General features: G+C 46.0%; 1 protein-coding gene across 8 annotated transcripts; it reads right to left on the reverse strand.

Annotated features, from left to right (window-relative positions):
- Window positions 1-44,094: 44,094 nt before the first annotated feature.
- On the reverse strand, window positions 44,095-106,237 carry RNASEH2B (ribonuclease H2 subunit B). 8 transcript variants are annotated; one of them, XM_071208329.1, is made up of 12 exons: window positions 105,948-106,024; window positions 91,539-91,702; window positions 78,015-78,086; window positions 76,042-76,152; window positions 73,194-73,270; window positions 68,596-68,710; window positions 59,114-59,178; window positions 57,441-57,546; window positions 52,746-52,827; window positions 51,307-51,349; window positions 47,584-47,664; window positions 44,095-45,250 (listed from the first exon to the last, which is right to left on the reverse strand). In XM_071208329.1, exons 3-12 carry the CDS (start codon window positions 78,058-78,060, stop codon window positions 45,143-45,145), a joined length of 834 nt encoding a protein of 277 aa, XP_071064430.1. In that variant the 5' UTR covers window positions 78,061-78,086; window positions 91,539-91,702; window positions 105,948-106,024; the 3' UTR covers window positions 44,095-45,142. The 8 variants fall into 8 exon arrangements, with proteins under 8 accessions (XP_071064430.1, XP_071064432.1, XP_071064429.1 ...); XM_071208331.1 differs by lacking the exon at window positions 105,948-106,024 and adding an exon at window positions 100,224-100,287 and having other exon boundaries at window positions 76,042-76,149; XM_071208328.1 differs by lacking the exon at window positions 105,948-106,024 and adding an exon at window positions 100,224-100,284.
- Between the last annotated feature and the right edge of the window lie 15,659 nt (window positions 106,238-121,896).

The raw sequence follows: 121,896 nt of genomic DNA on the forward strand, positions 1-121,896 counted from the left end.
TCCTAGGTTTTCATTTTTTTAAAGTTACTATTGTAAATGGTATTTTTTTAAATATTTTCCTTAGATTGCTCATTATTGGTGTACAGAAATGCTACTGATTTTTTGTATGTTGATCTTATAACCTGCAAATTTACTCAACTCATTTATAATTTCTAGAAGTTTTGTTGTAGGTTTCTCAGGGCTTTCTATGTATAGGATCATGTCATCTGCAAATAGTGAAATTTTGTCTTCTTCCTTTCCAATTTGGATGCCTTTAATATCTTTTTCTTGCCTCAGTCCTCAAGCAAGTGCTTCTGACACAATGTTAAACAGGAGCATGATAGTGGACATCCTTGTTTTGTTCCTGATCTTAGAGAGAAAGCTTTCAGGATTTCACCATTGTATATGATGTTAGCTGTGGGTTTTTCATATACACCCTTTATCATGTTTGGAAAGTTCCATTTTGTTCCTATCTTTTGCAGTGTTTTTTTTTTTTTTTTTAGAAAAGGGTGCTATATTTTGTCAAATGCTTTTTCTACATCAACAGAGATGATCATGTGATTTTTTTCTTTCAATCTGTTTATGTGGTATACTACATCAGTTGATTTTCTTATGCTGAACCATCCTTGCATACCCAGATGAAACTCACTTTGTCATAGTATGTAATTCATTTGATGTGTTGTTAAATACAATTAGCAAGTATTTTGTTGAGGATTTTAGCATCTAGGTTCCTTAGAGAGATTGGTCTATAATTTTCCTTTCTTGTGGCATCTTTGTTTGGCTTTGGTGTTATGGTAATGTTGGTATCATAGAATGAGTTAGGCAATATTCATTCTACTTCTCTTTTTTGGTAGAGTTTAAGCAGAATTGGTATTAGTTCCTTCCAGAATGTTTGGTAGAATTCAGCTATGAAGGCATCTGGTCCTGAGCTTTTCTTAGTTGGGAGGTTTTTAATGACTGATTCTTTTTGCTTGTGATTGGTCTGTTGAACTCATCAACTTCTTCTTTCATTGATGTAGGCTCCTTGTGTGTTTCTAGAAATTTGACTATTTCCTCTAAATTGTCGTCCTTTTTGGCATATAATTTTTCGAAGTATCCTCTTATGATACTCTTTATTTCTGTGGGGCCAGTGGTGATATCCCCTTCCTCATTTCTTATTTTGTGTGTTTACATCTTCTCTCTCTTTTTCTTTGTTAGTTTAGCTAAGGGCTTGTTAATTTTATTGCTGTTCTTGAAGAACCAGGTTTTATTATTTTTTCTAGTGCTTTCTTATGTTGTTCTTTTTCTAATTCCTCCAGGTATGTGGTGAGGTCTTCTATTTTAGCACTTTCTTCTTTTTTGATATATGAATTTTATGGCTATGAATTTCCCTCTCAGTACAGCTTTTGCTGCATCCCATAGGTTTGGATTTGTTGTGTTGTCATTTTCATTCATTTCAAGGTGGTTAATGATTTCTTTTGAAGTTTCCTCCTTGACTTACTGTTTGTCTAAGAGTGTGTTGTTTAACTCCCATATCTTTGTGCCTAATCTGATTCTCTGGCCCTTACAGATTTCCAGCCTCATCCCATTGTGACCAGAGAAATTACTTGTATGATTTCAATCTTTCTGAGTTCATTGAGGATTTTTTCTGTGGCCTAGCATGTGGTCTGTCTTGGAGAATGATCCATATGCACTCAAGAAGGATGTATATCTCACTGTATTTGTGTGTAGTGTTCTGCATATGTCTATTAGGTCCAGATCTTCTAATGTCTTATTCAAAGTCTTTGTTTCTTTATTTGATTCTCTGTTGAGATATTTTGTCTAATGGTACTAATGGTATATTAAAGTCCCCCACTATAATTGTAGAGGCATCTATTTCTCCTCTTAGTTTTTCCAGTGGTTGCCTCATGTATCTTGAGGCACCCTTTGATGCATAAATGTTTATGATTGTTTTTTCTTCTTGAAAGAGTACCCCTTTTCTAATATATAGTGTCCATCTTTGTCTCTACAATAGTTCTTTTTAAAGATTTATTTTATTTATTCCCCCCCGCCCCCATTCCCCCTGTTGTCTGCTCTCTGTGTCCATTCACTGTGTGTTCTTCTGTGTTTGCTTGTATTCTCATTAGGCAGCTCTGGTAACTGACCTGGGACCTTCCAGAGAGGGAGAGAGGTGATTACCCTCTTGTGCCATATAGCACTGTTCTGCTATGTCTTCTTATTTTCTCTCCTCTGTGTCTCTTGTTGCATCATTTTGCTGCACCAGCTCTCAGCATCAACCAGCACTCTGTGTGGGCCAGCTTTCCATGTGGGCCAGCTTGCCCTCATGAGGAGGCATTGGGCATCGAGCCCTGGAACTCCTATAAGGTAGATGGGAGCCCAATTGGCTGAGCTACATCTATTTCACTCTACAATGGTTTTTGCATTTAAAGTCTATTTTGTTCAATATTAGTGTATCTATTCCCACCCTTTTTTTTTTCTATTGTTGTTTGCTTATAAGATCGTTTTCCAGCCATTCACTTTCAACTTCCTTGAATCCCTGGATCTAAGGAGGGTTTCTTGTAGACAGCATATAGATGGGTCATATTTCCTTATCCATTTTGCCAATCTGTGTCTCTTGACTGTTGAGTTTAATCCAATTCAGTGTTATTCCTCTTGAGGGATTATGTACATTACCCATATTTTCTTTGGGTTTGTGTATGTCATATATTGTTTTTATTATCTTTTTGTCTTTGCAGTTGTTCTTACACTTTGTAGTTTTTCTCCACCAACTCTCTCCCTCCTGTTTTTTCCTTTCAACCTGTAGAACTCCCTTTAGTATTTCCTGAAGGGCAAGTTTCTTATTGGCATACTCTCTTAGTTTATCTGTGAATATTTTGAACTCTCCATCATTTCTGAATGCCAGCTTTGCTGAGCAGAGAATTCTTGGCCAGAAATTTTTTTCTTTTAGTACCTTAACTATGTCATACCACTGCCTTCTTGCCTCCATGGTTTCACATTAAGTCAGCACTTAATCTTATTGAGTTTCCCTTGTATGTGATGGCTCTCTTTTTTCTTACCTTCAGTATTATCTCTTTGTCTTGAGCATTAGACAGTTTGACAAGTATATGTCTTGGAGTAGGCCTGTTAGGATTTATACTCTTTGGGGTGTCCTGCACTTCCTAGACATGTATGTCCATTTCCCTCAATAGGGTTGGGAAGTTTTCAGCCATTATTTCCTCCAACACCTCTTCTGTCACCTTTCCCTTCTCTTCTCCCTCTGGGATGCCTCTAATGCATATGTTTGTGCATTTTGTGTAGTTGTTCAAATCCCTATGTCCCTGCTGGATTTTTTCTATCTTTTTATCTATCTGTTCTACTATCTGTTTGATTTCAGATGTACTATCTTCCACATTGTTAATTTTTTCCTCTGTTCAAATCTGCTCTTACGTGCTTCCAGTGTATTTTTGATTTCTTGCATTGTGCCATTCATCATATCTGTTATCTTTTTATGTATGTTTACTAGTTCTTCAGTATGTTCTCCCAGTGTCTTCTTAATATCCTTAATCTCTTCCTTCACTTCATTTGGTTGGTCCATGATATTTGTTTGGACTGCTTTGATTAGTTGTTCAGTGTTCTGCATTTCTTCCTGGTTTTTAGTTCATTGTACTGAGCCATGTCTTCTTGTGTCTTGGTATGGTTTCTAATTTTTGTTGCTGTCTATTCATCTTTTTATCTTGATAGGTTTATTCAGCTGAATAGTTTCTCTCTCTACTCTAGGGTTTTATTTAGCTTCTGTCTGTGTATGTGTGTGTGTTAAGTTTTCTCTCTGACACTTTGTTCTTCTTACTCTATTTCCTTGCTGTTGTCTATGTTCCCTTGAAGGAAAAAGATTAGGGCCAGAACTCTCCTCTCTATTGATCAGGGAATTTTTTCTCAAGGGAAGAAAAGGAACAATGAGTTCAATGGAAATGGAAGGGAAATGAAAGTAAAAATGGAGGAGAACATGAATGCAGTGAAGGTACAAGTGAGAAAATGATAAATGGCCAAGTTAGAAGAGAGGAAAATGTTCTCTGGAGACAAGAGAAATGAATCAGTGATGAAAAAGTAAGTTTAAGAATGTTCAAGAAAAGAAATGAGGAGGAAGATAAACATGAAAGACTGTTGAATAAAGGGGAGACTAAGAGATCTGTGAAAATTTTTTTCTAGCATTGACTTTACTTTCAGAATTCTTTCTGAGAGATTAAGTCAGAAACTAGATTATTCATCTTGGTTACCAAGAAATCACTGTGCTTTCTGGAAGCAGGAACACATAATCAAGAAAGCCTGAATACTGATAGGTAAAGTGGATATTTTCTTTTGCTGTATCTCCTCTAATTTTAGTAACTCCAACCTCTTTTGCACAGTTTCCATTTTTACTAGGGTAAGCCCCACTTTTGGTGCAATTACAAAAATACTAAACAAATTCTGTGCCCACAATACTATTTTATGGAAACATTACCCTAGACATTCACAAATAGATTCTTAAAACATTTCTATGAGTTGAGTGGGAGACAAATGTGTTTTTTAGTATCCTTCTTTAAAATCTGGAAAAGCTGAGGCACAGAGAGATGTTAGATGGGAGATTCCAATCATTGTTTTAGTACTGACGGGCAGTTGTAGATCTGGAGGCAGTCAGCCAGTTTTCTCAACAGAAGACAAGATATTTCTGAGGGCAACATGACTCCCTTATCCCTCATTGACTATGAAACCTAAACAAAATTGAATTCAAAGCTTTTGATCATACTGTCCTCATCAATTAATCTATAATCTATAAATTCCCACTTTTTAAAAAATCAATTCTTGTTTAAATTATAAATGTGCTTACATCTCAAAGAAATGCAATACTGCAATAAGCTCCATAATTTAAAATGAAAGGGCTAACAGATATTTGGACTAAAGTTAGTAGCAAATTGGAGGGGGGGGGATTTATCATATCTGAATAATTATCAATTTCTAAAGAGTACAAAAAATACCTTCAAAGCATAAAATATGGCTGAACATGATTCAGTCTTTGGGTGTGTGTGTGGGGGGGAGGTGCATGGGTGTGTGTGTGCATTAAAGAGAGAAAGGGTGTTTTAGTTTGCCACAGGACTGCCAATGCAAAGTTCCACTGGCTTTTATAAAGGGGACTTATTTGGGGTAAAAGCTTACAGTTCGAAGGCTGTGAACAGTCCAAATCATTGTCCTTAAGAGGTGCTTTCTCACTAAAGTCAGCTGTCATGGGGGAAAACAAGAGACCACTGATCTCTGTGGAGGCCTCCGCCTTTCTGAAGCTATAGGTCAAGGTAAGTCTGGTATAAGGCTTGTCTCCTCTTGAACTGCTCTGTGGGCCCAGCCTCTTGGGGACTTCGTGTTTAAGTGATCCAGGTCTCTCTCACATGGCTGGATCAAATATAGCAGCTCCCTTCTCCTCTTTAAAAAAAATTTTTTTTAAATTTAATTGCCTTTAAAAAGATACATAGATCACAAAAAATGTTACATAAAAAAATATAAGGGCTTCCCTTTATACCCCACATCCCACCCCACCCCCCTCCTCCCACATCAACAACCTCTTTCATTATTGTGGCACATTTGCTGCATTTGGTGAATAAATTTTGGAGCACTGATGCACTACATGGACCATAGTTTACACTGTAGTCTACCCTCTCCCCCAGTACATTTAGTGGATTATGGCAGGTGTCTCTCTGTGTCTGCCTCTTTGTGTATCGTTTATATCAGCCCCAGCAAGAGGACATAAACTCAACTTGAGTCATGCCTCACTGATGTAATCCAATCAAAAACCTTGAACTGGTCTTCTCAAGTAATCTAATCAAAGGACCAACAACCAAATTTAATGCATTCAAAGGGTTTCACACCCACAGGAATAGATTAGTTTAAAAATATAATCTTTCTCTTTTTGGGATTCATAAAATAAACTCAAACTGCCACAAAGGGAGACAGAGAAAGACTGACAGAAAGAAAAAAAGAGATGAGAGATACACAGAGAGAGAAATGTGCTGTGAAGCCAAATGAACCTGCCACTAATGACATCTTCACTTAACCAGCTCTAGCTTGGCTGCATCCTATAAAAATGCTCTATTTGGGAGTTTTATGAACCTTGACTCCTTGTCACATTAGCCCCACTTTATGCATGAACTAAGTACTCCAAATGACCATGTAAGGTGAACCCAGAACTCTAGACACGTCCTAGGAACACTCCCCTACCACACTCCACTGCTCCTGGGTCCTCTTACTTCACCCTGGGACAGAGACAGGCATGTGGGCAGGTCCAGTAGGTGAGGGAAAGGTGGGAACAAATCCCCGACAGGCTTTCCTTCCCTTTCCTCCCTTCTCCATTGTTCTGTTAACTCAGGGTTTCCAGTTTTTCTTTCACCTGGCTCCACGCTACAGCTCTCCCCACTGCCCTCACTGCCCTATGAACAAAGAATCAGCAACTATGGCCCTGACCAACCAACACCACTAAAAACTGAATGAGAAAGATCCTGGATTTCTCCAATGTGTTTTCTCTCCAAAAGCTTTTGTCAATTTTTTTTCACATATATGTCATCACTTTAATGACCAGTAAATCAGCAAATTGAGTTTGTCTCAGTCTAACGGTTTGTGCTGAAAACTTCCAATTGCTCTTAGGATTATCAAACAAAATTTATCCCTGAACCAGGTTCAGGAAGAAGTCTGAGTTGCTTCCAGAGCATCTCTGGAACAATGATCAGTATATTAAAAAAGAAATGGGAATGATACCTGCTTTTAAATCTCCAAGGCTGACCTTTCCAAATGAAACCTCTGTGAAGCAGGGGAGCTGGAGGCAGTGGCCTTCCACCCAGCTTCTTGTTTTCATTCCTTCTCCCAGTTCTGCCCTCCTTGCCTCGTCTCGGAATCCCAGAGGCTGCTCTTTCCACAGCCTTCTCCCAGGCTCCCTCCCATCCTTAGAAACAATAACTAGCATTTTCGAGTCTGGATTCATGTCGCTCATTGTGTTAATCACTTTCTTTAAATCATCTAACTTAACCTTATGAGGCAGGGATAGCTGTTATTTCCTCATATAGCAGATGAGGAAAATTGGGACAGAGAGGGATAGTAACTCTTCCAAGATCACGCAGCAAGCTGGGCCAGTACCTGGGCCAGAACTTTAGCCCACGTGACATGGTCGGTTGTCGGTCAGGAGCCACGGCACTGCTGTGTCAGCCAGGCAGCAGGAGAGGTGGATGTGGCCTGAGCGGAGGCCAAAGAAACTGCGCGGCCGGGGGACGTGGCTCTGTCGGGCCCCTGGCCTTGGCCGCGAGCCCTTCCCTGCCGCAGGTGTCCACACGGGGATCCCTGGGGCCCGGCTCCCCGAGACGCCGGCGGGGGCTGACCTGCTCTCCTTCCGCCTTCTTTCAGCTCCTGACGAATCGACCCCCGAGAAGAGCCCACGGGCGGGGCTCCGGGCGGAGGCGGCCGAGCCGCGGTCCTCGGACGAGACAGACACGGCTTCCTGTCCCGTGGACGCCGCGCCGTCTGGACTCTGCGTTTTGCTGTAACGGGAGGAACGTGAACCTGCTGGCTGGGTGTTCCGCTCTACGTCTCCCCGCCCCTCAGCCTTCCCACCCTCAGCCTTCCCGCCCTCAGCGCCGCGCTTCCCGCTTCCCGCGCGGCGTCTTCCCGCCCTTCAGCGCCCCGCTTCTCGCTTCTCCAGTGACGTCTTCCGGCCCCTCAGCGCCTCGCTTCTCGCTTCCCGCCCCTCAGCCTTCCCACCCCCAGCCCTGCGCTTCCCGCGCGGCGTCTTCCCGCCCTTCAGCGCCCAGCTTCTCGCTTCTCCAGTGACGTCTTCCGGCCCCTCAGCGCCGCGCTTCCCGCTTCCCGCCCCTCAGCCTTCCCACCCCCCAGCCCGCGCTTCCCGCTTCCCGCGCGGCGTCTTCCGGCCCCTCAGCGCGCGCTTCTCGCTTCCCGCCCCTCAGCCTTCCCGCCCTCAGCGCGCGCTTCCCGCTTCCCGCGCGGCGTCTTCCCGCCCTTCAGCGCCCCGCTTCTCGCTTCTCCAGTGACGTCTTCCGGCCCCTCAGCGCCTCGCTTCTCGCTTCCCGCCCCTCAGCCTTCCCACCCCCAGCCCTGCGCTTCCCGCGCGGCGTCTTCCCGCCCTTCAGCGCCCTTCAGCGCCCAGCTTCTCGCTTCTCCAGTGACGTCTTCCGGCCCCTCAGCGCCGCGCTTCCCGCTTCCCGCCCCTCAGCCTTCCCACCCCCCAGCCCGCGCTTCCCGCTTCCCGCGCGGCGTCTTCCGGCCCCTCAGCGCGCGCTTCTCGCTTCCCGCCCCTCAGCCTTCCCGCCCTCAGCGCGCGCTTCCCGCTTCCCGCGCGGCGTCTTCCCGCCCTTCAGCGCCCCGCTTCTCGCTTCTCCAGTGACGTCTTCCGGCCCCTCAGCGCCCCGCTTCTCGCTTCCCGCCCCTCAGCCTTCCCACCCCCAGCCCCGCGCTTCCCGCTTCCCGCGCGGCGTCTTCCGGCCCCTCAGCGCGCGCTTCCCGCTTCCCGCGCGGCGTCTCCCGGCCCCTTAGCGCCGCGCTTCTCGCTTCCCGCCCCTCAGCCTTCCCACCCCCAGCCCCGCGCTTCCCGCTTCCCGCGCGGCGTCTCCCGGCCCCTTAGCGCCTCGCTTCTCGCTTCCCGCCCCTCAGCCTTCCCACCCCCAGCCCCGCGCTTCCCGCTTCCCGCGCGGCGTCTCCTCGCCCCTCAGCGCGCGCTTCCCGCTTCCCGCGCGGCGTCTCCTCGCCCCTCAGCGCGCGCCTCCCGCTTCCCGCACGGCGTCTCCCGGCCCCTTAGCGCCGCGCTTCTCGCTTCCCGCCCCTCAGCCTTCCCACCCCCAGCCCCGCGCTTCCCGCTTCCCGCGCGGCGTCTTCCGACCCCTCAGCGCGCGCTTCCCGCTTCCCGCGCGGCGTCTCCCGGCCCCTCAGCGCGCGCTTCCCGGGCGGCGTCCCTGCCACGTGGTCCTCTGAGCAGGAATTTTGACGTGAAAGGCCGAGCTACCAAGTGCGGGGAGCGGCTTCGGCCCGCGCCGTTCAGGGCCAGGGGCGCCTTCCCAGGCCCCGGCCCCGCGGCCTGACAGAAATGGAGGGCCTTGGCGCTGCCTCTGGACCGCCGCCCCGGGGCCACCTGGGGACGCTGGACGGGAGGTTCATCCAGGGCGGTGTCTTGTTTTCGGCTGTGGGGGGAGGGAGCGAGGGGGCGCGGGGGCGGAGCGGGACCCAGACCCACGTCTAGAAGCCCCCTGCACCGGAGCCGGGAGGGGCACGGCACCCAGCCGGGCCGTGGAAGCCAAGGATTGTCATGCCCAGGAACGACACGAGCCGCCTTCCCCGGAGATTTCCTCAACGTGAAAACCACCGGGAGGGCAAAGCCGGGGAAGACGCGGGAAACAAGGCGGCGCCTAGCCTGGCGCCTGCCGCCCCGGCCCCTGCTGGGGTAGACCACCCTCCACCCAGGAGGGCGTCGGGGCGTTCTCAGGGGCCGGCGGCCCGGGCGGCCGGGGCCCAGGGCGGGGTTCCTGGGCCCTGCATCCGCCTGGGGCGACGGGGAGAAGAGCAGCGCCTCGGCCCTAGGGAAGCAAAACCCCTAAGGGCACAGGTCAGCTTGAGTCTCAGGCTCGCTGCCTCCTGCTTGGCCCCAGAGCGCTCCCTGTCAGCCCACGCAGGACCCCGCTGGCCCGAGGCCGCCTCAGGCGTGGGTGGGGTGGCGGCTTGGTCCCAGGGCGCGGGTGCATGGCGGGCCTCGAACTGGGCCGGGGCAGCGCCGGGTTCACGGGGCCCCGCAAGCGCGGGGAGACTGCCGTGCGGCGGCAGCGCCGAGCCTCGGCGGCCCAGGGCTGGCGGCTCTGGTCCAGGCGCCGCCACTCCAGGTCTTGGGAGCTCAGTTCCGCCAGCTGCGAAGCGGGGCAGCTGCCCGGCCTCCGCGCAGGGCGCTGGTGCGGATGGAGAGCCGTGGGCGCGCACCTGTGATGGTGACGCTCCAGGACGCCGGTAGCTCCTGGCCGCCCTTCCACTGGAGGGGATGAGGAAACTGAAACTTGGAGAGATTCAGTGGCTCAAGGTCACACAGCTGGGGAGGAGCCCAAACAAGCTGCACGGTGCGCAGCGTTGTTCTAACAGAGTGGGACACGCTACCTCAGAGGTCTGGCTGCACGTTAGCACACCAGCTGTGTGACTTTGGGAGCATTGCTTAACGTCTCTGTGCTTCTGTGTGCCTTTTTGTAAAGTGGGGGACCTGCCTCTTAGGACTGTTATGAGAATTAAATGGTGTATACACACACACACACACACACACATACATAGTGCGTTTGGGTTTTTTAATGCTCCTTTTGCTGACTGTCCCCCAGAAAAACATTCTTAAATTGAATCTGTTCCCATGGGTGTGAACTCCTTGTAAGTAGGACCTGCTGTTGGGGTGACTTCAGTTAAGGTGCGATCCACCTCAATCAGGATGAGTCTTAATCCTAATACTGGAGACTTATGAGCATGATGAAATTCAGACAGAGAGAGGAAGTCACAGGAGGGCAGCCTGAAGCTGAAGTTGGGCGCAGTCCGGAAGCGAAGGCAGAGGCCCCAAGAGGCCGCCACACATGTGGCCCCGTGACAGATGAGCTCAGGGCCGAGCTCCCCAGCAGCCAGCCCCGGCGTGCCAGATTCCTGGAAGAAAGCATCGCCTTGCTGATGCCGTGACTTGGACTTCTAGTCTCAAGACCCTGAGTCCATACATTCCCATGCTTTAGCCGACCCGGTGCATGGTATTTGCTTGAGCAGCCCAAAGCAAGCGAAAGAGTCTCACATTAATGCAAGGTGTAAAGAACAGGGGCAACCACTATCAACTACCAACTGATGATGCAACTGGAAAATGACCTTATACGGAAGGTTCAATGCGCATCAGCAGAATATCCATGTCTACATAAAATACCATGACTTTAAAATGCTGTTTGACCTAAAGTAAGGGGGAAATGGAAAGGAGAAATGAGTTTATATGGCTACGAGTTTCTAAAAAAGAGTCTGGAGGCTGGCAGAAGGTTTGCCCTCATGCACAACTGAGCAGAGTCAGAGAGACAGATAAAGCAGATACAACCCCCAGATATTGGTTCCTTTGAGGGCTAAAGAGACCCATGGGAGTTATGGTCATGGCCGATGGGGTTAACTACCAGGGCAGATGGCCCCTCTTTGGAAATGGTGTTTATGTGTGATGAATCTGGACTCAGATGGGATCTCCCTTCATAAGACTTTCATGCTAATGTGCTGGAGGTGCAGTTAATGTTGGGGTTTAAGATATATTTAGGGGATTTGAATCTCTGGACTGACAATGTGATAGCCAGATCCTGAGCCTCAACAGACTCCAGCACCTACAATCTGATTTATTGGACTTACCACACTCAGCTAAGATGGAGGTGAAGAAGGACAACCACCACACCATGGAGCCTAGAGTGATTACAACTGAAAATGGGAGGATTGCATCCAGCATCCAGGTGGAATCTGAGCCTCCTCTTGACATAAAGGTGCAATGGACACAACCAATCCAGTGTCCACATAGAAGAGGTGGCATTGGATTGGGAAAAGTGGACATAATGGACAAAGGGTATGGGGAAAGGCAGGAAGAGATGAGAGGTGGAGGCGTCTTCGGGACATGGAGCTGCCCTGGATGGTGCTTCAGAGGTAATCACCGGACATTGTAAATCCTCACAGGGCCTACATGATGGAATAGAGGAGAGTATGGGCCATGATGTGAACCAATGTATATGAGGTGCAGAGGTGCCCAAAGATGTACTTACCAAATCCAATGGATGTGTCATGATGATGGGAACGAGTGTTGTTGGGGGGGGAAAAAAAAAAAAAAAAAAAAAAAAAAAAAAAGAACAGGGGCATATGGGCGCTCTGCATTTTCTGCATGATTTTTCTGTCAACCTACATGTCTAATTAAAGCAAAACAAAACAAGCGCGCCTGTTAAGTGGTCTCACGTCCAAGGTGAGGGCAAGGAGAGATGACCCAGTTCCCCCTTCTTGCGTCTTTCCCTTCAGCCTCTTCTTCACCACTCTTTAGCTCAGCTGTAGAACTATGAGTATGGTGAGGGGGTAGCACTGCGGGAAGTTGAAGAGCAAAGCAGTTATTTTGTGGGTGGGTGGGTTTTTGGAAAGACACGAGCAGGAGTCTGAGGCCTCGGCTCTCAGCTTGGCCCCAGTCCAAGAGGCCAGTTTCCAGCCCTCAGCCTTACCCGAGAAGGCCAGAGGCTGGAAAGCAGGTGCCTGGGCGCAGGCTAAGATGGACAGGATCTCCTGAGCCTCAACAGACTCCAGCACCTACAATCTGATTTATTGGACTCACCACACTCAGCTAAGATGGAGTTGAAGAAGGACAACCACCACACCATGGAGCCTAGAGTGATTATAACTGAAAGTGGGAGGATGGCATCCAGCATCCATGTGGAAACTGAGCCTCCTCTTGACATAGAGGTGCAATGGACACAACCAATCCAATGTCCACATAGAAGAGGTGGCATTGGATTGGGAAAAGTGGACATAATGGACAAAGGGTATGGGGAAAGGCAGGAAGAGATGAGAGGTGGAGGCGTCTTTGGGACATGGAGCTGCCCTGGATGGTGCTTCAGGGGCAATCACTGGACATTGTAAATCCTCGCAGGGCCCACTGGATGGAATGGAGGAGAGTATGGGCCATGATGTGGACCATTGACTAAGAGGTGCAGAGGGGCCCAAAGATGTACTTACCAAATCCAATGGATGTGTCATGATGATGGGAATGAGTGTTGCTGGGGGGGGGGGGGGGGGAGAGGTGGGGGGGGGTTGAATGGGACCTCACATATATATTTTTAATGTAATATTATTACAAAGTCAATAAAAAAAATAAAAATAAAAAACTTACATTTCCTCTTTAAAAAAAAAAAAAGATGGACAGGATCTTGTTCACTGTCACGGTTGAAATACTCGTTTCCAGCTGTAAATGAATAATCCTCCCTGCATTCCTCACCCCTCTGCAGTCTGCTGGCTTTTCTTGTAAGTAATCATGGGGGGAGACAAACTTCAGGTGCCCCGGAGACCCAGCCAGGCTGCGGGCGCATGTGCCGTGGAGCTTCCAGCACCCCAGGACAGGCCCTTCCTTCCATCCCACTGCCCCCTCCAGCTCTGGGGTGAAGCCCTCGGGAGCCCCCACCCGGCTGGGGGCACCTCTGCACCCTCTGCAGATGCTCTGCTCTAAGCCCCGCCAGCCGGTGTGGTCTGCCCGGCTGCACGGGGGCTGGACCCCCGGCCTTCACTCCAGATTACAGGCTGCTTACGAGCAGCGGAGGCTGCACCCAGTGGGGATGGCAGGACGGCTGCGGCCTGGGCCTCCTCCGAGGTGGGGAGCTTGAGGACCCTGTCCTCCCAGCCCTGCCTGATGGGTGCCCTTGCCCACGGCCCTGCCGCCCCCCAGCCCCCTCCAGCCCCCTCGCCCGAGGGCACAGCCGCACAGCAGACTGGGGTCCAAGCGGCCGGCCGGCTCGCAGGCCAAGGTCTCTTCCAACTCCCTGGCCTCCTGCCCAAGGAGATGGGAGACCCTGCCCACTGCCCTACCCCACCCACCCCCAGGCCCACAGCCCCGGCCTCCTTCCACCCTCAGGAAACACCAAGCCTCTGTGCACCGTTAGCTCCCTGGGGCCACATCCACCGGCTCTGTGGAGAGGTGCCAGGGTGCCGGCACCCCTTCTGCCCTGCTCGCCTTCACCCTCCCTGGGCTCTGAGCCGGGGACGCGAGTGCTTGGGACTGGGGGGACAAGCATGTGGCCCCGTTCCAGGGCACCTTGCTCCTTCTTGACAGCCTCCCAGCCCTCACCCACCCAGCCCCTTCTTTCTCACCCCTTCTCTCTTTGAGCCCGGTGCCCGGTGAGGCGTGAGACCACCCCTCTGCCCTCGAGGCTGCGGGCTGCCCGAAGGGGAGGCTGGAAACCAGTGGGGAAAGCGCCCTGGCACAGCCATCTGGCCTCGACTACGCACGCAGCGGGTAATCGGCGGGTTTCTTTCTCTTTATTCTTATTTTTCGATTGTTTCTGGGGAGCACTTCATCTGCAGCTGTAAATTCCGACCTGGGCCCTGCAGGGGCGCCTTCTTTGGGGGCTTGTTTATTGCCACGTGGGGCCTCCACCCCTCTCCTCCGGTAAGTGTGGGCACCCATTGTGCTCGCCGAGGGTCCCTGTCGCTCCGTCACGGCTGCACTTTCACATGGAAATGAGGCAATTACGCTCCGCAAGGAGAGAGCCGGCAGAAGCGGCGGCGGCGACAAAGGCTCGGGCTCCCGGGGGCCCTTCACAAACAGCGTTTCCCGCGCCCGGGAGTAAAGAGCTGCGCGCTGGGGTTGGCGGAGCCCGTGGCTGTGTAACTCCACAACGTGGTGACGGTGTGTCAGCGACCCGCCCGCGCGTCCGCGGCGGAGGCCGGAGGAACCCACGGGAAGGGCGGCCGCCGGCGCCCGCGCCCCTCCGGCACCGCTCTCCGGGTTTCCAACGCGGGCTTGAGTCTTTTGGCCGGCTCCCGAGCCCGCTCCCGGCGCGCTCCCGGCAGCAGAGAGCAGGGAGGGCGGCGGCCTGGGCCCGGGAGAGGGCAGGTGTGATCTAAAAGCTCCTCTATTTTAGATACGTAGGAATTCCTGCTGGGAGAGGAGGGTGAGAGTTGAGTCGTGGCTTCCACCTCTCACGGGCCAGACTGAGAGCCTCCCGTGGTCCTGCGTGGAGGTGTACCCTGTAAGCGCCTCTTACAGATCGGGAAACTGAGGCACAGAGGGAAGCGGAAGAGCCAGGATTTGGACCCAAGCCCGCCCTGACTCTGGCCTTAGCGCTCTCCAGTGTCACCTTTGAGCACAGTTTTACTAGAGAGTGGCAAGAAAAATATCGACTTGTGCACGCTTTGTAAGGCGCAATTCATGCCAGGGACATGTATTTTGAATGAACAAGAGAGACCTAAACAAAAGTTAAAACTTATTCCCTACCCTCCCCCAAAATATCCAGCTGTTTAAACAAAAGGTTAATTTGGAATCTGAAATGTACAGTAAAATTCATCACACAACATGTACAAAACTGGTTGTAAATGAGCTTATTTTACCAAAAAGTAACGTGCCCCTACACACTGGATATTGCTCTCTTCTGTCATGGAGGCAACACAGATGCGCAGCCTCTGAATTTCCCCACTGAGTAGCGGCCTTAAGCTGCACTGAAACTATCAATTAGAACTGTAGAGAAAAGGATGATATTTCGTCTTTCAAAAAAAGTATTTTTTAAACTAAGTATGTGATTTTTTTTAAAAATCAAAATAAGTTTGCATAGGAATCTCTGATGCTTTCCCAGATTCAACAAGTGCCATTTTGAAAGTCCAAGAGGCCTCATTCTAGAGAAAATACACTAATTAAACCTAACTGGAGGGGTCGGGAGACAAATTGTCTACTAATTTGCTAGTGACTAATAAACACCAGTCACACATGTGCTATCTTCTAATCCTGATTCTAACCTTTCCAAGGTTAGAAAACCATTTCGGGGAATTCAAAAGCTTTTAGACCATCAGCTTTGTCATAGGTTAGGAAAACAATTAAATTTCTGCTTAAGGAGGAATGAGGTTTACTTTTTTCATCTTTAGCACTCTTGTTTGAAAACCTTAATCTAATGAGCTTGCATTGCAGAAATGAAAAATATCATTGGCATGTCCTCTCTAAAAACTACTTAATCCTTAATTAGAAAGGATTGAAACCCTAGTGGCAAGCACAAAAGAGACAAGGTAAAAATCACCCAAAAATGGATTATGCAAAAGCTAAAGAAAGCAGCAGGAATGCATCCCAAGGCTGGGATTCCTAGAGCCCTTGGGGCCAGCTGGACTGAACATCCCACCAGCCTGTGGAATCCTAAAGCAGATCCATGGGTTGTGCCCACGATCAGTTATTAGCAGAGTACATCTTTCCACCGATACGTTTGTTTTAATGCTTCATTGCAAGTTCTTAGTACACCCAAACAAAAGGAAACGGACAAAAGACCCCACAAGATCCATTTACAGAGAGATTCCTAATACTTGCCCAGATTCAACAAGTGCCGTTTTTAAAGCCCAAGAGGGGAGGCAGACTTGGCCCAGTGGTTAGGGCATCCACCTACCACATGGGAGGTCCAAGGTTCAAACCCCGGGCCTCCTGACCCATGTGGAGCTGGCCCATGCGCAGTGCTGATGTGCACAAGGAATGCCCTGCCACGCAGGGGTGTCCCTGCAAAGGGGAGCCCCACGCACAAGGAGTGCGCCCCGTAAGGAGAGCCGCCCAGCGCAAAACAAAGTGCAGTCTGCAGGAATGGTGCCGCCCACTCAGAGAGTTGATGCAGCAAGATGACGCAACAAAAAGAAACAGATTCCCATGCTGCTGACAACAACAGAAGCAGACGGAAAAAACACAGCAAATGGACACAGAGAACAGACAACTGGGGCAGGGGGAAGGGGAGAGAAATAAATAAATAATAAAATAAAATAAAGTCCAAGAGGCTCAATAGTAGAGGTCATCTGGCAGTTAAACAACGCCTGAGGGGTCTACTAATTTGCTTGTGATTCATGAACATCATCAGATACACACCTTCTCCTCTCCCCATCACGAGTCGTTTTAACTTCCCAAATATAGAACACCATTCAAAATCTGTTTTGGCCATCAGTTTATCTTATGATAGGAAAAACATACAAACAAACCACCCTCTGTTTAAAGAGGAATTAGTTTTTCTTTTTTTCTTCTCTTTCTCTTTTTTTCCTCTCTTCTTTTTCTCTTCTCGCATCTTTTTCTAGCACATTTATTTAAAAATGTTATTATAATCTGTGATTGTGACCTTTCCACAATGGTTTGGCAAAGCTGGGATGCACCTATAGTTGTGTGTATGTAGACATGTAGGGGTGTATTTGAATTTAATCAGCCTCTTAGATAACAGGCACATGTGACTAGGTATGCACAGCACCATAACACCTAAGCATCTTAAATAAAACCAATTGCTGGCCAAAAAGGAGTAGTCAGTGGGGATGCAACACTGTGAAAGTTTTCCATTTATCATCCCAAGAAAATCATACCAGACTCCTTTACATGTGACCTTGGACAACGGGAACCTTGAAAGCTCTGCCATTGATTATAAGAATAATAAATGAGAAAGTGGACAAACTATATAAACAGCGCCTATGGGATTTCTCAGGTTACTCCTCTCCAGCCCTGGAGAAATCACCTCAGAAATGAGCCACAATTGCTCATGGAAGTGAGTCTCAGACCTCATGTGGAGAGAGGGTTGAAAGCTACTGCTTTTGAGAATAATGTTAATGGTCATCCTCAGGACCTAGAATTACCACTGTTTTCTTTTTCTTGCCCGTGTTTTTCCAGTTGTGTGGTGGGTTTTCAGCATGATGCTTAAATGAGGGGCCCTAGTCTTGGATGGAAAGTAACTTGGTTCTCTCCCTGCTACTAGGATGCAAAGGAAAGAAGTGTATGTAAATTAGGAGGTAATGAGACGCAACCCTCCTTCGGGGCTAGATTCCACTTCTTGTGGTCAAGAACATCCTGTTGAAGCAAGGAAGTATGAAAACCAGCTTCAACCAGTTGGCTGGACCTGCACGGAAGAAACCCTGGCTGTCCTCACTTCAACTTGCTTAATTAACATAGTAAAATTCCCACCCAGGGGTGGAGTTATCGGCCCCCTTTTGGGTTATGCAATGCACGTGCAAGCGTGATTTCCTGAACATGGTAATCATACAATTATATAACCAGCTATGTGTGTTCATCCATAAGCATAAAAGCTAATGCATAATCAAAGCCAATGCTAAGTAGCAACTTAGATATTTAAGCAAGAGTAAAACCGCCACACAGAGTCGCGTCTGAGTGCTTTAGAGTGACCTTGGCTCCTGTCTGCAAACACCATAAATGGAAGTTCTGCCTAACTCTCGTGTTAAAGTTTTTTCCTCTGGTTATCCCCAAAGGCCCAGCTTTGGGGCCTAACACTAGGTCAAGCCACAGGTTGGGATTCTGGCTCCTCAGCTCACTTCTACCTTTGGACCCTCGATTTTCTCTCTGGAAAAGTGGAAACCATCATTGTTCCTACCTCAAAAAGTAGTTATGATGATTCAAGAGCTACCGCTTGCATAGCATGGAATGCCTTGCAAATGTAAGTGTGTAATCTGTGTTAACTATTTTTTTAGGAGGTACTGGGGATTGAACCCAGGACCTCGTACAGGTGAAGCAGGTGCTCACCCACTGAGCTGCACCTGCTCCAGTATGCATTAACTATTCAGAAACAATCCAACAGGGTCCATGTCTATCGAAAATGGGAAATCCTCACTGATGAGGTCAATATAGATTTCAAAAGTCACCTTGTTCTTACCTGCTGTAAGTGAGTTGCCTCCTAGTTCCTTCTCTATCCAAACTTCCCAATGCTTTTCATTCACAGCACTCAGATAACCCCAAGTTATTTTGTCTGTTTTTGTTCTTGCTTATTGTCATTCCTCCCAAATGTAGAATGTAGAATGTGTGCTCCTGGAGGGCAGGAGACTGACTACCTTTACACTGTGGTATCTATTGTCTGAGGAGCTGAATCAGCCTCTGGTTCACATGAGCACACAGTAGGTGACTGTCAAAGGTTGACAGAGCTTGAAAGAAATGCCTCAGGATGAAGGGGTAAATGTGATCTAAAAAGCACTGCTACCAGCAGAGTGAGAATTGATTCAGTTGCCTCTAAAATGTCTCAAGGAAGTGCCAGCTCATGCTTAACTGTATTTCTCCAGGCAGATAGTCTTGGAAGTGTGCTAATGAATGTTTTATAACAATATGGAGGCAGGGTGGGGACTGTATTTTTGCCAATTCTGTAGTGTAAATACACCCCCCATGGCTGATTTTAAGTTACTGATAGTTTTAACAACTGGCTTGCTAAACTGCTGAATATGTCATAATTGGTTCTCATGAGCATACTACAGGCTAACCGTCTATTTTGAGAATTTCCACATCTTAAATTGCATACCAAATTTTAGTTTGGGTTTAACAGACAGTGAAAGACATCTACCCCTCTCCACATGCTTAGGCCAGCACACATAGGACAATTAATTTGTAGGCAACATTACCAGCGTAATATCAGCTGAAACTAAATGGCCAATGGACCATTTTCTAGGTTGATTTTATTGCTATGGTGGTAAAATGTTAGACTCCTTGGAAATCAGTGAGATTTTAAACAAAGACCCCACCTGTGATGGTTAGCCTCATGTATCAACAGGTAATGGTGCCCAGGTGTGTGGTCAAGTAAGCTCTGGCCTGATTGTGAGGACATTTTATGGACTTAAATCATCAGTGAGCTGATTGCACCTATGGCTGATTACATCTACAATTAACTGAGGAGACTGCCTTCAGAAATCAGTTGAAGTCCTTAGAAGAAGAAGCAATTTCAGCAGTCAGAGAGAGAATTCCCATCTCTACTTCGAATTGCCAGTTTCTCTTGGGGAACTCAAAAAGGACCTTCATCGGAGTTCCTGGCTTGCAGCCTGCCCTGTGGAATTTGCAGGAGACAATTTGCTAAAAATCTATTATATTTACAGATATCTCCTGTCGGTTCTGTTTCCCTAGAGACCCCTGACTCATACGCTACCATGACTTCTCCAAATGGATCCATTACTCCGAGGAAACGAGCAAGGTGGGGCATCTGAGTTCCTTTAAGAAGCATGCATTTTCTTACAAGTCAAAGTGATATCCCAAGACATCCAGTAAGAGGTCTCTCTCCTACCCCTGTCCCAATCTACCCATTCTCCTCATTTATTGATGGTCATTATTGACTTCTTGTCTGTATTTTCTTTGTGAAAATACAAGCAAATGCAAATAAATATTTTTCCTTCCCCACCTCATCGTTTTTACATCAAAAGATATTATGGTTTGCACTGTTCTGCATTTAGCTTTTTTCACTTAAAACAAACAAACAAACCCGAAGTGTTTCCATGTCAGTCCTTGTAGAGCTTCCTTATTCTTTTTTTTCACAACTGCATGTATTTTCATTATGTGCACATTAAAGATGACACCAAATCCTTTGCTTCCATTGAGAGGAAGATGCTAAGCCCCCTCTACTTGGATATGTGCTCCCTTAGTGGCCTGTTTGACCATTAGAATCCAGTGGAAGTGATGCTGTGCCCATTGACAGGCCTTAAGATACCAGTCACTTCCACTTTCTGCCACTTGGAACATTTGCTCCGGGGGAAGCCAGAAGCTTTAAAAGAAGCCTGATGACCCCAAGACTGCCATACTGTGTAGATGCCCAAGCGGTAATGTGATGGGGCCACATGGAGAGAGAGCCAGTTCCACACGTTTTAAGCCACGCCAGCTTAAAATGGGAATGAAGAAGCCTGTTGGGTCTCTAGATGATTCCAAGCCAGCCAACATCTGATTGCCTCATATGAGAATCCCTAAGTGAGAATCACCCAGATGAGCTTGCTCAACCACAGAACCATGAAACCTGATAAATTGGTGTTCTAATCACCACATTTTGAGGTAGCTTGTTGCATGGCAATATTCTAGCTCAACACATTGTGCAGACATACCATGGTTTATTTAACTAGTCTCCTATAGCTGAATGCTCAGGTTGTTTCCAATCGCTGGTTATTTTAAACAACGATGCAAGGAATAATCTTGGCTGTATATCATTTCGTAGTTTTGCAGGTACATTAAATTCCTGGAATTGAAATTAGTGAGTCAAAGGATAAGTGCATTTGCAATCTGGTATAATTTCTTTTCATTTCATTGCCCACCTCCTCCCCTATTTTTCTACTGGGTTTTTGTTATTGTAGTTCTCAATTTCTAGGAAATTAGTTATTTGCAATGTGAGGTACAAGTATTTTTTTCCAATTATTTCTTCTTGGAACTTTGCTAATACTGGTTTTTGGCCATGAAGAATTTTATACTTAAGTCTTTAATATTTCCTCTATTTCTTTTATGTTTTGACATTTAATTTTTGATCTACTTAGGATTTGTGCTGATATATGAGGAAGGAATCTAACTTTATTTTTTCAAAATTGCTACTTGCCTCAAAACCATTTATTAAATAAATACATCTTTTTGCAACTCATATGATATGCTGCTTTTATTATATTAAATTTTAGTATACTTTTGGGTCTATCTGTAGTCTTTTCTACTCTGATTATCTGTTTATTCATTTACTAATACCACACTCCTATTTTGTGACTTTAAAATCTATTTTAGGGACGTGGATGTGGCTCAAGTGATAGAGCTTCTGTCTGTCATATGGGAGAGCCCAGGTTCCATCCCTGGGGCCACCTGGTGAAAAAGAAGAAGAGAAGCATGCCTGCAGGGCGAGCCTGTGCCTGCGTCAGTGCCTGTGTGGCAAGTCAGTGCCCACATGGCGAGACTTAAATCATCAGTGAGCTGATTGCACCTATGGCTGATTACATCTACAATTAACTGAGGAGACTGCCTTCAGAAATCAGTTGAAGTCCTTAGAAGAAGAAGCAATTTCAGCAGTCAGAGAGAGAATTCCCATCTCTACTTCGAATTGCCAGTTTCTCTTGGGGAACTCAAAAAGGACCTTCATCGGAGTTCCTGGCTTGCAGCCTGCCCTGTGGAATTTGCAGGAGACAATTTGCTAAAAATCTATTATATTTACAGATATCTCCTGTCGGTTCTGTTTCCCTAGAGTGCCCCACAAGTGCCCGCATGGTGAGCTTAGTACCTGCATGGAGTTCCCAGTGCCCGCATGGTGAGCCAGCGCCCACACAAGTGAGTCACGCAGCAAGATGATGATGCAACAAAGGAGAGAGGAAGGGGAGAGTCAAGGGGAAGCGCAGCAGAGACCAGGAGCTGAGGTGGTGCAAGTGACAGGAAACCTCTCCACATCAGAGGTCCCCAGGATCGAATCCTGGTAAATCCTAGAGGAGAAAGACAAGAAGAGAAGACAAAAAGAGAAACAGATACCAAAGACCACACAGTGAATGGACACAGAGAGCAAAAACAGGGTGGGGGGGAGGAGGAGGTATAGGGGAAAAAATATATTTTATAATCTGAGCTGGCTAGTGTATCCCTTGGCATTCTTGTTTAAAGAACTTTTCTGAATATTCCTCCTAATTTATTTTCTCATATGAACTTTAGAGTCCACTTGTTGAGTTACAAAAATATCCTGTTAGTGTATTGATTGGAATTATAAATAGATGAATTTAGGTAAAATTGGCATCCTTTAATGTTCAGTCATTTTGTCCAAGAATATAATATGCCTTTTCATTTGCTTGGGAATGTTCTTCTGCCTTTCAGGATTAATCTGATGCTTTATTCCTATGATGTGGAACATGACATTTTAAGTTTATTCCTAGTTATTTTTAGCTTTTCTGTTGTTGCTAGTACAAGTGTGAAAGGGTCTTCTCTTGTGTTTCATCTTTTAACCAGTTGTTATTTAAATGTATGAAAGCATTTGAGATTTATATATTAATTTTGTATTAAGCCACCTTACTGGTTTCTTATTTTTTTTTTTGTCTTTTTTTAGGTGATCCTCTTGGGTTTATTCAAGGCTAAAAACATTTAATTTGCAGATAATGTTAATTTTACTTCTTTCTTTTCAATTTTTATAGTCTAATCTCTCCCTACTATCTAACTGCATTACATAGTACCTTTAGAACATTCTTATCTTACTCTGAGTATAATGGGAATGCTTATTGGTATATCCCCACTAGGCATAATGTTGATTTTCAGGTTAGTATATGCTAAGAAGTATATCTATTCCTATTTCACTGGATTTTTTAGATCAATAATAGGAGTTGAATTCTAAGTGTCTTCTAAATATCTTAGGAGATAAATACATCTCTTTTGATGTATTTTCTTTTGATCACTGACATGGTGAATTCATATAAATGGACTTCCTAATATTGAACCATCTTTGCATTATAAATAAACCTCGCTTGTTATGTGGTTTTATTCTTTTAATGAGCTACTTGCATTTGCCAATACTTTGTTTAGTGTTTTTGCCACAGTATTCTTAAGAAAGTTTGCTTTTCTTATTGGAGAATTGTTATCAGGTTTCTGTATCACTGTTATGGTCACTTTTTTGGTCCTGTTTAATTTATCCTCATTACTTTGACAGTGATTTTTTCAGCCATTTCTTCCCTGAGCATTAGATTCTTGCATCTCGGCTTTGTGCCCAGGCTTCAAAGAGGTCATGGCTTCATTAAATATTTTAAATTTGTAGTAAAATTTTTGGTCATATTTTCTTCTCTTCAGCAACATTTAATCTGCCATTTATTTTCTTGTCTTTTATTTTGTTTTATTTGTTGTATCTTTGAAATATCTTGGGTTGGTTCTTTTTTATTTGTCATCTTTGAGGCCAGTGAGTTTTTCTTGGTCCAGATGTTTCCAGAGCCATATCCCAGCCTAGCAGAAATTCTCTTTCTGAGTCAGGGTTTTGAGTGTGCTCTAGATTTATTTCTTCACAGCTAATAAATACAGGCAGCTATGGGGGTTTTCAAAGAGCAATGTCTCTAATTTCCTGCTGCCAACAATGCAGGTGGTCCCTGCAAATGTGGTCTTTCCCCCCTGTTCAAAAATGTGATTGAGATTCTGTTCCTCACCTCACCACCCACCCCTTTGACAAATGTGGCTTTGCTGACTCGTGCTGATATGTGCAGCTAAGTCCTCTCCCCCAGCCCTCTTCTATGGACTTCTGCTCTTGATAGCCTGTGAGTTTGAATTTGGTGAATCAAAAAAAAAAAAAAAGATGATGTTTTTGAACTCATCCATTCCTATGGGTGTGAGACCCTTCGATGCATTAGATTTGGTTAAGGGACCTTGATCAAATCACTTGATTAGATCACTTTTGATAGGACCACATCCCAGAGGCCTGACTCAGGTTGGGTCTCTGCCCTCTTACTGGAGCCTTTTATTAACAGAGATACAGAGAGAAAGAAGACACACAGAAAAGGGAGCTGTGCCATTGGGCCTGGCCATGGGAGGGGACTCGAGGAGCAGTAGCCGCTGAAGCTGAGGCTCGAAGCCCCAGGAGCCTGGGCCCACGGAGCAGCTCAAGGCAGAGGACACGAGCCCCGGCCTGACAGCCCACAGCTGACTCTGGGAAGAAAGCAGAGCAGCTGAGGCTGAGAGGAGGCCTGGGAAGAGACAAACCCTCAGCCTGATCACCCCCAGCTGAGCTCCAGAAGACGGTGAGCCTTGAGGGGAAGGCAGGAGCTCAGGAGAGGCCACCTGCCACCCTGCCTCGCCCCGTGGCAGGACGCCAGGATCACCAGCACTTGACTATGCTGAGAAAGCATCTCTGATGCGGCCTCGATTTGGACCAGGAACTGTAAGCTTTCACCCCCAATAAATTTCCCATTAGAAAAGCCAACACATTTCCCGTACTTCGCCCCGAGGCAGCCCCGGGGCAAACTAAGTCACTGCCTTCCCCCCTGTTTCGTTATTTGTGGTTTTAACTACCTAGTTTTGCTGACAATGGAATTTTTGTCTCTTATTTTCCTTTCGCTTTGTATGCTTTTAAGGAAGAGAAGGGCAAAGACTGACTTCACATCTCCATCTTCAAACCAAACACCTGGACATTAATAGTTCAGGTTTTCAATGTCATGATTCTAAAGGGTTGAGGGCAATTAATTTTGAAAACCATTTAAAGAAACATAAAGTGGAATGTACTTCCGGAGCATGTGGCTCCATGGTGGGGTCTCCAGCACCACGCCCGCTGCCCCCTGCCCACCCCACCTCCACTGCCATTCTTTTAAATCCAGGTTTTTTCATCTACTTGCCATATTGATGTCACTTCTGATCATGAAGGCAACCAAAATATTTTGAACCGCTACGCAACTGAACCCAGCCTGCTCAGGTGAGTGCTCTGGAAACATGAGGTCCGGCGGCTTAAATGACACACGGATGGGTTGACCGTTACTAGAGGAGAGCTCCCCAGTACAATAACTGCCACGTGTATGCGCATCCCCAGTAAGATCAATTGACATCATCTGAAACGTGGAGTGAGGCGTGCATTTTGGGGGAGTGAGTGGTGGTGCAGACTGGCCACCAGTCGTTGAAAATCCCTCTCACCGATGGTTCTGCTCTGCCTGACAGTAATGTCCTCAGGAGGACTCCAACCTCAATGACCCCATCTTTATGACTCTGAGTTCCTCTACCTGCTTTCCCTGGCAGAACCGCCTCTTCTTGAGCTGTTGAGGTGCCATTTCAATCTTTTACCTGTGTGCCTGTTGGCTGGGAGCTGGGCAGTCAGAAAGCAAAGGTTTTAAGCAGTGTTTCTAAAATGAGAATAAACTGGCCTTGAGTGGAGGTACGGGCTTCGTGACATTAGTCCAAGGGGACTGGGGTGGGGTGAGAGAGGTGGCAGGTGGGGGAAGACTGCACATGAAAACGTACCACCATCCCGATGCCCAAGCCCCACTTCAGATCCATTATATCCGAGTTTCTGGTCTTTTTTAAAGCTCCCCGGGGACCGCCAGTGCTCAGCCAAGCTGCGCTGCTTGAGAAGAGCTGCTCTTGTGGCTGAGGCGTCCTTCTACGTTATGGAAGTGGCAGGCAAGGCTGACACGTGGTAGGAAAGGAGAAGGCCTCGTAAAGTTAGGTAAAACCACCTAACCAGGGGAACGTTCCGGCCCCTCTCTCCTCCGTGCCACTTCAGATCCGGAATTTTAATCTTCACGAAAAAAAGATTCTGATGGGCTTTGATTGTGCTACATTTCCTTTTTTATTTCGCAAGTTTCAGAAGTATGTCAATTCTCCATTTGGGTCATTAGGATGTAGTTGATCAATTATAATATTTCTTAGTTCACCTGAGAATTTCCACAGGAGAGACTCAGCCTCTGGAGTCATTTCCGTGGTCATTTCAAAACATATACATTAACTGTGGTTATCAATACAAATATGAGAGCATTCTCTCATGAACTGTAACAAATGTGGAATAGTAATGCACGGTGTGCATAATAGGGGGGTTATGGAAAAAATACACCAAGTGTAAGCAATGATCATACTTACCAGTAATATTTCAATGATGTCCTTTCATAATCTGTAACAAATGTTCCCCAACAATGCAAAATGTTGGTGGGTGGGATAGGTGTGGGAATTCTGCATGTTAGGCTAATTGTTTTGTAAGCTCACACCTTCTCTAATAAAAACAAATACAGGGAAGTGGATGTGGCTCTAGTTATAGAGCTTCCCCTACCGTATGAGAGGATCTGGGTTCAATCTCTGGGGCCTCCTGGCGAAAAAGAAAAAGAGAAAGCGTGCCCACATGGCAAGCCAGCGCCCATGTGAGTGCCCGCGTGTTGAGCGTGAGTGCCTGTGTGGTGAGTGCAAGTGCCCCACGCAAGTGAGTCACGCAGCAAGATGTGACACAACAAAAGAGAGACAAGGGGAACGTCAAGGTGAAGCGCAGCAGAGACCAGGAACTGAGGTGGCACAATTGACAGGGAACCTCTCTCCCCATCAGAGGTCTCCAGGATCAAATCCCCGTGAATCCTAGAGGAGAGAAAATGAGAAGACAACACAGACAGCAAAAACAGCAGGATGGGAGGAGAAGAAGGGGAAAAATAAATTTTAAAAACAATACAAAAAGAAAAAAAAAAACAATAACAACCTTTGGCAAGCTTCTGGACCGTCCAAGGTATGACCATACGTGAGTCTCTGTGGGAGGCTGAATTAAAAGGTTCAGTGACTAGTAAGTTTGGAAAATGAGATAAAATTAGGCATTCTGCCAGTTACTAAATGTCAAATACATTGAACGTTTCTGGGGATACAGTGGGGGGGTGGTGGTCCCCAAGACCATGCCCGTGTGCAGAGCTTCAGTCGGCGTACGGTTGACTCCAGCTAAGACCTTCTCGAGGTGCAGCGCGGGCAGCAGCGGGGTTGTAGAGAAGAGACGCCGAGCTGCCTGGCGCCTCCACGAGCCGCTTCCTCCTGCCCTCTCCTCCCACGAGGGGCCGTGCAGAGCGCGCGCTACCCCAGCGATGAGAACGTGGGCCGTGCTTCTGCTGGGGGACCCACTAGGGCTCGGCACCCAAAGACGGCTACTGGGTGCTGCCCGCAGGCAGCCTCTGCCCGAGCAGGTGCCAAAATTCCAGGCCCGGCGAGAAAGCGGGTGTGCAGCAGCCCCACGCTGCGGGCGCGGCCGTTTCACGCGGGGAGGCCTCTTCTCGCCGCGGGAGCGGGAACGTTTTCTACCGGGGTGGCGCGGTGAGGAGGAGGACGCGGGCCGGGCCCGTGGCCGCGGGGCGGGGAGGAGGGCGCGGGCCAGGCCCCCGGGGGGGGGGGGGGGGGGGGGAGGAGGGCGCGGGCCAGGCCCCCGGGGCGGGGAGGAGGGCTGGGCCCCCGGGGCGGGGAGGAGGGCGCGGGCCAGGCCCCAGGCCCCGGGGGCGGGGAGGAGGGCGCGGGCCAGGCCCCAGGCCCCGGGGGTGGGGAGGAGGGCGCGGGCCAGGCCCCAGGCCCCGGGGGTGGGGAGGAGGGCGCGGGCCAGGCCCCGGGCCGCTGGGGGGGCGGGGAGGAGGGCGCGGGCCAGGCCCCAGGCCCCGGGGGCGGGGAGGAGGGCGCGGGCCAGGCCCCGGGCCGCTGGGGGGGCGGGGAGGAGGGCGCGGGCCAGGCCCCGGGCCACCATGCGGGGAGGAGGGCGAGGGCCAGGCCCCAGGCCCCGGGGGCGGGGAGGAGGGCGCGGGCCAGGCCCCGGGCGGGGAGGAGGGCCGGGCCCCCGGGGCTGGGAGGAGGGCGTGGGCCAGGCCCCCCGGGCGGCCGAGCGGGGAGGAGGGCGCGGGCCAGGCCCCGGGCCACCGCGCGGGGAGGAGGGCGCGGGCCAGGCCCCGGGCCCCGGGGGCGGGGAGGAGGGCGCGGGCCAGGCCCGGGCCACCGCGCGGGGAGGAGGGCGCGGGGAGGAGGGCGCGGGCCAGGCCCCGGGCCACCGTGCGGGGAGGAGGGCGCGGGCCAGGCCCCGGGCCCCGGGGGCGGGGAGGAGGGCGCGGGCCAGGCCCGGGCCACCGCGCGGGGAGGAGGGCGCGGGGAGGAGGGCGAGGGCCAGGCCCCAGGCCCCGGGGGCGGGGAGGAGGGCGCGGGCCAGGCCCCCGGGCTGCCGAGCGGGGAGGAGGGCGCGGGCCAGGCCCCGGGCCACCGCGGGCCAGGCCCGGGCCACCGCGCGGGGAGGAGGGCGCGGGCCAGGCCCCGGGCCACCGCGGGGGGAGGAGGGCGCAGGGAGGAGGGCGCGTGCCAGGCCCAGGCCCCGGGGGCGGGGAGGAGGGCACGAGCCAGGCCCCGGGCGGGGAGGAGGGCGCGGGCCAGGCCCCCGGGCGGCCGAGCGGGGAGGAGGGGTCCAGGGAGCCTCCCCCAGGCTTTGGGCAGAGCTCTTGGGAAGGGGAGGACTTAGGCAGTGGGAGAGGGGCTGGGAGAACATTCTAGACAGAGGAAACAGGGAGTGTAAAAGCCGGAGGGCCGGCGGGGCCCAGGAGGGGCTGAGGGCCTAAGGGGAGGGTCCAGAGCCGAGAGGGGCTTTGCGGCGCCAAAGCCCCGCCGGGCTGAGGCCACCGGCTCAGAGCAGGGGCGGCAGGGGGTCCCGGGGCAGCCGGGGCGCGTGCACGGTGGGAGGCCGCGGGGCGGGTGCTGCCCCTGCGAGGAAGCCCCCAGCTCTCAGGAGAGGGAAGAATGGTCTGGCTCACCGGGCCGGGTGGAGGGTTGCAGGTGCAAGGCGAAGACGAGGCTTGGGTGGCAGGGGACACGCAGACCGGTCACCGTCTAAGAACCCGGGCTTGTTCCCCTGCGGGAAGGGAGGGGAAGCGGAAGGCGGGCGTGGTGGTTTCCAGCGGGCTTTCTTCTCTCTGCATGTGTTTACTAGTTTGAACCGCCGTGGAGATGGCCCCTGGGATGTCATATGGGCAACAGGACATTCGAGTTTGGGGCTTGGCAGCCTGACAACATGCAGAGAGGCGCCCACGGGCGTTGAGAGCGTCATCTGAGGGGCGGTCCAGAGTAAGGAAAGGCTTTTGAGGAATAGCAAGTTATCTTTTCCAGAACTATGTTCCAACTGGTCATCTTTAGGGTTTTATGCACTAACCAGGTTTGGGTCAATATACAAAATTGAAAGCAAAGCATGTATTTTTGATGGAATAAGGGAAGGCAAACTTGAGCCCTGGAACTTTGAAATTATAACTGAAAGGTGGCATTCAGTTAGATGTGACCAACCTCTTAGAAAAAAATACTGGGAAATGGACTTGGCCCAGTGTTTAGGGCGTCCGTCTACCACATGGGAGGTCTGCGGTTCAAACCCTGGGCCTCCTTGACCCGTGTGGAGCTGGCCCATGTGCAGTGCTGATGCGCGCAAGGAGTGCCCTGCCACGCAGGGGTGTCCCCGTGTAGGGGAGCCCCACGCGCAAGGAGTGTGCCGCGTAAGGAGAGCCGTCCAGCGCGAAAGAAAGTGCAGCCTGCCCAGGAATGGCGCCGCCCACACTTCCCGTGCCGCTGACAACAACAGAAGCGGACAAAGAAACAAGACGCAGCAAAAAGACACTGAGAACAGACAACTGGGGGGGTGGGGGTGGGGGAATTAAATAAATAAATAAAAATTAAAAAAGAAAAAAAAAAGAAAAAAAATACTAAGGGAAGCAGATGTGGCTCAAGCAGTAGGGCACCAGCCTACCACACGGGACATCCCAGGTTCAGTTTCTGGTGCCTCCTAGAGAAGACAGGCAAGACAGCGAGCTGATGCCATGGGCTGTGAGATGACGCAATGAGGAGACACAGTGAGAGACCCCACAAACAGGCAGCGGAGATGGCTCAAACGATTGAGTGCCTCCCTCCGACATGGGAGGTCCTGGGTTCGGTTCTCAGTGCCTCCAAAAAAAAAAAAACGATGAGCAGACAACGAACAGACAGAGAGAGCAGAGAGCAAGTGGGAACAATGAGGGAAGGGGGGATAAATAAATAAAAATAAATCTTAAAAAAAAATACCTAAGTAGAACACAACTGGGTTTTCAAGGGTAGGTGACATTGGAGTGCTCAACAGCTGAATGGAGAAGGACCGAGTGGGGCGAACACGTGCATGTGGACAGGCAAATGCACAACCACCACACAGCCCAGCTCACCAAGAGAACAAAAGGCACACCAGCGCCCACGCGTCCCTGCGTGCAGAGGATTCAGGAAGAGGAGCCCCCGGAAGGCTTTCCTCCCTTTGCCATTGTAAAGCAGGGCTGCCGAGCAGGGGCATCTCCGTGCTCACTGCACCGGCGCTCCTCAGCCTGGCCAGCGCAGTGCTCTTACCAAGTGTTGATGAGAGGTGCCTAAGGAAGGCTCGACAAGCCAGCGCTCCCCAAAGGCATCGCACGCAACAGTGGTTCACTGAGATGCTCCACGGGGAAAAGGGTTACTGTGGCAAAATAAGGTTTGGCAATGACCAATGCTATTACCTGTTTCTAGGAGTTTTGCAATGCACATTAAGAAATGTGCCCTAAAAGCCATCAGGAAAGAAAGCTGTTTAATCTGGTGTAATTCACTTATTTCACCATAAATCCTTCTCACATAATATCTATTATTATCCAACTTTTTGCCAACAATTAGACAAAGAATAATGTGTCTCAACTTCTTTAAGATGCTTCAGCAATATCAAAGTTTCCTTTGTTATCTGCATCATATATAATAGCTGGGAAATGAAAAATGGATTTAGGACCACACAATTTTACATATTTCTAGAGGTGGCCTAAATAACTTTAAAACCATTAAAAGTATAGTATCAATCCATCTTAAGTCATCCTTATAAAGTTCCTTTGAAAAATTGATTACTATAGTTTAGGAAATGAGGCTCTAAATTCTTCCTGTAAAGTTGGGGAATTTGGTTATTTTCTGCTGGGGGGAAAAAAAAGCAAAGGCTTTATAAGACCAAGTGTGAAACATTATCTTCTTTGCTCTCAGTCAGTCATATATGCTTTTCTCACATCTCAGTTTTCTGGAAAGGAACACTGATTCTTAGTTCTGGTTGTGAAATACTCTAGAGCATCTGTAATTATTTCCAGGGCTCTTAGTGAATCTCCTTAGAAAAATTAACAAATTTCACAATCCATGTGCATGTCGAATACACAAAATTGAAAGCAAAACATATTTTTTATTGGATAATGAAAGTCAAGGAATCAAATAGCAGGGATTTAAAACCCTTTAAGTTTGGAGAAAGGAGAAAAGCAATTAACTGATGACTTACATTATTTCCTAAAAATCCACTTGAATGGTAAACACAGAAGTGTGGGACATATGGCATGATATTTTTTTTTTCCCTAAGAAACTTATATACTACAGGAAAGATGCAAACATTTTAAAGTCTTATTATAATCTTGACAGTGAAAAAAATTTAAGGGACTAAAGATCTAATCACCTGAGTATTTTAAATGCCTTTCTTATTATTTTTCTACTAATGCAATAGTAATACATGTTTATTACAGAACATTTCTATAGAAGGAAGGCAAATGCGAAGGAAGAAAGAAAAAGAGAGGAAGGAAAGGAGGGAGGGATGGAAGTCCATTTTGTTTACAATTTTTAAAGTCCCACAATTAATATTCCTGTAGCTAAATCTTTGTGCATATCCATGATAATCTCTTCAGCCTATTATTTCTAACAGTGGATATTGCTGAAGCAAACGGACTGTGAAATGTTAAGGCTTTCAATTTATTTCCAAGTTGGCCCTAGAAGTTAAACCGTTTCATATTCTTAAGAGCAGTGTCCTCCACTTCCACATGCTTTCCAGCTCTGAGCATTGCTTTTTTTTTTTTTTTAAGTCTTTGACAATTTGATATGGAAGGAATATCTTCTTTTATTTATACCTCAGTGACTCACTGAGTGTGGAACACAAATGGAACGCTCAGTGCTATGGTAAATAGAGACATGGACCGGGTATTGTCTGCCCTCAAAAGAATTGGCAAGGGGAGCAGATGTAGCTCAGTGGTTGAGCGGCTGCTTCATAAAAAAAAAAAAAAGAGTTGGCAATCTTGGGCAGGGACTGGGGAGAAATGGGCATATTTGAGAAAGCTGAGGTTGGGGTTGACCTGTTTTAATTACTGGGATTGACCTGTTTTAATTTTGGCTGTTCTGTGAGGCATTTCTGAAGGAGGAATCAATAGGATTTGTTTTTTTGATAAATGATGAAATGGATGGAAGGACAAATGACCATATAGTTGCTAGCTAAACAAATGATAGAAACTGGATATTGGAAACTGGAAATCTCAGGAAAGTGTCTGATTCAAGAGCTAAGGGTACAGTTAGGCAATGGAGCCTGGGGCTGGGGTGCGGTTGAGGGTACTTTTGATTTCTCTGCCTTTTGAACTTTTGAACTTGTTTTCTCTCCTCTGTGTCTCTGTTGTGTCATCTTGCTGCCCAGCTCTCCGCATCAGCCAGCAGTCCTGCATGGGGCGGCTTTCCCACACTGGGTGGCGTCCCCACGCAGGGTGGCACTCCTGCATGGGGCAGTATTCTGTGTGGGCCAGCACTCCGCGTGGGCCAGCTCACTGCTTTGGCCAGCTTGCCCTCACCAGGAGGCTCTGAGCATCGAAACCTGGACCTCCTGTATGGTAGATGGGAGCCCAATTGCTTTAGCCACATCCGTTTCCCCTTTTGAACTTTTTAGGAAGAATGTCTTGTGAATTACTTACGTAAGGAAAAAAGCAAATGGATTTTTGTGATTTTGGGTGTGTGGAATTTGAAGTGTTGGTGGTTCTTCAAAGGTCAGAGGCCAGTGGCATATGAGTTTGGGGCATAGGCAAGAGAGGGGCTTCTGGTGACAACTTGGGGTCGTCGGTGTCCAGCCGACAGTGGCCACCATGGATGGAATTAAATCTTAGGGAGCCTGTATAAAAGCAAAGGGCAAGAGACGGGTCGATTAGCGATGCCCGTGGAAGAAAACAGAGCTGCGCATGCAAGCCCTGTGAACAAGGGCGAGCCTCAGCCTCTTGGGACCAGTGTGCACACAGGGGCGGCTCAGAAGTGGGCATTCCTGCAGGAGGGAGAGGGGAGGCCGGGCGAGCCCCTCCTCCCGACAGCCGCCATGCCAGTGTGGCGGCTCTTAACCACTTTTGTTCCTCGGGCCCCTTTGCCAGTCAGGTGAAAACCACAGACCCCATCTCAGAAGGTAGTGGCAGATAGTTTTATGACACTCAACCTAAAGTTAAATTTTAGGATTGCTCAAAATTATTTTATTTTACAACTTTCCCATAATTTCAATACCTGATAACATGGTTCAACATCTCTTCAAATGGTTGTTTTTGGCAAACATTTAGAAATTCAAATTTCCCAACGGCATCATGAAACCACCTCCCCATCCTTAACAACCTTTTTGCAGGCAGTTGCTCACTGCTTTCAGAACACACTACATCAAAACAAAAATCATACTAAGTCCACACGATACTGTGTATTATTTTATAAATATATCATACCTGTACCCACACGTCCCCACAAGAATGTTTTTAAATGCATAAAATAAAATTACAAAGGAAATGTTACATATATTGAAATACACTTATAAAATAAAAAACATATGATAAAATACTGTGCATAAGTGCTTCTTAAGACATTAAATATAACCTAACACATCAAAAATATAGGAAAGTTCAATTTTATTTTTTAAAGACATGTCAGTGTGCAGACTGTTGTTTATCTTGAATAAGAACATTAAACTGGTGTGGTGTTTGACAAGGCCACACACACATCATGTTGGACATCTAATCAAGTTAATTTCTTTCATTCCAAGCTCGCGATGCCCTGAAATCCAGGGGTCCGTGGACCCCTGGTTAAGAACCCCTGCGCTAGCAGCTCTCTCACCCGGGGTTAATGGATTTGCTCAAGGACAGAGAACAAACTCAGCTGTACAATTCCAGTGTTGGCAACTGCTTTGGCCCAAAATATAACTGATTTCCGTGGAGAGTGCCTGGGATTGTGCTGATGATTGAAAAAGCCAGATTTCTGTTCCACAGACGTGTGTGAACTATATGTCAGGCTCTTGACTCTGACCAAAACGGCCTGGAGTTCAAAAATAATTTCTGCGGCCCGTGCCTCCTGCGAGATGGTACCATGCTCTGAATTCCACGACCCACGCTCTTGAGCTGGGATCACAGACAGAAAGGAGGATTCGGGGATCAACTACAGAAGGGTGGGAACGTTCCAGCTGTGCTGAGGTGAGGGAAAATGCCTCCTGTGAAAGGAGGAGTGCGGAAAAGCGCGGGTGCTTCCCAGAACCAGGGCCTACTTATCTGATGGCTAGAGATTCGGAAACAAAATCATTTCCTCAAGGCCCAGTTTGAACGCAGGAAGATGAGTGCACAACGACCTCCCGTTTTTTGCTGCATTTCTTTCTCTCTTTCTCTTTCTTTCTGGTATCAGGCTGGGGGTTGAACCCGGAACCTCTTATGTGGGAAGCCGGCACTCCACTGCTGAGGCACATCCACTCCTCTGATTTGGGCTTTTTGTTTGCTTGTTGTTTTGTCTTCAGGAGCCCCTGGGGATCAAACCTGCGACCTTCCCGTGTGAGAAGCAGGTGCTCAACCACTTGAGTCACATCCGTTCCCCTCTTGTCGCATTTCTAGTGGTTGAGGCAGCTGACACCCTGGACATTTGGGCACAAAACCTCCCCTGCCCCCTGAAACATATTCACTGGAGTTCCCCCATAATTTACTTCTTGGCATCTACTTTCAAATTTCCCTGTTATCCTTTGCCCTCATCTTAGAAAATAAAATAAAATAATACATAACTGGACAAATCTCTTAAAAATGAAGGCACGTTTTTAACTCCAGGAGATCATAAAATGCCCCTTTGGGTATCCTTATGAATTAGAAACTGCCCCATTGAAAGGGTCAATCAATTTTTTTCCCTTCCCTTGAGGGGAGGATTGGAACTCTGTTCATGAAGCTTTCCAGTGTGAACCCAGCGCTCACAGTCCCCACGCGTGGGTGCCTCCAGCGGGGTGGCCTGGCCCAGGGAGGCAGAGCGGCTCGGCTCAGTGAGCGGGTTTCACCGGGGGCACGTTTTCAGCTCCGCCGCACTACCCGGTAAAGACCCCCGCGGTATGGGGGGTGGGGCAGCGGAGGGCCTCAGTTCCCGGCCCGACCACTCCCGGGGGCTCTCATTTTGGACCGAATCGTCGCGCTGTGCCACAGTCCACGCGACAAGGTGTCCGATAAAGCAAATAAGGGCATTCGTGGTTGGTCCTCTGAAACACGCCTTTTCGCCTCCGGTGTTTTTCTAGAAAGGGCGGAAGGAGAACGTCGCAGCCCTTTAGGAACGAGGAGCTGGCGCAGGAGGCTGCACGTGCTCCTTTTCTGTCTTGGTGCTGCCATCTAGGGAGAAAGGGGAAGCGTGCGGCCTCCGGACGGAGCGCCCATCCCGCATGGCCAGCGCAGGCGAGGCTGGCGGCTCCCGGCCCGCTGCTCCGCGCACTTCCAGGGCCTCCACTGGCTGCAGTCCCGCAGCTGCTCCACTGCAGCTCCACCGCAGCTGCTCCACGCACTTCCAGGAGCTCCACCCAGCTGCTCCACGCACTTCCAGGAGCTCCACCGCAGCTGCTCCACGCACTTCCAGGAGCTCCACCGCAGCTGCTCCACGCACTTCCAGGAGCTCCACCGCAGCTGCTCCACGCACTTCCAGGGGCTGCACCGCAGCTGCTCCACGCACTTCCAGGGGCTGCACCGCAGCTGCTCCACGCACTTCCAGGAGCTCCACCGCAGCTGCTCCACGCACTTCCAGGGGCTCCGCTGGCTGCAGCCCTGCAGCTGCTCCACGCACTTCCAGGAGCACCACCGCAGCTGCTCCACGCACTTCCAGGAGCTCCGCCGGGCTGCGGCCTCGGCCTCGCCATCTGAGGCTGCACATCAGCTGGACCCAGAAGGGTGTTTTCTTCCAACGCTCAAAGGGAGTGAAAATGCAGAGTAACATGAGGTCACCCAAACTTACGGAACTACCTCATTTTATATATAAAAAACTAAACTACAACGTGAAAACAAGGTTCTAAGAGAAATACTCCTTAAACCATTTTTTTTTCCTTCTTAAGACAGATCCTTAAAAACATGTATTTAAAAAAGCCGGAAGCCTCAACCAGATAGGTGTGGAGCTGCTGGTGGAAGCAGTCGCTGGACATCCTTGTGAAGAACGCATTCAGTGCGTTTCAGTACTCCAAGCTGCCGGCTTGTTGAGTGCCGAGATGAAAAGATCTCCCTGCTCATCTTTCCCAGCCCCACCTGGCACCATGTGGCATTCTAGTGCCTTCCTAGCCCAGAAACTCAGGGATGGCACGGATCACTCTGGGCATTTCCAGTCGCCTCTCAGCACCAGGAACACTGTTTAGCATGTAGCGGGTGCTCAGTACATGTTACTAAATGAATAAATGAATCTAAGTTTATTCATTGCTTCCTTTTTTTAAATAAGAGGTACCATAACTTGAACCCAGGCCCTTGTACATGGGAAACAGGCGCTGAACCACTGAGCCACACCACTCCCCTCCATTTTCTTTTGCAAGAACAACCAATGTGACTACCTGTGATTTTATATGTATTCTGATTAAAACACATGGGTTAGGTAACATTTCTTTTAACCTCTGTGAAGTTCATTCCTGGATCAATCTCATTTGGAGCTTTTTCCCTATCTCTCATATAGGCTGGAGTGCAAAACCATTAGAGTAATTTTTAAAAAAAAATTTTTCTTTTTTAAAAAAATTTATTTTTTAAATTCATTTTTTTGATATTACATTCAAAAATATGATAGAAAATTTTTAAAGTTTATTTCAACATAACTATGCTTACAGAAACAGTAAAATTGGTGAATAGAATGCAATTTAACTTACACTATACAATTTGAACTGAAAACTTGGAACATGGTTTAAGATTTTTAAAAAACTAAAGTTTGCAATCAGATTTATTTTTCACTTATTACAAATGTCTAAAAGATTTTCCGCAAATATTGCCATAGCAGATAGCAAGAACCATGAGGAATTTACCTTCAGTTTGCTTCAGAAAAATAACATGCATTGACATGTAAGTTTTAAAAATTGGTGCAAGAGAACGTTGTAATGTTTCAATGCCAGCTTGCAAAGTTCAGTAACTAAAGGGTGTGGTATGGTGGAAGGGGAGCGGGTAGCCTAAGTACACACGGTAAGACTGTAAAAGCACTCTTAAAGTTCTATGTAGATTGCAAATTGACACAAACCAAGATTCAGGGAGGTCCTTGTATCTGAATTAACACTACCAGGTCAGTTCATCTGCTGAGGTCAACAAGGAAACTCGGCACATGGGCTGCGAGCTTTACTGATTCATACAAAGAAGAACAAAATTTAAAGTACTATTTTTAAATGTAAGTACGTAAGTGCAAAAAAACCCGGACAGCTGAATTAAAGAGTTGACATACAAATGTTTCCACTGCTGAGGATAAATGGACCTGCAACATCCATTTATGAAATAGGACACAGTCTGATTTTTCCTTCCTTAAAACTCAATGAAAACAGACCCCTGAAGGGTAAATGGCACGCCCACTCAGCCACCGGCAGGGTGACAGCCTCAGGAGAGCTGCGGTGAGGCTCCACCCCTGTCTGCAGCCTCACCTTGACAGTCTGTAAGGCAGGGGCTGCCGGCCTTCTGGTCTACCTCGGAGGGCTGCTGTGCTTGTGAAGATCAGTTTAAATACTAAATGTGTGACTGCTGTGAAAACTTCAGGTACCGTGAGACCTCAGGTTCCATGATCGGCGAGGCGATGGGAAAGTGCGTCCTTGGTCTGACGGTGTTGCGGAGAGGAATGGAGTACTCTCAGACAAGGCCAAAGCCGGTGGGCTTCTTCCCAGGACACTGAGAAAACTCACATTCCACTCCTCTTCCTAGACCTGGAGCTGCTTGTCCTCCAGGAACGGGTTTGATTGCCTGGCACAGCTAACCCTGGAGACCACCAAACTTGGGCTTAGTTGTGGAGAAAGGGCTATCTGGGCAAAAATGATGTGATACCAGGTGCCCAGACAATCAGGTCGATGTTGGCAAAACAGGTGAGGAGGTGACTTCCTAGGCTGTGATGGAAGCTCAAGGGAGGGCCTGGAGGGAGTGGGAACTTGGTGTGGTCCCGAGTCACCGGTCCTGAGTTCAAGTTCTGACTTAGTCATTTGTTAGCTGTATGACTGTGGGCACATGATTTGACCACACCACGCCACTTGTGTTCTGTGGTTTCTGGAAGGATTAAACACACAAATTCATAGGAAATGCACTTAAGAAATTGCAAACCACCTTACCAGATTTTATTGTTGTTCTTGCTTTGAAGCATTGTGCTCTTTATATTTCTTCCTATTACAAAGAAAGATTTTAGTGTATTTTCTTCTAGACTGTCTTCTAATGCAACAGATGAGATGATTCATCTAATTGTCTACCTTAGAGGCGTGTCTGGGCCCGGGGGACCTGCCCACAAATGTTAACTCTGAAAGCATTTTCCTTACAAGGGTGGATGAGACATGTATCTGTGCCTGCAGGAAAGGGCATGAAGACAGTAGGATATGGGCCCACTCACGAGGATGACTTGCCATTGGGTCTCACAGTTCAACCGGGTATCATCTAGCCACTTCATAAAGTCATTGGCCTTCTTAGTATGGAAATATGGTTGATCATCTGAAGTCCCTTTTCACTTCATTTACATTTTTAAAGACTCAGATATTTATTGTCACAAGTTTTCCTATAATAGAAATAGCACTGTACAATTTAGTCAGTAAATGGGTGCATTTTAGTTTCTCACTTCCGAATTGCATCAGAGTCTCTAAGACCCCAAGTGAGCAAAGTATGGTCCTGGAAATGGACTGCAGCATGTCACAAAATAGACCCGGACCAACGAAAGACAATCTCACTTGACATCCATGATAAATCTGATGAGAAAAATCTCCTTGGAGTGCAGAACCAGAGAAAATCTTGAGAGATGAAAGGTCCTAAGAGATATGGGCTAAGGAAAATTTAACTAGAAGATAAATAGCACAAGAGACAAAAATGGAAACAATATTGGTAATCTGGGATCAGTTTCAGAAATATGTATGGTTTGATGAAAGAGATTGGGGCTCTTGTGTGTGTACCCAAAGGATTTTATAGTTTGCAGAAATATTTTGAAGATTTTCCCAAACTCAGCATGTTAATCAAAACAAAAAAAGATGTTAAGAGAAGCAATGGGCCAAAGACTTTGAGTAAGCTAAAGTATTCTGACACCGGGTATAATAAAGCCTAAAAGAGCTCTAGTTTGACTCTTCAGACTTCATACTTATGCATCTGTGTGTGTGAATGTGTACATGAGGGTATACATGCATGTGCACATGTACATATTATGAGTGTATACGTGGATGTGAATGTGTGCATGTAAACCCCGATTGATTTGTTCCCAATGTTATCCCCAAAGTAGCACTTGGCACGTGTCATGCCTTTGGTGTTTTTATTTTTCAATTTACTATTCAGCTCCTAGTTAACATTAATGTTAATGTCACTGCAAGTGAGATTAAGGCCTTCATCTTGGATCAAAGATAAAGTCAAATATACAAGAAAACAAAATTGCTCATCTCCTGAATTAGGATGTGAGTTCCTATTTAAAGTTTCTTGGAAGACAAAGTATATAGACTACTTATATATATATTCTCAAAATTTAGGTTGTGGGCTTATTAATACCTAAGGCCATTTAAAAGCAAATATATTAACATTAGGACAGCCACAGAAGTAAATGGTGTATTCTAATTTCAAATCTTATGACACCTAGATAAAATGACTGGAGCAAGGGCAGTCCACATCAACTGAGGAAAAGAAGTATAGTACTTTATCCAGAGGTTAAAGATAATCTCTCTTCATTTACTATCAGCATCATCACTTTACAAGTGGAAGGCCCAGACAAGGAATTTACAGCTATACCCTTGGACTTCCAATTCTAGAACATCACAGGAAACTCACTCTCAATGAACCCTGAGATTCCAGACCCAAATGTGGTGTTGCAGGGCCCTTATCTAAAGTGTCCAGTAAACACTGACTGATGGAGCAGTGGATTCTCCAGGGCAACCAGTCTTTATTGATGGCCTATTCTGCTTCACCCGTCTTAGTGGTGTGGATTTAACCATGAACCTTCAGGCAAGGTCCGATGAAGGGAAGCGCAATGCGGTGAACGCTCTCAGGAGGAGGAGCGGTGGAGGTGGGTGGGGAAGGCCAGGGGATGCATCTCTGGAAAGGTGAGTCTTGGGATGAGGGATAATGACAAGATGGAGCCAGCCTTGTGAGGTCTAGAGGAAGGCACGTCAACTTGTCTTCAAAGACGTGAGAACAAGCGTGGCGTAGTCGAGGACCGAACAGAAGGCTAGAGAAGAGCTTGGATGACTTAAAAGCAAGGTGGATCAAGACCTTGACTTTGAATTTTGGAGGGGGGGGGAGAGACACACGAAAGTCAAATATCAGTTAGTGGAGACACTGGTCAGATTACCTAAGCTACCATAGATTTAACAAACATTTACCACACATACCCTGCCAGCGCTGGGGGCTCCCCTCCAACAGGATGATGATGCAGTGTTCAGAGCCTTTCCTCCCACCCTTTGCTCTTTGAATTGAATGTCATTGTCCTGGCTTCTATGGCACCTTGTCCCAAAACTATAGCTGACATGGGGATTGAATAAATATATGTCAAGAGCATGGAACACTGCTGTCTTGGTTTGTCACGGGGCTGCTGATGCTAAGTACCAGAAATGGGTTGGCTTTTATAATGAGAATTTTATTTAGGGTAAAAGCTTAGTTTCAAGGCAGTCAAGTGCCTAATTCCAGGCAGCATCAGAGACGCTTTCTTGCCAAAGTCAGCTCCTGGTGACCCCGACGTGCTGCCACAGGGCACGGGCGAGCCCTGCCGGGGCCCCAGCCTTCTCGCAGGCTCGTCTCCCGGGCTCAGCTGCGGGCGACCAGGCACAGGGTTCGACTCCACTGGCCTCCTCTCTGTCTCTCAGGGCTTCTCTGCCTTTCTGCTGCTGTAGGCGAGCCTGGAGCCCTTTCTCCCACATGGCCGGATCAAATACTGCAGAGCCCTTTTCCTACGTGTGTTTGTGTCTGTTTATATCAGACCCAGCCAAAGGGTGGAGACTCAACCTGAGTCACATCTCACTGACGTCGTCTAGTCAGAAGTCTCACACCCACAGGAATGGATTAGGTAAGAAACCATTTTCTCTTTTGGGGATTCATAAAAGAACTTCAAACTGCACACCTGCCTAGAACGCAGGTGATACACATTGTTTATGAGATTTCGTATTAGAGTTGTTAAATAATACCATGTGAAACAGGATATTAGCGTAATTTTAAAATATCTCAAACAGACTTAATAACCATAAAGGGGAAATAGCAATCTCACGGTGAAGAACCCTGGCAGACACCCAGATGTCAGGCAACGTCACCGCCAGCAAGCCATGGTGACACCAGGTGCTCGAGAGGAGGCACCGAGGGGCCAGCATCATTTCTGTGGTGTTCTCGCCAAAAACACATAATCTCATTCTTGCCATGAAAAAAACAGCAGACTGCCCCAACGGAAGGGCATTCTACAAACAAGTGACCAGGACTCCCAAAAGTGCCAGGGTCATGGAAAGATAAAGACAGGCTGATGGACTTGTGCAGGTTAGAAAAGAATGACTTACGACAGCTCCATGCAATGTGGGGTCCTGGCTTGAATTCTGAACCAGAAAAAGGGCATTTGTGGAAAAAATTAAACTTAAACAAGATTGTAGATTAGTTAATTGCATGACAGCACCATGAATATTTGGTTTTGATCACTGCACTACAGTTATTTAGGGTTAGAGAAAGGTAGGTGATAAGTACGCATGAATTCTCTATATACTTTTGCAACTTTCCTTTATGTCTAAAATTATATCAATTTAAAAGAATTAGGAGAACAGAGCAAATAGACTCAGAAGAGATAGAGGAGAAAGAATAAGCAGACAAGGATATTTAAGCAGCTATTCTAACTAAAATCAAGTTTAAAAGGGAAATATGAACATAATGAGGGAAAATAGAAGACCCAAAGAGAACATCTAGAACTGAAAATTATAATAGCTGAAATAAAAATTCACTAATTGAGGTTAATAGAAGATGAGACTCAAGGCAAAGATGAGTAAACTTGAAAATACAGCAAGAGAAACCAACTTCGGACATAAAAAAAATGACAGAAACTCAGCACCAGGAGCTGTGGGATAACATCAAGGGGTCCAGCATTCATGTAATTGGTAACTCAGAAGCTGGGGGCGAGGAGAGGATGTGGTGGAATGGGAGAAGGAATGGAAAAATACTCAAAGAAATAGTGGCCAGAAACGTTCCAAATTGATGAAAATTACAAACACAACCATTCAAGAAGCTTAACAAACCCCGAATAAAGTAAACACATTATATTTGCTGAAAACTAATACCCAAGAAAGAAATCTTAAGGGAAGGCAGAGGTAGGGGTGGGAACACATAAAAAATAGAAAAGTGGAAAAAATATAATAATGACCAAAGATGTTTCATCAGAAACTATGCAAGTCTGAAGACAAAACTTCCTTGAAAGAATCAAGAAATTGATAAACTTTTAGCTAGACTAATCAGGAAATCTAAAGTATGCAAATGAGCTATATCAGGTTGGGAAGAGGGATTATCATTACAGATCCACAGACATTAAATATATGATGAAGAACTTATGCCAATATATTTGACAGCCTAGATGAAATGGATAAATTTCCTGAAAAACATAAATTATCAAAACTGGCACAAAAAGGAGAAAACCAGAATAGCTTTACATTTATTACAGAAATTGAATTAGTAATTAAAAACCTTCTCAGAAAGAAAACTCCTGGCCCACATGGCTTCTCGGGTGAATTCTGTCCAACATATACAGAAGAAATAAAATCAATTTTACACAACTCTTACAGAAAATAGGTGATGACAGAAGTCCCAACCTATTTCATAAGGCCAGTTTTACCCTGGTATCAAAACCAGACAGTCATTACTTTTAAACTTGATTATAGTTAAAAAGTAAAGAAAATTATAGGGCAAGATCCCTCATGAACAGATACAAACTTCTTAACAAAATATTAGGATATAAAACCCAATATTATAAATGAAAGGAACAATATAACATGACTAATTATAGTTTATCCCAGGAATACAAGGTTAGTTTAACATTTAAAAATCAATCACCAGGGAAGTGGCTGTGGCTGAATCAGTTGGGCTCCCGTCTACTGTATGGGAGGCCCTGGGTTCACGTCCCAGGGCCTCCTTGTGAAGGCAGGCTCGCCTGCATGCTACAGAGAGTCGCCCGGCCTGCAGATGCTGCGGAGAGCCGATTCAGCAAGGTGATGCAAGAAAAAAGGAAGACAAGCAAAAACACAGAATAGCGTGCAGCGAATGGACACACAGAGCAGACAGCAAGCAAGCCGCAAGGAGGGAGGGGAAATTAAATAAATAAATACAGACATAGAAGAACACACAGCGAATGGACACAGAGAGCAGACAGCACGCAAAAAGCCACAAAGTGGGGGGGGAGGGGAGGAATAAAAATAAATAAATCACTATAATTCACATTTTAAAAGATATTCCTTCATTAAAAGGAAAACTCTATGATCATCTCCAGAGATGCAGAAAAATTATTTGGCAAATCCAATACTGATTCATGCTAAAAGGACTCAGTGAAGTGGGAATAGAAGAGAACTTTTTCAACCTAATAAAGGGAATGTACAAAAACCACACACATAGACATAAATAGATATATGGATAGATTCAGACGTTCTGACAGTGTGTGTGTGTGTGTGTGTGTGAGTGTGTGTCTATTTCCTACCTCTGGACACTAAGTGGGTCTCTGAGCAATGACACATAAGTCACAATGAGCACACAGAGTGCCTTTACATATCTACATAAAAGCAAAAATCATCTGCACATCAAAAATATATTAAACCAAATTAAAGGCAAATTACAAACCAAGGAGAAGAAAATTACAATGAACGTGGTGGAAAAAAATTAGTCTTTAACTCATAGAGTACTTTTAGAGTCAATAAGAGAAATACCAAGACCCCAATAATTAAACAAAGAACATAAACAGACAATTCTCTAGAGGAAAAAAATGATCAGTAAAAGTAAAAAAATGCTCTCCATTATTACTAGTCAGGAAAATACAAATGACAACTCCAAAAGAAGGCTTTTTTCCTTTTATTTGGCAAATACGACAAGGCTAACAAAGTAACATTGAATGAGATCTCACACACACACTATTTGTTAGAATGCAATATGCTATAGCTTTTCATGAACTATAGTACCCAAAATCAGAAAATTTTTGACCTAGGTAAGCCCATATCTAAAAATCCATTCTAAGGATACAATAAAAGATGTGGACAATATTTATGTATCACCTGCTTCTTCACATTATTTATAGTAGTGAGCATTGGAAATATCTAAAAGTTCAAAATAGAGCCATGGTTATCAAGCAATCAAATATCCAAATAATGGAAAATTATACTGTCATTAAAAAAGCATATTTAGGAAGAATACTTAATAGCCTGGAGAAAAATGCACAAAATAATGTCAAAAAAAAGGTTTTAAAGTTACTTATACTATTTCTTTATAAAAATTATTAAGAGAAAATGTACCATATTATCTCTGGCAATGAAAAGTTGAGAGATTATAATTTTTGTTTTATAGTTTTCTATATTTTCTACAATGAATATACCCGTAAGAACAGAAAAATAACATCAAACAAAACCTTTACCAAAAACTAAAGCCTTTTGAAAGGTCACAGTTTAACGGACAGCTATGCTATGGAGTTTCTCTCAGTACATTCAAAACAGTACTGCTACAGCTATTGGGCAGCAAAGTTGCATAAAATTACAGAAATTCACTCAAATATTATCACATCAGTTTATTGAGGAAATGTGTTGCTATATGTTAATTCAATTGACTTGATTACTTTTCATTATGTCAAACAAATGTCCAAAGGCCACCAGTCACGAAGTTATACAATTACATTTTCATATTTTGTTCAGGAACACAAAAATCAAACACAAAGATACAAAGGCGTGTTGAAGTGAAAATGAAAATTGCCTTCAGCATCTGTTGGGCATTTTTTTCCCCAGAAGGTGGCAATTGAGGGCCAGGAAGTATAGTGGCATAGAAGAAAGACTAAAAAGGAACGTGTAGAAAGCAAAATCAAATTCTTTCTGGATTTCATTTTTAGTTTCTCATCTTTTCAAGCTTTTTTTTTATGTTTTGCACCAAAAAAAGCGTCTATACTTTTCATTCCCCGCTTGTCAACTTTAGCCAGAGCCTTTTGAGCGGCAGTCATTTTGTTATTTTTCTGTTAATGAAAATGAGAGAGAAAAATTGTTACAAATGCAACACTTATAAATCACACATGCAAATCAAACAAGGCTGTGCCGATCTGGAGGTTTATTAAGGAGAGAGCAGCATTTGGGGCTAACTCTTTAAAGGGAGTGATTATTTTTAAAAGGTTCTGAATTCTATTCAAAATTCTGACCTAAGAGACAGAATATATTAAAAGAGGCACAAGACAAAACTGCTGCCTTCCAAGGAGGGGAAGGTTGGAGCCAATGGTTTCCTTCAGGGGAATAATTCCCAAGGGTGCATTATGCTCAAAGGCGCAAACAAAGGGGCTGACACAGGCCGCTATTCAATTCCAGGCTACAGGGACAGAGACTCTTGTCAGTGGGAGGAATTACAGGCTTGTAATACGCATGATGAATAATTCACACCAGTTTCCCATTTGATTTTATTCATACACTTGATGGGAAACCAAGGACAACACTCTTATATGCAAAAGGTGACCTGTACTGCAAAGCATCGTGGGACCAAAAGATAGCTGCTCCATTTTCACGCCAACAAAGAAATACTTTCCAAAAAAGCTACCTCCAAATGGTTCCGCCTTTTAGATTTCTATCTCTTCCTGGTATTTTTTTTTTTTTTGGCCGTGTCCTATAACAAGCATTCGCAGAAGATAAATAAGCTGATTTTCCTTCAGTGCATCATAATTAGCTCAGAAGAATAAAGGATGAGAATCTGCAAAGCACAATGCCACCTGTCTCCCTGGGAACTGTGAGACAAAATCTCTGCCAAAGTCTCTTAAAGGGCACGGTATCTGACTGCTGTGATCTTCCTTTTCACGTTCTGTCACGTATAATTTCATAGGCTCATTTTTTGACTGGATGCAGAAAACTTGTCTCTTTCAGAGGTTTCCCATGCATTTAACTGACATCCTGGCCCAACCCCCATCTCCCAGGGGCTACTCTCAGGGTGGGTCAGAGAAGTGGCACTTAGAAGGAAGGGGCAGAAATCTCTAAGAAACTCAAAATGCCCTTGCTTACGAAAAGCATCGAGATAACTGGCTCTTGAGTCAAATCTCAAGTCAGACCATTCCCTGTACAAAAGGACCAAATAGGTTACATCTAGATCAAAGGGAAAAAAAATTAAAAACAAACAAAAAACCTCCAAGGGGATTAGTTAATAGTATTAAAATCTAAGTGGAAATGAATTTATCTTGGGATGGGTAAAGCCTTTCTAAGCATACAAGCAATGGGAAAAGTAAAAAGAATAATAATTTGTAAATGATCAGTAAAGTTTAAAACTATGATATTAAAATTTAGAATGTGCTCTTACAAATCAACAGGAAAAACATTTCTATCCCAATATAAAAACTGACAGGGAACATGAACTGACAATTTTCAAAAATGCAAATGTGCAAACAAGCATTAGACAAAAAAACCTTTCTATTAAAGAAATGTAAACTAGTTTGATAGGTGAAAATTTACAAGGCTAGAAATAATACTGAATGTTGTCAAGTATGCAAGATAAACACTCCCCAGCAATAAAGACTGGGAGTGCAAATTTCTACTGTGTTTTTGGAAAGCATTTTGGCTATAAATATTTCAATAATCATGAAAGAGTCTGTGTTTTCTGAGCTCTTATTTCTAAATTGTTCTAATGAAATAATCAGGGATGTAGTCAGACTATAAATAAGAATGTTTACCACTTCTTTATAACAAAACATTTTAAAAGCGGCAATAACCTACATGACCAAAAATAGGGGAATGATGAAATAAATTAAAATCCCCATAATGAAATAAAACAACATGAAATCATTAACTTTTTTTTCATAGAATGTTTAATAACACGTGACTGTTTTCACAGTGTAATGTTAAATGAAAAAGGCAGAACTAAAAACTATATAAATATCAGGATGCCAGTTTTAAAGAGATGTAAGCATTTATAATACATGTATCAGATAAAACTCAGGAAGAAATGGTAGCAATGTATTTGCCAAGGTTATTGCTGACTTGTGGGATCAGTATCATTTCATCCTCCTCATTTCTGGGAAGCATCTGGCAATGTTACTTGTGGATGCTAGCCCCCTCTGTCCTCCCCTGTCACTCCTGGAATACAGAGCAGCGTTCAGACACACTCTTGCTAAGTACAGTGCTTTTCTTTGATTCATGAAAAGTCTTCATTGCTTAACAATGTCATTGCCATGTATGATTTTTGAATTATTAAGGCACAGAATCATTTTTATCGGCAAAATGATAAAAGCACAAGCAAGCACGCAATTGCCCTTTGATGCAGTTGTGCAGCAGCTCACATTAAGCCCGTACCACATCCACCACTCCTGGACTCACATACCTTTTCCATCTTCAGATCTTTACTGTTAAATTTAGTGTAATCTTCTTTTGCTTCTACAGGTTCATCTGATAACTTGATTTTCTGCAATGACAGAGTAGCGAAAGGGAGTCAAATGCCACCTTGACTTGTCAACCTGTTGAAAATGTAAAACAGACCACCGCCACCCACCACGTGCAACGTGGGGCAGCGCGCAGGGAGCGGGACACCCTGCCGGGGACTCAGTGTTCCAGGCTCCTCCCGCTTTGCCCAGTCCGAGGGAACGAACCCGGCCTCACTTCCCGGGAGCCTTCCGTCAAGCCCCACAGAAGCCGCCTGGGATGGCCCGGGGCTGCCCCCTGGGTGACCGCCGCCCCCGGGGTCTCGGGGAGGACTCCATCCGGGGCACCCCTGCGGGCTGCTGCGGAGCCCGCTTGGAGCAGAGGCGACAGTAGGCGAGCGCTTCCCCCTTAGCACAGCTGGTGTTCGCACCCCGTTCGGGTCGATCTCCTCATTGCGCCAAGGACGGCCTTGCGGAGCCGGCGGCGAGGGCAGCAGGGAGGCTGGGTGAGTGCGGGGCCTGGGCAGGGGGCGCTGGCAGGGCCTCCATCTCCTCCGCAGGGGCCCAGGTCCCCCAGCCAAACCCTTCCTGGCCATGCTCACTTCTCCCATTAACACTCGGCGCCCTGAGTCAGAATGGTGACCGTCAGGTTCAGAATACAGAGCCACGGCGACGTCCATGGGGGAACGGCCCGCGGCGGGCAGGCGGGCCTCGGCGGGGGGGAACTGACTGCCGGGCACACACAGCTCCTCGCGGGGCCGTGGCCTGACGAGGCATGCACAGCTGTTCCCAGCCTCGCTCTGCAGCCCCAGGTTTTGCTAGACGAAGAGCTGGTGGAATGGGGCTCCACGATGCCACGGCACATGGGACAGCGTGTATTTGGTGAATCCCGAAAGAGAAAGATCATGGTTTTGAACTAATCCACTCTGGTGCTGTGAGATCCTGTCGATGGGCTACGTCAGCGAGGCATGGCAGGTCGAGTCTCTGCCTCTTGCCGGGTCTGATACAGACAGGGACACAGACAGACAGACGGAGGAACAGGAAGCCACTATCTTGGTCCTGCTGTGTGGGAGCAAGGACTCCAGGCTCGCCCACCGCTGAGCCCGGGAGAGAAGCCCAGGAGGAGCCCAGAACCAAGGCAGGGAGAGCTGCCTGACTGGCTACAGCTGTGTAGAAGGGGCAGCAGAGGGAGGCGAGCAGAACTGCCACCCTGCCCGAGGGCCCCGTGGCAGCGCGTCGAAGGGAGGCGGGGGGCTGGGAAGTGAGCTTCAACACAGGCAAATGTATCCAACACACTCCCTAATGACAGTAAGGGGAAATATCGCAAAACACAGACGGATGGTGGGCTTCACCCTATCAATTACAGTGCTGACGAAGATACCCAGGAGCCACTGGAATGTAGCTCCTGAGAACAATCAGCCACCTTAGCATAAAAACCAATCAAAGCCTGGACACACGACACTTAGCAGGAGATCCCACCTCAGTCTAAACTACGGTACATCACCCAGCGCAGCTGGAAAGGCGCACAGTGAACCCAACGAATGTGGAAGAGGAGACCAGGGGAAACCATGGGGAGAATCCAGGAGAGGAGCCTAAGGCTTAGGAGGAAGAAGATGCGGAGATCGCAGTCAGCGCTTGGCAAGTCTGTGTGTTGAACTGTGACCCCAAAAGGATATGGCGGGGGGGGCATGGCTCAGTGGCTGAGCGCCTGCTTCCCGTGGACAAGCCCCAGGTTCAGTCCCAGTACCTCCTAAAAAAAAGGCTATGCTTAAGTCCCGGCCCTTGGCTGCTCAGGATTATTGAGAAATAAGGTGGATTAGCTCAGCTACAATGAGGTCATGCCGGAGAAGGGGGCCTCGAATCCAGTATGACTGGTGTTGGGAAACGGAGGCCTTGTGAAGATGGAGACAGGCTGGCATCACGTCCCACGAGCCCAGGGATGCTGTGCCCTCGGGCCACCCGGGAGCCAGGAGGGAGAGAAGCAGGCACGAGGGTCTCCCGCTCAGACAGTAGAGGGAGCACGGCCTGCCGACACCGTGCCTCTGGACTTGCAGCTGCCGGAACCATGAGGTAATGCATTTCTGCGGTTTTAAGCCAGCCAGCTGGTTGTACTTCGTTAAGGCACCCCTAGGAGCGGTCGACGGCCCGGGGGCCCAATCCAGCCTCCTGCCTTGGGAAATGAGGTTTCCCTGGGACCCGGCCAGGCTGATCCGTGTCTGCAAGGCCCGAGGCTGCCTCTGCGCCCCAACGGCATGGCTGAGCAGTGCGACAGAGACCACACGGTCCACAGGCCTAAAAGATTCACTAGCTGGCCTTTGCAGAAGTGTGCTGGATCCCTGGTCTAAATCATCAACGATGAAACCACGGGCTACTCAAGTTTTAGAAACTAAAGCAAGATGACGAGAAGAAAATGGAGACAGAAAGGAATAAACTTCTGAAACTCGTTATTCCAGGAGGTATCAGAAGCTCCAACTGTCCAGAAAAGGGTTAGGTCAATTTATGCATCATCTGTGAGTTACTAAGGAAGACAGATATTTGAGAGAAAAGGCTTAGCTTTTAGAAGGAGAGAAATTAAAGAGAATTGGGAACTTCCAGAGCCCCTACTCTCCTGGTCACAAGCCAGACAATGATGCCTTGCTGTCTGCCTGTTTGACCACTGGACTGGAGGACGGGGCGGCCCAGGGCGGCCCAGGGCGGCCCTTCTTCCAGGGCTATTCTCCAAGGGCATAAAAGACGCACCTCCTCGGACAACCAGCTGAAAACAGCCCATCCCAAGCCTGACGCACTTGAACTGTTTCTTTTCAAAAGTCGAAGTAACGAGTGCTTTGGAGCCACCGCCCCCTCCAAACAGGACGCGATGCCACAACCTCCCGTGCGTGCTGGCCATGAGGAGCGGCTGCGGGAGGGGAAAGCTGCCTGACACCCGCGGCGTGTGCTTCTTCATTCCCGGCACCCATCATCCTAGTGCCTGCAGGTGGTGCACGGCAGCGGCCGCCCTGACAAGCTCGTGCGTTTCTTTCCCGTCGGAGCGGCGCTGCCTCGTCTGAGGTCTGCCTGGCTCGGGGTGGCTGCGTCCTGCGATCATGTGTGGTTTGCGACTGGCTTCTCTGATCTCCAGGTCTGCGAGACAATCATGCGTTGCAGCCCACTGTGGGTGGCAGTCTGGGAATGTCTGGAGGAGGAAGAGGTTTTCCACCAGCCGGAATGATCACACACTAATTTCCTTGATTGCATCAAAGGCAGGAAAAAGGAAATGTGGTCATCCTTGCCCAAGGATTCCCTGTGCTGCAGAAGTCAGGCTCTGTGGACTCTTTTGCCAGTGACCATTAGATCTGGCAAAATGGGTTTGAGTTATGGCAGGGTACACCTGGTGATCAATAAAGCTAAGTGATCTGGTGATTTTGAGATATCGTTTTTATTATACATCTTTAACATTTTACTGATATCTTGCTGACTCTAAATCGATTTTCATAGCATTTTATTTACCTTTCAAGTAAAATCTACCAAAAAAAAAAAAAAAGAAAAGAGATGGAAAGCCCAGTATAGTCCTTTATCTACATAGTATCACTCTGTGCAAGGTGGATTTATTTGGCATGCTTTAAAAGCTACCAAAGTAACCATCATCTTGTCTGGTGAAAGTGTGTTTCCCCAAGTCCCCCAGAGATATTTTTGTAACAACGTCTTACCTTTGATGGAGGGTTTGACAATGAAGTCAAAGGTTCTGGAAGCCTAAGGAAGTAAAAAATAAACATCACAGTTACGGTTTTTCACAGACGAGCAAAGAGAAAGGCTGGGCCCACCCATGCTTAGAAGCCCCACTTTCATCCTATAGCTTCACCGCCATAGACCGCATTGTGCAGTCACCCCAGAGGAAAAGGGGAAATTTCTCTAAACGAAAGAATCTTCGTTTTGCTACGTAATCCCTTGTATTGGAATTGTCTGAACAACCACAAAAAAGTTATTATCTATTGCTGAAAAGGAGTTGCTTTTCTTTAGCAGTCTCCATAAATTTGCCTTTTGGCCCTGGAGTATTTTTTCCTCACAAATGACAATGCTAGCATATCTTAAAAAGTGAATATTATTTTAACTGTTGACAAACAGCCACATGAGCTTTGTTTCTTCAGTAAAGAGAAGTTTAATTTACTTATATATCTTTTCCCTCAAATCTTTAACTGAAACTTGAAAATTCCAGTGAAAAAGAATCTAAAAAATTATAAAAATAAAAATATTGGAGTACAAAGAAACAAAGACTCTAACAGGACACGCAGCCAAAAAATCTAAGGGAATATTAAACAGACGGATATGATTATCAACTGAAAGCAGACTTTCAGCACACTTTAACCATTATAGAAACCAGTTTCCACTAATGTCTTCTAAAAAATAGGGTCTGTGGAATTTGCTAAAATCAGCAACTATGTGACTATTAAAGACTTACTTTATCTTCATGAATCAGAGGAGAAAATGGATTTATAAGGATCTAGGAAAAGTTATTAAATCATAGCCCACATAAAACTGAACAGTCACTAAAACCTAGAAAATAAACACATTTTTTCAACCTAAGGTAAAATCTTTATAGTATATTAAAGATCTTTATTATAAAAGAAGGAACACATATCAAGTAACTTTTAAAACCTTCCTTCAGCCCCTCAAGGACAGGGGGTTTCACACACCTTTGGTTTCCAAGTCCTTGGCATAATAAAAGTACTTCGTGAACATCTAATGATGACAGTGAAAATGGTACAAAACCTCTAAATCTACATTTTCAAAAATAGTTTACATGCTACCAACTCTTTATTTCCCACCTTTCCTTCTGTTCAAAATGATCATACAGAACCAAAGTAGTTAAGTCTGATTTGGGGATAAAATTTTAACTCAATTATACCACCCCATAACTTCAATCCTAACACTCAACAGCTTCCACAATCTGTATCTGCCAAATCAAATCATTCCAATCAATCCATGCTCATGAAAAATCACCTCCAAACCACAGAGTTTATGATATAACTCGAGAATAATCTCTAATCAGAAACAGTAATATGATAAAGCCATAGGAAAATCCCATTTTGGGGAAACCAAGAAGCACAAAGGGACTTCTTGATCATGATACAATATAGGCAATACTTACTTTAAGTATTTAGCTAGGTCATCACTTAATTCTTTAGGAAGGTATTCAGATATCAGACCATGGGCATAACAAATGTAATCCTCTGAAAGAAAACACATCAGAAAATGAAAGAAAAAAAATTAGAAATAATTATGGTGATTTTACAGTCCAGGTGACCTGAGTTCAAATTCTGGCTTGATCTGACCTTGGGAAACTCAGTGAAGCTCTTGTCCTCAATTTCTTCACTTGTAAAATGGGGTACAATTATCTGTCAGGATTGTAGGGAGCTATGGGATAAGATGGTGCAAGTGCAAACCAGTAGATGCCCATTAGGATAACAGTAAAATAAAAAGTTGGGTTGCTTTCAAGTTGATGACCTTGGAGACAAACACGGTTCAAAAATTAGCAGTAACAGTATGGTCGACTCAGGTCTGTTTTTTAAAGGCTCATCTTATCTAGGCTTGATTCAATACAGAAAAATAATTATTGGGCCGTAATGAGTATGCTCATTTAAGAGAAATAAAATATTACATGTCTCTACTAAATGTTTGCTTTTAAGGACCCTGAACATTATATGAATCTATTCCAAAACAAATAAAATGTCTTAAAATAAAAACCAAACCAAACCAAAACCCAACAGAAAATACAATCACTAATTCTATAGCACACGGTACTGAAGCACCTTAGTACTAAAAGACAGTCTGGCCTCCAATAATGACAGCTAAATAAGATGACGAAATTGGTTTTAAAGCTCTGCTCTTCACCCAGTCTTCCATGTGAAATACTAAGGGATAATCGAACATGGACATCAGAGGAGATGATCATGTTGGGATATAAAGCACCACCAGCAGGCCCCAGGTTAGCTGCTGGGGGAGTCACTTACTTCCTGTTTCTTCCTCTTCTGCCTTCAAGCTAAGGTAACAATTTGCCTGAGTATCAGCTGGAGGATGGCTTGCCTCAAAAGGCTTCAGGAAGGGATTTTCACTGCCAGCGTAGAGCTGAACGTTATCAACAGATCTTCTAAAATGTGCTCCTGGTTCTGGGTTAGTAACTATCCAAGGAGTCATGAACAGGCAAAGAAAACTATTTTAAAAAGGCCAATACATGATGGATTTGCTTCTTCCCAAACTAAAGATCTAAAAATGGAAATCATTTAAAGTGTGAAAAACTTATTTTATATTAGGGCACTAAAGGGCAACACGGCCAAGTCCAGACCCTTATTTTGAGAGTCTGGGGAAAAGCATCAGACTTAGAAGCAAAAGTCCTGGCTGAGCCTGTTATCTAAGCCTCCTAAGCCATCAACCTCTCTGAGAACCAGGTTTTCATTTCTAAAATGAGAGGATCTATCAAAATAACCTCTAAAATCCCTTCTCTTACTTAAAAAAACAAAAACAAACAAAACCTGTGGTTTTATAGATTGCATCCATCCATCCACCCATCTACGCATCCACTGACCCATGCATCCACCCATCCATCCATGCATCCATCCACCCATCCTTCCATGAATCCATCCATCCATCCACCCATCTATGCATCCACTGACCCATGCATCCACCCATCCATCCACCCATCCTTCCATGAATCCATCCATCCATCCACCCATCTACGCATCCACTGGCCCATGCATCCACCCATGCATCCATGCATCCATCCACCCATCCTTCCATGAATCCATCCATCCATCCACCCATCTACGCATCCACTGACCCATGCATCCACCCATCCATCCATGCATCCATCCACCCATCCTTCCATGAATCCATCCATCCATCCACCCATCTACGCATCCACTGACCCATGCATCCACCCATCTATCCATGCATCCATCCACCCATCCTTCCATGAATCCATCCATCCATCCATCCACCCATCTATGCATCCACTGGCCCATGCATCCACCCATGCATCCATGCATCCATCCACCCATCCTTCCATGAATCCATCCATCCATCCACCCATCTACGCATCCACTGACCCATGCATCCACCCATCTATCCATGCATCCATCCACCCATCCTTCCATGAATCCATCCATCCATCCATCCACCCATCTATGCATCCACTGACCCATGCATCCACCCATCCATCCATGCATCCATCCACCCATCCTTCCATGAATCCATCCATCCATCCACCCATCTATGCATCCACTGGCCCATGCATCCACCCATCCATCCATGCATCCATCCATCCATCCACCCATCTATGCATCCACTGACCCATGCATCCACCCATCCATCCACCCATCCTTCCATGAATCCATCCATCCATCCACCCATCTACGCATCCACTGGCCCATGCATCCACCCATGCATCCATGCATCCATCCACCCATCCTTCCATGAATCCATCCATCCATCCATCCACCCATCTATGCATCCACTGACCCATGCATCCACCCATCCATCCATGCATCCATCCACCCATCCTTCCATGAATCCATCCATCCATCCACCCATCTATGCATCCACTGGCCCATGCATCCACCCATCCATCCATGCATCCATCCACCCATCCTTCCATGAATCCATCCATCCATCCACCCATCTACGCATCCACTGACCCATGCATCCACCCATCCATCCATGCATCCATCCACCCATCCTTCCATGAATCCATCCATCCATCCACCCATCTACGCATCCACTGACCCATGCATCCACCCATCTATCCATGCATCCATCCACCCATCCTTCCATGAATCCATCCATCCATCCACCCATCCATCCATGCATCCATCCACCCATCCTTCCATGAATCCATCCATCCATCAACCCATCCATCCATGCATCCATCCACCCATCCTTCCATGAATCCATCCATCCATCAACCCATCCATCCATGCATCCATCCACCCATCCTTCCATGAATCCATCCATCCATCCATCCACCCATAGACGCATCCACTGACCCATGCATCCACCCATGCATCCATGCATCCATCCACCCATCCTTCCATGAATCCATCCATCCACCCACCCATGCATCCATCCACCCATCCTTCCATGAATCCATCCATCCATCCACCCATCCATCCACGCACGCATGCTTCGACCATTTAACTTGTCCATACATCCACCCACCTACTCATCCATGCGTCCATTCATGCATCCATCCGCCCATTCACACATCCATCCATCCACCCATCCATACGTCCACTCCTGCATCCATCAACCCATTCACCTATCCATCCATCCACTCATCCGTCTGTGCCTCCATGAATCTACCCATTGATCTATGCATCCATCCATCTACACATCCATGCATGCATGCATTCATCCATCCGTGCACCCAGGCATCCATCCTTCCAACTCAGTCCCTCCTGTTGTTAAATTCAACTGAAGACACTGGCAGCTGGTACACTCAGTGTGATGAGGGTTCTGCCCACCACTCTAAGAATGGCAGTAGCCAGCTATCTACATGAGCAGGGTGTTACAGGGCAGATTTCTGCACGTTGAAGACTGCCTGAATTACTAAAATAGCCCACTGTTCCTAATTTTATTATTTTTTTAATGACAAAAGTCAGATGTTTTGGAGTGGTATACCTAGAAGAGGGGACTCTGGAGTTTTTTTTTTTTTAAGATTTATTTTTTATTTATTTCTCCCCACCCCCCCCGCCCATTTGTCTGCTCTCTGTGTCCATTCGCTGTGTGTTTTTCTGTGTCTGCTTGTACTCTTGTCAGTGGCACAGGGAATTTGTGTCTCTTCTTGTTGTGTCTTGTGTCATCTTGCTGCGTCAGCTCTCTGTGTGTGTGGTGCCACTCCTGGGCAGGCTGTACTTTCTTTTACGCTGGGCTGCTCTCCTTACGGGGCGCACTCCTTGCTTGTGGGGGTCCCCTATGTGGGGGGCACCTCTGCATGGCACAGCACTCCTTGCATGCATTAGCACTGCACGTGGGCCAGCTCATCACACGCAGGTGGCCCTGGGTTTGAACCCTGGACCTCCCATGTGGTAGGCGGACGCTCTATCCATTGAGCCAAATCCACTTCCCTGATTGGAACTTAAAGACACATAATGTCTGTCCCACCATTTGAAAATGTTAACTGCATTACAGAGTTGCTTTTATTCAACAATACATATGAAAATAAGAGGACACTACACTGAAAAAAGCAAAGGAATGTGGCTTAATAGCCTAAAAGACAAAAATCTGCCACATGAATTTTCATCAAAAATCAAAGTATTGAGACCTCTCTTAGATCATCAGCCTGAGAGCAAGATGGAAGCAGATTATCCCATTGACCCTAGACTGTAGGAGCAATACAGCAGAAAGGTTAAGAGTGGGGGCTTCAGAGTCATGCAAGCTCAAGTGCCAGCTCAGCTCAGCCATTTACCGCCGCTTACTTTGGACCTGGCTGCAAGACTTACTATTGGAAAATGAGACCTAATTCATAGATTTCCTGTGAGGGGCAGCTTATCAAAGGGCCTGGCACACATATACCCTAAATAAATACAGGCTGTTAGTACCATTAGTTAGTACCATTACCATGAATTTTTGCTGAATAAATGGCTTAAGCATAAGTTAATGACAGAAGGATCTTTGGTAGAAACATTACTTGCTTCTGAAATAAAATGTACACCCGCCAGCACACCTACGAGAACCCACTAGCAAGAAGGAGCAGGTTCTGCGATGCCAAGACTGTTAAATCTTGAGATAGGCTTTCCGCAGAAGGCGCCTGGACAGGTGGAGATCGCTTCTGATGAAACCATTTCCTCACCTTCCTTATCACCGGAAGCCTGGTCCCCAGGCACAAACGCAGCCGACTGCACCCGAGCTCCGACAGGGATGTGGCTGGCTTTCAACGCTGCGGCAGTCTGGCCGACCTGTGTGAGGTGACCAAGGGACGGACCGTCAGGGCGTCTCCTCCTCAGCTGCAGCAGGCTGAGGCTTTCTAGACGGCCCCTGACCCATTCAGGGTGCCCTCGAGGACCCAGGGTACCGTCGCCAGAGTCTCAGGGGATGAGAGATGGCTGCTAATTTGGAGTGGCAGCACCATCACCTCTGGCTGAGGGTAACACACGGACTTCTGAAGCCCACATGAGATGAGGGGCGTGGTGATCGACAGCCTGGACTCCGCAGCCAGGCTGCTTGGCTGTGCTCTGTGACCACAGGCAGTCACTTAACCTCTCTGCACCTCCATCTGTGAAATGGGGATAAAAAATTTGAATTGTTGGGAGGATTAAATGAGTTAATACACGTAAGGTCCTTAGAACGGGACCTGACACAGAGCAAATACTACCTAAGTGTTCGCTATTATTTAGTCATAACTTTCTAGACAGAAGAAATAATATACATTTCCCATTTCCTGGGAAGAAAGGAAACACACCAAAAAATATAAGCTGCAGTCTGCTATTCACGTCATTATCATTTCCAGGTTCAGCTCAGCACTTATACTCGTTCTTCCTCCAGAGAATATTATCGTTTTCAGAAAATGAAAACTGAAACGTGGAGGCACTTTTAAAATGTCCTCACAACTTTGTACAGGAGGAGGCTGCTCAGTTCCACAGGGTCCACCTCCACGCTCCCTGCTCCTCGTGTGCCAGTAACGTGCGTGATGAACAAACCCCTTCCCACATGAGGGCACCTCAGGAAAACAGCACTACACCTGCCCATGTCCAGAAATGGCAAAAAACCTCTGTCGTCAGCAGATCTGGTTTGGCGAGATTCCAATCAACGTGATGTCACGGGTGAACTCCTTAGACTGACAACTTTCAAAGTTTTATTTTACTACTACCCGCAGTAAGGAATATACAACAACTCGATACTCAGGCCCAGACATAAACGCGTGGTGCATGGTAACACTCTCCCTTCCTCTGTGAGGAAGTGTGACACTTCCTAGCCCATCCCACCCCATCCCACCCCATGAGGGGTGCTGGCTGGGACCTTCCAAACCAACTTGAAAGCAGCGCCCTGGACCCGACACCGGGGGCAGTTCTGAGTCACCGAGCTCGTCATGCTGTGCCTGGAAGATGAGCTCTCTCCAGAGGCCAGGGGCCAAGTGGCCACACACCCTCCGAGCCTGAACAGCTCCCGCCCGGCTGCCCGCGGGCAGCGCCAACCCGAGGCATCGGCAGGACTGGCTGCAGCAAACGCCCAGAAGGCTCAAATCTACTCCTGCAAACAGCAGGAAGTTCTTTCATTCAGTGGTGAGGATCAGGGAGAAATGGGGATGCAAGTCAAAGGAGCCCATCTGGCCGACTCCAGGGAGACAGGAGTAAGGGAGGGCAGGAGGGCAAGGCTGCTGCTCCCACTTGGGTATCTCTACGCAGCTTTCCTTTTTTAGATGGATATGAGACAGAGTTTGGATTCAGGCTTAACTGCTTTCACTAAAGACTTTTTTAAAAGGAGCATTTTTTTCTTTAACCACAAGTAACTAGAGAGGTACTATACCTTTTTTTCCAGCCACTTTAGTGTCTTCTCTTTGCTGTATTTGTAATATTTCTTGCTGTCTATTTCTGGATGAAAAAAAAAAAAAAGAGAACAATGGAGTAAACAAAAAGTAAACTCATAAGCTTCTGTCATATCCAATTAATAATTTAAATATATTTCAAAATAGTTTATATTCTTGAGAAACTCAATTTATAAACCTTAGAGCTGATGTGAAATGTAAAAATGTCCCAAAGAATGTGGGTACCTCAGGGTACATCCAACCACTAGATGAGGTGGAAATTTAAGAAAACCATCAAATGATACAAACAAATTACAGGAAAGGTAATTTTCAAGACTCAGCAAGCTGGCATGCCAAGCAACCTTGAGGTTTCTGAATAAGTTGAAACTCATCTCTATGTTTTTAATGAAAGGCTTGTGTTCTAAAATGATCAAGGAAATCCCAAGAAAGAAAATAGAAATTAAATGCAGGTGCCCAGGAAGCTTACTGCATACTTCAGTAAAAAGAAATAAAATAAAATCTTGCTGATAGAACTAGTAGAGTATAAAAGAAAAGGTACACACGCACACACACACACACAAATCTTTAAGTATATTACCAATATAGTCATAGCGCCTTCAAGGGGATTTAGATTTATGGTGGGCTCAGCCTGGCCTTCACAGGCAGACAAGTTTTTCCTCTGATGAATTAACCTTCCTCTCGGCACGTCCACTTAGCTTCTGCAGTTACGCTCTGTACTAAGCTGTTGCCATCAGGGAACACTTCTCACTCACGGGGCTGCCTGCTTTCCGTGCGACGAGCCAAGGCGGCGACACCACACGCAGCCTCCGGGTCCACGTAGGACTCAGCTCCCGGAGCCCGGTGAATCCCAGGCCAGGTGCCCAGGACTGCCCTGGAGCTCTGCAGAGCCTTTGCTCAGGTGAAGGGGCTGAGCCCACGAAGTCCGGTGGGAGAGGGCTGGGCGGTCCTCAGCCCGCAACCACGTGGGCAGCAAGGGGCAGGCGGGCAGGGCCTCTGTGCCCAGGGCCCCGGGCGTGTCCTGGACAAGCCAACAGGGCGGCACTTGGGGGAGCGGTGCTGCCCGCGGGGCGGGGAGGGCACGTGGCAGGCCAGGCGCGGGGCTGTGGGGTTCCCGTCCACGCATGACCAAGGCAGGCGGCCCTGGGCTCAGCGCCCGGCAGGCACCCAGCACAGGGGTGCCTGGGCTCCCGTCCACGCACGACCAAGGCAGGCGGCCCTGGGCTCAGCGCCCGGCAGGCACCCAGCACAGGGGTGCCTGGGCTCCCGTCCACGCACGACCAAGGCAGGCGGCCCTGGGCTCAGCGCCCGGCAGGCACCCAGCAAGGGGTGCCTGGGCTCCCGTCCACGCACGACCAAGGCAGGCGGCCCTGGGCTCAGCGCCCGGCAGGCACCCAGCAAGGGGTGCCTGGGCTCCCGTCCACGCACGACCAAGGCAGGCGGCCCTGGACTCAGCGCCCGGCAGGCACCCAGCATAGGGATGCCTGGGCTCCAGTGCACGCACAACCAAGGCAGGCGGCCCTGGACTCAGTGCCCGGCAGGCACCCAGCAAGGGGTGCCTGGACTCCCGTCCACGCACGACCAAGGCAGGCGGCCCTGGGCTCAGCGCCCAGCAGGCACCCAACATAGGGATGCCTGGGCTCCAGTGCACGCACAACCAAGGCAGGCGGCCCTGGACTCAGTGCCCGGCAGGCACCCAGCACAGGGGTGCCTGGGCTCCCGTCCACGCACGACCAAGGCAGGCGGCCCTGGGCTCAGCGCCCGGCAGGCACCCAGCAAGGGGTGCCTGGGCTCCCGTCCACGCACGACCAAGGCAGGCGGCCCTGGGCTCAGCGCCCGGCAGGCACCCAGCACAGGGGTGCCTGGGCTCCCATCCACGCACGACCAAGGCAGGCAGCCCTGGACTCAGCGCCCGGCAGGCACCCAGCACAGGGGTGCCTGGGCTCCCGTCCACGCACGACCAAGGCAGGCGGCCCTGGACTCAGCGCCCGGCAGGCACCCAGCACAGGGGTGCCTGGGCTCCCGTCCACGCACGACCAAGGCAGGCGGCCCTGGACTCAGTGCCCGGCAGGCACCCAGCACAGGGGTGCCTGGCCTCCCATCCACGCACGACCAAGGCAGGCAGCCCTGGACTCAGCGCCCGGCAGGCACCCAGCAAGGGGTGCCTGGGCTCCCGTCCATGCACGACCAAGGCAGGCGGCCCTGGGCTCAGCGCCCGGCAGGCACCCACCAAGGGGTGCCTGGGCTCCCGTCCACGCACAACCAAGGCAGGCGGCCCTGGGCTCAGCGCCCGGCAGGCACCCACCAAGGGGTGCCTGGGCTCCCGTCCACGCACGACCAAGGCAGGTGGCCCTGGGCTCAGCGCCTGGCAGGCACCCAGCACGTGGGCGAGGTGGGACGGGTCCTCGAAGCCCTGCCCCCGCCTGGTGCAGGGACTCTCCGAAAGAGCTCCGGGCTCAAGTCTGCACAAATCCCCCCTCAGCTCTGCTCCTCAGCCCTCTCTCCCTTGCTCCTCGGATCTTCTGAAAGGTCTTTTGGAAGACACCTCTGCAGTGCACCCGTCGCCGGGTGCCCCTCACTCCCGAGCTCTGCTGAGGCAGTGGGAGCCCCTGGGGGGCTTGGCGAGGGCCGCCCTCCGCCCGTTTCCTCCCTGTGAGGTGCAGGTGCCCCCCAGGGGGCTATGCTGAGGCTTGAGTTAGATGAACCACACAAACCCCGGGGCACGACTGTGGCCCGGAGCACACGGCTCACGCCAGCTAAGGACCACGCTGACAGGGTCCTGTCAGTCCCAGCACGCGGCGGGCGCTGCGTCGGGCCCGGCTGCGCTCCCCCGGGTCCTCGCTAGGGGCGCCTCTGATGACCCGCCGTTCCCCCGCAGGCCCGGCTTGGTGTGAAGGCAGGTCACTGCCCAGGTCCCCGGGCCCACCGCGGGCACAGGGCTCCCGGCCACCCCGCCGCGCGGCAGGACGGCGCGCTCCGGGACCCCCTGCCCCTTGTGGGAGGACCCCCTGCCTGGCAGCTGGAACACCGCCTTCTCGCAGGGCCTCCACGGCTCCAACTCGGGCTCCGCTTCCTCCCATGGGCCCACGTGTGCCCCGTCCCCTGGGGCCATCAGGGAGGTCTCGGCAGGGCTAAGCCCGCCCACGCGGAGGCCCCGAGCCGGGCTGGGCTCAGCGGGTTGAACTCAAGCTGCCCGGCCCCCCAAGCCGTCCAGGCCCGGCTCAGCCTCTCCGCCTTGCCTGCCTCCCACACGCAGTGTCCTGGTCCGTGGGAGGCGCGCAGTGTGGAGAGAAAGAGCCACGTTCTCTCGGAGGGGGGGTGGGAGGAAAGGAAAGGTTAAAAAAAAAAAAAAAGGAAATTCTGGATCAGATACCAGGAGGCTTAGCTTCCATCGTGGGATCAGTAACTACTCCACTTTAAAAAAAAAAAACAGGGGAGCCGGTGTAGCTCAGTGGTTGAGCGCCTGCTTCCCACCCACGAGGGCCTGGGTTCAATCCCCGGTACCTCCTGAAAAAGCCACCTCTATTTAGGAACGCTGTTCATGTAAATAGCGCTCCCATTTTAACAGAACAAGCCAAGGAGTCTGAACAAGTGTGCAGTCATGTAAACATCACCCTTGCGGGCTCTCCCACTCCTGCTGACTTCCCTTTCGTCCCTGATCTGCTGAGAACTGACATCATGACTAACTCCTGTCAATGCTTCTCCTGTAATATGTAAACACGGTGAGCCACACTGCCCTTCTGATGACCAGCACTGCATTCCTGCCGCCAGCCTCGTTTGCTCATGGTGGGTTCTTTACACATTTGATTTGCTATTTTGTTAAGGCTTTTTCAACCTATGTTTATTTTTTTTTTAAGATTTATTTCCCTCCTCTTCCCTCTCTCCAGTTGTCTGCTGTGTCCATTCGCTGTGTGTTCTTCTGTGACCGCTTCTGTCCTTATCAGTGGCACCAGGAATCGGTTTCTTTTTGTTGCGTCATCTTGTTGCGTCAGCTCTGTTCTGTGTTTCTCTCTGTTGCGTCATCTTGCTGTGTCAGCTCTCTGTGTGTGCGGCACCACTCCTGGGCAGGCTGCAGTTTCTTTTGCGCTGGGCGGCTTTCCTTACGGAGCGCACTCCTTGCATGTGGGGCTCCCCTACGTGGGGGACACCCCTGCGTGGCTTGCGCGCATCAGCACTGCACATGGGCCAGCTCCACACGGGTCAAGGAGGCCCGGGGGTTTGAACCGCGGACCTCCCATGTAGTAGGTGGACGCCCTAACCACTGGGCCAAGTCCGCTTCCCAACCTATGTTTATAATACGCTTTTATTTTTGTGATACTTTAATTTGGGTTTTGGGGCAATTCTGGTTTCACAGAAAGTAAGTTGGGAAACATTCCTTCATCCTCTATTTTCCGAGGGAGTTTGAGTTTAGACTGGTGTCACGTTTTTTCCTTCAAGGGTGGCAGAATTCACCAGTGACGTTACCTGGGCCTGGGGTTTTCTGAGACATTTTAAAATTACACATTTATCTTGACATTAAGGATTCCTTGGCCACGATCACCAAGAAGCACCAGCTTGACTACCCCAGAATGCAACACAAGCACCAAGTACATAAACGACACCTTAATTTTGAAATGTACAGATTTTGAAACCCAAGGAGATTTAAAGTATTCGTCCAGGCCACAGACTTCCCACCATTCTGGAAAATTCCACGCCATACTCATGTCCAAAACTCACTACTTGTGAGAGTGCGTCAGCTGATCAAGTGTGCGTGTGCTGGAAAGGTTTTCTCTTTAAAGTGCCTGGTGCCGAGGAAGCGGGTCTCCCGCATCTGGAAAGGTGGGTTTACAAATGAGGGAACTGGAGCGCGTCTGCAGTTAAGGAGCGTACTGAGCAGGCGGGTAAGTGGTTCTCGGACTCCAGCTCCCTGGTGGATGGAGGAACGCGGTGCCCAGGGCGCACTTTCACGTCTCCTTTCTCAGTGTTTTCCCTAACTGCGAAACTCATATGGTCTCTTTTCTTCCTCCTGCCGAGGACAGACACTTGGCAGCTGAACTGGGGAATTTTAATCAGGCGAGTCTTCCGGCTCTGACTGCTCACCTCGTCGGCCAGTACCTGCAGCTTTTGCTTGGGATATGAAACAGAGTGAGTTCACAGCCCCTTATCGCCCTCGCCCCGTCATCTCTCCACTGTGTGAACCTCCTTGGCAAGAAGTGTGCTGGGCGGGCCACAGCCAGTGGACAGAGAGGCTTCCTGCCCTGGCAAGGCCGGCGCCGGGCAGGGCCGAGGTCGTAGCCGTCACCATTCGGGACACAGGCGGCTGTGGCAAGGCAGGGCCCCTCACGAACCCGGCAGGGAGCCCACATCTGTACGGCCCCGGACCGCCTGGGCAGCATCTGGAGTTCAGTTCCAAAACAGCTGGCCGGCAGGAGGAAGGACAGCAGGTTTCACCCGTTCTGCACAAGTGCACCTGTGTAGAGGCTGGAAGGCCACAGAGCCCAGCTTTCTCCTTGTTGTGGGTGTCCTGACCACGCTTTAGCAGCTGTCTTTTTTTTTTTTAAGTGGTAGAAATGAAATGCAAAAAAAAAATGGAAACTTCATTGATAATTGATAAGGTCGGGTGCAATTAATATGTGTAGTGTTATTCTCTGTATTTTTCTATGTCTTCAGAAATTTTAATTTAAAACAAAACGCTCCTCCCTGCTTTCGTAGTCTCGCAGAGCTGCTGTAACAAAGCACCACAAACTGGGTGGCTGAAAACAGAAACTCACTGGCTCACAGTTCTGAAGGGCAGCAGTCCAAAGCCTGTGAGCTGGCAGGGCCCCCTGGCCGCCCCTGCCCGCTCGGCACTGGCCGGCTGCGGGCGCGCCCCCCTCGGCCTGCGCCCCGTGGCCTGCCTCGCCTGGGTCTCCGCATGGCTGCCCTGGTCTGCTGTCCTCTTCTGAGAAGGCCGCCCGCCGTGCTAGAGTGAAGGCCCGCGTGCTCCAGAGGCCTCATGGTAGGCTGGCGAAGGCTGGCAGCAGGGACCCTAGCTCCTAAGAGCTCACACTCGGAGGGAGGGGACGGGCTTCAACGGTCCCTGCAGGGAGACACCACTCAACCCTTAACACTGGCCTGCACTTTGACTTTGCTTCTCTGTCATTTTCAAAGCAGGCATCTTACCAACTTTATTTATAGCAGGTGTCTAAAATCCCAGGACTCCATTTTTCCCTTTTTTTGGTAATGACAGTAAGGCTAAACATACAGTAATTCACACTAAATGTCACACAGTAAAAAATGTATACAATTTCCTAAAGGCTTTGGCAGTTTCTTCATAACAAAATTCTTCCCCTAATGAACTAGCATTTGTAAATGTTAAAATAATAGGAGGTTTAAAAACAAAACCAAAAAAAAAAAAAAAAAGTGCTCTCATGCCCATCCTCAAAAAGCTGTGCCCATCAAAATATTACTGGCTTCGCCCCTCAACCCAGAACATAAATACATGGGACATTTTTATGTACGTAAGTTCTGAGTACAAGGGCAGTTTACTGAAGAGCCCAAGGGAAATGCACGGCTTCCTGACGTCTACGACTGGTTTCCAGGGCCCCTCTAAGAGAATAAAGGCAGTGCACGCATTCCTAATAGAGAAGAACTTCCAAGAGTTAGGCAATGTTGGGGAGCGAGAGAGATTAGAACAGAAGCGCATGTAAGGACTCAGTGAATGGCAAGAGGGTTGTTCTGCAAGACTGAAGGAATAAGAAAGGAAGCTCTTGCTTTGAAACAGACTGCAGGTAACAAATGCTGATGAGTTGTTCCTGCTTCTGAATCTGGGTTTCTGGGTTTTGAGTTAAAATAACTGCTCTTACACAGTTGATGGCAGAATTCTGGATAATGAATCAATCGCATTTTCAACTTGTGTTGTTTAACTTGGCAAAAATTTAAATGATTTGTAATTATTTTTCATTCCTTTGGCTTTCAAAAATGACGTGCTACTCCATTTGTCACCCACAAAAAGAAGGCGGTTTCCTGCCAAACTCAGATTCGGAGAAGTCTTTAATGGAACTTCCTTGATAAAACCCTGGCACTCCACACCCCTCGGATCAAAAGTGGAGCTCAAAGTGTGAATTTAGTGGACCCCTCAAACCTGACACGCAATCGACAGGTGCTCCCTTTTTCCACTAGAAGCTTACAATTCTTAGAATCACCACTTTCTCGGTCTCAGAACTGTCCCCGTCAGCCAGACCAGCTATGGCCTGCACAGCCACAGCTCCTGCACCTGTCGCTCTGGGACCCATGGCTGGTTCCACAAGGGCCCTGAAGCCATCACTGGAGACCCGACGCTAGGTGTGCACATTGCTTCTAGCCTGTCACAACACATCACATACGCTGCCTCCTCCCCCTCTCAAAACCCCAGTGAGTGAGACCCGGGAGCCGCCGTCACCCCCGGCCGCCCTGCCCGTGCTCTCCATCTCCAGGACGCTGTCGGTCAAGGCACGCACCCAGCGTCCCCGGCCCGCTCTGTCCTACTGGTCCAGGCCACACCCAGAGTCATCCTTGACCGCTCTATCCTACTAGTCAAGTCGCACGCCCAGCGTCACCTTGACCACTGCATATCCTACTGGTCCAGGCACACACCCAGCGTCGTCCTTGGCCCGCTCTATCCTTCTGGTCAAGGCACACACCCAGCGTCACCTTGACCACTGCATATCCTACTGGTCCAGGCACACACCCAGCGTCATCCTTGACCCCCTCTATCCTACTGGTCAAGGCACACACCCAGCGTCGTCCTTGGCCCGCTCTATCCTACTGGTCCAGGCACACACCCAGCATCGTCCTTGGCCCGCTCTATCCTTCTGGTCAAGGCACACACCCAGCGTCGTCCTTGGCCCGCTCTATCCTTCTGGTCAAGGCACACACCCAGCGTCGTCCTTGGCCCGCTCTATCCTACTGGTCAAGGCACACACCCAGCGTCGTCCTTGACCGCTCTATCCTACTGGTCAAGGCACATACCCAGCGTCGTCCTTGACCCGCTCTATCCTTCTGGTCAAGGCACACACCCAGCGTCGTCCTTGGCCCGCTCTATCCTTCTGGTCAAGGCACACACCCAGCGTCGTCCTGGGCCCGCTCTATCCTACTGGTCAAGGCACATACCCAGCATCGTCCTTGACCCGCTCTATCCTGGTCCAGGCACACACCCAGCGTCGTCCTTGACCTGCTCTATCCTACTGGTCCAGGCACACACCCAGCATCGTCCTTGACCCGCTCTATCCTTCTGGTCAAGGCACACACCCAGCATCGTCCTTGACCCGCTCTATCCTACTGGTCCAGGCACACACCCAGCATTGTCCTTGGCCTGCTCTATCCTACTGGTCAAGGCACATACCCAGCATCGTCCTTGACCCGCTCTATCCTGGTCCAGGCACACACCCAGCGTCGTCCTTGACCTGCTCTATCCTACTGGTCCAGGCACACACCCAGTGTCGTCCTTGACTCCTCCATGGCCACCACCCCATCACCAGGTGCAGCTGATCCTACCGTGAAATTGCGTTCTCCGTGATGCCCGTCTCCTCAGTCCAGGCTGCCATCATCTCCTGCCTAAACCACAGCAGCAGCCTCTAGGTACCTGACCTCAGTTTATCCTATATATCCTCCAACCATCGCGCTGGCTTGCTAGAGATGGCACTGCTGTGTCACTACCATTAGGTCCATATGCATCTAAGCTTGCCCAGAATTCCTGCCCCATTCCTTACCAACCTAAATCCTTCCCAGGAATCCTGTATTCCAGCCACACTGAACACCCGAGAGCCTCCTAAACGTGACAGGTGCTCTCACACACCCATGCTCTGACGTGCTGCTCCTCTGCTCTGTCCCCAGGGCTCCCCTTGGAAGTCCCTTTCTCCAGGGTACCCCTCCTCCACCCCCACCCAATGCCCAGAGAGCAGGCTTCATCCCCTGACACTGTGCCCCTCCTCCACCCCCACCCAATGCCCAGAGAGCAGGCTTCATCCCCTGACACTGTGCCGCCCTACAGGCCCCTGGCCCCGCCAGGCTCGGGGCGGCTGGAGGGCAGGACAATGTCTTGTTTGCACATATCCCCAGAATCCAGCCCTAGTGCTCGACACGTGCCTCTCGGTAGCTATCAGGACATGCTGCTGGGTAGCTATCAATCAATGCTCCTTGAATCAATAAAGGTCTAGTTTTCTGAAATTTTACCAACGAGAAATCTGAGGCAGGAAGCAGTTAACTGACTTGTCTAAAGTTTCGAACAAGTTCGGAGAAGGACTGAACCAGTTCCGTTTGGTTCTGTGGGAGACTACGCTGGCTGGGGTTTCCAAGACTGAGCAGGTCCAGGCGGTGCAGGAACGGCATCAGGAAGTGGGAGCAAGCCTTCTGCAGGGTCAGCGCAGGAGCAGCAGGAAGTTCCATGAGCCCTGCAGCCACCCAGCGCTCAGATGCGGCCCCGCCTGCCAGCAGCCTCCAGTCTGATTCTCGGGGCCCACAACTGTACCTTTCTCCTCTGTCACATGGTGAAGGAACTTCTCCAGTTCGGGAAATTTCAGCAACAAGGTGCAATTTGGAAACATGTCATCCACCACCACTTGATCTAGGGGCTGAAACTTGCCCTGAAAAAAGTACTTTGGTTAGTCAGGATGCAGAATTACAGGCAGCAAACGGAAAACAAAGAGCAGAAGGTAGACCATCTTAGGGCTGCGCCCCTAAGGCCGGGGCCCCTGCTCCCCACGATGAGCCCAGCAACGGAGGGGGCGGCCCCGGCCCGGCCCTCCGCGCTGCCACCAAGGCGTGCGAACGTGAGGACTCAGTGTTAATCTCCCCGTCACTAAATAACGGCTGCAGCTAGCAGGGTGAGGTTTGTCTACATGATCGCAGCCCCCTGCCTCGCGGTGCCTGCCTTTGCCAAGGAGGTACGGTTTCTTCCAGGCCCCACTCCTCCTTCCTGTTTTGACGACCACTGTCACAATCAATTTTACTGAAGCGTATTCATAAACCATACGATTCCTCTTGTATGTACCAAACATTTGGTGTAATTACAGAGTTGTACACTCATCACTTTAATCAATATAGAGCATTTTCATTGCCCCACAAGAAAGAAAAGAAAAACCCAAAAAACAAAAACAAGCACCAAAAAACTCTACCCCTTAGCAGTCACCTCTCAATCCCTCTATCCTTTCTCTGCCTACATAACTGCAAATCTCCTTCCATTTCTGGAGTTCATTGGTACATACATTTTGTATGCATGGAGTCAAAGAATATGACAATTACTTTTAAAGACAGAAGACTGTGTCTTCTTCCTGGGAATCTGCTTTCTCTGATTTTAAGAACAACATGTCACTTGTTTGGTAGCACATATCATAACCTGTCACACTTTCTGTTAGATAGCAAGTGGCAAGAAGTGCCTCAATTTAAATGTTCTTTTCCTCTCAAATAGTGAGACTAATTCACAGATTTCCCAAGGCTTACTGCTTTTAGATTTCTACCTTAACCTATATTCTTTCATAAACAAGCAATACTTTAAAAACTTAACTACTCTAATACTCTATATGTAATGAGATTCCACAACCATGACATAAAATAACCTGACAAGTAATTTTTGATTGTTTTCTTTACCACATACACAAAGTAAATGCACTGAAACGATTTGCAAATCCTTTGAATATAAAGTTACTAATATTTGGGATGACTCGAAAGAGGAGTTATTTTTGCTGATGGGATGATAAATCTCGTGATTAAAACCAAACAGACTGACATTTAAAAAATGCTTACCAGTTTTTTTCCCCACTAAATAGGAATTGATTGCTTCTAAAATATAGGGAAGGAAATAACAAAATGCCTCATGTTACTTTAAAGGGTATTTCTAATACTTGAGAAGAGAAAGTGAGTTGGCCTAAAGTGGAAGTAAACCAGTGCACTGAGAGGCTGTCTGCTTCATTTGGCATCTGGGCACCTGCGAGCACCTCCAGGGACAGGGCTGGGGGCAAGCCACCAGCGTCACGGTTCTAAGGGGAACGGGGAAAACACTACTAATGAGAAAGGGGGGTGGGTGAGGGCTCTAAATGAGCATCAACACATGCACCAAGACTGGTTGGTAGCTTTCCCTCTGTTCATTTATCCCTAGAAACCACCAAGGACATGAGCCAAATTTTCAACTTCCTCCCTGGATAAATTTTCATTGAAATAAGCTAGTTACATAATAGCAATTATGATATACCATTTATTGTCACATTGTATTCCTTTACTACATCTCCATGTATGTTTATTTATACACATGTCTGTGGTAGTATTGGATTAGCACTGGATAATGTTTACTTTCTTTGCACTTCTGTATTGTTTGATTTGCTTACAGTGAACCTGCATTATTATTATTAAAAAATAATAAAACTAAGGAAGGAGCTGTGACTCAATTAGTTGGGCTCCCGTCTACCATATGGGAGGCCCTGGGTTCGCATCTCAGGGCTTCCTCGTGAAGGCAGGCTCGCCCGTTTGCCGTGGAGAGCTGATGGCCCGTACGCCACGGAGAGCTGACGAGGCAAGATGACTCAACAAAGGGAGACAAGCAGATACAGAAAAAAAACACGCTGCGAATGGACACAGAGAAGAGACAGCAAAGAATGGAACAAGCTGCAAGGGGGGGAATAAATAAATAACTAAATCTTTAAAAAATAATAAAACTATCATATAAAAACTACATTCACAGTAACATTACAGTAACAGTCTCATTACAGAACATATTATTAGAATACTATATGCCTGGAACTGTGCTAAGTATTTTTCATACATTATCTCTGTAATAGCCAAAACATGAACCAAAAAAGCCAAACCTGAAGATAACCTAGGATAGCTGACAGTAGGAAACTGTTTAAAAATTAAATAGTATGGCATCAAAGACATAAAGAAAGTGAAAAGACAACCTACAGATGGGAGAAAATAGCTGCAAAGCATATATTTGATAAGGCTTTAATATCCAGAATATTTACAGAGCTCCTACAACTCAAAAACAGAAAGACAAGTAACCCAATTTAAAGATGGGCTGAGGAACAGACATTTCTCCAAGGAAGATATCTGAATAGCAAAGAAGCACATGAAAAGATGCTCACCACCATTAGTCACTAGGGAACTGCAGATCCAAAGTTCAGGAGAGAATACCTCATGCCCACTAGAATGACAGCGATGAAAAAATGGAAAACAGCAAGTGTTGGAGAGGATGCGGAGAAACCGAAGCCCTTGCACCTCGTAGGTGGGAATGAAACATGGTACAGTCGCTGTGAAAAAGTGTGGGGTTCCTCAGCAAGTTAAGCTTAGAATTATCTTAAGGCTTGGCAATTCCACTTGTATAGACATATACCCAAAAGAACTGCAAACAGAGATTCACACAGATATGTGCACACCAGTGTTCATTACAGTCTTACTCACAATAGCCAAAAGGTGGAAACAATGCATGTACTGTACAGTTGAATGGCTAAACAAAATGGAGTATTATTCAGATGTAAAAAAGTTTGAAATCATTATGCTGTGTGAAATAAGCCAGACACAAAGAACAAATATTGATAATTCCACTTATACGCAATATCTACAATAAGCAAATTCATAGAGACAGAAAGTAGATTAGAGGCAACTGAGGGCTAGGAGTAAGGGGCGGTGGATGGAATGGGGATTGATTCCTAAAAAGCAGTTTCTTTTTGGGGAGATATAAAAGTTTTGGTAATGGTTGGTGGTGACAGAAACACAATATTTTATATATAATTAATATCACTGAATTGCAGAGTTAAAATGACTAAAATGCAAGACTTTGTGTTATATATACTACATAAAATTTTTTAAAGTAATAGTACATTCATAAGATAGAATTCTTTGCTAGCATTAAAATTCCAATCATTGTGGAGTGGGTGTAATTCAGTGGTTGTGTGCGTGCTTCACATACACGAGGTCCTGGGCTCAATCCCCAGTACCTCAAAAAAAATTTTTTTCCAATTATCAAAAAAAACAAATGCACTATTGGGAATTTGGTAAAGAATTTGAAAGTTGTCACTCCCATTTTCCTAATAAGGAAAAAAGCAAAACCAACATCTCTTCATAGAACCATTGGAGAACTGAAATCACAAGGCGAAGGGTTGGTCTGAAATCTGGAAAGAAGACAGGCAGACACAGCGAATAACAGTTAATGGAGACAGAAGCTGCTGGAACCAACAACTAGGAAATTTAAAGGGCCACTGGCTAATAGGTGGAGAGAGAGGATGGACTAACTTGAGAAACAAAACTCGGGGTTCCCAGTCTTCGAGTGAGCTCCCCCTCCTCCGTTTTACCCAGGAGGCCCCCGGTCCACACAGAAAAGGTCTGAGGACAGTCCCTCCCTGCTGTGGGGGTGGGGTGGGTAGAAAAGTTCTACTTTGAAACACGCCCAAAGCTTCTCCCTAGCAATGGCCTGCCCTCAAAGAAAACTGTTTTACCAGAGCCTCACCAATGCGGCTTTTACCGCAGCCTAACCAAAGGAGAGGAGGTCACATTTTTCACTGTCTGACTGTCAGCCCATAAGGTGGGAGCCCAGGGTGGCTCCTGGAGGTCACGTGGCTAGGGCCATGGGCAGCTCGCGCCGGCTCTCAGCCTGGTGCCCGTGCCCTGCTCCTCACTAGCACACTCGGGACACGTGTTTTCACAATAACCAGGTTAAATCTCAAGTGTGGGTTATCAACATTTGGATCTCTCCCCCATCTCCCACACAAAGAGAGGCACACGGGGCTGCCAGCCACTGACCCTGAGTGGAGGAGCTGGCTTCCCCGGAGGACAGCCAAGGGCATAAAACCACAAGGACCACTCCTGCAACTTGGTAAGGAACATCTGCCAAAGCCTGCAGCAGACTGGAGACTGGCTGCTTTCAACCTAAGACTGAGCATAAGACGTCTGCTCTCACCCTTCCCGTTCAACACCATAATGGAACTTCTAGCCAGGGCAGTAAGACAAGAAAAAGAAATGAGAAGTGTAAGACTGGAAAAGAATAATTAAGACTGTCTTTATTTGCATGTGAAAAAAAAAAGGAGGGATGATAAAGCAAAGAAGAGTCTCATTGTTAATGCCCCAAAGTAGAAAACTTACCTCTTTATCAGCCTTTTTAAGATAGTGGAGAACCAGAAATAAGGGATCCATTGGTGTGGCAAAGTGGAGTTGACCTTCTACAGATTAAAAAGAGAACAAGAGAATTAATTAAATGTCTTGGAAAGACGACTTGGTCATTTCATCGTACTCCCAATGTGAAAATCATTTCTTGAAAAACAGATTTGAAATACCAGATTAAGAACCTCTCCTCACATAGGCCCGACAGGCTACGTGATGCTCGTAAAAGGCAGAATGGGGTCGATGGCGCTTCAAAATGATTTATGACTCCCCACAAGAGCAACTGTGCCTGTGCGCTGGTCTGCTCCGCGGGTGTGATGCCCCCTGGTTGTATCTGATTCCGTGAGGGGCCTCTGATTGAGTCTACTTGATAAACTCAGTTTAGGGCTTCTGATTGGGCTCCGTCAGGAAGGTGTCGCTCAGGTTGAGTCTTGGCCCCTTATTGGGCAAATATAAACGGACACTCACAGAGAAGGTACCAGAAGAGAGGGAGAGCTCCACGGACACAGAAGACGAGAAAACTTGGTCCTTTCAGTCCTGCCATAGGAGAGAAAGGAGAAGGCTCAAACAGCTAAGCTCTGGGAAGAGAGACGAGCCCGATGCCAGCCTGCAGCTGAGAGGGGAAGCAGCTGGCCCACGGGGCCTTAAGGGGAAGAAGGAAGGAGAGGCCAGGCAGAGATCGCCCGCCATCCTGCTTCCACACACGGCAACAGACTTTGGTGAGAAAGCAGCCTTGAGCTGGACTCTTCAGGGCCTTGTAACTGCAAGCTTTTACCCCCAATAAATACCATTTTTAAAAGCCAACAGCGTTCTGGTACTTTGCATCAGTAACCCTTTTGATTGACTAAATACAGGGCCCATGGACGTTTATCCCCCAGAGCTTCAAATCCCTGTGCAGAGAGGAGAGCCAAGACACCAACATCTTTAACTTTCCATTTTGCCTTGAGAAATCATTTTTAACGAAAGAAAAGAAAAAAAAAGTTGGGGGGGACATAGACAAAAAGACAAGCTAGGTAACTACGAGGGAACCTGTGAAGCAGCAGTGTGGTGTTAACTGCCTGTGCTTCTGAGGATGGAGCCACCGAGAGCAGTATCACTCACTCTGCAAATAGCTCCTCCAGGGGTCTGGGTTACTGGGCTCGCAGCTCTGAAAGTGCTAATGACACAAAGCTCATAAGGCTGTGAATCACCCTAACCTCCAGAAGGAAAAGGGCAGGAGGGCGGCAAGCTAACAAGACTGATGACAAGCAAACAAGAAACTCTGGGGGAGAGGAACACACTTTTCAGGCTGGAAGAAAAGAAGGTAAATCAAACCAAGCCAGCCCACCTGCTCTCCCACCTCTTTCCTCCCCACACCTCGCCAGGAGGCTCCTTCCAGAACAGGTATTTTACCAAATGCATCAGTGAACAATTCATTTACCTCCCCTAACTCATTCTGGCTTCAGGAAACATAGGTACTTATTTTTATTCTCGAACAGAGAACTTACCCATACAGCCAAGAAATCTGAACCTTAAATTTTATACACATAGACGCACACATACATGCTATGGAATCCATTTCATGAAAAGTGAAAAAACGAAGTAATTTTATATGGTGACATTGCTTTATTATTATTATTTTTTAAAAAGGTACAAGTTTATGAAAACGACCTTATCAGCAGCTCCAGGCTCATTCTGTATGAGACATCCATTACGTTCAGAAATCAGGAACACGTTTCTAGGCCTGAAAACAATATTCTGGAAACCACTCTTGAAAACAGCTCTTTCTTCAGGGATAATTTTTTTTTTAAAGACAATGATGAAAAAAGCAGATACCGACTCAGGCAGTCTGGGACAGATGATCTATCACTGTCTTCCAACATTTTCCAGTTTCAATCCGGATATTACTGTGTCCATCTAACTAAATCCAATTTCAAGTGTATTACACTAGAAGCTGGAATTCTCACTTATTGCCAAATGAATACACATAGCAGCAGCAAGGAAAAGGTATATATACTTTCCACCTTCCAGGCTAAGCACAGCCTACTGTTTGCATTTTGGCAACCGAAAACCACTTCACATGGCATGCACATAGATACATAAAATATATCACAGCAATAAGACCTTCTTCTGTAATGCTTAGAAGAAGAACAAGTGCCCTTTCTACCTTGGCATTCAGGGGTGACATTCAAGCCAACCGAAAGCAGAGGGCGTGGAAACAAACAGAAAGCCAATCTGAAGATGATGCGCCAACGGGCAGGGCAGACGGCAGGCCTCCAGGCCAGCGGCCCCCTGGCCCCAGGCCCCCAGCGCGGCCGCCTGGTACCCCTGCTCCCTGAGTCGGCACTGCCTCCACATTAAGGGCACATTAAAAGAACTAGACCTTGGTGGGGGGCGAGTGGTACATAGGGGCGTCATTAGTAATTTATATGACGAAGCTTAAGAAAAAGAAAACATCGTTACACTGTCGTATGTTTTAGAAGCCGTAACAGAAGGCACTCTCAAGGAAAGAAGGTGCTGAGAACCTGAAGACTCCCAGAAGGGGAGAGAGGCGAGGACGCGGGCCCCGCAGCACGGTGGTCCTCACGGCCAGGGCAGTGAGTCCTGACCCTGCACGCCCCGGGCTCTGGTGGGCAAACGGAGTTGCTAGCTTAAAATTCCCTACCTAAAAGGCACAGAGGTGTTGACCTAAACTGCTCAACGGATCCTTCCTTCCTCCCTCCTTTAAACCCTGCTCTGACGCCAAGGACTGGGTCGAAAGCGGGCTGACAGCCCTGTACCCCATGTGTGCAGGACGGAAAAGCCGGAGTGTGTGTTTAGCTGATGAGAATATACACACGATGTCACTTACCTGATTGAACCGACTGGTTTATAAACCAAGAATGGTGTTTTTCCTTGAAGACTTTTATTTCAAACAGCTGCTGTAGACACACGTTAAACAAGTAAATGGCTCCTTCCCCTGTTAAGACAAATCTCTTTTTTATTTGAAAGATTTCACACACACACACACTCATACAAAGAATCAAAAGACTATCCAATAGTTTGGTGGAATGTTCCTTATAGGAACATAAACATATGTAGATGTATTCTATACAAATTGACTCCAAGGAAAGCTTAAAGCTATTACAGACAGATGCTTGTTTTCCAGCTCTATAATCCCCACTGAGCTTAAACCAATAAATTAGAAAGTGTAAATTATTTATCTTAACCTCTACGAAGCCTCTCACGGAATCCCTGACCCTCACGGCTGGGCAGTTGGAGGGAGCTGCGGGTCGCTCTTCACCCGGGGGCAGCTCGGCTCTCAGCAAGCAAGGACGGTCCCTACAGCCACACGCGCCGGGCCCTACGAGCGGGAGAGTGGCGCCGATTCTCCCCTTTCTCTGTTCACTTCAAAGGAGGAGGGGCGAAAGCGAGGCCCATCTTCTCGTTTTGAGGACTATTTTCCTATATGGAGCAGTATCTGGAGTCAGCAGGCCTTGGTGTGAACCCATCTCTACGGCGCGCTGGCCGCGGGCCCTTGGAAAGTTACAGAAGCTTTCCGTGCCTCTGAATCCATACTCGTAATATGGGGGCAATATAGAAGGCACCTCACAGGACTTTTACAAGGATTAAAGAGTCAGAAGACAAGTCAAGTTCTTAAACCTGTCTTGGCTCAAACAATGGCCTTTATTTTTCCACTGTCAGTATAGCAAGTAAAGCCATTTGCTTCCTCTGTTGTCTGTGGACATTCTGATAAAACAGAAATTTTAGGAGAAGGCTGGTATTTGTGTGTTATGTGTGTGATTGTACTTTTCTTGAATGTTTACTGCTACCTAGAAATTCTCTTGAAGAAATTTCTCACCTTAACTTAATCTTATCATCATCATGAGGTCCAAATATACAGCCAACCTACTACGCTCAATTTTATTTTGAGGTAAAGAACACTGAAGGAAGTCAGGAAATTTTTCTTCTCTTGTTGCTTCAACCAGTATGTCTCTTCAACAACACAATAACACAACAAAAAGGCACTATTCATAGGTCTTCTGTTACTTTTACTATTTTCAGTATTATAGTACCCAGGAGAATGTCCTAATTTTTAAAGTGTCAGGTATCTACTCAAAACCTTATAAATTAACAGAAAAATAATTTCATGCAGATAAATATTATCAAAATCACTGCATCTTTATATTACACTTTAATATTTTTGCCTAAACAAAAAATTGTACTGAATATAAAGTTATGATAAAAGTATTTTCAGCAAAATATGCATCTCTTCAATATACAATGCTTTGAATACAAAAATAAAATATCATCCTGAGAAGGCAAATATATACCAACTTTTTTGGACAAAGTACAGAAAGTTCAGCTAAAAATTAAACTACTCAAAATCTCAGCATGTCAAGTAAAAGCCTTTTTTTTCTTTTAACTTTACTGTTTATTTTACTTTATAACATAAAATGAATGTAAATGAACACTAACATTGGATAGCTACTCTAAGAAAAGCTGGCTTAAGAAAGCCAAAGAAAATTAATCTGCTTTAAGAGAGAAAACAGACTTGATCCTTTTTTGTTTCGCCAGCATTACTGATGAATGAACAGATTTGTGGATTAAAATTACAAGAAGAAACCAAAAAAATATTTAGGTTGAGTGAATTATCTCAGAAGACTAGTAAAATCTTCAGCTTGCCTTTGTTTCCTTGTGATACCATGTAAACTTTAAAAGGTATTCAGGAAGAATGAACACAAAGTCAAAAAAGTAATTATAATCTACATGCCATTCAAATTATTATTATTAGAGAAAAAAAGGAAAAGAAGAAAAAAGAAGAGGGGAGAAAAAGATAGTTACCTGAACATGGGTTAGCCAGTTTTACAAACATAAGCCCACTTTTCATCTTCTTTGGAGCATCTTTAAAATAATCTGAAAAGAAATGGTGAATTCGTAAAATGAAGACATATGCTCTGTTGCTTATTTACTTTATCCTGTTTTACTTTCTCTACTTAAATGATTTTTCTAAAATTTTTAACTAAGTTTTATCACTTAAAATCTGCGTGATCTTGAGAAAATGACATGGCTCTGGAACTCGCAGTGGGATTTCAGGTAGTGTTAGTAATCGTTGGTTTCTTTGAAAAGTGGTAGAGAGCAGGGCCAGGCAGATGGTCTGGATTATATACTTGGCTCAGCCACCTGAAGGCTGTCACCTTGGGCAGGTTTCCTTACTGTCTGTCTCAGTCGCCACATTTATAAGATGATGCTGATGTTCTGGCCTTGCAGAGGGCTAAGTAAACCCACTGAAAGCTTACCTAAGGGGACAAATAGGAACACATGATAAGCAGTAGCACTGATTACTAGTTTTATTGCTGCTATTGGTACTATCACCAAGAAGTAGAACATTTTAAAAAACAAATGTTTAGTGGTCATTTATATTTCTTGTCCCTAACTGTGATGATCTAATGAGGTCCTTTGACCATTTTTTCAGTGGAGTGTTCATCATCTTTTTTACTACTTTATGAGGAATCTTTATATAACAACTGTTTTTTCACTTTGTCAAACTTAGAAAGTCCTTTTCTTCTTCAAGATTATGTGAATTATTTATATTTTCTTCTACTACTTTTAGATTATATCTTTAATATATATGAAATGTATCTGGATATAAAATATGGGAAGGAGACCTAACTTTAATTTTTTTACAATGAGTTAGCCAGTTGAAACAGTATCATCTACCAAATAACCTATGATTGAAATATCACCTTTTTATTAAATATTTAAGATACCTCTAAGGGTTTATTTATGAAATTCTAATTTAATCCCCTAGTCAGTGTCCATATTAGCATCAGTAACTCAATATTCTAATTACCATGGCTTTAAAAGATATTTTAATATTTAGTAAGATAAATCCCCTTATCGTGTTTCCTCTGTAATTGACTGTCAACATTGTAATCATGTCCATTAGGGCATAAAGAACTTGACCATTCTTCTGATCACTTGTCTTCCATGTATGTTGAGTGGCACATTTTCAAAACTCATTTAAAAAGTCACTCTCCTAAAGGAGCAAAGTGGCTCTGATCAATAAAGGGAGCACAGTGAAAATCTACCGGAAGAACCAAACAGGAAGCTTCCGGGGAAGGGGAGAGTTTTCACTCCTTTATTTCCTACCACCCCTACTTCCTTCCCCCTCACTTCAGGTCTTCATAAACTTAAATATAACAAGCATGTTTAGAGATAAATGGGCTTACTCAGAGATGGTTAAAATACAGTATGTTCCTTAAATTAATGCTATTAAGTATGTTAGGGAAAAATAAAAAACTAATTCTGAGATTTCTACTCCATGGTGGAGTAACAAGAACTCAATTTACCCTCTCACCTGAAACAATAAAAATTCTAGCCGAATATATGAAACAACTGTTTTTAAGAACTGGACGTGAAGCCGGGAAGGTCAGTGCTCTCTGAGAGCTGAGAAACAACTGAGGTGAGCCCTGCGGTTGCCTCTTGTCACGGGTAGGCTAACGTGTCACCTTGGCCGGGTAAAGGTGCCCGGTTGTTTGGGCTAACTGTAATACGAGGGCATTTATGGACTTCAGTCACCAGGGAGTTGACCGCACAGATGGCTGATTACATCTACAACCAACTGAGGAGACTGCCCTCAGCCAGGAGTGACAAATCAGTTGACGGCCTTTAAAGGGAGAAACGGTTTCCACATTCAGAGAATTCCCAACTCTACTTGAGCCAGTGTCTCTCGGGGAACTCGTCAAGGACTTTCATTAGAGTCCCTGGCTCACAGCCTGTCCTAAAGAATTCGACTTGTGCACCCCCATGGTCACGTGAGACAATTCTGTAAAATCCCACACTGCTTACAGGTATCCCCTGTCGGTTCTGTTCCCTGGAGAACCCTCGAGAGAGATTCCAGCCCGAGTCAGGGAGGGAGAACCCAGGTGGAGCCTGCAGACTCCCCGAGTCAGAGATGGAGGGGAGGGCACTGGCAGCACCACCACACGTAGAGCTCATCAGACAAAACAGGAAAGGAGAGAGCTGCAGCGGGAACCAACCCCAGAGAGCTGACAGGCTCCGGCTTGAGGATTCAGCACATCAGTGCAGGCGTGGTGGGAAACTACCCGAGGCCGGTGCGTAACAGGACTCACTGCCTGCTCCCCGTCACACTGGAAAGCCCCCTAATTCACGGGCATTTTGGGGAGAACTCAAAGGGGTCTTGCCTCAGTGGCAAGAGATAATTAGCCCTAGACTAAGTGCTGCTCTAAGTGGTCATGAGAAACTAATTTTAAAAGCAAGACTCAAAAGGATCAAACTGCTTCTCAGTAACCTGCGTTACAGAACGAAGTTCAAGAATACTTGTTGGAATGCAAAAATATTCAGCACCCAATAAAATAAAATTTACAATGTCTGCCCTCAATCAAAGATTACTATGCATGTAAAGAAGCAGGAAAATAATTTAATGAGAAAAAAATCAATTATTGAGAGGAGGTATCAATATGGGATACAGATGTCAGAATTAGCAGGCAAGGGCAAGTAAAGACAACATTTCACATGTACAAAAAGTTAAATAGAAATGGAAGGTTTTTTAAGATTTTTTAAGACTCAAATTTCTAAATGAAAACTACAATATATAAGATGAAAAATGCACTGGATGGGATTAATGGCAGGAAAAATGATCAGTGAATTTAAAGACTGATATCATTTTTGATAGTTTCTATCAAAAATGAAAACACAGAGGAAAGAATATTTTTAAAAATGAAAAGAGCCTCAGGTAAGCATCCTAATACATATGTACTTGGAGTTACTGAAGGAGACAAGAGAAAGGAACAGAAAAAATATTTAAAGAAAGTAAGACCTAAATGTTTCCAAATTTGACGCAAACTATAATCCCATAGATCCAAGGTCAACAAACTCAAAAGTAAAGAAACATGAATGAAATTACACCAACACACATCACATGGGAGGTCTGCAGTTCAAACCCAGGGCCTCCTGACCCGTGTGGTGAGCTGGCCCACGCTCAGTGCTGATGCACACAAGGCGTGCCCTGCCACGCAGGGATGTCCCCTGCGTAGTGGAGCCCCATGCACAAGGAGTACTCCCCACAAGGAGAGCTGCCCCATGTGAAAGAAGCACAGCCTGCCCAGGAGTGGCACTGCACACATGGAGAGCTGATGCAGCAAGATGACACGACAAAAGAGACACAGATTCCCAGTGCTGCTGACAAGAACGCAAGCCCACACAGAAGAACATACAGCAAAGGGAAACAAAGAGACAAAGGGTGGGGGTGGGGGTGGGAAGGGGAGAGAAAAAAAAAAGTACATGTGCATGAAAATGAAGTTAAGTTGGTTTCAAAACAAATACAATTGTTATATATCAGGATGTTAAATTTTAACCCTATGGTAACAACAAGGACAATAGATGAAAAATATATCCAGATAAAAATAAGAAGGCACTCAATCTGGTACAACATAAGAAAGCAAAAAGAAAAAAGTAAAAGTAGGCTTTAAAGGAAGAAAGGAACAAAAGAGGTAGAGGACATAAAGAGCTAAACAGCAAAATGTTATTTGAAAGACTATCAGTAGTGACTTTAAATGTAAGTAGATTAAACTTTTCAGTCAAAAGCAGAGATTGGCAGAATGGATTAAAAAAAAACAAACCTGATATATTTTGCAAGTGACTCACCATAAAGTCAAAGATATAAGTAGGCTAATGGCAAAAGGATGGAAAAATATATACCATGCAAGTAGTAACCAAAAGAGAGCTGGGGTGGCTATAATAATATCGGATAAAAGAGACTTTGAGTGAAAAATAGTTATAAGAGACAAAGATAGTCATTACATACTGATAATTATAAATATATAAGTACCTAACAGCAGAAACTCAAAATATATGGAGCAAATGCTGACAGATATGAAGGGTGAAATTGATGATTGATGGCTCTATATTAATAGTATGAGATGTTAACATACCACTCTCAATAATGGATAGAACATTCAGTCAGAAAATCAATAAGGAAGTTCAGGAATTGAATGATACACTAAATCAACTAAAACCAACTAGACCTAACGCAAATATATAGACTACTGCAACCCACAAAACCAAAATACACATTCTTCTCAAGTGCACATGAATCATTCTCCAAGATAGAACATATGTTGGGTCACAAAACAAGATGCGATAAATTTAAAATATTGAAATCATACAATGTGTATTCTCTGACCACAACAGAATGAAGCTATAAATCAGTAACAGAGGGAGAAAGGGAAAATTTCACAAATATGTAGAAATTAAACATATGCCTAAATAACCAATGAGTTAAAGATAAAATTAGAAGCAAAATTAGGAAATATCTTGAGGAGAATGAAAATGAAAACACAACATGTCAAACCTACGGCATGCTGTGAAGGCAGTGCTGAGAGGGAAATGTATAGCTCTAAATGCTTACATTAAAAAAAGAAGAAAGACTTCAAGTCAGAGACCTAATCTCAAAACTGGAAGAACTAGTAAAAGAACAAACTAAATACAAATCAAGCAGAAGGAAAGAAATAACACAGATTACAGTAGAGATGAATGAAATAGAAAACAAAACAAACAATAGAGAAAATCAACAAAACTAAAAGTTGGTTCTTTGAAAAGATCAACAAAAGTGACAAACTTTTAGCTAGACTGAGAAATAAAAAAAGAGGGGATACAAATAACAGAAATGAAAACTGTAAAAGGAGACATTATTACCAACTTTGCTGAAATAAAAAGGATTATAAAGGAATACTCTGAACAACTATATACCAATAAATTAGGTAACCTGGATGAAATGGACAAAGTCTTAGAAACACACAAACTACCTACACTGAGGAAACAGAAGATCTCAATAAGCCAATTATTAGTAAAGAGACTGAATCAGTAATGAAAAGCCTCCAAGAAAGAAAAGCCCAGGACCAAATGGCTTCACAGGGGAATTCTACCCAACATTCCAAGAAGACTTAATTCCAATTCTGCTTAAACGCTTCCAAAAACTTACAGAGGAGGGAGCATTCCCTAAACCACCTATGAGGCCAACATCACCCTCATTCCAAAGCTGGATAAAGATACCACAAGAAAAGAAAACTACAGGGAAGGAAGCAGACGTGGCTCAAGGGATAAGGCCTCTGCAACCACATGGGGGGACCTGGGTTCATCCCTGGGGCCTCCTGGTGAGAAAGAAGAGAAAGCATGCCTGCGCGGTGAGCCAGTGCCCACGTGGTGAGCCGAGTGCCCACACGGTGACCTGAGTGCCCGTGCCGCAAGCCAAGTACCCATGTGGGTGCCCACGGAGCGAGCTGAGTGCCCACGAGGCAAGCCAAGTGCCCACGCGGCAAGCTGAGAGCCCACACGTGAGCCAAGTGCCCATGCGGTAAGCTGGATGCCCCCACCGTGAGCCAAGTGCCCATGTGGGTGCCCAGATGGCGAGCTGAGTGCCCAGGTGATGAGCGGAGTGCTCACGCGAGAGCCCACGTGGCAAGCCAAGTGCCCATGTGGCAAGCTGAGTGCCCACGCGGTGAGCTAAGAGCCCATGTGACGAGCTGAGTGCCCACGTGGTAAGCCGAAGCGCCCGCATGGTAAGCTGAGTGCCCACATGAGTGCCCACATGATGAGCCAGTGCCCACGCAGTGAGCCAGTGCCTGCACAACTGAGTGATGCAACAAGATGATGACGCAAAGAGAGACAAGGGGAGAGTCAAGGTGAAGCACAGCAGAGACCAGGAACTGAGGTGGCGCAATTGACAGGGAACCTCTCTCCACATCAGAGGTCCCCAGGATTGAATCCTGGTGAATCTTAGAGAAGAAAGACAAGAAGAGATGACAAAAAGAGATATAGATACAGAAAATCAAACAGCAAATGGACACAGACAGCAAAATAGCAGGGTGGGGGAGGTGAAGGAAAAGGAAAGAAAACTACAGACCAATAAATATCTCATGAATATAGATGTAAAAATTCTAAAAAAAAAACTATCTTTTTTTAAAAAGATTTATTTATTTATTTAATTCCCCCCCACCCCCCGGTTGTCTGTTCTCGGTGTCTATTTGCTGCGTCTTGTTTCTTTGTCCGCTTCTGTTGTCGTCAGCGGCACGGGAAGTGTGGGCAGCACCATTCCTGGGCAGGCTGCACTTTCTTTTGCGCTGGGCGGCTCTCCTTACGGGGCGTACTCCTTGCACGTGGGGCTCCCCTACGCGGGGGACACCCCTGCGTGGCAGGGCACTCCTTGCGCGCATCAGCACTGAGCATGGGCCAGCTGCACACGAGTCAAGGAGGCCCGGGGTTTGAACGCGGACCTCCCATGTGGTAGACAGACGCCCTAACCACTGGGCCAAGTCCGTTTCCCAAAAAAAATACTATCCTACCCAAACTTATTTATAGATTCAATGCACTAGCAATCAAAATTCCAACAGCTTACTTAACAGAATTAGAAAAGGCAGTTACCAAATGCATTTGGAAGGAAAGTGCACCCAAATAACCAAAAGTATTCCAAAAAAGAAGAGCAACATGGGAGGAATTTCACTGCCAGACCTTAAAACATATTACAAAGCTACAATGGTCAAAACAGCATGGTGTTGGCATAAAGACAGACACATTGATCAGTGGAACAGAATTGAGAATCCAGAAATAAACCCTCACATATATGGTCAACTGGTTTTTGACAAACCTACCAAGTCAATGTTAACAGAGCAAAACAGTCTTTTCAACAAATGGTGCTGGGAGAACTAGATATCAATAACCAAAAGAATCAAAGAGAACCCCTATTTCACTCCCTATACAAGAATCAACTCAAAATGGATCAAAGACCTAAACATAAAAGCCAGGACCATAAAGCTCCTAGAAGATAACGTAAGGAAACATCTATAAGACCTTGTAGTAGGTGAGGGTCTTTTAAACCGTATACCCAAAGCACGTGCAACAAAAGAAAAGATAAATGGGACCTACTCAAAAGTAAACACTGTAACTCAAAGGACTTTGTGAAGAGGGTAAAAAGGCATCCTCCTCAATAGAAGAAAACATTTGGAACATCTGACATGGGTCTACTATCCACGGTATATAAAAAGATACTACAACTTAACAATAAAAAGACAAATGACCTAATTTAAAAATGGGCAAAAGACCTGAACAGACATTGTTCTAAAGAATACAAATGGTGAAAAAACACATGAAAAAGTGTTCAACATCACTGGCTATTAGGGAAATGCAAATCAAAGCTACCATGAGATATCATTTCACACCTACTAGAATGGTCTCTATTGAAAAAAACAAGAGAACTACACATGTTGGAGAGGATGTAGAGAGATAGGAATGCTTATTCACTGTTGGTGGAAATGTAGAATGGTACAGCCACTGTGAAAGTCTGCTTGGCGGTTCCTAAGGAAGTCAGATATAGATCTACCATGTAACCTGGAAATACCACCTCTAGGTATATACCCAGAAGAACTGAGAGCAGTGACACAAACAGTTATCTGCACACTGATGTTTACAGTGGCATTATTCACAACTGCCAAAAGTTGGAAACATCCCAGTGTCCATCAACTGATAAATGGATAAATAAAATGTGGTATATACGTACACTGGAATATTATTCAGCTGTTAAAAGGAATGAAGTCATGATATATGCAACATGATGAACACTGAAGACATCATATTGGGTATGGACAAATACTGTTATGACCTCACTGATTCGAAAAAATTAGAAAAATTAGAAAAAACAAGCTCATAGCATCAGAATCTAGAATATAGGTTACCAGGGGATGTGGGGATAGGGAATGGGAAGTTAAAGCTTAAAAGTAAAGGTTTCCTATTTAGAATGGTGGAAATGTTTTGGTAATGGTGGTGATGGTAGTACAACATTGTGAACGTAACTAACAGCACTGAAATATATATCTGAATATGATTACAGAGGGAAAATGTTATTGTATGTATGGTAACAAAATAATAGCTAAACAAACCAAAACTTTATGAACCTACACTACACAGTGAACTCTAAGTGAAACCATGACTTTTAATTAGTAGTACAAATATAAAATTGTGCTACCATTAATGGTAACAAATCTTCCATATCAGTGCAAGGTGTTAGTGGTGGGGTGCTATATGAGAATACTGTATTTTACATATGATTGTTCTATAAACCTACAACTTTTCTAATAAAGAATTTTTTAAAAATATCAATGGTCTAAATACCTCAAAAGGCATAAATGTGCCAGACTGGATTTAAAAAGACAAAGCTATATGCTGCCTTCAAGAAACATGCTTTATTAAATATATAGATACAAGCAGGTTAAAAGTAAAAGAAAGTAGGTAAGTTAGTGGCTAACAATAATTTAAAATAAGATAAAAATAGCAAAGAATATTACCAGGAATAAAGACGATCATTTCATAATGACAGAAGTGGCAATTAATCAAGAGGACAAAATACTAAATATTTATGCAACAGAGCTTCAAAATGAATTAAGTAAAAGCTGATAGAGTTCCCTGCTCCTTCCCTGAACTCTGGCAATGACTAATCTGGTCTCCATCTCTACCTTTTGTCCGTTTGAGAATGTTACATAACTAAAACCATACAAATTCAATTTTAAGAATCTCTTAAGAATTTCCTTTCTCCAACTTATTTCCAGATAAAAATGTAAAGGATAAAGTTTAGCCCTATTAAAAACTTTTCCAAAAATATAAAACAAGTTGTGGTTTTCTCTCTTTTGTCCTGCTGTGTTTCCTACTTTTCCAGCATCATGTATCTTTGTTAAATCTCAAGACAGAAAAGGTGAGCGCTCTCTATTTCAGCAATACACCACTTAATCATATTTAACTACTAAGTCTTCTAACATTAACTTGATTAACTATTGCTTCCTTTCCTTTCCTTTTTTTTTAATTGAAAACTTTGGTTCTAGTGATCTTTACCAGTTTTCCTTCAGCTTTCCCTCTTCTCTATAGAGTTATAGCAATTAAAATTTTTTAATACCAAAAAAATCTAAATACAAGGGAAATAGTATTTCTTTTCTCAGGAAGAGGAGTTGTTAAGTTCAGAGGACTTAATATCAAACTCTGAGAATTTCTGGAATTATTAACTAAAAATAAATACCAATTAATGTGTTATTCCGCAGATACCAGTGTTCTCTGAATAATGTTTTGAGATACACTAGCATAAGTAACACTAAAATGTCTATTCCATGAGGAAAAAAATCCTCTTTTGTCACATTACGCAGACAAAACAACTTGCTGTTTGACTGAATCTTTCAACACAGAATTCAGTGAAATGTTTTACTCAGGTTGTCTTGCCTCACGATAACTATTGAATGCATTTCAAAATTTTCACCTCCTGTCCAATTCACTTATTCATTACTCAGAGATTATCAAAAATTGACCCAGTCCCTGCCCTCATGAAGCTGATTGAAGATTCATGGAAGTGACAGACATTAAATTAAATAATCATTACTCACAAGTGTAGATTCTAAATGTAACAGCTGATAAAAAGAAATACACAGAGTACACCCTCTGTGATAAGAGAACATAATCTAGTTAAGGCGGTCCGGAAAGACTTTCTGTGCCTAGCACTAGTTAAGGTCTTTGCTTCCATGGCTAAAGAGTTAAAGGAATTACTCATTCACATCCAGGTAAATCTTTAGCTGGTTCCTGGGGCTAAACCCAGTCCATAGAAGGGCTTTGTTTCATATGCACATTTAAAAAAAAAATTGAACTAGGTGCTGATATTTGAAAATCAGATAATTTTCCTTAAATTGCCAACTTCAAATATATCTTTTCCCTTAATATGAAAAGATTTATTAGACAAAGATTTTGCCTGGCAAAAGCAAAAGAGCTGGCAACAACACACTCACGTTCTCCAACTCGCCACTCTTAGCTCCCGAGACCCCTCAGCATTGTACAAGCACCTCAAGCCTGGACCATTGTCAAACATCACGCCAGCATTTCGCTCAGCGGCCTTCTCGCCTGCTACATTCCATCCACCCACGGGGGACTTAGCAAATTACTAGGCACCGAACGAACCACCACTTAGTAACAAATACCACCCTCTTATTGAACTTTTTTCTATTACCAATTTTATGTCACCCGTTCACACACCACTCTAGGCCCTGAGGATACAGCTGTTAATAAAAACAGACCCTGCCCTCACAGACTACATCCGATACAGCTGCCACCGTCCCTCGCACCTTCCCGAGTCGTCAAGCCCCTCTGGCACCCTCAAACCTCAGTCTGTCTCTTCAGGGTCGGGAGCAGGACCCAGATCTACCCCAGGACATGCAGGCCCGGGTCTACGCTGTCCAAAATAAGGAAAGCGCAAGCCACAGCTGTGGGCCGCATTCAAAAGGTAAAGTTTTCCAGGAGTCACACTTATTTAAAAAAGATAGAATGAATTTCGATAATGCATTCTATTTAATGCAATATCCAAAGTATTTTCATTTCAACATGAGGAAAATATTAAGATTTGCATTTTCCTAATGACTAATTAATCAGGTTGGGCAACTCTTCATGTGCATATTTGCACTTGCATATCTTCCTTGATGAAAAGTCTATTCAAATACTTTGCCCATTTTCAAGATGGGTTGTCTTCTTATTATTGAGTTGTAAAATTTATGTTATTTTGCATTTAATTTCCTTATCTGACATATGATTTGCACATATTTCCAGATATATTTCAGATATATGATTTGCAGATATTTTGTAGGTTATCTTTTTACTTTCTTTTTATAATTTTTATTTTTTTTGCTTTTTGAAGTTTCTCTACTTTTTACTTTTTTGATGGTATTGTTTATAGCACAAGTTTTTAATTCATTATAAGTTCAATTTAGCTATTTGTGTGTATGTGCTGTGATTTCAGTATCATATCTGAAAAACCACTGCCTAACTCCAAGGCCAAGAAAATGTATTCCTAAAGCGTTCAATACTTTTAACTTTAACTTTCATGTTTAGGTCTTTGAAACAATTTGAGGTAATTTTTGTATAAGGTACAAGGTAGAAAGGTATCTAAATCCCTACTTTAGCATCAAGTTATCCAGGTGGCAAAGGACCATTTGTTGAAAGGAATATTCCTTCCCTCATTTAATTGTCCAGGCACCCAACTGACCACAGATGTAAAGGGCTATTTCTGAACTTTTAAATCTATTCTACTGAACTATTTGTCTGTCTTTATGACAGTGCTACGTTATCTTGATTCCTGTGATTTGCAGTAAGTTTTGAAATTGGAAAATATGAATCCTCCAATTTGTTCTTCTTTTGCAAAATTGTTATAGCTACTCTGGGCCCCTTGCATTTCCATATGAACTTAAGGATCAGTATGTCAATTTCTACAAACAAACAAACAAAAACAACAATAAAACAAACAAAAAAACCCCCAACCAATTGGGCTTTTGATATGGATCACATTGAATTTATCAATCAATTTGGGAAGTGCTATTACCCTTACAATATTAGGTCCTCTCTTTTATGTACATGGGATGTTTTTATCTTTATTTAGATTTTCTTTCACATTATATGGAAATAGCTTATGGAAAAATTTTAAGTTACTAATTTAATAGTATCTTTACTTGTAATAGGTCTATTCAGATTTTGTTTCTTCTTGAGGCAATGCCAGTAGTTTACATCTTTCTAGGAATTTGTCCATTTCATCTAAATTCACCTAACTTGGTGGCATACTGTTGTATTCCATTATAATCTATTTTGTTTCTGTAAGGGCAGTAGTGATGTTCCCTCTTTCATTCCTGATTTTAGTAATTTCAGCCTTTTCTCTTTTTTTTCATGGTCTGTCAAGCTTAAGGTTTTACCAACTTTGTTCATCTTTTCAAAAGAACCAACAATGGCTTCATTGATTTTTCTTTCTGTTGATTTTGTATTCTCTGTTTAATTTACTGGTGTTCTGATATTTATCATTTTCCTTCTGTTAGCTTTGGGTTTAGCTTGCTCTTCCTTTCTTTTCACAGTATTACAATGGAAGCCTAGGTTACTGTTTTTATTTCCTTCTGTCTTAATACAGTTGTACATTTCTAAGCATTATTTTAATTGTATTTACAAAAGTTTTGGTATGTTGTATCTTTAGTTTCATTCAGCTCCAAGTATTATCTGAATTCCCTTTTGTTTTTTGTTTTTTTTTTGACCCAGTGATTTATTAGGAGTGTATTGCTTAATTTCCATATACTTGTGAATATCCCAGATTTCCTTCCATTATAGCCTTCTAATTTCATCCCACTGTTTTGGAGAACATATTTTGTATGGTTTTAATCTTTTTAAATGTATTAAGCCTTATTTTATGGCTTAGTATATGGTCTGTCCTATCATTTTATTTATTTTACTTTTCAAATCCAGGATTTCTGTTTGGTTCTGTAATAATATCTATCTTTATCAATATTCTCTATTTGGTAATACATCATCATCATCATACTTTCCTTTAATCCTTTAGTTCTTTGAATATATTTATAATAGCTGACTAAAATATTTGTCAAATAAAGCCAATATTTGGGCTTTCACTCTGGGTTTCTAGTGATTGGTTTTTTCTGTGAATGGGCCCCACTTTCCTGTTTCTTCGTGTGAATCTCATCATCTCTGGTCATTCTAGATAATATGATGGGGTAATTCTGGAACTCGCACCCACCCCCTGCTCCTCAGGCTCTGCAGTTGCCGCTCCTCATCATCCTGTGGTTGTCACTGGTGACTTAGGGACTTCCCGGGGCTAGCTCTGTAAAGGCTCTGCTCAGCTAGCCCAGCAGTCAGCTACCGACTGGTCAGATCGAGCCAGGGGCTCCCGAGCTTGCTGATGGACCCTTGGACACTCGGGCACGCTATACCTCAGTCGTAGCTTTTATCTACTGCCGGCCCTTGGCCTTGAGGTCCCCCAGATGCGAGAGACGGAGGCCCTCTCACCTTTCCTGGCCACGCACGTGCAAGCCGTCTTCTAATTCCCTAGAAAAGGCCAGAGTCCTTCAAGGCCTCGTGTGGACATCGCGTTTCCCTCATCTTCACTGTAAGAGTTTAGCCGTGTTCTTATATGCCCCAATTGGTATCCTCTCCTCACAGCTGTAATTTTAAACATCTGCCAGTGACCTTTTCTGAAAGATGCCCAGGGATAGGACATTTCCTGCAGACTGAGCTATGCACTCCAAGTCAGGTCAAATGACGATCATGACCCACAAACGGCTTTTTCCCAGGGAGCTGCAACACAGGTCAAACAGGGACGATGCTCCTGGGATGGGATTTTTGTGACACTCCAACCCAGTCCTTGCCCTCCGGGGGCTACAACGCACTCGTTTTTATAACTACTATGTTTGCGAGAGTGCCGATTTTCAAAGCTACCACCACAGAGCGGAGGAGATGGAGAGGACAGTCGTTCAAGTTATTTCGGACTCAGTACCGTCTTACCCTTCCCAGTGATGTCAGTCCCTGCCACACTGGTTTCTTAGTATCTAAGGGATTCCACAGCAGCTTTCTTAGGGTCTCTATGCTCTCCATAGGATCCAGTCGGATGTCCCAGAAGTCACCATTAACTCTGGCAGCAAATCTTCCATTCCCTTTACCATTCCAATCTAAACTCCTCAGAAAAAGAAAAGCAAGGAAAGAAAATGAGCTCTGATTACTACTTTCTGGACATTACTGGGCAGCGACTTTGTACCATGTGCTGTTCTAAATTCTTTACATGGACTACATTATAGAATCCTTACCACATCTTTACGAGGTGTTTGTTGTGGGTTCACCTGTGCTCCCCCCAAAAAAGATAATGCTCAAAATCCTAACCCCTGGTGCGTATGTGTGTGACCTCATTTGGAGATAGTCTTTGCAGATGTCATCTAGCTAAAATGTGGTTATACCAGATCAGGGTGGGCTGTACTCTTCTGGTCAGTTTCATTATTTTAAAAAGGGCATTTAGACACACAGACCCAGAGAAGAGAATGTCACAGGAAGATACAGAGGAAACACGGCGGTGTAAGGACAGAAGCAGGGACAAGGATGCGGCCGGCCGAGGAACGCCAAGGATCCCGGCAAGCGCGGGAGGCCAGCGGGGCAGGAGGCCTTCCCCGAGACCAGGCGGAGGCCCCCTAGCCCTGTGCCCGACGTGCGGCCTCCAGGGCTGAGAGAACGCACGGCTGCTGTTCCGGGCCACCGTGTGTGGCAATTTGTTACGGCCGCCCGAGGAAACGAATACAGTACAATTTTAACACTTTTCCAGAGGAGAAATTTGTTCAAAGTGAAGAAACCTGTCCGAGATCACGGGGCTTGTCAACCGCAGAGCCAGGATTTAAGCTCACGCGAGTATTATCCCAGAGCCAACATTTTAAAGTGTGATATCAGAGGAAATCTTGATCGCAAGCCCCAACCTTAACTCAGAAAACAAACTGCAGCTTTCAAGCACAGTAGCTATTTTGACATGGCTGTTCTCCCACGACACAAATGTCTCCGATTCATCTGTCCCGTCCTGTCTTGTCCTCCTCGTCCCTGAGGGCTGGAGGGTCATCGTGGGCCGCCCCGACCCCTCCAGCGCAGCCAGCATACAGCGCTGCTAGGGGTGCAGCAGAAGGAAGAGGAAGGAGGCAGGGCTGGGGAAACTAGAAAGAGGAACAGGCTGGACCAAAGCATAAACAAAAGGAGGGTGAGAGAAAACTCCTGTGGGATACAAAAATCTTCTAGCAATAAAAACAAAGTAAATGAGGTTCCTTGTAGAGATTAAGTCTTCTACACATAACTCCATTTAATCTCCTTTTATCTATGATATTTCAAAGCTTAAAAATTAGGGCACTCTTATCAGATACGTAGTTTCTAAATATTTTCTCCCAACAGGAAGGTTGTCTTTTTACTTTCATGATAAGGTCCTTCAAGGAATCAAAGTTTCTAATTTTGATCAGGTCCCATTTATCTATTTTTTCTTCTGTTGCATGGACTTTGGGTGTAAAGTCTAAGAAACCAAGGTCCTGAAGAAACATAAGGTCCTGAAAAAGCTTCCTTACATTTTCTTCTAGGAGTTTTAGAGTTTGGGTTCTTATATTTAGGTTCTGGAGCCACTAGGAGATGGATTTTTACATTTAAAAAAAAATTATTGAAGTATCTCATATATAAACAAACATAAACAATAAATATACAGTAATAGAATTTACAAAATAAACATACATAACATCATACAGGGTTCTCATACCTCACCCGACCACCAATATCTTGCATTGTTCTGAAACATTTTTACCTAATGATTAAAGAATATCCTCAAAATACTACCAACAAAAGTATTTTTTCCCCAGCTCACCCTATTATGATTATTTTTATATCATTTATATATGAACATACATAAAAAATAAGTATATAGTAAAAATTGTGAACTTACAAAGCAAACATGCATAACATCACACAGGGGCCCCATCTATCAACCCATCACCAACACCTTGCAATGTTGTAAGACATTTGTTACAAAATATGAAAGAATATTTTCAAAACCTTACTACTAACTATAATCCTTATCTTACATTTGGTGTATTTTCCCCCCAAACCACCCTATTATTACTTTTTAAATGTATTTTTATGACAGAAGTTGTAAACTTACAAAACAATCATGCACATGTGTAGAATTCTCATACAATACCTCTCTATCAACACACCTCACCATGGGGGAACATTTGTTACAGATTATGAGATAATGACATCAGACAATTACCACCACCAACCATGGTCCATCAAGTACATTTGGCACACTTTTTCCATACTCCCTCATTGTCAACACAGTTCATCTTTGACATAGATGCTTGAATATTACGTTACTACTGTTAACCACAGTCCATAGGTGACTACACATTCCCACCTACCTGCAACAGTGATGTACATCTGCTCTAGCTCACAAAGAACACTCTTGCATCTGTACCATCAACCACTATTCTCATCCACCTCTGTGTTTACTGTGTTATTCAGTCCCTAGGCTATTCTCTAGTTTTCTGCCAACAGATGTGTACATGCCTAGACTACCCTTTTCAGTCAAGTTCCCACTTACATACCAGCTGTTACTCACTACAATGTGTTACCATCTGCTCTATACATTTCCACACTTTTACAGTAAATTAAAACTTCTACATACATGAAACATCAGTAGTTCACCTCAGTCATCTTCTTATTTCCTTTAAGAATCCATTACTACCATCAGGTCTTGAAGACATTTTCCTACATTTCCTTCTACAAGTTTTATGGTTCTTGCTTTTATATTTAGTTTTTTGATCCATTTTGAGTTAATTTTTGTATAAGGTGTGAGACAGGGTCCTCTTTCCTTCTTTTGGCTATGGATATCCAGTACTCTCAGCACCATTTGTTGAATGGACTGTTCTGCCTGAGCTGAGTGGGTCTGACAGGCTAGTAAAAAAATCAGCTGACCATAGATGTTAGGGTCTGTTTCTGAACCATCAATTTGGTTCCTTTGGTCTATGTGCCTGATTTTATGCCAGTACTATGCTGTTTTTTACCACTGTAGCTAGGTAAAATGATTTAAAACCCAACAGTGAGAGTCCTCCAACTTCATTTTTCCTTTTTAAGATGTTTCTGGGTATTCAGAACCTCTTACCCTTCCAAATAAATTTGATAATCATGTTTTCCATTTACTTAAAAAAATGCTGGTGGAATTTTTATCAGGATTGCATTGAATCTATATCAATTTGAGTAGAAATAACATCTTAATGATATTTAGTCTTCCAATCCATGAGCATGGAATGTTCTTCCAATTATTTAGGCCTTTTAAAATTTCTTTTAACAATGAGCCGTAATTTTATGAATACAAGTATTTTGCATCATTGGTTAAGTTTATTCCTAAATATCTGGGTTTTATCTGTCTTATTTTATTTATACCACTCTTTTGACACTTTTAGTTACTTTTACTGATATACTCTTCATTTCTAGACTCTCTTCCAGGCCTCACTCTCCTGTCTTTTCTTTTAAGACTGTAGCATACCCTTTAGTATTTCCTGCAAAGCCAGTCTCTTGGTTACAAACTCTCTCAGTTTCTCTTTGTACGTGAATATTCTAAACTCGCCCTCAGTTTTGAAAGACAATCTTGCTGGATATAAGATTCTTGGCTGGAAGTTATTCTCTTGCAGTACCTTAAATATATCATACCATTGTCTTGTCTCCAAGGTTTCTGATGAGAAATTGGCACTTAATTTTATTGGGTATCCCTTATATGTTATGCATTGCTTTCCTCTTGCTGGTCTCAGAATTCTCTCTTTGTCTTTGGCATTTGACATTCTGATTAGTATGTGTCTCGAAGTTACTCTATTAGGATTTTTTCGGATGGGGGTATATTGTGCTTCTTAGACACAGATATTTATATCTTTTGATAGGTTTGAGAACTTTTCTACCATTATTTCTTCAAATATTCCTTCTGCCCATTTTCCCTTCTCTTCTCTTCCTGGGACACCCATGACATGTATGTTTGCACGCCTTTTGCTGTCATCTAGTTCCCTGAGACCTTGTTCAATTTTTCCCATTCTTTTTTTCATCTGTTCTTTTGTATGTTCACTTTCAGAGGCCATTTCTTCAATCTCACCAATACTTTCTTCTGCCTCCTCAAATCTGCTATTATATGATTCTGGTGTACTTTCAATTTCATTTATTGCCCCTTTCATTCCCATTAGATCTGTTATTTTTCTATGTATGCTTTCAAATTCTTCTTTGTGCTCATCCAGTATCTTCATAATATCCTTAATCTCTTTAGCTGTTTCATTGAATCTATGAAGATTTGTTTGAACATCTATGATTAGTTGCCTCAACTCTTTTATGTCATCTGGAAGCTTATCTTGTTCCTTTAAATGGGCTGTATCTTCCTGTTTCTTGGTGTGGGTAGTAATTTTTTGTTGATGTCTTGGCATCTAGTTTACTAGATGTATTTATTCTGGGTGCAGTTTCTCTTTTTAGGGCTTTCTTGCCCTTGCTGGTTGTGTAGCAGGAGCCAAAGATGTAGTTGGTGCTGTAAGCTGTGAAGGCTCAAGCTTCCTGCATTGCCGCAGGGACCAATGAAGCTTCTCCCAACTTTCTCCTTTGCCAGGGATAAGGACAGAGCCACAGTCGTGTGTAATAATTGAAGTCATGCAGGCCTATACTGTAGTTTCCCAGAAAGACCAATGAAGCTTCATGCCCCTTTCTCCCCTGCCTGGGGTAGGGATGGAGCTGCAGGTGTGGGCAGAAATCTATGCCAAGTGGGTCCAAAATGACCACAGTTGCCCTGGAAAACTTCCAGCTATTCTGTCTGTGTCAACCAAATGTACCTGCAGTTACCAGGAGCAGGATCTGCCAGCATCCTCCCTGCCAGAGGCAGGGCTGAAGCCTAGGCTAGGGCTGCAGGCTGACCTGGGTGAGAGAAACTGGTCCCTACCATCACTGTGATTTTCAGTCAGCCCAGCTGCCCTTCATGTTGGGGGTAGAGTTAAAACGGCAGCAACCAGCCTCTTTCTACTTGGACAGGTTCAAACTTTAGTTGTTCTTAGGGTTATACCTTAGCCAGCCAAATTTACTAATCAGTAGCTGAAATCGGTGGCCAACTATCTCTTCCTCCCTTGTTTTTGGGAAATGGAGCTTCAAATTCCTGCCACAAATAGCTCCTAAGGCAGCTTGTACTGCCAGAATAGGATGATCACCGCCCTCCGCAGGGTGGCCTTTTATTTTCCCTGAGAGGCTGGCACAAGTCCCTCCAGTTTCCTCCCTGCCAGAGGTGGGGCTGGGGCTTATGCTAGAGCTGCAGTCTGAGCTGGATGGAAGTAAGTTGTTCCCTACCAGCACTGTGATTTTTAGTCCACCCCACTTCCCTTTGTGCCATGGTTGGAGTTAAAATGGCAGCTACTGGCCTCTTTCTGACTTGGACAGGTTCAAACTTTAGCTGTTCTTAGGATTATACTGTAGCAGCCGAATATACTAGTCAGTAGCTAAAATTGGTACCCATATGTCTCTTCCTCCCCTGTTTTGGGGGAGTGGAGCTTCCAATTCCAGCCACGGAATAACTCCAAAGGCAGCATTTGCCTCCAGTGCAGGATGGCACCAGCCTCCGGGACGTGGAGTGCTCTACTCATGAATCTTCTCTGCAGATGGGCAGTCTCCTCCTTCCATGCTTTCAAGGATGTTGCAGGATGCTCTTCTAGTCTCCTGGAACCCCCAAACAGGTGCTTTAGATAGGAGTCCACTTTCATTCTTTTGAACATGGACATACAGAATTACCATATGACTTGGCAATCCCACTTCTAGGAATATACCCAAAAGATATGAAGCAGGGACTTAGATATCTGCACACTAATGTGCATAGCAGTATTATTCACAATTGTCAAAAGATGGAAGCAACCACAGCATCTATCAACTGATGAATGGATAAAAAAAATGTGGTATACCATTCAGCTGTAAAAATGAAGTTCTGATACATGCGACAACATGGATGAATGCTGAAGACATGATTTTGTGTGAAATAAGCCGACACAACCGGACAAATACTGTATGTGCTCACTGATAATAATTAGAATAAGCAAATTCATAGAGTTAGACACTAGAATATAGGTTACCAGGGGCCAGGGTGGAGAAAGGGAATGGGGAGTTAATTCTTAAATGTACAGAGCTTTTATTGGAATTGACCATGAAGTTTTAGAATGGATAGTGGAGGTAGCACAATATTGTGAATATAATTAAAAGCCCTCAACTACATATGTGAATGTGATTAAAGGAGAAATTTTAGGTTGTGTAACTGTTACCAGAATAAAAATTATAAGACTGTACAACACAGTGAACCCTATAGTGAACAACGGACTGTAGTTAATAGTACAGTTATAAAAAACATTCTCTCATGAATTATCACAGTTATGCCACACTAATGCAAGGTGTTAGTAGGGTAGTATATGGAAACTCTACATTTTATGCATGATTTTTCTGCAAACCCACAACTTCTCTAATAGGAAAAAAAAAAAAAAGGAAAAAAATTAGGGCACACAGCATTTATCAAGGCACAGAATCATTCCGTAATTTTGAAAAATGTATCACGAAATACTGTATAAGTAAAAAATGGTATATTATCTTTCATCCAAAGACTACATAGTTTGGAGTTATTGTGCAGTTGATACGAAGTTATTCATCAACCAGTTTTTTAAACTTGGCAGGCTCCTTCTTGTCCTTCTCTTGGTTAAGACAAGTTTCTTCATATTGTTTAACTACATGAGACAGGAGGGAGCCACCTTTTTGCCAAGTGTTCTTATGACTTGGAAGCAACAGCCATTTGCTCATGACCCTGTCTGATTTTTGGCACACAGGAGATAAGAACTGAGAAACACACACCCATTGTTTTCACAGGGAAGAAAGTACAGACACCACAGCACCATTTGTTTTATTTTGAGACACCATATCACGACTATCCGATTTCTTAAGAAGATCCAATAGGAAAAAAAGGACAATCTTATAAAAAAGCCATTGAGATTATGACTCTCATACAATCCGAAACAAGTACCAGTTCATTTTCTGTAGACTTCAGCCATTAGAACATATTCAGAACCCCTACTTCCCTCCTGCCTGATTGCCAGAGATACTGCCTTGGAAACACTTGCTAAGACACAACAAGATGCATGCAAGGCAAATCAGCATGAATTTTGAGTTACATGCTGCTTCCAGGTATGGTAATTTCAGTAATAACTATATGCCTGCCTTTCCCAAAAATTTGCATTGCCAGCAAAGCAATCTAGGTCATTTTCCTGGCTTTGAGATGCTCTGTTCTTTTCAAAGACTATCAAAGGCTACAGAGACATGCAAGTAGGAAAATATTTCCAAGTAATGGGTTCCTCTAAGTATAACTTTTTTTTTTTTTCTTTTCTAAGTTTTGAAGGGTCAAAACCGTGAGAGATAAAATCTTCAGTCTTTCAGGTCTGTCTCTATCGAAAGCTATGTTTCTAAGAATGGCCTGGGCACCAAAGAAGCTCATGGAAAACTCCAGCCAACCAACTCAGAGCCAGTAGCACCGAGAGGCAGAGCTAAGGGCTTGCAGTATCTGGGAACAGGAAACTCCGGGAGAGGTAGAAAGGACAGTCCTGACCGGGAAGTCTCACGGCAACTGGGGCGAGCTGCAGGAGAGGAGGCGTGCCTGCGCCCAGGGGTCAAGCTGACGCGAAGGGCAGAGGGGACTCCCACCCTTCCCGGCCCCCAGCCTCTCCCACGTCCCCATTCAGGCTGCAGAGTGTCCTCTGGCATATAGCAAGGGTCCTGGAGGAGGACTGAGGAGGGCTGCGGGCTGAGCCACTGAAGTCCTACTTTCTATGGGACAGATCCAGCTTCCGGGTCATAACACGGGGATAATAATGCTTGCCTTAACTGTTGCCCAAGGTCACTGTGAGGTCAGCTACCATCGCACGCAGGAACACGCAGTGCCAAGTTGTAAGAACTAGAAGGCAGAGGGCTAGCAGATGGGCTTCCGAAAATGTATTCAAATCAGTGGTAAACGAAGGTTTACGTTACAGTAGGAATCCATTTCTCCACGCGAATAAACCTCTTCCACATCAATACACAATCCAGGTAGAGACCATGAACTGCTGAGAAGCTCCGAGTGCCAGCCGGGGCAGGCCAGGCCACGCGTGGCTAAGGCCAGCGCTCAGAGCTCCCACGCTGCCTATCGGGGTCCTCTCCTTTTTGGGAAGAGCAGTCCCTGCCCTCGAGCACCTCTTTGCCCCCCTCCTCTCCTCCCTGTGCTTCGGGAGGAGGCTGCACCCCCCTGGGGACAGTCAACGGGGGGCAGAGGCTGCAGGTGCCCGCAGAGGAGCCGACGGCAGGGCGCGGTGAGCCCCTCCCGGCAGCCCCAGGAAAGCTGAGGCTCGGGTGCTCCCGGCAGCGCGTTTCCCGCTAGGCGGGGGAAGGGGGCCTGAGGAGGGGAAGGTAACACGCAAGAGGCAGCAAGCCGGCGCCTGCGGCAGGCGAGGCACTCTAGTTCCAGACCTTGCGCCCTCCACCACCCGTCCCCAGGCCCAGCTCACGGCCGTCCCTCCCCGGGAAAACGCGTGGGACGCTGCTGGGGGCTCCCGAAAACGTCCGACGCGCTGCCCGGACGCACTCAGCCCACTTGCGCAGACCAGTCACCTCCGCGCCCGGCGGCCTTCACGGCAGCGCCTCCCGGCGTCCCCCGCGGCTCCCGGCGTCCCCCGCGGCTCCGCATTTCTCCACCCCTGCCCCGCCTCGTCTTCCCAGCCCCGCCCCACTCCTGAAGAGAGTCCCTGCCAAACACGGCCCCGTGGGCCGAGGCTTCCTGTCTGGCCTCGGTGTCTGTACCATGTAAGCTAGTATACACCTCTTCGGTGCTCCAAGCGTGACCGCTGCGTTTTCTTTGTAGACTTTGCACTGTCTTTATCTACATTAAGAGGAAAGGAATCCCAGGGCCCTGGTCTTCCGTCCACGCCTCTACCCGGCTTCGCGGACTCGGGTGGAGGTGCGGGGGTGGGAACCACACAGGGCCCCGTGGAAGCTTCTGCGCTGGGAGCCGCGGGCACCCAGGGCTCGAGGTGCCACAGGAAACGAGCGGTGACAGGACGACCGTGCATTGAAGGCAGGCGCAAACTCCAGGACTGGCGTTTGTTTCCTAAGAGACCGGAAAGAAATGGCTCCAAAAACGTTATCTCTAGGGGACAGGGTGGGGGCTACATTTATTTTCTCAATGTTTTTCCGCGTTACCAAAATTTCTACACTGGGCGTGTATTGCTTTCCAAAAAAAATTTTTTTTTAAGTTATTTAAAAAAAAAAACACTGAAAGAGAAATGTGTAAATGAAGCGGAACGTGGTCAAAACCTGAGGCGCCACAAAGAGGCGCGGGCAGCCCTGGGGGACAGGGGTTGTTCTCGGAGCCTGGCGACGTGGCCGGGCCACGGAGGGGAAGCGCTGGTGCAGGAGCCCCGGCCTGGCCGCTCCACCCAGGGCGGAGGCGGGGGGCGCAGCCGGGCCGCCCCCGAGCCGCCCCCGAGCCGTCACCACGGGGTCACCACAGGGCCGCTCTATTTTAGAGGAATCTGTGAAGCAGGGATGAAGGAACTTCCGGACGACAAAGGACCCTCAGGCCTCGGTGGCAAGCCCTGGGGACAGGCTGCCCTGGGAAGCTGCAGGCGCACAAGCCGGCGCCGGGACACTAAGGGAGAGCACGCGGGAGCGCCCCAGCGGTGGCACGGAGTGGGCGTTCCCCGCACGTGTGTGCTAAGAGGGCAGTGTAAGGAATACTTGTGATAAAACAAGGTGGTCTGAGAAGGGTCTCTGCAGGGTACCACGTAGGACACCCTAAAAGGGCGCACCCCGTTGGGAAGGCTTCCTGGAGGAGGTGACACCCGAGCTGGCTTTTAACCCAGAACTTGAAATCTACCAGGCAGAGAGTGGAGAAGAGGCAGAAGGAAACCAGACTGACACAAAGTCAAGGGAGATCCAAGAAAGAGAATCGAAAAACTCTCGTTGAACCACATCTTGAGGAAAGGGAAGGGGGTGGGAAAAGGGACAGCCTATGCAGATACTAGGGGAAGAAAGGGAATGTGAGACTGTCATGCTTCCAGTAAATGCTTACTGAGCACCCGCCTACTCTGTCCCAGGCCGGGGATAAGAGCTGGGGCTACAGCAGAAGGCTTCAGTGACACTGGAACCCATTGATCATGAGCTGCAGGCCTGGCACTGGTCTCCCCACTGTAGAGGGGGCTTTGCGAAGAGAAAGCAATTTGCCCAAGGTCACGGCTAATAAGGAGCATAAACCTAGTTTTTGACTATGCTTTGTCATCTGCCAGGCCTTAGGGAACACTGAATGAGTTGTCTGTTTTTTTAACAAATATATGGAAGTCATGAGTTCTTCCGTATGAACGTCCCAGGTATTCTGGAACAATTACTAGTAGGGCAGAAGATGAGCTCCGGAAACAGCACGATTGCGCCAGCTGGCAGTCACTGCATTGGTCCACTGCAGAGCGTGCTCAGGCAGGCGGGGAGCCGATCCAGCGGCCAGCGAGAAGGCTGCCCGGCTCTCTCCAAGAAAGCCAGACGCAGGGATCGTGTGGAAAATGTTAAAGCACGCTCCACGCTGGGAAACCAGGAGACTACCTCGTCGCTGCCTGCCTGCGGGGTACTCTTCAGTAAAAGGGAATATCTTCCAAGAAGCTGAACACAATTATGCAGAGCTGTCTGAAATCAGCACTTGAATTGGCCAGGTTCCCTGCTGCTTGCCAAGTTCAGTGCTGGTTCGTCTCATCAGAATCAGCTCTTCTGAAGGGAAGGAAGTCTTCAGCCTACAAGATATATTTCTAAACACAAACATACATGTGTACAGAGAGTTTCTGCAAAGAAAAAAAAAAAGTCCTTACTTTATCCTTCTGAGATTAACAGTGTCCCCTTAGGGTAAGGGGAAAAAAAAGTCTTATTTTTTTAGGGTCACTGAAAAGCCAGTTAGGCCTACAACAGTTCTTCTTTGCACTTTATATTAATTTTTTTTTCCAGACAAGAGGGGTTTCCTTTGGGCTCATAAGCTACATAAACAAGACTAAAATCAGAGATCACATTATTATGAATTTTCTCCATTGTTAAAAGGAAAATTAGTTTTTTTTCCTTTTAAATTTGATTCTTTTTTAATCCTTGAATTAGAACATAGTCCCTAAGCTCACATTCATGTCTGTCTTTGCATTGTTTGGGGAAACAAATCCAATAAATCCTATTTGTGATGACCATTATGCCTATTATCAGGGATGAATAAGAAGCACATTACTGTATTTGAAAACGTACAGCCCTGTCTAAGGTTGGCAGGCCGAGGAGTCTTTAAAAGGAACCTAGCCTCTGTCCCCAAAAAACTGGCCACTATTTATGCCAGCTGTGGAAAAAATTAACAAATACAATCCCTCCTAAAATATCTTTTAATATGTATTTTGTAGGAAACATGGGATAATTTTATTACAAAACTTGTTCACAGTTAAAGATGTGATCTGAAGGCCAGTTCGACAGACTCTGAGGGATGTTTAATCAGCCTAAGTAGACTCAAAGGACTGTCTCTATGGTTTGAGGTCATTTCTCTTCACTTTCCCTCGCTTAACATTAGTTTCCCAATATTTTAACACTTCCTTGGAGATGGCTTGGTAACAGGGTTCAGCCACAACAGCAAAAAACAAAGTCTCCTCCTCTCAGTGAACTTGTTCCTAGCTGACTTTTCACTACCACGTCGACCCCAACTCAGTAGATCTGACAACAGACTATCGAAAAGTGTAAAGCATATGGCTCGAACATTTATTCTGAGACAAGTAAACAGGGATGGAAACTTCTACCATGTTCCAAAAAGATGTTAAAGGCTCCTTATAAAAACTAAAACTGCAAATAGGCTAGTATTTCAGGCCATTTTGGAGAAATGTTTAAGACCATCCCAATGGCAAGGCATTCCTCCTTAGCTGAAATGGGAAGCAGTTCTGTCTCCACCTGTCTATGAAAATCAAGATCCCAAGTCTGAATATTCCACAAATGCCCTGCCAACTTCCAACTTTTGTTTATCTGGGATATTCAGCTTCCCAGTGATACAGAAAACTAGCTAGTAAGAGAGCTAAATGGCACTTTTTACCACGTTCTTCGAGATATAACACAATGCTCATGGTAGGCAACTTGATAAAAAATGTGAATTAAATGTTGGAAAAAAGTCTCACGGCAAGGTGAGGTGACTACCTTTGTCTCAGAAATCTCCTCAAAATTTTCTTGGCCTGTTGGTAACATGCTCACTTTTCAGATTATAAGCAGTAAGCCCTTCAGGCCCCAGAAGTTTTCTAAAATTGAGTGTATAATACCTCCACCACATAATTCTGAAAACATTTTATATTTTATATAAACTGTTTTTCTTACCAAGGCCCCAGCCTCACTGTGATGTTAGTCGGCCGAGGGTATAGCCTCTTCTTCTAGAGCATGTGAGTAACTGAACTGATTGCCCACCTGCTGGATAAAACTACCAATACCTCTGTGAATTCGGGCCTCCGTACCCTGTGCCTACCTGAACTCCCCTAACCTTAAAAATTCTGGCCCAACACAGAGAGCTAAACCTCATCTCCCAGTCCTAAAATCTGAATCCCAAACCCAAAGCTACACCTGACCTCCCAGTACTAAACCCGAATCTAACCTAATTCCTAAATCCAAAGCTAAACCTGATCTCCCAGTCCAAGCTCCCAGGGAAACCAGACCCTCAGTATCAACACCATCTGGGAACTTGCTAGCAATGCTCATTCTTGGGCAACCCCACCAGACCTAGAGAGCCAGACGCTGGGTGCGGCCCCGCCCCGCAGAGCTTTAAGTTTGAGGACCTGCACTTTTGTGGATTTACCTCGGGGGCCTGCAGGTGGCACTGAAGGCCCCTGGGAGAAGTCCAGGCAAGAAAGTGCCCAGTTCTTCCTGTCATCAGTTCCTCAACAGCTGCTTAGGCTCCGCTCAAGAGTTAAATGGTCCCAGGACGTCACAACTTCGAACAGGACCTGGCCTGAACTTCTCACGGCCCACGGTAGAATAGTATACCCACAACCGTCAGGGGTTCTCGATGCTGTCTATGGACTTTTAGTTGTTTTTGTGTTTAATGCAATGGGGATGCAAGCATGCTTTAAGAATGAAGCTGTCAATACTGAGGAAAACAGAACAAAATGGAAAACTCAAATTATCATCAGCAGGGGTAATGGCACTATACTTGATTCTGGAAGAGTGACTGGAGTTCATATTCTTGAAATCAAGCAGAATTGATGTGGCTTAAGTGAGAAAAGAGGATTTTTCTTAGGGAACACACGTAAGGTAGTCCTTTGTTAGAATCAAGCCAAAACCTGGAATTTGACACTATTTTACTATACAAACATCTCTAGTGAGGACACAGAGCAACGGGAAGTCTCATACACTGCTGGCGGGAAGGTAAATTGGTACAACCACTTTGGAAACTGTTTAGCAGGGTCCACTAAGGCCAAACGTGCAGTACTGGGGACTGGACAAGGCCACTCCATAGAGGAAATAAACCCTATGGATATTCAGACAATGAAATATACCCGGCAGCAAAATACAAAACAAAACCAAAAACTGCCCCTCAAGCACTCATCGGTCTCACAATTCTGAGTCAAACCAGAGGCAAAGGGATCCAATACTTATCAAAAAATCTCAGGAGACGAGTTGACAGGCTCTTCAGTGACTGGGACAGCTACAGGGGGAACAGGGGAGCCTGCCGAGAATGTGTCAGTACCCACCACAAAAATCTAGAGCGCACGCTACATTTACAGCATTTACTGAGCTAAATCTGACAGTTAAGTACAGTGAACACCGCAGGTGCCTTCCTTCCAACGTCGCCCCATCTAAAGGCCCACTCCATAAAAGCCGAACCCCAAACTCCTTTGTTCCGCCGCTTCTGCGTGTCCACGGCCCGGTGCCCCTGCCCTACTGCGCAGTCAAGGTCGAGGGGAAGTGCCTGGCGCCCTCCCTCCCGTCGTCAGCAGCCGCCCGCGCCGCTCTGAGCCCCCTTGTCCCAACCACTGCCCCTTCCAGCCTCCTGGACCCCCAAGATTGACCTCGCGCCGCGGTGACTTCCCAGGCGACCCCGGACCTGCTGGATCCCGGGCTCCGCGCTGGGCCAAGTGCCGAGCATGGGACACCGCGTTATCGGGGCCCCGAAACCAAAACCCGCCTGGCCCCCTGCAGGCCCAGGCCAAGTCCTCCCGCCCCCAGGGGCACAAAGAATCCGCCTTGATGCCAACATCTGGCCAGCACTTGTCCGCAGGAGGCCGAGGGGCGCGTCCCAAGGCCGGGTGGCCGGGGACGCAGCGGCGCACGGTGCGCCCGCGCGGCCGGCGCGATTACCTGGGAGCAGGAACACGTGCTGGCGGGCGCGCGCCGCGCCCCCGCGCTCCCCGCCGGCAGCCATGCTGGCTCTCCCGGGCCTCGGCGCGCGGGCCCGGGCTGGGCGCGGCCGCCCAGGGCGCAGCGGGCGGGGCCCCGGGCGCGGGAAGAGCAGGCGGGCCGGGACGGCGCGCGGAGGGGCCGGCCGGCCGGGGGCGGCGCGCGGGCCCGCGGCGTCTCGCTTCTGGGCTTTTGAATTCCGCGCCGGGCCCTCCTCCGGCTTCCGGGCCTGCGCTAGGTGCGCAGCCGCGCGCCCCGAGGGCGCAGTGACGCGGCGGCGCGGGGCGCGTCAGGGCGCGGGGGCGCACGGGAACGCGGTCCCTGGGGCCTGGCCTCCCCGCCGCCGCGGGATCGGCGCGGTCTAGGGCCGCCCGGGGGCGGGGCGTCCCGCGGGGTGCCCCGGAGACTCCTGGAGCCGCTCCCACGTTGGGACAAGAGCTGTGCGGTCCTAGGCTTGAGGGAACTCCCGGGCGCGGAGGCCCGCCTCTCCGTGAATGTACCCAGGCCCCCGGTCGCTTTCCGCGTTGCGGTCACGCCGGGCTAGGGTGTGCATCCTGACTCGTGACACCTCCTACGCGGCCCTGCACGTGCACTTAGTGTCGCGTTGGCCAACTAGAGGGGCGCAATTGGGGGCGCAGAATAGGAATCTGGTGATTATTTGGGGAGACTCTTTGCCAGGGGTTAAACATTAAAGAATTTTTTAAAGCAATATTTAAAAAGCCAACGCCATGACATTTCGGTATTTAATCCTAAAAATAAAATTTTAATGGAAGAAGCAGGGCTTGGTTCGCAGTGCAGGAAAAAATAGATACTTCTTTGATACTTCAAAGAAAAGCATATTTTCATCCTGCTCCAGGTCCACGATACCCCTCACCAGGGGCGATTACTGTTAACAATTCTTGACTATTCTCCCAGAGTTCTTCTTTGCAGACACAAGCCCCTGTGTCTCGTTTTTGATGAATACACAACTCATACATTTTGCTTTTTGTTGTCTGGTTAATCTTCAAGATGGTTAAATTTGTCGGATAGAGCTAAGCCATCCGCACAGACTTCTAGCTTCACTCCTTTTTGTAGTGGAGTTGAGACAAACGTAGCTGGAGTTGGCTTCAGAACACACCTGGTGCGGAGGGAGCCTTCTTGGCGAGGAGGGGCATGCCCTGACTCTCAGCTCCCAAATTAAACTGTCTGCAAAGCCCTGGTATCGGCCAAGTCCCCAGGCATATCCTAATCAGAACTGACAGTACCCTCACTTAGTGCCCTTTTTCTCCCGAGCTGGTTTCGTTTTTTTCTCTGAACCTTCCCAGCCTGTGGCTGTATGAATATGTGTTTTTTAATGTGGCTGTTTTCACAGTGAAAAGACAATTCTGCCTGCTTTTCTTCACTTAACAGTGTCATAAACATTTCCCCCATGGTATTCCCAAAGAACGCTGTGAACGGATGTATTATTTCATGCTACTATTGTACCAAAGTCACCTATTTAGGTGATTGCAAATGCATATTACAAGTAATGCTGCAGGGTATCAGATGTACAGATGGTGCAGCATTCAAAGCTAAGCAGGAGATGTACACAGAGCAACATGGATTCTTTCTATGGAGAGAGAGAAAAAAGTTAGAAACAGGAGGAGATTTACAGCAGCTTACCACGTAGTAAATAGAAAAATACATTCGTAAAATAACACTACGTATTTTACCAGGATACGTGCATTAGTTAGGCCATGTATCAAACACATAGAAAATGGGTGTTTTTAAAATGCAGGGAGTGTAGGTAAGCATGAAGGGCAGGGGAAACAAAATAGAGAAAGAGCCAGGACTCACAGGGACAAGTCACTGTGGATTGGATTCTCACCCCGTAGGTCCAATGACCGAGACTTAAAAAAAAATGCTGCAACAGACTTCTAAACAAACTACTTTCTCCTTTTTTTAAAAAAAATGATTTAAGTACCTTCTTGAAAAGGGGCCGAGGGTGGTGTGGAAATGGATACTAGAGCCCTCTGTCCCAGGATAAAACCCAAGGTGAGCTTAACACATAGCCACAGCTTCCCAGGCCTCCTTCACTCCCACCTGCCCACAGCCTGGCCACAGGAGCTGCCTGTGCTCCAGCACTCGGCACTGTGTCCTCTGTGCCCAGAACTTCAGGCTCATCACGCCTCTTGTTCCTCCCCATCTCCCTCCCTCTGCACTGCCTCCTGGAGAACTGTCACTCACCTATTAGGTGGCTAAGAGCCTCTCCAGGGGCACCTCTTCCCTCCCAGCACCTTCCTGGAGGAATGGGTGAGTGCCCACTGGCGCAGACCCTCCGTCCTTTGTCCTCTGAGGGAAGGACAGGATCGAGTCATTCAGGGCTTTATCCCCAGAACAAAACTGGCTCATACTAACTGTGACCAAGCGCTGTGCTAGCACTCAACTTGGATTATCTCTTTCCATGCTCCATCAGCCCTAAAGGGAAGTATTAACATGATCACTCGCACTTTACGGAGAAAGAGGATACAGTTGGGGAAGATGAAGTAATCGCACAGCTAGCCTGTGACGGAGCGGCTGTGCGATTCGAGAGCCTGGCTCCTGGCCCCTTCCCCCTCAGCGGCCCAGTGGCTGGGACAAAGCTGCCTGGGCACAGAGCAGGTGTTCAGTGGATATTTCTCCAGTAAATGTTTATGGGGATAGATAGGTGGTCATGGTAACAGTCAAGGGCATATGGTATTAACTAGTTTTAAAAACAAGAACAAATTGATTATATCCAGTATATTATAAAATGTTCCATAAAATAACTTTTACATATGCAAAGAGACAAGCAGGCTAACTCTTCAGAAAATGACCTGGGAGCAGCAACCTGAACATCTCTGAGTAGAGAATCAGAGGGACTTTTCCTAAAAGCCAGAAGAACAAGATGTTCCCTCTCAGGCAAAAAAACAAAACAAAACAAAAGCCCGAAGCAAAAACCCCAACAGGGGGCTGGAGGGGAATGAGTTCAGAGCAAATGACCTTTGCTGTGCTTTAGCCAGGACCACAAAAGAGAGAGCTTGTGCTAAGAGTAGTGGAGGATGTTTTTTCCTTGTATGGATTATTAAAAACGTATGAAAATGCTTTGTCCAAAACCAAATAAAAACAAAAATCCACGCTTATCATCGGTTTTATTAGGAGAAAAGGTTGTTGCCCTGCTTTGGTCTTGTTGCCAAATGTGCATCTAGTGACAGTCAAGAAGGCAACAAGGTCCTCGAGCCTAAGGCGGGAGAGAAGGAAAGGGTCAGCTTACAAAAAGGGTCAGCTGTTTAGAAGGGGAACAGGAGTCATGAGCCACCTTTCTGGGGAGAATATTCCCTTTCTATTCACTCTTATCCAAGCCAACCTGTAAATAGTGAGATGTGCCAGTTAGCTTAAGAATGACTGAAGGGATTAAAAAAGAAGAAGAAAAGAAAAAGGAGCAGCCCCTGCGTGCTGGTTTGAGGCTCTATGTAGCCCAGAAGATCATGTTGGTAAAGCGAGTCCATTCCTGTGCGTGAGCACCCATCCTAAGTAGAATCCACTGGTGAGCAGGATCTTAAGATGTGACCCACCTCATTCAGGGTGGGTCTTAATCCTCTTCCTGGAGTCCTTTTTAAGAGAATGAAATTCAGACAAAGAAAGAGAAAGCCACGGAAGCCAGAGCTGGAAGCAACGAAAGCCCAGAAAAGAAGGGAGAGCCGAGCAGATGCCGCCCTGTGCCTCGCCACGTGGCAGAGGCGTCCAGGATCGCCGGCAGCTGGTCTTCAGGGAGAAAGCATCGCCTGATGATGCCTTGACGGGGACAATTTTTCTCAGCCCCAAAACTGTCAGCTTGTAAGCTAATAAATTCCCATTTCAAAAGCTGCTCCATTTTATGGTATGTGCTTAAGCAGCTTTAGTGAATTTGAACCCCGTGCCATTCAGAAGCAGGTTGGTGCTTCCAGCTAGTCCCTGTTTCCCCCCGTTAGTCATAAACCATCTCATGGAATCCCAACCTTGGACAAGGCTACGCAGAGACCGTAATAAAAACAAGCCCACTTCATAGTTTTATCTAAGCACAGACAAAAACAAGGTCACTGTGCCCCCCACAAAATTCCAAACACCCCCTCTCTTGGCCAAAATGAGTGGCTGCTGCTTCTTTACCAATTACAGCTTCATTGTCAGTTTCATCTCCCTTCCTGACACATAAGGCTCGCTAATAGCCCGTCATAGACCTGCTCCCACTTTCTAGCAGTGTTCAATAGAATGCAAATCCTCACTTCCTTAGGCCCTCTTCCAAACCATCCACCCACGTCCAAATCCTGCAATGGGCTCTTAACCCCCTTTTCCTGAGGCGCCCTGCAGTTCTTCATGGCACACGTTCTCTCTCGCTGCTATGAGGAATAAACCTAACGTTCAAATTCAGGTGTGTTCCTAGTTTGGCTGAAGGGAGTTAATGTAATGTTTAAGCATTTCTGTGTGTGTGTATACAAAGTTAAAAACTTTACATATGTATTTATATAAAATCAAGGTAACTAGAAAATGCAGCCAATCCAAGCGCCAAAGAATATGTTTGTGTCTGAACTGTCTGTAGAGATTGACTACCATAATTAAATAAATCAGATAATCAGGTAATTGCACATTTTGCTGCATATCAGCCTAAGCAATCACCAGACACTTCTTATAATTTTAATAACTTGATCTCTTAGTTCTCACTTAATTTGCTTTTATATACATTAATACTTTCTATACTGCAGTGCATTTTTAAAAATATTTATTTATTATTATTATTTTTTAATTACATTAAAAAAATATATATGAGGTCCCATTCAACCCCAACCCCCCTGCCCCCCACTCCCCCCACAGCAACACTCTCTCCCATCATCGTGATACATCCATTGCACCTGGTAAGTTCATCTCTGAGCATCACTGCACCCCATAGTCAATGGTCCACATCATAGCCCAGACTCTCTCACGTTCCATCCAGTGGGCCCTGGGGGGATCTACAGTGTCCCGTAATTGTCCGTGAAGCACTATCCAGGACAACTCCACGTCCTGAAAACGCCTCCACATCTCATCTCTTCCTCCCGTTCCCCACACCCAGCAGCCCCCATGGCTACCATTCCCACACCCATTCCACATTTTCTCTGTGGACATTGGATTGGTTGTGTCCATTGCACATCTATGTCAAGTGAGGGCTTAGATTCCACATGGGTACTGGATGCACTCTTCCCGCTTCTAGTTGTAGACACTCTAGGCTCCATGTTGTGGTGGTTGACCTTCTTCAACTCCATGTTAGCTGAGTGGAGTAAGTCCAATAAGTCAAAGTGTAGGAGCTGAAGTCTGTTGAGGCTCTGGGCCTGGGTGTCATATTATCAGTCCAGAGATTCAAATCCCCTACATATATCTTAAACCCAGCACCAACTACAATTCCAATAAAGTAGCATGCAAGTCTTGTGAAAAGAGATCCCCTCTGAGTCCATTTCCATCACGCAGAAACACCAGCTCCAAAGAAGGGCCATCTGTCATGGCAGTGAACCCCTTCTGCCATGACCATAGAACCCGTGGGTCTCTTTATCCCTCAAAAGAACCAATACCTGGGGTTGTATCTACCTTATCTGTCTCTTAGACTCTGTTCAGTTGTACATAGGGGTATTCCTTCTGACAACCCCCAGACTCTTTTTTAGAGACTCACAGCCTTATAATCTCATTTCTCCTTTCCATTTCCCCCTTATATTAGGTCAAACCGCTTCCCGAAGTCATGTTATTATATGTAGATAGGTATATTCTGCTGTTCCGCATTGAATCTTTAATTCAAGGTCATTTTCTAGTTGCTTCTTCAGCTGGTATGTGGTAGTGATCCCTCGGTGCCAGGGAGGCTCATCCCCGGGTGTCGTGTCCCACGCTGGGGGGAATGCATCACATCTACACGCTGAGTTTGGCTGTGAGAGTGGCCACATTTGAGTAACATGAAGGCTGTCAGGAGGAAACCCCCAGGCACAATGCTACTCTAGGCCTTGTTCTTATTGCAGGTGCATAGGCTCAAAAGTGTAGCCATTAGTATCAAGAGCCCACTGTTGGGCCCTCCTTCCTTCCTGGTTCTTGCTGTTGCACCTGGAGGATTGCCGCTGCTCTCCCAGGGCCCACAACAGTGACCCCCCGGCCAGGAGCCCAGTACCCCCCCAGCTGTTGTTTTTAATTGTTTCCACTATGAGTATATATAGACATTACCATATACCCTGGGCATATGCCCTGTATAACTCCCTGTCAACCATATATATCCTGTCAATAACATCCCATATCAGTATTCCTCCGCTGCCATTGTTGAACCACTCTGTGATCCAAAACTTCCCGTAAAGTGAATCCCAACATAATGTCAGCTTCAGAAGAGTCTTAGATCACCAAAATTCATATATACAATATACAGTATTTCCCCAGATCCACCATAAAACCTTTTCCCTTCCACAGCAATAATCTTTTAACTTATTCATATCATATTTCCTGAAACTGATGTACAGATTCCGAAACTATAGTTTTCAAACAAAGTAACATTTGTGCTTACTATGTGGTCCATACTTTAGGTTGTACAGTTTTCTAAATTTTTTAGTTATCCTATGTTTTGTCTTATGGTTTTCATTATTAGTCTGTCGTCCCCTATATGTTTTTGGTGTAATATTAGCTGTTTTATATTCATCCTCGTGTACTCTCACATAACTCCTCTTTTGCCCCCTTATTTACCTTTGTTCCATCCATTGCACGTCCATTTTCCCCTCCCCTTAGGGCCCACAACGCCTGCCAATCTAATGCCCTGGGAGCCGTCCTTTCTCACGAGAGATACAGTTCTCTCTATTCGACGGCATTAGTCTTCCCCAGGATATGGGTCCACCCCACCCAATGGTAGAACCCACCTTGGCAAAATGAGCCTTCAGCTATTCCCTCCGGAGTCCTCCCGCATCAGACCATACCCCCTGAGAGTCCTAACCAGGTAACCCTCCTACTTATACTTTGATACGTTTTACTCAACATTTAGTTCTCAATGAACTTCTGGCACTCTCCCATGTTTGTATGTTGCCCCTCCCTCCCACTTATTTCTTGGACCATATTACCCCTCTTCCCATCCCCAGCCCCCCTCAAACCCAGAAAACCCCACCCGAAGGTAACCCCTTGCCCCCATTTTGTCCCTTCTTTGTGCTCATACTTACCCCCAGCTCATCACAGATTCCACCCCTACAGACATTAACTCACATCCTTCCTCCACCCCCCGATTTCCAGTAAGCCACTTTTCCAGAGTCTAGCTCTCTGAGGCAGTTAACTTATTTCATATCATTGAGATCATATAGAATTTGTCCTTCAATGCCTGGGTTGCTTCACTCAACATAAGATTCTCAAGGTTCATCCATGTTATCACGTGCGATTGTAGTGTATTGGTTCTTACAGCTGAGTAGTATTCCATTGTGTGTATATACCACATTTTATTGATCTACCCATCTGTTGATGGACTTTTGGATTGATTCCAACTTTTGGCGATGGTGAACAATGCTGCTATGAACATTGGTGTACATATATCGGTTTGTGTCCTTGTTTTTAGATCTGATGGGTATATACCCAGCAGTGGTATTGCTGGGTCATATGGCAAATCTATGGATAATTTTTTGAGAAACTGCCAAACTGTCCTCCAGAATGGTTGGATCCTTCTGCATTCCCACCAGCAATGGATGAGTGTTCCCCTTTCTTCACATCCTCTCCAGCATTTGTATTCTACTGTTTTTTTCATGGCTGCCAATCTTATGGGAGTAAGATGGTATCTCATTGTAGTTTTGATTTGCATTTCCCTGATAGCTAGGGATTTGGAGCATTTTTTCATGTGCTTTTTAGCCATTTGTATTTCTTCTTTGGAGAAGTGTCTGTTTAAATCTTTTTCCCATTTTTTAAATGGGTTGTTAATCTTTTTGTTTTCGAGATCTATGAGTTCTTTATATATGCAAGTTATAAGTCTCTTATCAGATATATGGTTGCCAAATATTTTCTCCCATTGTGTGGGTTCCCTTTTTACTTTCTTGACAAACTCCTTTGAGGTGCAGAAGGCTTTAATTTTGAGGTAGTCCCATTTATCTATTTGTTCTTTTGCTGCTCGTGCTTTTGGTGTGATATTCATGAAGCCATTTCCTATTACAAGGTCCTGTAGATGTTTCCCTACACTGCTTTCTAAGGTCTTTATGGTCTTGGCTCTTATATTTAGGTCTTTGATCCATCTTGAGTTGATCTTTGTATAAGGTGTGAGATGGTAATCCTCTTTCATTCTTCTACATATAGCTATCCAGTTCTCCAGGCACCATTTGTTGAATAGGCCATTCTCTCCCAGTTGAGAGGGTTTGGTGGCTTTATCGAATATTATATGACTATATACATGAGGTTCTATATCTGAACTTTCAATTCGATTCCATTGGTCTGTGTGTCTCTCCTTATGCCAGTACCATACTGTTTTCACTACTGTAGCTTTGTAGTATGTTTTGAAGTCAGGAAGTGTGATTCCTCCTATTTCGTTTTTCTTTTTCAATATGTCTTTGGCTATTCGGGGCCTCTTTTTATTCCAAATAAATTTCATAGTTAGTTTTTCTAGTTCCTTAAAGAAGGCTGTGTTGATTTTTATTGGGATTGCATTGAATGTGTAGATCAGTTTTGGTAGGATAGACATCTTAATAATATTCAGTCTTCCTATCCATGAACAGGGAATATTCTTCCATTTATTTAGGTCTTCTTTGATTTCCTTGAACAATCTTGTATAGTTCTCGATGTATAAGTTTTTTACCTCTTTAGTTAAATTTATTCCTAAGTATTTGATTTTTTTATTTACTATTGTGAATGGTATTTGTTTCTTGATTTCCTCCTGATCTTGCTCATTATTGGTGTATAGAAATGCTACTGATTTTTGCGCATTGATCTTATAACCTGCAACTTTGCTAAACTCATTTATGAGTTCTAGGAGTTTTGTTGAAGATCTCTCAGGGTTTTCTATATATAGGATCATGTCATCTGCAAATAATGAAATTTTGACTTCTTCCCTTCCAATTTGAATGCCTTTTATATCTGGTTCTTGTCTCAGTGCTCGAGCCAGTACTTCCAAGACAATGTTAAATAGGAGCGGAGACAATGGGCATCCTTGTCTTGTTCCTGATTTTAGAGGGAAGGATTTCAGGATTTCGCCATTGTAAACAACATTGGCTTTAGGTTTTTCATATATACTCTTTATCATGTTCAAAAAGTTTCCTTGTATTCCGATCTTTTGGAGTGTTTTTATCAGGAAGGGGTGCTGTATTTTGTCAAATGCCTTTTCTGCATCTATAGATATAATCATGTGGTTTTTTTCTCTCAATCTGTTTATATGGTGTATTACATTGATTGATTTTCTTATGTTGAACCATCCTTGCATACCTGGAATAAATCCCACTTGGTCATGGTGTATAATTCGTTTAATGTGTTGTTGAATACGATTAGCAAGTATTTTGTTAAGTATTTTTGCGTCTAGGTTCATTAGAGAAATTGGTCTGTAATTTTCCTTTCTTGTGGTGTCTTTGTTTGGCTTTGGAACTAGGGTAATGTTGGCATCATAGAAGGAATTAGGCAGTGTTCCTTCTGTTTCGATTTTTTGGAATAGTTTCAACAGGATTGGTGTTAGTTCTTTCCGGAATGTTTGGTAGAATTCACCTGTGAAGCCGTCTGACCCTGGGCTCTTCTTATTTGGGAGATTTTTAATGACTGATTCTATCTCTTTGCTTGTGATTGGTTTGTTAAGATCATCAATTTCTTCTTTTGTCAGTATGGGCTGCTTATGTATTTCTAGGAATTTGTCCATTTCCTCTAAATTGTCATTTTTGTTGGAATATAGTTTTTCAAAGTATCCTCTTATGATAGTCTTTATTTCTGTGGGGTCAGTGGTGATTTCACCTTTCTCATTTCTTATTTTGTGTATTTGCATCTTTTCTCTTTTTTTCTTTGTTAGTCTCGCTAAAGGTTTGTCAATTTTGTTGATCTTCTCAAAAAACCAGCTCTTGGTCTTGTTTATTTTTTCAAGTGCTTTCTTATTTTCTATTTCATTTAGTTCTGCTCTTATCTTTGTTATTTCCTTCCTTCTTCTTCCTGTTGGGTTACTTTGTTGTTGTTTTTCTAATTCCTTCAAATGTGCAGTTAATTCTTCAATTTCTGCTCTTTCTTCTTTTTTGATATATGAATTTATGGCTATAAATTTCCCTCTCAGTACCGCTTTTGCTGCATCCCATAAATTTTGGTATGTTGTGCTATCATTATCATTTGTTTCAAGGTAGTCATTGATTTCTTTTGAGATTTCCTCTTTGACCCACTGTTTTTCTAAGAGTGTGCTGTTTAATTTCCAAATTGTCGTGTGAAGTCTGGGTCTCTGTCCCTTGCAAATTTCCAGCTTGACTCCACTGTGGTCAGAGATATTGTTTTGTATGATTTCGATCTTTCTGAATTCATTAAGCCTTTCTTTGTGGCCTAGCATATGGTCAATCTTGGAGAATGTTCCATGTGCGTTTGAGAAAAATGTATATCCTGCTGTGTTTGGGTGTAATGATCTATATATGTCTATCAGATCCAGCTCTTCTAATATACTGTTCAAATGTTTTGTTTCTTTAGTGATTCTCTTTTGAGATGTTCTGTCCAGAGTTGATAGTGGTGTATTAAAATCCCCCACTATAATTGTAGATGCATCTATTCTTTCACTTAGTTTTTCCAGCGTTTGCCTCACATATTTAGAGGCGCCCTTGTTAGGAGCATAAATATTTATGATTGTTCGATCTTCTTGACAAATTGTCCCTTTCACTAAAATATAGTATCCTTCTTTGTCTCTCACAATTGTTTCGCATTTAAAGTCTATTTTGTCTGATATTAATATAGCTACTCCTGCCTTTTTTTGGTTGTTGTTTGCTTGTATGATTGTTTTACAGCCATTCACTTTCAACCTCCATGAGTCTCTGGGTCTAAGATGTGTCTCTTGTAGGCAGCATATAGATGGGTCGTATTTCCTTATCCAGTGTCCCAGTCTGAATCTTTTGATAGGTGAGTTTAATCCGTTGACATTCAGTGTTATTACGTTTAGAGAGTTATTTATGGTAGCCATATTTTGGTTGGATTTGTGTTTGTTATATTTTGTTTGTATTATTTTATTTTCCCCTTCTATTTTTGTCTTTCTTGTTGCTTTTACACTCTCCTCCATCTCTGACTGTCCTGTTTTTTCCTTTCTTCCTGCAGAATTCCCTTAAGAATTTCTTGAAGGGGAGGTTTCTTGTTGATATACTCTTTCAGTTTCTGTTTATCTGTGAATATTTTGAACTCTCCATCATTTTTGAATGCTAGTTTAGCTGGATAGAGTATTCTTGGTTGGAGATTTTTTTCCTTTAGTACCTTGACTATATCATACCACTGCCTTCTTGCCTCCATCGTTTCAGATGAGAAATCAGCACTTAATCTTATGGAGTTTCCCTTGTATGTGATGGTTTTCTTTTCTCTTGCTGCTTTTAGAATTTTCTCTTTGTCTTGAGCATTGGATAATTTGACAAGTATATGTCTTGGGGTGGGCCTGTTGGGGTTTATGACCAGTGGAGTGCGCTGTGCTTCTTGGATATGTACATCTGTCTCTTTCAGTAGATTTGGGAAGTTTTCATTCATTATTTCCTGCAACACTCCTTCTGACCCCTTTCCCTTCTCTTCTCCTTCTGGAATGCCTATAATATGTATGTTTGAGCGTTTTGCGTTATCATTCAGGTCCCTAAGTCCTATCTGGATTTTTTCTACCTTTTTATTGACCACTTCTACTATCTGTTTGATTTCCAATGCACTGTCTTCCACATCACTAATTCTCTGCTCTGCCTCTTCTAGTCTGCTGATATTTGCTGCAAGTGTATTTTTGATTTCTTGAATTGTGGTGTTCATTTCCATCATATCTGTTATTTTTTTGCGCATGTCTGCAATTTCCCCTCTGAGTGTTGTCTTCACGCTGTTAACCTCTTTCATTACTTCATCAAATTTGTCGGTGATAAATGTTCTGAGATCTTTCATTGCTTGTGCGAAGTCCTGCCCCCCTTCCTGATTTTCAGTTTGTTGATTGGATTCAGCCATGTTTTCCTGATTACTGGTTTGGTTTGTAGATTTTTGTTGCTGTCTTGTCAACATTTTTTCTTGACGGGTTTAATCAGTTCCTTAGCTTCTTTGTCTAGTCTTGGAGATTAATTAGCTGTTGTTTTTGCGTAAGTGTTATATCTTCTCTTTGTCACTTTGTTCTTCTTATTCCAATTTCTTATTGCTAGTTAAGCTCACTTTAAAGGAAAGTATTAGTGCTGGGGAAAGTCAATTGTGTAAGGAAGGAAAAAGTGTGAAGTAGTATTGGTGATATATGTTTACAAAGCAACAATATGAGTTCTGGGAGGATGGAGGTTAGATCATGTAAATTGTGTAGAGTTATAGTAGTAGGAAAGTACCTATAATGAGGTAGATGACTGAATATGGGAGGAATGTGGTACGTACTAAGAGGCTATTGTTTTCGTGAGAGAGGGAAAGAGAAAAGAAAGGTAATAGTTCCAGGGACGAATACCAGATGGAAAACTAAACAAAGGTATTAGAAATTAAGAGTTAGACACTTTGTGGATCAAAGAAAGGGAGATGGAATATAGGAGAGATAGCAGATGGTGGAGGATAACAAGTTGTAGGGGAAAGGGGATAGTGTAGATAGGCTAAATCTATTCACAGAGAAATGAGGCAGTGGAGGGTGAGGAAACCCAGCAAATGTGAGGTATTTCCTGTAGGACCTATTGTATTGTTAAGGTAAAATAGTATAAGAATAATATTGGGGACAAGAAAGAGAGGATTGAAAAAAAAAAAAAAGAACAACAAGAACAACAACAAAAAAAAAAATAAAAAAAAATAAAAAAATAAAAAAAATAAAAAAAACCAAAGAACAGAAACCCCGCCACCAGGCTCGGCTGGGCTCAGCTGGGCTCCGGTCCCCCGCCCGCCGCCTGCCGCGGCTTGGCTGGGCTCGGCTGGGCTCGGCTGGGCTCGGCTTTCCCGCCTGCCGCCCGGCGCAGCGCAGCGCGGCTCCGCTCTCCCGCTTGCCGCCCGGCGCGGCGCGGCTGGGCTCGGCCGAGCTCAGCTGGACCCCGCCCCCCCGCCCGCCGCGGCTCAGCTGGGCTCGGCCGGACTCGGCTACCCTGGCCGCCGCCCGCCGGGGCTCCGCGCGGTGCTAGCTGCCTCGGCTCCGCCTACCCAAGGAGGGAATCCTCCACACGTAGCTGGGATCTCCGTGTATATTTCACAGATGGATCCTCTCTGTTACCTTCCCTCCAAATCGATGTCCAGACACCTCCGGACCAGGAAAAATCCCGAAACAGCTGGTCCCAAAGAGTCTCCGATGCCTCCCAGCCGATTCCCCCCAGGAGCTAGTAACCGGGAAGTTCACTCAGCCGCCATCTTGCCTCCCCCTCCTGAAAAGTCCCAATTTATATCTTATAGACCAGTCCTTTCCGTTACCTTCCCACCAAATCGATGTCCAGACACTTCCTGCCCTGAAAAAATCCTGAAAAAGCCTGGTCCCGGAGAACCTCCAGCGGTGCCCAGCTGCCTCTTCCCAGGAGAGACGGCAGGCAAGCTCACTCAGCCACCATCTTGCCGGAAGTCTCTATACTGCAGTGCATTTGAGATGTGGTTTCTTTTTTAAGCTATGCATTTCCTAACTGGTTAATAAATACCACAGTATTGGCTATTTTTCATGTAAATATCTATTTTTGAAAGCAGAATATAAGCTTCTATCAAGTATATGATCACAGGTAAAATGACTAAAAAAAATAAACCATTGATGACTAAAATCTAACCATAGGTGTCCTTTGAATCACTTCTTTCTTCTTTGATGTATTTTCAAAAACTTTTCTGTTAATATTTTTAATTTGATAACAGAGATAGCTTATCATTTGAGAACAGGAACTATAAATACTGAATATACCTAGTGTATTGTCAAAGATTAACACATTTTTCTCTTAATGTGAGAGTTCAGTGCAATGGTTTTCTTATAGCAAAATCAGTAATACTGATGGCATTTTTCAAGAGGAAGTTGTTGCATATTCTACAGAATAGTCCATTTCATGTTGCTTTTATAATTACATTGATCATGCAAGAGCAATATTCCTGAAAACATAGTCATATTCATTAGTTTATTAAATATTCCTATTTGAGTACCTAATTAAAATAATGAAAATATTGTCCTTTAAAAGAAGTTATAATTTCTCTGTTTTTAGCATACTCTTTTTTTATTAAAGATTTATTTTTATTTTATCTATTTCTCTCCCTGTCTCCCCTCCCACCCTGGTTGTCTGTTCCTGTGTCTTTTTGCTGTGTGTTCTTCTTTGTCTCCTTCTGTTGTCAGCAGCATGGGAATCTGTGTTTCTTTTTGTTGCGTCATCTTGCTGTGTCAGCTCTCCATGTGTTCGGCGCCATTCCTGGGCAGGCTGCACTTTCTTTCGCACTGGGCGACTCTCCTTACGGGGCACACTTCTTGCGCGTTGGGCTCACCTATGCGGGGGACACTCCTGCGTGACACGGCACTCCTTGTGCGCATCAGCACTGCACGTGGGCCAGCTCCACACGGGTCAAGGAGGCCCGGGGTTTGAACCGTGGACCTCCCATGTGGTAGACGGACGCCCTAACCACTGGGCCAAGTCCGCTTCCCCTCTTTTTTTTTTTTTTAAAGATTTATTTATTTATTTAATTCCCCCCCTCCCCTGGTTGTCTGTTCTTGGTGTCTATTTGCTGCGTCTTGTTTCTTTGTCCGCTTCTGTTGTCATCAGCGGCACGGGAAGTGTGGGCGGCGCCACTCCTGGGCAGGCTGCTCTTTCTTTTCACGCTGGGCGGCTTTCCTCACAGGCGCACTCCTTGCGCATGGGGCTCCCCCACGCGGGGGACACCCTTGCGTGGCACGGCACTCCTTGCGCGCATCAGCACTGCACGTGGCCAGCTCCACACGGGTCAAGGAGGCCCGGGGTTTGAACCGCGGACCTCCCATATGGTAGACGGACGCCCTAACCACTGGGCCAAAGTCCGTTTCCCTCTTTTTTATTATTATTATTTTATTTCATTTCTCTCCCCTCCCCCCCCGTTGTCTGCTCTCTGTGTTCATTTGCTGTGTGTTCTTCTGTGTCCACTTGAATTCCTGTCAGCAGCATCTCCCCCCCTTTGTCTGCTCTCTGTGTCCATTCACTGTGTGTTCTTCTGTGTCCACCTGCATTCTTGTCAGGTGGCACTGGGAATTTGTGTCTCTTTTTGTTGCTTCATCTTTCAGCGTCAGCTCTCCGTGTGTGCGGTGCCACTCCTGGGCAGGCTGCATTTTTTGCACGGGGTGGCTCTCCTTGTGGGGTGCAGTCCTTGTGCATGGGGAACCCCTCCATGGGGGACATGCCGGCGTGGCACAGCACTCCTTGCACTTGGCAGCACTGCACGTGGGCCAGCTCACCACATGGGTCAGGAGGCCCTGGATTTGAACCCTGGACCTCCTATATGGTAGGCGGATGTACTATCAGTTGAGCCACATCGGCGTCCTAAAGCAAACTCTTTTTAAAACTCCTTTTATCAAAACATCTAGGCAGGGAAGCGGACGTGGCTCAACCACTTGGGCTCCCGCCTACCACACGGGAGGCCCCGGGTTTGTCCCCGTGCCTCCTAAAGGAAGCCAAACAGACTCCGCCCCATCCCTCAGCAGCCAGCTAGACTCCACCCCTGCCACAAAAGCAGAGGCCACAGCCAGCTGCCGCCGCACCTGCGGGGAGTGGATGTGCTCAGGCTGGGGGTGGGCACTCACCTCTCGGTCCTGGTCCCAGGTCTGGCTCCTGTAGTCCCGGTGTCTCCTGGTGAAGGTGCACAAACAGTGAGCAGATGGATGAGAGAACCATCT

Source organism: Dasypus novemcinctus, chromosome 15 (genome assembly GCF_030445035.2).
Source record: "Dasypus novemcinctus isolate mDasNov1 chromosome 15, mDasNov1.1.hap2, whole genome shotgun sequence".
Lineage (NCBI taxonomy): Eukaryota > Metazoa > Chordata > Mammalia > Cingulata > Dasypodidae > Dasypus > Dasypus novemcinctus.

Excerpts from the sequence above, each read along its gene's own strand:
- RNASEH2B (XM_058276778.2), bottom strand. The coding sequence starts at position 106,011 with ATGGCTGCCGGCGGGGAGCGCGGGGGCGCGGCGCGCGCCCGCCAGCAC. Across the intron at positions 73,271-76,041 it reads AAACCAGTCGGTTCAATCAG|AAGGTCAACTCCACTTTGCC; the intron begins GTAAGTGACATC and ends TTTAATCTGTAG. Across the intron at positions 59,179-68,595 it reads CCATGTGACAGAGGAGAAAG|AAATAGACAGCAAGAAATAT; the intron begins GTACAGTTGTGG and ends TTTTTCATCCAG.